Source organism: Patella vulgata, chromosome 5, assembly GCF_932274485.2.
Source record: "Patella vulgata chromosome 5, xgPatVulg1.2, whole genome shotgun sequence".
NCBI lineage: Eukaryota > Metazoa > Mollusca > Gastropoda > Patellidae > Patella > Patella vulgata.
The window spans coordinates 54,470,642-54,614,820 of record NC_065883.2 but is presented as its reverse complement, the minus strand read 5'-3'; the positions used below and the strand labels follow the sequence as shown (position 1 = coordinate 54,614,820).

General features: G+C 34.5%; 11 protein-coding genes across 15 annotated transcripts in view; 7 read left to right on the top strand and 4 right to left on the bottom strand.

The window, feature by feature from the left end:
- The window catches only part of LOC126821122 (uncharacterized), a 34,240-nt gene extending 17,787 nt beyond the window's left edge, over nt 1-16,453 (top strand). Inside the window, exon 2 of the mRNA XM_050549454.2 lies at nt 16,160-16,453. The gene's annotated coding sequence lies outside the window, so the exon portion shown is untranslated. The remainder of the gene's footprint in view (nt 1-16,159) is intronic.
- LOC126821111 (glutamate receptor ionotropic, kainate 4) overlaps nt 1-45,157 on the bottom strand; it is a 56,577-nt gene extending 11,420 nt beyond the window's left edge. The window contains exons 1-7 of one of the 2 annotated variants that reach the window (XM_050549436.2): nt 44,963-45,157; nt 22,421-22,639; nt 7,509-7,661; nt 2,381-2,589; nt 1,706-1,847; nt 874-1,064; nt 387-569 (exon numbers count right to left, since the gene is read on the bottom strand). In XM_050549436.2, the coding sequence (XP_050405393.1) occupies nt 387-569; nt 874-1,064; nt 1,706-1,847; nt 2,381-2,589; nt 7,509-7,661; nt 22,421-22,505 (963 nt within the window). In that variant the 5' untranslated portion in view covers nt 22,506-22,639; nt 44,963-45,157. Of the gene's footprint in view, nt 1-386; nt 570-873; nt 1,065-1,705; nt 1,848-2,380; nt 2,590-7,508; nt 7,662-22,420; nt 22,640-23,886; nt 24,005-44,962 lie in introns of those variants that run through there. The other variant, XM_050549437.1, reaches the window with a different exon arrangement.
- Nucleotides 45,158-52,162: 7,005 nt separating this feature from the next.
- Nucleotides 52,163-53,625, top strand: LOC126821123 (retinol dehydrogenase 14). The gene has a single exon (XM_050549455.2). It carries the CDS (start codon nt 52,339-52,341, stop codon nt 53,377-53,379), a length of 1,041 nt encoding a protein of 346 aa, XP_050405412.2. The 5' UTR covers nt 52,163-52,338; the 3' UTR covers nt 53,380-53,625.
- An 830-nt stretch (nt 53,626-54,455) lies between these two features.
- LOC126821124 (DNA-directed RNA polymerase III subunit RPC6) lies at nt 54,456-70,034 on the bottom strand. Of its 2 annotated transcripts, XM_050549456.2 has the most exons (10): nt 69,887-70,034; nt 67,246-67,325; nt 62,471-62,588; nt 61,558-61,628; nt 60,972-61,039; nt 60,143-60,255; nt 59,163-59,306; nt 57,062-57,169; nt 55,770-55,943; nt 54,457-54,844 (listed from the first exon to the last, which is right to left on the bottom strand). In XM_050549456.2, exons 2-10 carry the CDS (start codon nt 67,302-67,304, stop codon nt 54,770-54,772), a joined length of 930 nt encoding a protein of 309 aa, XP_050405413.2. In that variant the 5' UTR covers nt 67,305-67,325; nt 69,887-70,034; the 3' UTR covers nt 54,457-54,769. The 2 variants fall into 2 exon arrangements, with proteins under 2 accessions (XP_050405414.2, XP_050405413.2); XM_050549457.2 differs by lacking the exon at nt 67,246-67,325 and having other exon boundaries at nt 54,456-54,844; nt 69,887-70,004.
- Nucleotides 70,035-70,335: 301 nt separating this feature from the next.
- LOC126821121 (histone acetyltransferase KAT5) lies at nt 70,336-81,953 on the top strand. The gene is made up of 13 exons (XM_050549453.2): nt 70,336-70,487; nt 70,596-70,653; nt 71,472-71,540; nt 71,756-71,907; nt 72,273-72,368; nt 72,927-73,007; nt 73,484-73,642; nt 74,520-74,603; nt 74,917-75,006; nt 76,361-76,501; nt 77,506-77,599; nt 78,444-78,606; nt 79,319-81,953. Exons 1-13 carry the CDS (start codon nt 70,464-70,466, stop codon nt 79,533-79,535), a joined length of 1,428 nt encoding a protein of 475 aa, XP_050405410.1. The 5' UTR covers nt 70,336-70,463; the 3' UTR covers nt 79,536-81,953.
- Nucleotides 81,954-82,068: 115 nt separating this feature from the next.
- LOC126821125 (RNA-binding protein PNO1) lies at nt 82,069-92,896 on the bottom strand. Its single transcript, XM_050549459.2, has 7 exons — nt 92,658-92,896; nt 88,201-88,350; nt 86,277-86,360; nt 85,911-85,971; nt 84,460-84,577; nt 83,970-84,040; nt 82,069-82,302 (listed from the first exon to the last, which is right to left on the bottom strand). Exons 1-7 carry the CDS (start codon nt 92,853-92,855, stop codon nt 82,235-82,237), a joined length of 750 nt encoding a protein of 249 aa, XP_050405416.2. The 5' UTR covers nt 92,856-92,896; the 3' UTR covers nt 82,069-82,234.
- Nucleotides 92,897-93,886: 990 nt separating this feature from the next.
- On the top strand, nt 93,887-95,723 carry LOC130012901 (uncharacterized). The gene is made up of 5 exons (XM_056101008.1): nt 93,887-94,163; nt 94,291-94,588; nt 94,796-94,981; nt 95,117-95,395; nt 95,529-95,723. Exons 1-5 carry the CDS (start codon nt 93,985-93,987, stop codon nt 95,721-95,723), a joined length of 1,137 nt encoding a protein of 378 aa, XP_055956983.1. The 5' UTR covers nt 93,887-93,984.
- Nucleotides 95,724-96,689: 966 nt separating this feature from the next.
- LOC126821114 (crooked neck-like protein 1) lies at nt 96,690-99,515 on the top strand. The gene has a single exon (XM_050549439.2). It carries the CDS (start codon nt 97,122-97,124, stop codon nt 99,132-99,134), a length of 2,013 nt encoding a protein of 670 aa, XP_050405396.1. The 5' UTR covers nt 96,690-97,121; the 3' UTR covers nt 99,135-99,515.
- On the top strand, nt 96,695-113,194 carry LOC126821119 (mitochondrial ribonuclease P catalytic subunit). Its single transcript, XM_050549451.2, has 7 exons — nt 96,695-96,758; nt 104,746-105,661; nt 106,405-106,452; nt 107,362-107,602; nt 109,159-109,295; nt 110,230-110,422; nt 112,732-113,194. The coding sequence occupies exons 2-7, from the start codon at nt 104,757-104,759 to the stop codon at nt 112,831-112,833; spliced, it is 1,626 nt and encodes a 541-aa protein (XP_050405408.2). The 5' UTR covers nt 96,695-96,758; nt 104,746-104,756; the 3' UTR covers nt 112,834-113,194.
- Nucleotides 113,195-114,058: 864 nt separating this feature from the next.
- LOC126821130 (adenosine 3'-phospho 5'-phosphosulfate transporter 1) lies at nt 114,059-129,841 on the bottom strand. Of its 3 annotated transcripts, none has more exons than XM_050549462.2 (3): nt 129,729-129,841; nt 121,441-121,667; nt 114,059-120,371 (listed from the first exon to the last, which is right to left on the bottom strand). In XM_050549462.2, the coding sequence occupies exons 1-3, from the start codon at nt 129,734-129,736 to the stop codon at nt 119,275-119,277; spliced, it is 1,332 nt and encodes a 443-aa protein (XP_050405419.2). In that variant the 5' UTR covers nt 129,737-129,841; the 3' UTR covers nt 114,059-119,274. The 3 variants fall into 3 exon arrangements, with proteins under 3 accessions (XP_050405419.2, XP_050405418.2, XP_050405420.2); XM_050549461.2 differs by lacking the exon at nt 129,729-129,841 and adding an exon at nt 129,424-129,710; XM_050549463.2 differs by lacking the exon at nt 129,729-129,841 and adding an exon at nt 123,362-124,242.
- A 271-nt stretch (nt 129,842-130,112) lies between these two features.
- Nucleotides 130,113-143,512, top strand: LOC126821132 (proteasome subunit alpha type-6). Its single transcript, XM_050549470.1, has 7 exons — nt 130,113-130,285; nt 133,949-134,043; nt 136,313-136,394; nt 137,396-137,551; nt 138,202-138,380; nt 142,728-142,822; nt 143,323-143,512. The coding sequence occupies exons 1-7, from the start codon at nt 130,210-130,212 to the stop codon at nt 143,378-143,380; spliced, it is 741 nt and encodes a 246-aa protein (XP_050405427.1). The 5' UTR covers nt 130,113-130,209; the 3' UTR covers nt 143,381-143,512.
- The last annotated feature ends 667 nt before the right edge of the window (nt 143,513-144,179 follow it).

Here is a 144,179-nt window from a genome sequence, read left to right as displayed (position 1 = left end):
GGCCAACTGCCCCCCCCCCTCTCAAAGAGAAAAACAATATGCAATTTGGCTTCCGGTCATACATACACAAACAACACAGAATACACACACCAAAAAACACAAACAAAATCGAATGACAATTTCATTATTGATCAAAATCAACGAGGTCGGGTCCGACATATTTACTAATGTAATATAATTTATTTCACTTTAGGTTGTAATATGAAGGGTAAGTGTTTCCTGTGCTATGCTATTGCGTCGTGTGTTTGTCTGTGTTTTGATGTGCAGTTCTCCTGTATTATCTATTGACATAAGTAATTTTATTTTAATATTTCGGAGATGCTGTTGGGACAAAATAGTCGTGCCCTCGTTAATAGTATGTCACAGGATAAAAGTTAGAATTTTACCTTCATCATCTCGTGTATAAAGACGTAATTAGATGGTGGATATATAATAACAGCTACATGATCTAAATCAGTTACACAATTTTCTATAAACGACTTGTTCTCATCAGGTAATATAACTAACCAATTAGAGATCATACTAAATGATGCTTCTTTATGTCCCCTTTCTTTGTCTAAGTTGTCCGCCTGAAATATTAAATGCTAACTATCAATGATGTCTAAATATATTTCCTATTTAGGAAGTAGAGCACTTACAAAAATGAACCAAATCATGCCTCCATTACTTTCGATTTTCTTATTAATGACGATTTTTTAACAATGATGATCTCGCATTCATGGGTGATTGCATTGATCCAGCACCATGACCGGGCACATGAACCCTTATCTTTCATCACAATATAACATGCAGTCTGGTTGTGAATCAAAAACCAATGGGAAAGTAATAAAACTCGGCTGAGATAAAAGGTAAAAAATAGATTCATAAACTTACGATTGTAAGAAGTGCCTTGGCTGTGTCAATGGAATTGAGTACGATGAAATTTGATGTGCCTTTTTCTAGTATTGTGTTAGAAGTTAATAATTCTTGTAGTTGCCTGGTATCATTAAATGTGTCTAAATTATACATCAAAATATGTATACTAGATAAAGACAGAGTATCCGTGAGAACTTTCGCTTCTTTTTCTGTAGAAGAAAATAAGAGATGATGAATATATATAATATTGTCAATGATATAAGCATGATTGTAACATGAACGGGAAATCTTCTTTTGTTCTTTTGGCTGAATAAGCTGATTGTTTCCCCCCTAGTAGGTAGAGTGGCTGGAGCTTAACCGTGCAATAACTAGATAATTTCAATGTTATTGCACACTTTTGCTGGTTGACGCTAATTTTAGTAGAAATCATATAGAGAAGTGGGATGGGTTTTCTGTACAATAACAACGGGCATGTTGAGCAGACGTCAATGTTACAAGTCATTTATAGCAGACTTCATTCGTTAACAGGTTTAACACCTCGACCTACGGCTCTGTGGTTAAACCTGTTAACTCATGAAAGCCGTGCTATAATATAACTTGACTAACCGTGCCGCAGTATCACAGGGTAAGAGTACATTATGCATTTTAAATTGCTATGGTCTTTTTTTTAAAATATACAAATTTCGATTAAATAATCGTATTTCGATTAAATAATCGTATTTCGATTAAATAATCGTGTTTCGATTAAATAATCATATTTCGATTAAATAATCGAATTTCGATTTGATGATCGTATTTGATTGGATAATCGTACTTTAACCAAACTTACACAACTGTCAACTAAATTTACCTGTATCTCCTTCATAAAATACGAAAGTATGTTTCCATTCCAGTTTTTTAACAACAGCTGCCATAGTCTCCACTTTTGAAATGGTGATTTGTGGCTCTTCGCTTATCGGGTCATCAAGGTCTATCTCACAGTTTTCTATATTCTAGATTTAATTGAATAACACAAATTGCCTTTGATTATACACTTCATTTACATTAAGGTAGGGTCACAAAAGTGATGTGTGTTAATGTCCAGGCTACACGAATCCGGTCATATCGCACACAGGCGTTTAAAAATATAGGGAAACTATCCCACGCCCTGTTTAGCCTCATCCATGACGCGTTATCGGCCCTTCTACATCATGTTTGAGAGGACAAATGAGATAAATTGTTAATTTCACTTATGGACAAAGTGACAAATGCTGCATATATACAATACACGCATATCGTGATATAAAAAACATTTACTGAAAGGTAAGTGTGTGCCAACAAAACCTGTTAAATAAAGTAATAATTTTAAAAAATTGTGAACAAATCGCAGAATTTAAATGATATATCACGTAATGTACTATTGCATTCTATTTATCTTCCATATTAAGATTTACGGTATATAAAAAAAATAAAACACTTTGATTTCCAATTAAACAAGTATGAAAAGCTGCCAATAAAGAAACAGAATGGAAAACATATAGGCTACCTCTAAATTCTCTTGGATATCTGTAAAACCACACATCAGGTAGCCAGCAAAAACGGAAGACCCTTTCTTCGGTTCAGACGACACGGATTGCCTTCCCTTGTAGAAAAGCACAGGCACGTTGACGTCATGTTGGTTCAACCCGTGTCCCACACAATTTGAAAATTCATCAGCAAAGATTAATAAATCGGTAATTTTGGACAAGCGTTTTGCTGAAACGAAAGAGGGATGGCCAAAATTGTTACAGAAAATAAAAAAAAACATATCTAGATAAACAGCATACATGTATTATTCTTTAAGCATAGGTATACTAAGTAAAGTGGCTTTTCCGATTAGAATTAAGCACCTAAGCAGCCTTTTACAGAACTGTTTCTTGACACAGTAATTGAAAGATTTCAATTTGACGGTCTATAATAAGATGGTTATAGTGCTGAAATGAGCTCTACATTACTCAACCTAAACTGCAGCACAGAGCTTGTTTACGGAACAGAGGCGGGTTAAGACTCTGATGGGCCCTAGGCAGCTCGACCAGCTGGCCCCTTTGCGGAACTGGTTTGCCATAATAAAACTAAGACCGCTGTAAGAGAAAAGAAAATTTCCGAGGATATACTGATGGAATAATGTCAAGCACTACAACTTAGTCAAACATTATTGTTAGTCGGTCAGTGACGATCAATTGATGCTCAGAGGAGCACAGCAACAACCAATTGCTGGATAAAATGAAAACAAACTTGATGTCCAAGCTGTCATCATCACTTTCAGAAATCACTCCCACCTGGTCGGTCGGCGACTCATTATTCTCGATGATATCATTCGTGTTTTCATCGACTGAGCAGTGACCCTGTCCCTGGCCGCCGAAAAACATCGTGATTTTGGGCGTAGTTTTGGCCGCTTTTTTCAGTATTTCAGCTTCATGTTTTTTTTCTGTTCTCTCTTCTCCCATCCACACCTTTGCCTTTGGGGCATATCAACGGCGAACCGACCTACGTATAAATGACGTGGCCTTCACGTAATGAAGGAAAGACAATTTCAAGAAAAAATCGCAAAAACTTTTTTAAAATGACAGCGAAACCGAATACCTGGATAAGGCGGGCGAGTGACCAGTCTCCCAGTTGGAGTGATCGATCACACTAAAGCTTATCTCGAGGGCTATGGTGTCAATGACCGCGTGGGCCTTCTTCCCTCACAGTGAACGGCCGACACAACCGAGTGATGTTCGTTGGAAGCGTAGTCCAGTGAATTAAATAATGTAAAACATCAAATTTAAAGTAGCCAAGTCTCTAACTCAATATCATCCAAAATCTTCGACATTGAAAACACGATTTATTTGTCGGTTTAAATCAACATTGATGTTGTGATCTTACCGGGAAAAGATGGCCTTCTGATATCCAATATTTAAGACAAAATAAACATTTTACAATTGGTACACGAATCGTGTACCATAATGCGTTTCAGTGCTATTTGTAATAAGGGACTCGAAAAACGAGGCTAGGCATATTCCACAAGTCATGTCAAACGGTGACACTATATTCTTATCTGGAGAGCAAGCCCAATAAATAATATCGGCGTAGACAGGAATAACCAGACGCTAGGGATTGAAATTCGATTAAGAATACTGGCGTATTTCGCCGAACGTAACTGATTAAAAATTACAGTAAAAACAGAAACGTTTGAATGTAAATCAATTTATATACATTCATATTACATTATTGTATGCGTTGCGACCCATTTGTGTCAATTTCTAGGTCCCAAATATTAGCCACTTAGCTCCTTTAAAAAGGTCGTCAAAAATTTTATGGACCCTAGGCAGCTGCCTACACTGCCTATGGGGTAATCCGCCTCTGGTAAGGAATATGGACCAGAGATCTCAATAAACGACAATGGGCGTTATAAATGGCAAGTTATAACTGTTTACCACGTGGTAAATATTTTGATATAATATAATGAATAACTGTAGAATAGCCATTATCACTGATTTAATCTGTGATTTTATAATGAACTAAAATCAATAATCAATACATAATATATCTATCAATGTCAATCAACCATATTATAACTCCATTTCATACAATATCTTTACATGTGTTCTACATACCATTAATAGATGAACGAGTAATTTAATGAAAACACATTAATACCATTTATCTAGATAAAGCACTAATGATATTAGAAAAGGTTAATTATTATATCAGGTGGCCCAGAAAAAACCCCAGAAAATAAAGTGGAATATAATTCAATAAGAGATGTTCCTATATTATTAAAACTCCTACACGCGCTACAATCTGGATGTTTGACAACTGCACTCTATCAAGTCCACCGCTTAATAGTATTACAATAGTACGAGTTTTTAAAAAGGTTGTCAAATCCACTCGGCAAATCTCGACAGATTCCGTTTCCCTACATCTAATCTCGGCTGTATGACAGTAAGTGATATGTACCTACGCCCATACATTTGCGATGCGGCTGCCGGTTTACTTTAAACAGGAAAACGTGTCGCTTTTACAAAAAAGTCCCAAATTGCGTCTTTTATAGAGTGCATATACCTAAATGAGCAGAGATATTGTCTCAAGGCTGCTGGTTTAATAAAATTCCCTGGTAATTCCCCAAACCCAATGCCAAACGTGACGTTTGTTGATATAATACACTCTCCACAGAAATCTCCATGGGGGCAGCCATTTTTCATTCGGAACCTTTAAAATAGTTCAAATATGGCGGAAATGGTGATACAGCCGAGATTAGATGCGTAGAATCTGTCGAGGTTTGCCGAATGTTGTCAAATCATGTTTTGCCGGACTAAGAAGTCACACCACACACTCACACCATAAGTTTACATATGCTCTTCATAAACCCTTTCCGAGAGACTGTGCCAAATGGCGTAATCCAGCAGATTCAGGTCCGCGGACTGCGGCGGCCACAGATGGATGAGACCACCCCAAACTTTTTTTTTTAAAAAAAGATGAAATTAAGAATTATTATGATGCGTTACTCTGAATTTAATATCCATATAAAATAGTCTGCCCTAGACTTTTTTTTAAAAAAAAAGATCAGTGGCCGCCAAGAATTTGAATCCAAAGAATTACGCCACCTCGAAAAATAAATATTTATAAAGGACGCACGAAACCCTTTATGGAAAATGAACTGAAGGATACATTGCGGGCAAAATGGGCAGAAAAGGGCTTAGAGGAAATAATGAATTCGATTTCTGTGTGGAAAAGGAGGGGGACTGGATGGCTGAATGGTTAGCGTGCGCGCGCTGTATCATAAAGTCTGTCATTGAGTCGACTGGCGTGGTTTCGAATCCCCGGTTGTACGTGACAAGGAGTAGGGTCGCCTGTCCAACCTCGTGGGTTTTCTCCGGGTCCTCCGGTTTCCTCCGACTGCTAAAGACCCCTATGCGCAAGCGAATTATTGAAATAAAATTAAACCATATGTTAGTCCCGAAATGACCTAGTTTGTGTCGAGTGGACGTTAAACCCCATTTCTCTCTCTCTCTCTGTGGAAAAGGCGCTTTCGGGCAAGACGGGGGACATATTGCCTATTTGTTTATGTAAACTTATTTGAGGGTGATGTGACTTCTTAGTCCAGCAAAACATGATTTGACTTCCTTTATAAAATTCGTAGCCTACTATGATAACACTATCAAATAAACTCTCAATTTTGGATAAGACCATTGACGTTAAAATGTCTGGAAAACGCACCATTTTTCATTTTTACGTGTTTGGGTTGCCTCCTTTGCTGCGAGTTTGTTTTTATTTTGGGTGATGTCTGTCTCACTTCGCAGGGCAGCACAGTACAAAGGATGCTTACGCCACCCACCCACGGATCCATTCTCTTGATTTAATAGCACTACTGTTGTTTTTAACTTGCTATGTGCGTGTGTGATGTGTCTTGTAGGCGGGTCTGTCCTCTGGGTTGTTTATATTTGATGTACTTATCCTGCACTTACTATTAGAACTATTAGAGATGACTGTGGGAAAATAGAATTTTCCTAAATAAGAAATGAGGGTGATTTATTATACCATTAGCATTATGATGTACATAAAACATCTTTAAGTTTAATATTGTACATAGTCACCATCCCCGGTCTATTACCTCGTGCTATATATTATTTATAAACATAATTTATTACTTTCATGTTTATATTGATCCCCTGGTGATTGATCAAAACAGTTTTCCAGTTTTTGTTATTAACACAAAATGGCTGAATATATATATATATAGTGTCTAAAAGGTGTACATAATAATACGCAAACTAGGTTATTTCTGGTCTAAAATGCGATATTTCAATTATATGTTCCTCGCAGGGGTCTTCCGAAAATGTCACATGTTAATTATGTTTTTGGTTTTTTAAAATTAGTCTTTTGTACTACATTTGAATCTGGCATTATTTTCTTTGTTAATGGTATTCCGATCACGTTAATATATATTCACCAATCAAACTGTCTGTATTGGTATGGCGTTTCTTTTTTGGGTGAATTCTGAAATGCAAGGGTATGGGGGGAGGGGGGTCTGATGGTAGTTTAGGTTGTTATAATCTGACCTTTTACACAGACCTTTCACTGGCAGAACATGCTTCTGATAGAAAACAGGATAGAGTGGAATGTTGCGTAAAATCAGAAAATACAAAACGAAAATAGTCTTTAGTAATTAGAACATAATCGAATAACACACTATTTATGGATAACATTAAAAACGACTTGTGAAATCTTGTTGAAACGTCGCAGTGAAATAAACTATATATAGTAATTGTTATCCATAAATAATGTGTTATTCGAATACAAAAGAAAAAAGTAATCTAAATTAAATTAGACTGTTAGTCGATGCTACTGCTAGACACGTTAAAATCAAAGATTAAACGGGTAGTAATTGTCATCAGATTTTAAGATATTTTACCGCAAATGTTTAGATCGCTCTAGCCCTAATGCTTACCCTGACCCTAACCTACAATCTCGCCATTAATCCTGTGGCCCAAGCTTGACAAAAATTGAGCTGGCCTTAACAAATAGATTTAGCCCTAAACAGACACAAAACAGACGGAAATTAACGAATTCATTTTACAACAATAATATCCATCCATACATAGATTGATCGATTGTACCCCAGAGCATTGTTTACGTTATTAATTTCTTACCTTCTTGTATTACGGAAAAACAATTCTCTCTGTGTAGTAATGACCATATGATATCAACACCTATATCATCACCCCATTTAGCTGTATGTTTCACATAATTGATGACTGTGTCGTTGAGCTTTAGTGATGAAGAAGCAGATCGTTCTAAGGCGCCTTTAAATAGAAACAAAAAGCAATAATTAATAACCGGATTAATTTTTCTTAACCAGTTTTTGATTGATTGAACTATACACTTAACTATTAAATAATTAGAATCAATAATAACAATGATATGGCTAAATAAAACAATTTAATTCGACTTAAGATCACAATAATATCCAAAAATAAAATTTAAAAAATTAAATGGTAAAAGGTATCCCTTAACAAGCCAACCATTAAGGCTGTTTAAGGTTTACGCACACAGTCGATTATCTTTCAGAAATTATTCATTGCCAATAAATAATCTTGAATGACGAGCTTGAAGAATTTTATATCTCAATGGAAAAAAAAAATAAATAAAGATCTAAATGCCTTCATTCATCCACACATGGAGAGCGTTGCTGTTTCAGTGTTCAGGGGAATAATTCAATAAACCACAGTTATTTTTTCGGAGTGGATATTCGCCATTCGAATGGCGAATAGCCCGGAGCCATAAGGATGGTTATTCGCCATTCGTTTTATATAATAAAGCTAACATTCTTGCAGATTGTTTGTGCTTTTATTCAAAATACGGACCCGGAATCCTTTTTTAATTGTCATTTGTTATTTGAAACTTCATAGTGCATATGAACACCTTCGTTCACAGCGAAGCGGAGACACCGAAACGGACATCGTGTGTAGATGGAAGTAGCACACATGTGAAAAGTTCCGTATTCTGTGAAATTTTGTATCTTTACTAATCCAGAAACATTGAAAACGCATTTCTTTGCACTTGTGTTTATCACAAAGTAGATAAAATACAAACTTAATCATTCCTGCGAAAGCAGCAGAGGCTTATTGAAATTGTTCTACCTGATCTGCCCGCCGGCCTACCACCCGGAGTAGGCTACCCACATTATTTCATTGCCAACCGCATGTTCTATCTATATACCATTCGTATATTTCACTTCCTAGCAATACTTCATTTCCAACTGCGTGTTATGGAGGGCCTGGCAAGGACAGTTGTCTAGACGTTAGGATGGGACGAAAAACCGAGGTCCCGTGTACACATTGGCGTGCACGTAAAAGATCCCTTGGCAGTTGGAATTCGATATAAGAGTAGACCGTATTGCCGGGAAAAATTTCCCTCATAGCACACTGTATGGCGTATGCCCGTCTTCATTAGGACAGGTTAGGAACAGAACAGTGTGACGTTAAACCCCATTTCAATTCATTTACAACTGCGTGTTATATTTCTATTTATACCTTCCATTTCAAACTAGAAAGAGAGAGAGAGAGACCTCAATGACAGACCTTATGATACAGCGCACACGTGCTAACCATTGCCCACCATCCCGCCATTCGTATCCCGTATTCATTTGCTACTCATAGCCTACATTACTTTCTCAACCGTGTGTTTTATTGTCAAACATATAATTCATTTACATCTACTCACATAGGCGTACGTCCAGCCAGGGATGAGATCGTAATTTCTTAAAATTGACTATGGGATTAAAATTCGGCATAAAATTTAAAACCTTTAAAGTCAGTTTAATACACAGTGACATTTTTTCGGGAATCATGAATGTTTGTTTAAAGGATAATATTGGTGCCAGTCATTATCACATATGTGATAGGGCTGGTTAAACACATTCCAAATATAATTTTAACACAGAGAACATTGCTACGATAGCTGAGTAATATAAGTTTCCTGAATCGGAAGTGACGAACGCCAAAGGAAAACACGAGCCATCTCTCTATATAACTGACTGATGTGACGAGTGATAACGGATATACGGGCGAATTTCTGCTCACTAATAATTCCCTCGAAGACCAAAAGACCCATTTATCTGGTCTGCCCTCTGTTTGCCGCCCCCCCCCCCCCAATAATTTTAGAAAATAAAAGTATTTGTGATACGTTTCGGTAATCAATACCTTCTACGGTGAATAAATCCCCCCCCCACTCAGTCATAAACTTGCATGTTGTAGAGCATTTCCGACAGTCTATTTTTCAAAATGTTCTTGGCGAAATCCCCAATGGACTCGCTACTTTGGGGCTCACAAGGGGAATTCGTTGAAGTTCGCAAGTCCGTTCGTTTGACATTTTGTTCTCCAGTCGGATAAACTAGTGATCAGGCGACGGACAGTATCTGGTCAGATCGATTTATCTCGACGATCGGTGCCTGACACAATACTGTAAGACAGTATTTCCGACGCTCGTGAATAGGCTTCGTCGTGATTCGCAAGTCCGTTCGTTTGACACTTTACCTCATCGATCAGTGCCTGAAATACTGCCAGGCTATATTTCAGGCAATCTGTTTTTCAAAATTTTCTGGGGGAGGCCCCCTACCCCATTTTGAAGCTCGTGCCTTTGCCCCCTTAACCTTGGACTTTGCCCCAGAGTTTGCCCCTCCAATAACCGACGGCTGGCGCCGCCACTGATTTTATTATTATCTTATTATACATATCTCTCGTCTTTTTTGTGCCATTCGTTTTTATTTTTCATATTTAGCAGCAGGATTTTATTTCATCTTTTTTATCTACCCGAACCTTTCATTTTCAACCACTGTTTATTTGCAATCCATATATTTGAATAAAACTATTTTGTCTTATTTAGACCTTTCAAAGACAGGTCATAAAGTATGGTACTTTTTCGGGTAGTCACCGCTAGGCTATAAATAGACCTCCAATGGCACTGTGTTAAACAACGTTTGTTGTAGTAGTTATTTTCGCATTTTTACTGCAACGAAAATGATGTATGTGCATTTTGTAGGACGAAGTTAAACTAGTTTAAGTGGTTGGTAGCATTACCCCTCGACCAGACATCGTGATAGGACAGAGAATATCGATTTTAAAAAAAGAATGGCAAATAACGAAAACGAATGGCAAATAACGTAAACGAATGGCGAATAACTCTTTGCCATTCGAATGGCGAATATCCTCTGCAGAGGAATAGAAGGTTTTGTATTTCGCAGCTTACAAAATGCAAGTGTGTGTAGAAAAAAAAACCTTTGAAAATAACAGATTTTATTCATAACAATAGTCGGTAAGGACATTATATAATATTTTTATATCAGGATTTGTGCCATTCTTTGACCTTTTTGGGGATAATAGCCTAATCTTCCCGTAGTCAAGGTAGGCTAGCTTACTTTGGGCTTGATGGACGACCCATAAGAAGAAAGTTTATTGGTAAACATAAAAATATTGGTTTTTCATTTTTGTAATTTAGCCTAACAATAAAAAAAAAAGACTTTGCTAAAAAAAAAAAAAAAAAAAAAAAACATTTCAGGGCCAGTGTGTGGCTTGTTTATTTTATTACTCCACAAAGGCCATAACGTCATCAGTTGTGGCGCTATGAGAGTTACAGGGATTCCGTCTACTATTCATTGCTAGAATATTTTTTTTTGTATATGATAGACCTATTTTAATTTTTCATTAATTGGCTTGGAGACGGCACGGCACACCCGTGGAGAGCTAGAATTGTGATTACATAGTGGAAGTTGATACCAAAGTAAATCTACAAAAAAAAAAAAAAAAACGTTTTGTTACATAATTCCCATCCGTCGGCTTTTCGGGTAGAAATCGTGGAGCAAGCTTTATTTTGTAGGTTTTGATGTTTGATGACAAAAAATCAATGTTGACATTTCTTTTGAGTAGGTCTTCATAGTATGGGACGACATTATTTCAAAGGTAACCATTTTGCGACAATATTCCAACTTATATTTTGTTTTCAACTTATTTATAATGTTATCGACATATCAATGTTATCACGCAGATATTTCCAAGATGGCAGCCATTTTTCGGGCATTTCTGACATTTACAACTATGTACCTATTTGGTATATTATCCAACTATATCAGCACATCGTCGCATTTTCCCTCCAAAAATGGTCGACATCTTGGAAATATACAAAATAAGTGAAATATATGTTTTCGGGGTCGCAGATCCCATTTCTGATATTTACAACCATGTACCTATTTGGTATATTATCCAACGATATCAGCACATCGTCGCATTTTCCCGCCAAAAATGGTCGACATCTTGGAAATATACAAAATAAGTGAAATATAGTCACGACCCCTGCTAGTATCAATACATTGCCAAATCACAGTTGATATGTCGATAATATTATAAACAGGGTGAAAATAAAAAATAATTTGGAATATTATCACTAAATGGCTACCCTCAAAATAATGGCCTCGAATACTATGAATACCCGCTCCGAAAAATGTCATTAAACATGTAACCTTCAAAATAAAGCTTATTCCACGATTTCTACCCGAAAGCCGGCGGATGGGAATTATGTAACAAACCGAATCGGACTCTAAATCTGCGTATTGCTGATCCTTTGTCTGGCTTAAAATAACACGATGACAAGCTTACAACCAACTCGCTGGGCCATCGGATGACTCAGATTTTAAGCAGGGCCCTGTTTCTCAAAATCTTAAGGTAAAATCACTAAAATAGATTTTAAATAAAATCAAAATGAAATTTGAAATTGTATTCGTTTTACATAGATCGGTTGTAAACTAAAATGCAATTTAAAGAGATTTTAGTTAAAATTGCTTGCGCCCGCGCAGTGCATATTTCCGATGCGGGAACTTTCGGTGTAAACAAATACGCTTCGAAACCGAAAACGGTTGACAGGTTGAACTGACGGGCACAGTATCAATGGGGAGAGTTTCATACGTTGTAACAATATGGTCAGACAGTAGTAGCGAGGTGAAATAAATGAGTTTATTGCGTATTATTCGTTTATAAATGTATCGGTGGGTTGACCTTAAACTTGGCATTTGATTCGTGACCTTGGCATTTGATTTACTCGCAGGCTTCAATGTAAATAATGTGTATCGATAAACTGCATGTATAATAATTCGCTTGAATTTCCTGGTTTTATGATATTTTGGATAACAGAAACTATTGAGAATTGTCACAAACATATGATATTTGTGACTCAAGCGACTAATCTAGGCTGTAAATTGTTGTCGAATTTTAAAAGTATTTAACAACTTTAAAACTAATGCACCAAACATCCAAGTTAACGATGCCTAGATTTGAAATGTCATCCTATACTGTTTCAAAAATACTTTGAAATTACCAAAGTGCCACACTCCTTATTGGATAATGCATATCTATTTACTCAAGTAAAATGATTTTTTTCCCAAAATAAAATATCTTTGGCTCCTAAAACTTCTCTAATTTATGCTGTGTTATCAACGAAAGCATTCATTAAGAAATGATAATAAATTCATGATATTAAAATTTAATTTCAAATAGACCTATAATATTTTTCAATAAACACATTTGAGATTATTGATTTATCTTTTTACAAGTCATCATAACCCCGAAACCATATGAGTAAATACTTTGCATGTGGGCCTGTGGGCCTTCTAATACCAAGAAATTGGCAATTTTAAACCATTGTAGGCCTACACGAAGATATTTTTTTATAGATAAAAGTGCTCTTCTTTCCATACATTAGATCTGAAGTGAGTTCAGGTTTTGTTTTAGTGGCTTTTTGGGTTTGTTTGTTTTTGTCTATTAATTATTTGAATATAGTATAATTTATATTTGAATCATATGGTAATATATAAAAATGGTATATTGGGGTTTTGGGTGTTATTTTTTTGTTCTTTGGGTTTTAATTTGGAATGCGCGTCATCTAATTGCTAAATTGCATGAGAATTGTTTTTGTGAATAATAGTATGTTAAAATTATGTGACCCGGGCCATTGTCAATATTATCATTATTCCAAATATATCTATATGTCGCAATAGATCTAATAACGTAGATCTAATCAATGTTTGTTATTGTCGTGATTATAAGTTAGGAGAGGGTGACGCCTATCCTAAGTTAAACTTGATTTTAGTTAAAATTGTCCCTAAAATAGTTTTGTGAAACGCCACTATTTTAGGTTAAGATAAAATTTTAACTTAAAATATTATTTTAGTGGATTTTTTCTAAAATGCTTAAAATCGTTTTGTAAAATGCATCTATCTTAAGTTTAAGATGATTTTAAGGAGATTTAAGTTTTTGTGAAAGAGGGCTCTGGGCCCAGATTTACAACACCGCGGCCATTTAAGGTTTAATAATTGTTCTTGATTGGAAAGTACCGTTGTTCTGATAATAAACCATCTGCGCTACATTTTGTTAAAACTTCAAACATTCATAACTTCGAACAAAATAAAGTAATTTGACTGAAATTTCCAATATAATCGTTTATCATTATAAATTTTAAAACTATTATAGCAAGAACGACGAGTTCTTTATCTAAAACTTACATAATAAATCTTTAACACAACGTAACATGACATATCCCAGATACTGGTCGATGTCTTGCTGTGTAATGATGGATCTGATAAAATAAATTTGCTAATCAAACCAATGTGGAAATAAAACGGTTTTGAATACTTTGACATCATACCGCACAGTATTTTTATTTAAAATTTTTAACTAAAGTTATGGTTGGTTTCTACTGAATTCAAACCGCGTAAGATGTAGGCCCGCTAACCTGGAGGTGCCGTGTTTATCCCGGTGTTGCACACTGATCAACAGTGAATTTTCGCTAGGCCACTACAATCACTCTGATAAGGATGACATCGATGCGACTGAATGAGTCCCAAATATTAACTTTTTTCTTCCGTCAAATTAAATTCTAAAACATTTTTTTCATTTATTAGAAAAATAAATAAAGACGTTTGAATTGAAAAGCATTTCGTATTTATTGTAAATGGGTATTAAAATAAGTAAAATTCACCATTTAGCCCGAATGAGTAACGTATGTAAACAATGCACGCGCTATTGAGCCAATGATTGACGCCGCGTGATGTGACGCCACGTGTCGAAACAGTCATCCGTTACAGAGATATTAAAAGATCTCTGTGAAACAGATTGCCGGTGTTGGTCTAGAAAGTTAATCGAGTTTCTCCGGCGTGCCCCCCCCCCCATCAATATATGTGGTACAGGACAGAGGGCCTGGCAAGGGACAACGTATAGTTTTTCGGATGGGACGAAAACCGAGGTCCCTTGTACACATTGGCGTGTACGTAAAACATTCTTTATCTGTCTTATTAACAAATGTAGTAATAATATGTGTACTTTTATTTTCGTGAAAGTCAGTCCTTTAAGGTGTTTTTGAAATAATATGGTATAAAGTGGGGGATATAGAATGGTTATAATGGATTCTAGTAATTAAAAGCCCAATACAGCAGAACGCCCAATTAAATTTTTAATTATTTAAATTGAATGTTGAAACTGGGCGTTATACAAGAACGGACCGTGAAAATAGAATTTGTACATGCTGCACATCGAACGCTGTCGAAGACGAATACCACTTTCTCCTCTGTTGCCCAGCATATATAAATTTACGTCGCAAGTTCTTTCATCGCAGATTTTGGTCCTTTCCTTCTTTACATAAATTCAAAAATATTTTAACGAACACCAAACATAAACATATAATCTATTTAGGAAAATATCTATATCAAAGTATGAAATTACGTAATCCATTATTAAACACCCAAAAATGAAACTAAACACCTATTGGGAACTTTTTTGTATATACTGTTGTACTATCTTCATGACATGTTTATATTATTATATATATTATTTTATTTTTATATTACGTTCCTTATATTCCTTATCTGTTGTGCAATAATCACCAAATATATTCTATGTACTTATGTTGGCTATAGCAAGTGATTTGCTTTGCCTTGAAATAAAGAAAGATATTTAAAGATGCATTCCCACAAAAGTATTGATAGTTTAATTATTTCTAAAAGTATAAGTAGAGCATATTTGAAGAAACCCAATCTTTATAGAAAAATATAGGATTCCCTTTTAAAAAAACCCAAACTTATGGGGCACATGTCTGCTTTTCGTATGTGTTGATCTAATGACTTAAAAGTCGAGTAGACTCTTCGATTAAACCCCGGAAAAAAATGTTGGCAGGGGATAATCCAACTAGAAGTTAACAACGGATTTTCCCTCAATCAAGTCATGTGACAAACCAGTCTGCTTAAAACAGTTTCTTGTAGCATTAGGTAGTTTTCTTGCGATTAGGTGTTTTGAGAGAAATTTGAAGCAAACGTTTCATAGATAAATTTGTTTGAATATATCATCAAATCACAAAGTTTGTACTCGACATCATTAATCTTATACCAATAATACAAGATATAAAAAAAACCTATTATTCACGAAAACTGAAACGAATATATTTTAAAAACACAAACTTTCTCATTGACTTAAAACTGAAATTTATACTAGGATTTGAACCATCGACCAATGAAAATGTCGCATTCTTAAACTATATTAGGTTTAATTTCCGTAAACTATACCTCTGTCGCAATACCTCAATGGAACGATTTGAAAGATGGGTGGACACGTTTATGTTTCAGTGTGACTATAGTTTTATAGATTTGGAGTAATATTCATCTTCAATATCTCTCAGTACAAATTAGCTCGATATTAGTTCCACATTTGTACGAAGACATATTTAATCTTCTTATGAGATAAGTTTATTTTAACTTTGATTTCAGATTGAATTGAATAAAGATGATGAATTCTGGGACACAGGAATCTATAAGAGGAAGACCGAAAAACAATCAACTAGGCGGAGTCAGTTCGGCAGAAGACGAGAACCAAAGAAACCATAAAGCAGGCGACGTTGTACATGCCAAAGATGGAAACAAAACGATTGGCACTGTGATGAGAAATGTACAGACTGAAAGAACTGATGGAGTCTCTGAAAAAGAAAGATACAATTCATCAACCAGGTCGATAGAAAACAACCAAACTCAAAACGACAATACTACTAAAAAAGTAGTTTATTTCACAAATAATAAAGTGAAGTTCTGTATTGTTGATCATAAAACGTTTGAATTACGACGTAGAAAATTTAACGGTAGAATTATGACGTTTATGTTCCTCTTGTGAAAAAGCCAAGAAAAAAACGACCAAAAAAGAATAGTAAGTTAATTGAATTATAGGAGATTTTCATGATTAACTCATTATTTTATGTTTGGCAAGATAAGCTGATTAGAATAATTTGGAATGTATGTTAATCATAAATAATTATAATATTTTGTATTAAAACAAATTATTGTGAATAGGAAATTTTCAGTTATCCGCATACATAAGTTGCAATGTGAGGAAACGCTGTGTGACAGAGCAAACGAACTGGGTGAAGCAGAAGAAATGTTTGGCGATAAGACGGAAGCCGTGATTAAAACTCAAACGAAAATCCAAGAATTTAAATCAAATACAGAACTAAATGATGAAATCATAGAATCAAATACAGAACTAAATGATGAAATCACAGAATTAAATACAGAACAAAATAATAAAATTACAGAATCAAATACAGAACTAAATGATGAAATCACAGAATTAAATACAGAACTAAATAATAAAATCACAGAATCAAATACAGAACGAAATGATGAAATCACAGAATCAAATACAGAACTAAATGATGAAATCATAGAATCAAAAAAAAAAGAATTATATGATGAAATTATAGATTCAAATACAGAACTAAATGATGAAATTAAAGAATCAAATACAGAACGAAATGATGAAATGAAAGAATCAAATACAGAACTAAATGATGAAATCATAGAATCAAGAAAAGAACTACATGATGAAATTATAGATTCAAATACAGAACTAAATGATGAAATTAAAGAATCAAAAACAAAACGAAATTATGAAGTATTTGTACTTGAAAATGGCGCAGACGGGCTTGAGTCAAAAGTAGGAGAAATTGAAACTTGGAATAGACCGGAAATGGAGACATCAGATAGGATGATAAATGAAAAAAGAAGAGTGGGGCACAAGGCTGATGGTATTGAAATGGTTGGTATTTTAAGTGAAAGAGAAATTGAGGCAATGAAAACTAGAGTTGTTGAAAATAAGACAGAGAATGGATATAGATTTGTCCGAGTTTTACGAAGAATATAGGAAAAGGACTAAGAACAAGAAGAATGGTGAAGATTTTCATAAATATAATATTATATTAACTTTATTAATGTATATTAATTATTACTCCTTCACCATTATATAAATAATGGTTCCCGAATATAGTTTTGTCTATACTTATATAAGTATATAATATTCTTAAACATGCATTATGCAAGAGCAAAATCTGCTTATTACAAGTCTTTCTTTAGGCCTGAAATGTTATCTAAATTATCAATTAGACATTAATTAACTTATCCAGACCATAATAAACTCTCGACGTCAAGGCTAGCCATCGATGTTGGCTGGATTAGATTCCTATATGCCGCTTAACGGCCATTGATAATTAAATCAAAACAGTGGATAATCGAGACTATGCTGTTTATATTAATGATTTTAGTAATAATGACCGACACTATGCGAAAATTTCACCCGCTTCGTTCTCGGCTCTTACACTGTTAAAAATGGGTGTAATTAAAAACTATAAGCAGTGTTAATTAAGTGTAAACTTAACACCACAGCTAGCTTTGTTTAAATGCAATACCTTTTCAAGGGTAACCGACTAAAAGAACTACACCTAACAAGTGTAACCGATATTCATGACTACTGAACACCTGAATAGGTGTAATTGTGGCGTGTTTTGGATAAGCTACACCACTACATGTGTTATACTCCATTTACCCCAAAGGTTGTAACTATTATTGGGGAATAAATCAAAGTGTAATCGATATTCATGAGTACTGAACACCAGGATAGGTGTAATTGTAGCCGCTTATTGGTGTTTGGTTTGAGCTACCCCTATACAAGCGTTACATTGCATTTACACCAACAGGTGTAATTATTTTAGGGAAACATTCCTACGAATAAGATGCGTTACAAAAATATTTGTGTACTCCAATTTAAGTGTTTGGTTTTTTTGTAAAATATGGCTTTAATTGCACTAGTAACACAACTATAACTCATTTTAGAGTGTTTACTCATAACGAGTAAAGTATAGATTATTTTAGCTTGTATACACTTAAAGACGTGTAAATGTTCCAAAATATTACTAAGTACAAAATCTTAATTAATAATTCTTGATTCAGGTGAGGTGCATAAATAAATAAACCACATTATTCAGCCAAGATGTAAGGATATGTGCATTGATTTTTCCTCATGATTTATATTCATTGTAATTTGAGCAGATTGTCTAATTGCCCAACAGCAGTTGAATTTGAATCAGTCTGATGGGTATTTGTCAATTTAATGTCATTGTAAAATGAAACACAGTTACCGACGGTCTATATGTAATCTATGTCGGGCTAATTATCATGGAGACCAACAGCCAATTTCAAGTTTTCTGAACTTAGAAGTCGTTGGCTTGAAATAAATATCCAACAAAACAAATTACACCCGTGTTGGTGTAATGATTAAAATGGAAGTGTAATTTACAAACCATCCTTGAGGGGATAATGCTTAATCTACACCCACGGGTGTAAACTATTTATATGTAACATTACACTGTCTGAGTGCATCAGGCAGGTTACACTACTGGAAGTGGCAACTAGTTTACACCCGAATTGGTGTAATGTTCTGCACTAGTTAGGTGTTATCGGTTTACACCACTAAAGGCTAGGAGTTACCCCTATTTAGGTGGCAACTAGTTGCCACCCGAATTGGTGTAAACTTCCTTATTATTTTTAACTGTGTAGTGGATCAATTTGAGCAAATTACCTTTACACTATCTAGTTTTTAACTATTATGGCGAGAACTGCCATCTCTTTATCTTATCTCCCATAATGTATCTTTAAGCAAAATAAGGTTTTATATAATATTAAAATGTATACAAAATGATTAATATTATTTATGATGAAAATGTAATGGTTTGTGAGTACATTTCTCCTAATAAATAACATTGTATTATTTTATTAAAAGATGCATTATGTAAGAGCTAAATCTGCCCATTGCAGATCTTTCTTTTGGCCTCAAATATATAAAACTTATTAATTAGGCATTTATTCACAAGACAATCTAATAATTAACTCTCCAGATCATCGGGTGGTCATGATTCCAATGGACTGAAACAATAGTTTAATTTAAAATGGATAATCGAGACTTTGTTTATTATCATAATACGCCTTTTGCTTTCTCCCACCTTTTCTTGGATATAACTAAATAAATAGAAATTAAATGTGAAGCATTGTCGCCTGACAAATAGTAATTAACAGAAAGCTGAAGGTAAATATAGAGATAGATATACGCAATTAAACAAATATATGTCGAACAAAGTGATAATATCGTTCAATTAAAATGAGCGATCAGCTTTGTTACCTAGGTCACCATATACATGGTCATTTATTCTGAAGAACTCAGATAATCTTTCCTCTAATGCATTGATAAATACGGCTAAATATTTTCGTCAATCTGATTTAAATAAAGATCTACAATTTACTTCGTCTGTATATACTTTCCATGACCTATAACTATATATAATAAAAATACGAAACCATTTTTTTATTATTTTTTTTTTTTTACTTTTCCAAGTCTTGTAGACTTTATCAAACATTATGTATGACGAATAATTGTTTCTTAAAATGTAATTATTTCCTTTCAATATGAACAGTTCATACTACACATACTATGTAAATTAATTGTAATTAGATGTTTTTGAAGGGAGAGTGGTTTAGTTTAAACAATATTTTATATATTTGAAAAGGATTGAACAGACAACTTATAAGTTCTTTTCTGGGGAGAGGGGTGATATGGACTTAGTCTGTTCCCAAAGCCTATTCTTCTGAAATTAAAGGACAATATTGGTGTCAGTCATATTATTACATATGTGATAGAACTGGTTAAACACGTTCCAAATATAATTTTAATACAGATTTCATTGCTACGATAGGTGCGTTATGAAGCTTTCAAGAAAGGGAAGTGACGAACGCAAAAGGAAAACACGAGTTATCCTTCTATATAACTGACTGAAGTGACGAGCAATAACAGATACGCACGGGCGAGTTTCTTCTCACTAATAATTCCTTCGAAGACCAAAAGTTGTTTTGTGGGTCTGTGAGAGGATATCTGATAATTCAAAAATGTAATTGAATGTCACTAGATAAGGGAAAACGAGAAAAATAGAAATAGTCCGTACATTGCCTTGATTTTATTCATTCTATACTTAATATATTCCACACTGTTTGCATGCTCATAGCGCATGGGAAGAGTTCAGTTCTCTACAATTCAAGCAATACAACACAACACTAAACATAGCAATGAAACATAAGATTTCAGTGACCATTTGAATGTTAATAGGATGGACATTGTTTCAAGTAAGTAGGAAGTTTATTCCAATGAGAAGCTGTCAGATATGAAAATAATTTTGGGCCAAATGTTTTTAAATTGTAAGATGGAAATTGTAACTGAAAATTATTTCTTGATTGAAGTTTTCTAGTGGGTAAATGTTCCTAAACAATTTCTTGGAGATACACAGGTGCTGTTTTGTGAACTGCCTGATACGTTAAATACAATAAATTAAATTCAATACGTTCATTGATACGAAGAAAAACTTAAGATCCCGAAATAACCATTGCGGATGAATTTTGTATCCGTTGAAGGCATTTTAGTTGTTTTGAGGTTATTCTAAATAACAAACTATTACAGCAGTCTAGAAGGCACGGTGCGAGAGTTTCTGCAGCACCCGCTGTTATAAAATGGTGTATATCTTCCAAATGTGGTAATAACATGTTTTGCAAAGAAAAGTAATATTATTATGAGTTTCCTTGATAAGTTTGTGTCCATGACGACAACAAGACTTTTCACAGAATTTGAAAGATTACCATCCTCCATTGTCAAATGCGTCATATTCACTCTTTTAAGTCTGCTGTTTTGTATGAGTTAAGTTTGAGCAGATTGATTGTCATCATGCTTTTTATAAATGTTTCCATTTTCGTACAAAACAACTGACTCTTTTTTTCTTGGGAGAAGAAATTAATGATGGTAAAGGTCCTTTTGCACGAGCAGTTTACAAAGTGGTTTAGTGTACATGTAAAAAAATGGGCCATCCAATACCGATTCTTTGGGAACGCACCGGGATGGGTGATTCTGTCATAGAAAGATTTTTTCCATCACTGCCTGTCTTCTACCAATAAGATATAACGAACCAATATAGATCCTTTTTCATGAGTAGATTACCAAGTGGTTTAGTTTCCATGCAAAATAAAATTGGTCCCAATACCGATTCTTTGGGAACGCCACGGGTATGAGTGATCCTGTCAGAGGTTCCCAACACCAAATTTGAAAAGAATCTGTTGAAACCTTTAGCCTCTATCGCGTTTACAATGTTCTCGGCAAAGGGGTGATAACTCCCGAACGGAAAATCGAAGAACAGTAAATTTGAAAAGAATGCGCTAAAAACTCTAGCCTCTATCGCGTTCATATGCTTTTCGACAAACTCGAGCACCGAAAGCCGTGGAGCACCTGTATATCGACAGGGTTCGTCCTCGTCCTCTGCTTCCCACCAGATTTGAAACGCATCCATTAAAAACTACAGTGTCGGTCGCGTTCACAAGATTTTTTTTAAAAAAGGGGATAACTCCGGAACGGAAAGTCCTGTAACGATGAAAATCGATAGGGTTTATCCCCTCATGACCACAAAGCTTGCAACAAAATTTGAAAAACAGACGTTAAAAATTACAGAATCTATCGCGTTCACATGGTTTTCGGAAAGAATTCGTTAAAAGAATCAGTCAAAACATGTAGCCTCTCGCATTCTTAAGTCAATTGTGGACGGACGGACCGACGGACAGGGTGACAACATAATAGTCCAAACTGAAATGTTTGCGTATACAAATTAATGTAAATCTTACCTATTTTTATCAACTTGCTGTAACTTTGAACGTCAAGATGAAATGACGTCAGCAATATCCATACAAATGACGCAGTGGTAAGCATGTCTAATTAGGCTATAACCGGACCTGTGTCCTAAATACATAACGAGGGCCTTGTAAATTGTCTGGCTTTGTCATTCCTTGTAATACATGTGTTATGTGGACAGGGCGATATTTGGCGTTGATTTGTTATTTTATCTATAAAAAAAAATCAAATATTATATTTATTAAAATTGTGAATTACAATTTTTAAGAAGAACTGTTATACCTGTTAGGATTACCATAACCTGCAATCTAATTACTAATATCTTCACTACTAGTGGAGGTCATCGAAATTAAAAAAAAAAACGAAACAAAATATAGATCTGTATTGTAATCAGATTGCTTTAACCAGTTTTTTACGCTTGACATGACAATGGGAGAACATTTGTGTTTCTCTTATTCTCCCAGATAAAAGTCGAGAAAATCGATATTACACTACCATATATTCCCCGAATATAATACACATTCTTGAACTAGAAATAACATTGACTTAAGCCGAAATAATAATACTCAGACATCCATATCAGGTTGAAGTGAAAAAAGTCTCCATTGCAGAAATTGTAGTAAAATACGTACTATAATGGGTAATTTCAGAAAATAAACAATATTTATAAAAATTTGTGTTTTTTATAAAATGGTATCTATGTGTATCTACCATCCAATCCATTATGCATAAATTCAATATGGCACGAATACCATGATGATATAATTACTGTAAAACATGTGATTTTATAGCCTTGATCAATAGGAACCGTCACAATCACAGAGTACAGAATAACTATATATATATATATAAGAAAACAGCCCAGAAATAAGGGCTGAAAAGTTCTCTTCGGATTATCAGAGCCAGAATGAGTTATTCGTCAGTTGTTAGCTGTCGAGCTAAAAATCAGGAGAAAGCAATGTGATCTGTAGATGGCCATAACTTATGATTGGTGAATTGGTCAGCCTACTTGTAATGTCTAGGGCGTGAAAAACTACATTTGCCATTTGGTCTGGAATGTTCGAGCTTTAAAAAAATTGGTCAAAAATACAATCTCACGTTGAATTTGTATATAAGCTTATTCTTAATAACAAGTATGACAGCATTATGGACTAGGAACTGAAAATAACGTCCTCGTCGCCATCTTGGAATTGCGACATCATATCAAAATGCAAAGTCCGTCTAGTGATGTGCAGTTGTCCAAGGAACTTCCGTGCCATGTTTCACGTCGAACGTACCTGATTTAGCAGGGTATTAGGCTTTTTCGCAGAGCGCCCTCCCAAGAACAACAATGGATTTGCCCATACAACATAATATTTTTGCTCTAGACATTGTACACATTTAAAAATATTTCTTAGAAAAGAGGAAGACAAATGTTTAAGGTAAAAGCACCATAGAAATAGTTATAATATATAGTTACCTAACATTAACATCAACGTGTATATCCGTCATCCCGATTACTAAAAAACCTTTTAGATGCGTAATTATCGAATGGAAAGTTTCAGACGTGTTGAATTGATGTGAATACTAATGCTTACTGTATAAATAATCAATATCCGCTTTCCTCAATATCATACGGTACACTAAATAATACTATATCAACAAACACGGCATAAAATATTATGTTCTTTAATATTGTCAGCCAAAAAGTGAATTTATAGAATGTCATACAGAAGGTTAAAATGTGAAGGCTTTTGGGAACCGGTATCAATAAAACCTTGAAAACGCTCTATGCCTCAATGAGAATGATCTGTTGACGATCGCTTTAAAAACGCGCCACATGTCAGTTCTCTATAACACAAAAATCGAATTCAAAATGCCTTGACGATGCAGACATTTGGTATAAAATGTGGCCTTTTAAAGCTAGGGTCAGTACAAATCGTACAGTTCTATGGAAGAAGTAAAGATGCCATGGCTGGGTGAATGAGTAAATAGACAGCTGTCGCCCGAAAATTTCGTTGCCACGGTGCCATCTACTGCTACTGATACTACAGCTATATGGGTTCATCAGAAGAGCTGACATTGTTCATCGTCCACTGCGAGCCAGACGACCTTACGTTGGACCAGCACTGTTACTGAGAATTTATTTTATCCCGTGTACCAACGTTTCACTAGTTTAAACTAAAGTTGATATGACCCCCGTAATTCTAGCCTACAAACATTCCAAAATCACGTTTCAAATCCGTGGTGCGTCTCAATAATGATAGAAATTTTTCAAAAAGAGATAAAAATGTCAATCGATGTAGATATTCTGGCGTATAGACAGCTGCGTGCCACTCGTATCAGACAATCATTACGTAAAGAGGCTAAAATTATTTGATAAACACGCTCGTCTTAAACTGTCATAATTTTACCATGCTCAATATATAATAACTGCAACGTGAAATCAGGTCCAATAGAAATAATATACTTTTACCACGGAGCAAAGTGCTTAGATTTTTTAAATAATAAGATGAACTTGAAATATAATTCCACGAGAAATGGGGCCCGGACTAATGATCTAACCTTACAACTAGAAGGATGGGAGGACTACTGATCATGATTATGATTTCTAATGTCAAATTATCAATGTTGAACTCAATAAAAACTAATATGGTGTCTGAAGCAATATTTACACAAGACATTGCTTTAAACATTACAGCCGAGAGGTGCAACTTGACCTAGATCAGTTCAATTATAATATTGATAAGAGAACTTTAGGTCAGTTTGTTTGAAATCTTAATATTTAGATCATGAAGTTGTTATTTTGGGTATATTTTCACAGATGATATATTCCTCCAAATACAACCCAAATGAGTGTTATTAGGTGTTCTGGAATGAGTAAGCTTACCCTGTCCAGACACGACCCCGGTGGTTATTTGTAACCAACTGGATTGTTTGGACCTAGATTTTTTAAACCAAAGCTACTAGATATATGTTATATAAGCTGTTTAAGACAAGGAAAGTGTGCGAAAATCCATAATCACCTGGGAACGTTTGGAAAAAAGTGGAATAATAATTAATTTAAATCCATGGACATCGAGGTTCAGGTTGCATAACATAAATAGATCACTATTTAAAAATAGTAACATTTAGAAATAATCTTTCAGCCCTTACTTTTGTTAAAATTAAATATGGAAAATTATGACTAACGCTTAAGTTCAACTCCAGTACAATGAGTTTGCATTAACAGGTAACAAACATGTTTAACAAAGAATGTCTGGTCCATTCATTGATTTGCATTCCCCATTAATGTTTCACAAATATAGCAGTATTAGTGTTTACCATGATATACATATTCATATTGTATTATATGTAAACAAACTTCAATCAACTTCAATTTATCAGCAAATAATTTGATAGAAGCAAATGTCGATTCATTTTGTCCTCATTATAAAACGTTTAATATGCTAACGTCAAAACTATACAAACCGGATCTCCAACACATTTAAAACTAGTAGTGGCGTCGTTCTTAAAAGTCTGTATGCGGTTAGTCTAACCGCTCAGTAAAGAGTATCCGTTCTTAAATTCTATTGAATACTTGTTAATTCTAATGAATACCTGTTCATTCTAATGAATACTAAGCCCTTTTCAACATTTTTTATGCTAATGAATACGATTTCATTCTAAGGAATACTATTTCATTCTAAGGAATACTATTTCATTCTAATAAATACTATTTCGACTCTAAAGAATATTTGTTTATGATATACTATTTCTCTTACGGCATGACTACATTTGTATAAACGTAAGTTATTAGCGTTTCGAAATTTGTGTCATACTTTTCTAGACACATGTTAGTAATTCACAATTGAGTATTTTGACTTTTTAGCAGTTTTTAAAACCAAATACACAATATCATGTTATACACTAAACGTAAACATCGAAGAATTTGCTGTAGCCAGACAGAATTGACTTCCTGCTGTTGACTCGTAAGCCTTCCTTGGCTAACAGTTCGATTGTAGGCCTAAATTTGTATTAGCGTTAAGGTTATGTAATCAGCTATCAATTAAGGCACCGGCAACTATTGTTTAATAGGATTTGCATGTATGACAGACATTAAGCATTGTCCATAAAATTATGATTAGATGAAGATAGATAAGATAAATTCCATGCGATAATAAAACCTGGGGTAACAACACTCACAAACACCATGGTAACTTTTTTGATGATAACTGGATGATAACAGTGCATACTTATGGGTAAATCGTCAAACAATCTATACTAGAGTAAAATAGGTCAATTACATGTCGTTTATTATGAGGTAAGATATCAGTTAACTTTTGAACGCTCACAGAGTTTAGTGTGATGACTGATTGGTATCATTTCGTGGTGTCGTGATGTCGACTCTTATAAGGCAAAAAACCGTCGTGTTGTCGAGTAAAAATGTCGTGATGTCGGGTTGTCGCCTTATCAAGGTCGACATGACGTCATTACATTATGCCAATCAGTGTGATGTCGGGTTGTGGGGTTGTCGCTATTTATAAGCAACCATGCCCATCTTAATATTATTAGGATTATGTACACTGCTCCTGGTGTTGGTCAAGAAAGTCCCCCGGGATTTTGCTGCGTGGTTTCTCTCTTTTTTGAAGAGTATATTTACGCTATCTACTATTAAAACTAAACCCCAACCTAACCAATTGTTAATTTCTGCTGGTTGCGAAAGCAACGCATTTACTTATTAATAATTCAGTCAATAGCACGTTGGACCAGCACTGTTACTGAGAATTTATTTTATCCCGTGTACCAACGTTTCACTAGTTTAAACTAAAGTTGATATGACCCCCGTAATTCTAGCCTACAAACATTCCAAAATCACGTTTCAAATCCGTGGTGCGTCTCAATAATGATAGAAATTTTTCAAAAAGAGATAAAAATGTCAATCGATGTAGATATTCTGGCGTATAGACAGCTGCGTGCCACTCGTATCAGACAATCATTACGTAAAGAGGCTAAAATTATTTGATAAACACGCTCGTCTTAAACTGTCATAATTTTACCATGCTCAATATATAATAACTGCAACGTGAAATCAGGTCCAATAGAAATAATATACTTTTACCACGGAGCAAAGTGCTTAGATTTTTTAAATAATAAGATGAACTTGAAATATAATTCCACGAGAAATGGGGCCCGGACTAATGATCTAACCTTACAACTAGAAGGATGGGAGGACTACTGATCATGATTATGATTTCTAATGTCAAATTATCAATGTTGAACTCAATAAAAACTAATATGGTGTCTGAAGCAATATTTACACAAGACATTGCTTTAAACATTACAGCCGAGAGGTGCAACTTGACCTAGATCAGTTCAATTATAATATTGATAAGAGAACTTTAGGTCAGTTTGTTTGAAATCTTAATATTTAGATCATGAAGTTGTTATTTTGGGTATATTTTCACAGATGATATATTCCTCCAAATACAACCCAAATGAGTGTTATTAGGTGTTCTGGAATGAGTAAGCTTACCCTGTCCAGACACGACCCCGGTGGTTATTTGTAACCAACTGGATTGTTTGGACCTAGATTTTTTAAACCAAAGCTACTAGATATATGTTATATAAGCTGTTTAAGACAAGGAAAGTGTGCGAAAATCCATAATCACCTGGGAACGTTTGGAAAAAAGTGGAATAATAATTAATTTAAATCCATGGACATCGAGGTTCAGGTTGCATAACATAAATAGATCACTATTTAAAAATAGTAACATTTAGAAATAATCTTTCAGCCCTTACTTTTGTTAAAATTAAATATGGAAAATTATGACTAACGCTTAAGTTCAACTCCAGTACAATGAGTTTGCATTAACAGGTAACAAACATGTTTAACAAAGAATGTCTGGTCCATTCATTGATTTGCATTCCCCATTAATGTTTCACAAATATAGCAGTATTAGTGTTTACCATGATATACATATTCATATTGTATTATATGTAAACAAACTTCAATCAACTTCAATTTATCAGCAAATAATTTGATAGAAGCAAATGTCGATTCATTTTGTCCTCATTATAAAACGTTTAATATGCTAACGTCAAAACTATACAAACCGGATCTCCAACACATTTAAAACTAGTAGTGGCGTCGTTCTTAAAAGTCTGTATGCGGTTAGTCTAACCGCTCAGTAAAGAGTATCCGTTCTTAAATTCTATTGAATACTTGTTAATTCTAATGAATACCTGTTCATTCTAATGAATACTAAGCCCTTTTCAACATTTTTTATGCTAATGAATACGATTTCATTCTAAGGAATACTATTTCATTCTAATAAATACTATTTCGACTCTAAAGAATATTTGTTTATGATATACTATTTCTCTTACGGCATGACTACATTTGTATAAACGTAAGTTATTAGCGTTTCGAAATTTGTGTCATACTTTTCTAGACACATGTTAGTAATTCACAATTGAGTATTTTGACTTTTTAGCAGTTTTTAAAACCAAATACACAATATCATGTTATACACTAAACGTAAACATCGAAGAATTTGCTGTAGCCAGACAGAATTGACTTCCTGCTGTTGACTCGTAAGCCTTCCTTGGCTAACAGTTCGATTGTAGGCCTAAATTTGTATTAGCGTTAAGGTTATGTAATCAGCTATCAATTAAGGCACCGGCAACTATTGTTTAATAGGATTTGCATGTATGACAGACATTAAGCATTGTCCATAAAATTATGATTAGATGAAGATAGATAAGATAAATTCCATGCGATAATAAAACCTGGGGTAACAACACTCACAAACACCATGGTAACTTTTTTGATGATAACTGGATGATAACAGTGCATACTTATGGGTAAATCGTCAAACAATCTATACTAGAGTAAAATAGGTCAATTACATGTCGTTTATTATGAGGTAAGATATCAGTTAACTTTTGAACGCTCACAGAGTTTAGTGTGATGACTGATTGGTATCATTTCGTGGTGTCGTGATGTCGACTCTTATAAGGCAAAAAACCGTCGTGTTGTCGAGTAAAAATGTCGTGATGTCGGGTTGTCGCCTTATCAAGGTCGACATGACGTCATTACATTATGCCAATCAGTGTGATGTCGGGTTGTGGGGTTGTCGCTATTTATAAGCAACCATGCCCATCTTAATATTATTAGGATTATGTACACTGCTCCTGGTGTTGGTCAAGAAAGTCCCCCGGGATTTTGCTGCGTGGTTTCTCTCTTTTTTGAAGAGTATATTTACGCTATCTACTATTAAAACTAAACCCCAACCTAACCAATTGTTAATTTCTGCTGGTTGCGAAAGCAACGCATTTACTTATTAATAATTCAGTCAATAGCACAGAGAATTGAATGGTTAATGATAAAATAAAAAGTCCCCCGAGCATTCCATATATACACACACATTACTACATAATTCTTTGTGTGTGACCTATGGATCATAAAGCAACACTTCTATGTTATTTGTACAATTATACCTCTATGTTTCTTTAAGTATTTTCTTTAGAAAAAAGAACTCGATTCTGAAGATCATTATTAATCCAATTAGTGATTTCTCGAATAATCTTTTATCGACCGACTATCCGTTTTCAAATAATCTTCCACGGAATAAAGCAGGGAGGAAATCCATCTATAATTGCATTGATCAGGAGATAATTGTCAGATCTATACTATCCATCTATATATAGATTATATATAAAAAAAATTTGTGTTACACATTTATCCAAAAAATGAAATTCAGTTTCTGTTTGTGAATTTGTGTCAGTTTAACACCCCAAAGCAAAAAGCACGAGCGTAGAATGGACCAGGAACCGTGCATGACGTCATGACAGCCATCTTGGAATTATGACGTTATATCAAAAATCGAAGTTTGTCAATTGATGCGCAATTGTCCAATGAACAAGCATGTTAAGTGTCATGTCGATCGTAAAGTTGAATTTGTCGAGTCTTAATCTTTTTATGAAGACCGCTCTAACCGCCAAGAATAAGAACAAGACGAGTTGCGCATCGATTCCTGTTCTTGGTCCAAAACATGTTCAGCCTTTACTCAGTGGTAGCTCAGTAGCTCGGTGATTCTGTTTTAGTGCCCGAATTTTGATCTCAATAGGAATACGTACAACTTTACCATACATGAATACGTACAACTTTACCATACATGAAAGTTTAACCCATTAAAGATCTTTCCTTTGTCCTTTAGAATTAAATCTGGAAATGATGGTGATCTGCCCAACTTGTACTGGATTCCAAAGCTCCCTTTAAAAAAATCAACACAACGGATCTTCATGACTCGTCACATTACACACTACCAAACAATTAACGTCAATTATATATATCCTTTTTACTTTTTCACCGCAATGGATACTAGGGTTAACTGAGACAACGCAATTTACAATCCGATATTCGTGTTCTAGATATCTACATAAACCTGTTGTACCCATGTTGTTCTTCATTTTATTATCTGTTTACAGGGTAATACAAAACATTCCCGGAAATCTAATTTGCGAGACCAACTGGGTTATATTTTTGAAACAAATAAGAATGTGATAAAGTATTGCAATGCCCCATTTAACAAACTGTGCTTTGCTGTTGACTTTGTCGTAGTTGATTGTGGACGGTACCTAGTGTTTCGTTTAAAAATTAATTGTTTCATTCAATACTAGAAGTTCTTTAGATACATTAACTAGCTAGACATCATTAGCTGTCAACAATACCAAATAGACTAATAAGCTACGTCTTTATGTGAACTCAAAAATAAAACAGTATGAGTGCAGGATGAATACAAAAGGGGCAGGAATACAAAAACTTAAAAGGCGCAATAACGATTTGGATTCCTCATTTATTTCATTCCACTTAAAAGCGGAACATATCCCGAAACACCTGTTTTATCTGTGAATTCGTGGAGATACCAACGTTTAGTTCACTTATACATTTTAAAGACACAAATCTTGAGAATTTTTGGTTCTGACTTAGGCGACTGAAACGACAAGCTCTTCGTCAAGTCTCAACGTAGGCATGTTCCAAATTGAATATCAAGTCAACAGATCGCTCTATAATGTGGATCAGAATCTCAGATATTAACATTTGAATTTAGATCCAACATAATGTGGATACATGTACATTGTAGTATAGCATCGTTACTGATTGGAATGTTAATGAGACCCTGGAGTATTATTCAATAAGCAACTAAATATATCAAACCTATACCATATAATCATGACTTTAGATTCACGGGGAAATGAAAATACAAAACAGGATACTATTCACTAAACTAGAAAAGAAGTCAATTTAGCTTAGTTATTTCGCGTATTGGGCATATTATGGAAAAACATCCAGGAAAACGTTGTGTAAAGGCTGTGGAATATAATATAAAAAAAGGGTCGTTGTAATTATTCTTTGAATTGATTCTAAATCCAGCGAAAGTCAAAGGTAAACATGAATGTAATTTTAGAAATCATTCATATTTACTATATTTACTTGTTAGCCGAATAAACGATGTTCATTGTTAGCTTCTTTTTCATTAATATTTAGGCTCAACTAACATTTTAACTGAAAACGGATCGTGACACTTTTATTATCTTAGTGTAGACGCGAAAAGAAACGAACTATAAAGGCAACAATTCTTTCACAACAGCAAGACTTCATGTTTTATACATTATAATTATCGGTCCATGAAAATGGCGATCCCACGAGGAATACCTGAATTGCTTGTATTAAAAAATAAGAAGGCGACAACTGTCATATCACATACATGTTACCGCATAATATATCGACACGGGCGTATTTATACGATTCGTGTGTGTGTGTGTGTAATTATTTCCCGTCCGCTTTCATGACTACAATTATTGAGCATATAATCCTACCTGTCACGGGTACAAATCATCTCTTTTAAACCGACGCGTTAAAAGCTGGCTTTACCCGACATTTTAGTACGGAACAGGCTTGACACGTTAACGTCATGTAGACGGGCCTAATATATTTCGTGTACAAGAGCCAATCTATGGAAGCCTATAACTACCATTCATAATTTCTACTTTTCGCCTCTTCAGAACGCGAAAGTCGAAAAGTCGAAAAGTAGAAGTTACGATAGATCATAGGTCGCTAATAGCGCAGTGTGTTAATTTCCTATTTTCGAATTGCATTTTGGCTTGGTATGCGTGTTGGCGCCTTCTTACTGACATCAATAAATACAAAAATATGACTAAGTTGAAAGTCGACAAGACGGTATACAAGCCAAAATACAAGTCGAAAATAAGAAACTAGGAAAAAACGAGGGGCGCTATTATCGCTGTGTGTTATTTCTTAATTTCCTATTTTCGAGTTGATTTTGGCTTGTATAGCGTGTTGACGCCTCACATTTTGTCGTAACTTCTACTTTTCGACTTTCGTGTTTTGAAGAGGCGAAAAGCAGAAATTATAATATAGGCTTCGATACCAATCAAAATACGCGACTATATGGGTCGCCCATGACTAATGCACTGTAATTATGAATGACCGTTCCGATTCTGTTAAAAACATCGCTTGGTTCAATTTACTGACAATATTTGCAGATAAACGCAAGTTGTGTCACTATATTGGATCGGGTATGTTAAATTAGTCCTAATAGTATAAAATTAACTGATTTTGAAGATGTTGCATGCGTTAATAAAGAAATTAAGTTCGCCAGGAGAAACTCAGGGCGTCCAATCGTAGCCAAAACAAACGCTTCAGTGTCTCAACGTTTTTAGCTACGTTCTCGTAGCTAGGTGGTAAAGGGATTTCGACATTTACGTAACTTCTAATAATTATATTATAGCCGAACCAGGTGCCATTGCAAATATGTGTGATACTAGCGAAACACAAAGATCGAATAATTTTCAATTCCACAAACCTTAGTAAATACTGAACGGAACTGAACCATTTTTGGACTGATATTCCAATTAAAGATTCGTCTTTCACAGTACTGTATAGTTTGTATGTGATTCCTATAGCTCTAAATGGCGCATCGGAACTTTAACCATGGGGATGAAGGCGATGAATGTTCTTTCCCGATCTTCAATTCCCACATGCTGGAATAGCCTCAATCACGACTGGCTCTTCTGGAAAGTTTCCTAGTAAGCATTTGTCTGTGATATCACCTTGGAACGAATGGATAAATAAGACTAGAGGCATGAAATCAATACAAATTAATATAAACGTCGGGTAGCCACATACTCCTCACAGTGTTTCGTTTAATAACCAGGTTAATTGGTTCCTACAATTTTATTGTTAAGCTGGAATGGCTTCGAAGGTTCCTCCATCTCAATAAATAATAGCTGCTCGTAATACCTGGGTGAGCTCCGACCAGTCTCGCTCAACACCTTCCTTTATAACCCCCTAATTTCTGCACTTCCTAGATTGACCTTGACGTTAATTTCCGTGTCAAATATGGAATAAACCTCCCCATTTCCCAAGACCAGGGGAGGGGGGGGGGCATTACCATAGTTGGTCTACCAAACATAGGTCAATAAACAGATAGAATTTTATGGATATATTGACAATGGTTAGGATTTTACCAAAATATCACTGTTTTCTACATATAAACATGTCGTCCGCTTTTATTAGTGCGTGGGATTTGACTGTATAGAAAGAGTGAAGCAACAATTTTTCAAAAACCCAATATTGTCTTAAGGACCAAAGTCTTACAGTTTAGAGCAAGCTTTTCTGTTTTATGAAAAGGACGTATGACGTAAATTGCAATATTTTTGTGTTGTGTGTCTTATTGGTTCCTGTTTGCCTCGTAGTCTGGAGTATCGGGTCTTCAGAAAGAACAACACCGTTTTGATGTGGGTAAAACACGTTATAATGCTTACAAAACTTTCTATCGAAATCGATGATAAATTTATACTTTAGGGTAACAACTAATCATAACGTAAATTATTAGTGAATAAATTAGCGTACATAAATCTTAATTACTCCAACACGATCTCATCTCACTTTCACATTTGCTGTACACAAACACAAATCAGCTAGTGTCTCAATTAGGAAATGTTTGCGCATTTTAATGATATTTATTCTATACTTTACGCGGAATTGGTGTATATACATATGTACGAGGTCGTGATATACCGTAACAACGTAACGTGTTGTAGTCAGGTACGCTTCATATGATCTATATGATCTATCAAAAATGCACAGTCGTTGCTGATAACAACACGGCAATCAATAGAACAAAGTGAAAGTAAATACAAGGAAGGGAAATGAAAGACCTAATTCATTTCCCGAATCAATGTTACTGGCAACAGATCAAACATTTACATGGCGTTGAAGATGGAGGTTATGGATGCTAAAACAAAAGAGGGATAACAAACAGCACTTGTAGAATACATAATAATATCTACTGATGAGTCTTTTTAAATTGTGTGCCATCATTATATATCGACATTAATATATTAATGCCGGCGTATTCCAAGTGTCTACGCAGTAAGACAAAGAGCTGAATATTATACACACTTCTACTTCTCGAATTTGAGACTAAAGGGCCACCAAAAATATATTATAAATTACGGAGTTTAAATGAAATGGTCCACCTCTTCCTTTTTATACGCCAACATTTCCACGTATATTGTCGTCGCCCATGTCCTTGCGTCCGTTCACATTTTGATTGTGGACACTCTACACAATTTTTACCCGATTTTAACGAAACTTGAAATATAGGTGTATCTCCCAAAGATGTCGGTTCCTTTCGGACCGAAACTGCCGGACAAAAAATCCGCTCCTCGAACGCAAATAGTGTAAAAAGTATGTCATATCAAGGCTGTGGACATTCTAGAGGTCACAATTTTGATCCGATTTTGATGAAACTTTAAATTTATGTTTATATCACAAAGACCTCCGTTCCTGTCGATAATCACGCATTTTGGAATGTAACCTCCTGGATTATGGCACCTGATGGTTCGAAAAATCATGATTTTAGCTTGTGGACCATCTAGATGTCACAATTTAGATTCAATTTTAAAAACCGTTTACACCTCAAGAAGATTGAGTTCGAAATCCATAAAAATGCGACCGAAACTGCTGGACAAAATGGCCGCTTCTTGTACGCAAATAATCTAAAAGTAATACCAAGGTTGTGGACCCTCTAGAAGTCACAGTTTTAGTTCGAATTTGATGAAACTTGAAATGTATGTTTATATCACAAAGATCTTGGGTCCTCTCGATAATCACGATCGGAACCTAACTTCCGGGATTATAACCCCTGATTGTTCGAAAAATCACGTGTTTAACTTGTAGATGCTCTAGAAGCCACAATTTGTATTCAATTTTTAAAAAAAAAACATTTATTATATCACTGTTAAACTTCAGTGAAGGTTGAGTTCAAATTTCGTAAAAATCTGTCTAAAATGGCCGCTCCATGTACGCAAATAGTCTAAAAGTATGTAATACCAAGGTTGTGCACCCTCTAGAAGTCAGTTTTTATCCGATCTTGATCAAACTTAAAATATATGTTTATATACAAAAGATCTCGGCTTCTTTCGATCATGCATATCGGGCAGTAACTTGATTATGGCTCCTGATTGTACAAAAAATTGTGTTTTTGTTTAGCTTGTTCTCTTGCAAAATGTGGGCATATCTTGTCTGGCAACCGCTGGTTTCTAATACAAGGTAGAAAAGAAAGATAGGTATTGACAGGAATATTGTAAGTATCCGTTCAACCATTAAATAATGCGCTAGTGACGCCACCAAATCGTCCAATATGTTTAGATATTGACATAGTATCTCACTAACTAAATCAATTAATGCCTGAGTGACATGAACAATTACACCACCAACTGTAGATTAAGTTAACGAACATGCAGACACATATGATTTAATATTATTTAATCCTTATTTAAAAAGTAGTGTCTCTATATTCTTTCCAGGAGCTTGGTTTGATTCCAGTAGCTGTAGTCGTGACATATCTTTACAATTTAGAAATAAGTGGACAGTCTAGTTTAAATTTATACTGCAATCAGAAATATCCTTATCCGAAAAACAAAATTGGTTAATGGGAAAGTCTTGAAGCCGATTGTTCGTCAATGGGCCTTTAAATGGAATACAATGATATCTACACGTGTATGTATATTATGTCAAATTATAAAATATTACGATACGCGCTTCTTTGAAAATCAAACATTAGTAGAAAATGTAATATTCTTAAAGGGATTCAACATTTTTTACAAAAAAGGCTCCTTTCCACACCTCTCTCACCACCTCCTGCCTTGCAGCTCATGCAATAAAACTGTAGTTGATAAAACTAAAAAAGATAATTAATGGAGAAGGAAAAGGTCCCAAATAAAACTACCTTTCAGGGGCCATGATATAAAGTCTTATTTACCCTGTGTATCAAGGGGCCAAATATATTGGAGGTAATTCTAATATAATATAATGATTATTAAAACATGCTATTGTCATAAAAAATCGTTCATTTCATCACTCAAGAGGCATGAATTGAATGGTTGGTTTTGCAATAAGCATTAGCAGGGCCACCGGAAGCAGTTCTTGATTGGGGGGGGGGGGGTACCAACCTAGGACTTTCGGCGAAGGTTCAGGGGCCGCCTAGGCCCCGGAAGCTCCCGGAAATCTAGTAAAATTACAAAATTACTTACCAATGAAGGAAGTTTTGGGGTTTTTTTTTTAATCCCTTACCATGAAAGAATTGCAGGCGATGGTGGTTTCTTGGGATGCTAAACTGGAAAAATATATGCATAATAATACCAAGGTTGTGGATACAAGTTTTATCCGATTTTGAAATTTTGTAGTAATATCGGACGTCCTTGTTGTGTTTCCTTCGTGATCGCAATAAAACTACAGGTTAGATAGTTTCTACAACTTTATTGTTAAACTAGTTGGCTCCGAAGGTCCCTCGTTCTCAATAAAGCATAGATGATGGCTGCTCTGAATATCTGGGTGAGTTCTGATCAATTTCACTCAACACCCTCTTTTATAACTCCCTTATTTCTGAACGTTATAGACTGACATTGGCGTTAATTTCCTTGCCAGATATGGAATAAACAACAATATTCTCCCATAACCTTATTTAGTCTACCAGACACATACCATAAACAGGTTTTTTTTTATATATAAACATGTCATTTACTTTCATTAGTGCGTGGGATTTGACTCTATAAAAAGTGTTAACTAACAATTAGTTAAAGATACACTATTGTCTTAAGGACCAAAGTACTACAATTTACACTTTATGTTTATAATCCCATGATCTCGGTTCCTTTCGATATTGGCGTATATCGGACCGTAACTTCTTGGATTATGGTCCCTGGTTGCACGAAAAATCAATTTTAGCTTGTGAGGCCATCTAGGGATCACATTTGTTATTGATTGTAAAAACCGTTACACCACTACGGCCGGGTTCAAATTCAAGGTTCAAATGACTGCCCCAATTTACGCAAATAGTGTAAAAGCATATATTACCCATTGCGACCTTCGGTTAAAGTGATTTCTTGACTATGGTCGAACTAACTGAATCCGAATTTCATTTAGAGTGGACCATAGTCTGAAAATACTGAACCATGGTCAGAATAGATCCAAGATGGTGGGTGTCGATGAAACGTAAGTGTAGAATATTTAGAAAGAATCTGTTTTGTTTAGTATAATATGAAGCTTGAATGAATTTTAAATGGTTGTTACTTCTATGAGCAGATATCCTTTGTCCGGTATGTTATGTCTGAATCTATATAAGTCTAAGAATTACGCATTATTTCAATATTTGCGTTATGCAAAATTAAAGTCAAATTACAAGGAATTTTGTCGACTCTGAAAATTAATTTGAGTCGCGCAAATTTAATTTTATGAAAGTATTATTTGTTTATTAAACTATATAACATCATATAGCATAGCAATTCATTATCCTCCATGGAGGGATGAATAGACCTTCCTTAAGCTTAAGGGTTATGGTCGAAGTCTAAAGCAGAGTAAAATGACATCAACATGTCTATGGAGGCAGCCATCTTTGAATGCAAATGGGCCGGACCATTGACTATTCAATATAGCGGCGCCCATGTCAGTTGTTTCGCCTGCTATTTACTATATTGTGGCGATAGGGAATAAGAAATACTGGCTCCATCCGAGTTAATTGGTAACATGGATTATTTAGCAAAGTTTTTTTTTTACCGTGGGCCTATAACAAGAATTTTCTTAGGCTTCTGTGTTTATGGTAAATGGACAGTGACTAACGCCAGATACAAGCTGAATTGATTTTTTCTCAGTACATTCATGTGGTAAACAAGGATGTTTCAAATATACTCTTCAAATAAAGTAAAGTAGGGGATATTGAAACGCAAATACCTATGCAGGTTGTGATATGATAAATAGTCATAGACACTTTACATGCCTTGAAAGTATGTTCACAGATGAATAACTTACCGCCCCAACAGAACCACCGAGCTGCACATGCGACACGCAATAGCGTCATACACGTGGGAGGTGTTCATTGTCAAATTTGACACTTCAAGGAAGGGTTGATGAAAATTGTCGCGTGTTGGTTTATCTATCCATGTTTGCTTTCCTATCGGTTCTTGCATAAGGTTTACTGTTTAGCGTATCTTTGCTTTAGTGTGTTACGTTTAATTTGATCGGGAGACGTGTTCGTCGACGTCAAGGTCAACCGACAACACTGCAAGAATTGGCCGTGGCACTACAAGAGGAGTGGGTCAGATTGTCCCAAATCGTGATTGGACGGTTGATTAGGAACATGCCACGACGAATTGCTGACTGTCTGAGGATTGGTGGAGCAATTACCCATTATTAAGACAAAAATCTAAAACGTCCATTTTCACTTTTGACGGTGTATTGTTACTGTATCTCTTTACGAGTGAAATGGGGCCGTCAGATAAGCCGCCCATATGAACTGTTTATGTTCATGTGTAGACAATTGGCCTGTTATTAACATACACTGGTTACCTCTAATAAAAACAGCGGTGCATTTCCGCAGTTTTGTATTGTTTTTTTGAAGAGTATAGTATCTTGCGACATGGGCTAGTTTTCTTGAGATTAAAATGTTTCGAAATGGATTTAAAGCAAACCTTTGATAGATAAATGAGTTTCAATAAGTTTTTGGTCCAAATATATCATCAAATCACACAGTTTGTACGCCGGAAGGCATCTTTAATTTACTACAATGATGTAGTAACACAAATGGCTACATGCTGCTGTCTGATTATGTTATGATTTCAAACAACAGGGATGTGCAGCAACACATTTGAAATACCATGGATACAGTCTTCAATCGATAGAGAAATTAGAAATCTATACGAAACGGTGGATAGCGAGCGAGAAAAAGTTATTATCATTTGAGCGATCTAGTGACATTCAATGAAATGTTCGGCATGAACAAGTTGATAATATCAATAATGTTTCACAGTGCATCGTTATTGTCACCAAGTCGTAAAATGGTCGGTAAGTTGGATAATAAAAAAACCCGATCACTGCCATAAATCAAATGATCTGACGAGAAAACAATTACATTAAGCTATTTGTGTAATATTAGTAGGCCTATATTACATTAACTAAAACCGTGACAAACTAACACTGGAAATAATACCGCCTTAAAGGCATTGCACTCACAAGCAAAACAATATTATGTATTCTATAACCAATTAACATTTCCAGTCTAAACAAACTTAATGTTTATTTGTATGCATTACATCCTCAATTGAAAAACGTCAAATTTTGTAATCAGTTGACAAGTGCCATGGCAGATGTGACTATTCAGATGGGATTTAATGATCTCAATATTTCATTTTTTTTGACATTTTTTAAACTGTATATTGTCTGTACTCCAAGAATGTTTTCCGTCTTGTTTTTTTTTATATCTGTGGTTTTTTTTTTTTTTTTTTTTTTTTGGCTTTATTTTGTTCATTTTGCGCCTGGTCCTTTTTGGGCCTGTTTTCTCTGTCAGTGATATCGATGCGAAACTTGACATTCATTTGGGAAGACATAGCTAAATGTGGTGGGCGGCATGTCTATACTATTTCGATGTGCAATTATATAACATAGTGTTATCAAGTATATATTACTAAATTTGGATGTCTGAAGATTCTTCTCTTCTGTTGACTGGTGACGCCGCGTTTAAGTTTTAGAACTCCTTAACGGGCGCCGTTGACGAAATACGGTATGCAAACTCCGTGAAACGCCATATTTAATATGGCCACTTGCAAGTGAGTGTGGTGTGACATTATGTCTTGTTATTGTATGTATTTTTCTTTTATCTATTTCGTGGCGCTAGGACCCATTTTCTCTACTGGTACTCCTATTTATTCTAGTTACCGGTAAACAGATTCTGTCTGCGGGCCTAAAATTTTAAATACAGATAAATACTCATTAACAATTACAATCAAAACATCACACATTGAAACTTATTTTCTATCCAAATTACAGAGGTCGCTATTTAACAGGCCTGTTTGCTACTTTTTTATTTACCAAAATTACTCCCCTTGTTTGCTATAGTTTTCCCAGCTACACTATACCAAACATCCTCAAGATACAATCACAGGGCGAATGGGGAGATACTGTGGTGATTCAATGACTAAGACACGTTGTATATGCAGTTCCGGATTTACCTATAGTCTTGGCTGGCCGAAGCCTATTGCCTCGATCCCGGCGGTAGCTGAGAAAGTTTTTCGGGATTTTTCAGAATGGTTTCCCCTTGTCAGTGAAGCAGATGTGGGGTCTACCAAGGATCATCGTCTAGTATTTCGATCGGGACGAAACCCGTATACATTTTGGCGTGCTCGTGAAAGAACCCATCATGACAGTTGAAATTTAGTTTAAAGGACAATATTGGTGCCAGTCATTATCACATATGTGATAGAGCTGGTTAAACACATTCCAAATATAATTTTAACACGGAGATCATTGCTACGATAGCTGAGTAATACAGGTTTCCTGAATCGGAAGTGACGAACGCCAAAGGAAAACACGAGTAATCCCTCTATATAGCTGACTGATGTGACGAGTGATAACAGATGCACAGCCGAATTTCTGCTATATAGAGGGATTACTCGTGTTTTCCTTTGGTGTTCGTCACTTCCGATTCAGGAAACCTGTATTACTCAGCTATCGTACCAATGATCTCTGTGTTAAAATTATATTTGGAATGTGTTTAACCAGCTCTATCACATATGTGATAATGACTGCCACCAATATTGTCCTTTAAGAACGATTGTTATACATGATGAAACTAGTTGTCCGAAAAACAATTGAATAGTTTCATGGTTGGACTCCAGCCTGCAGGCCGCGTGGATTTCCGGAAATCCCAATCTGGGAAAACCGACGTTAATCTGTGACCGGAAAACACGTATCTGACGACGTGATTAAAAGTTTGCAAAATTTTTTTATGAGTTTTCATGAATTTCGCCGGAACATGGACACGATAAAACCGATGGATACATTGTACATAATAGCTCACGGGATATAAATGTAATATTGGTAAATGTTAACGGGAAAAAGTTTTGCAGGTTTCGTTACGCGGCCTGCAGGCTGGAGTCCAGTCATGAAACTATTCATTTGGTTTTTTTTTTCAGACAACTAGTATCATTATGTATAACATTCGTTGTGAAACTAAATCGGAGAAATTTTGATTTGACAGTTTTTACGTATTTTTGAAACAGGTTTCGAAGTGTTTTGGTTCTGTTATGCAAGATCCTGTTCGGTGTTCCAAAGTTCGGTGCTAAGACCACCTAAAGATAAATCTTAAATGTTCCTATTATTAATTAGAACAGGTTTCGCTTTAGTTTTTATATTTTACGCTCATATTTATTGCTTTAAATCTTCCTAGTGCAAAAATGGAAAATTGGACCTTTTGACCTCCGGGGTCACAAAGAACAAAGGTGAATGTAACAAGTTTACATTTTTATTGAAAAATTGATTACTTTCGATCATTTTCAGCAGGTCATAATTCTTATCCGATTTAAAAAACCGTATTATTATATCACCGTTAAACCCTAAGGACGGTTGAGTTCGAATTTCGTGAAGATCGTCCCAAAACTGACAGACAAAATGGCCGCCGTTCGTTCTCAAATAGCGTAAAAATATGGTATATCAAGGTTGTGGGCCCTATAGAGGTCACAATTTTTATCTGATTTTGTTGAAACTTGAAATGTAAGTTTATAACCCAAAGATCTCGGTTCCTTTCGATATTCGCGCATATCGGACCGTAACTTCCTGAATCATGGCCTCTGATTGTACGAAAAATCACTTTCTTTTTAGCTTGTTCTCTATCCATCTCTCGAAAATGTGGGCGTATCCTGCCTCGCAGCCGCTGGTTGTTAAAGCTAAGGCCACGATATCGTCTGAAACCATTTCTAATGTATCCATAGGCGTAGGAGCCGGGGGGGCAGGGGGGGGGGGCATTTGGCCCCCAAAAAATTTATTTTCGGGCAATGAAAAATTCGACGACCTTTTTTTTCTATTAACGTTTAGAGAAAAAATATAACTAACTTATTTCTATGAGATCCACACTGCCCAAAAAGTATTTTCTCGTCTTTTTCTTGTCCTCTGCATATGCCCGAAAATATGCCCGAAACTCTCTTATGATAGGTATGCCCGAAAAAACGGTATTGCCCGAAAATAGGTATTGCCCGAAATACGGGCATCGGGCCGGAAAGTGGCAGAGGAAACTAGCAGTAAAACGCGTTTGCGACCGTCAAATATTCCAAAATTTTCTTGGCGGGTCATTCGCCTCTCAAAGAAAACCGGCGCCGCTGTCTATAAATCCGAAATTTTTCGGGCATTTCTAGTTTTGCTTCTCTAACTGTCATCGAGCCCTAATAAAACACTAATTTTACTTTTCTTGTAATTGAATATCACGAATTTGTACTGAATTGACTATGGATTAAAACATTTTGTCTGGAGCCACTCTACATTGTGCGACATTTTTCAGGCATCGATTATTATTTGTGAATGCGGATGCAACAGTCTGATTGGATGGTTAGAATTCAGAGTGGGATTTCAGTTACAAAACCATTGGATACTTTTGGAGTTGCTTACACGGGCTAGAATAGCAGAAAACGCATTTACGGTGATTAAATTTTCAAATTTTTCTCCGGGAGGGTGAGGCCTCCATATACCGCGCGACGATTGATTGGTTGTTTGGAATTCGGGTCAGCCAGGTAGGCTATATTGGACCAAATTGAAGTTGCTGTATTCACAGACTGGAATAACAGGAAAACGCGTTTGCGGCAGTTACATTTTCAAAATTTTCTCCCAACGGTCCTGTAAACGATTGATTGGAATTCGAGCCACCACCTTAATAAGGCTATAATATATATTCGACAACTTTGAAGTTGCTTTGTTCATCGGCTGAAATAGCAGGAAAACGCGTTTGCGACAGTTAAATTTTCAAAATTTTCTCCTAACGGTCCCGTCTTCGAGGACTGTAAACGATTGATTGGAATTCCGAGTCAGTCACCTTAATTAGGCTATATTAGACCGCTTGAAGTTGCTTTGTTCACTGGCTGAAATATCGGGAAAACGCGTTTGCGGCAGTTAAATTTTCAAAATTTACTCCTAACGGTCCCGTCTTCGAGGACTGTAAACGATTGATTGGAATTCCGAGTCAGCCACCTTAATTAGGCTATATTAGACCACTTTGAAGTTGCTTTGTTCAACGGCTGCAATAGCAGGAAAACGTGTTTGCAGCCGTCAAATATTCCAAAATTGTCTTTGGGGGGGGGGGGGGTATACAAGGTCGCTGCTGTCTGTAAACCCGAAATTTTTTCGGGCATTTCGGGTTCTGCCCCCCTAACTGTCATCGAGCCCCTACGCTTATGAATGTATCAACCAACAAAAGTCCAGAAAAATGGTAAGGACAGAGTACTACACTTCACGTGGTTATAACCACATGACTACAAGAATGAAATGAGGTTTAACGTCCTACTTTTCTTCAGCAACGAATAGTGAAGACCTGCAAACAACTCCCGCACAGTGGTGGATCCAGAGACCATGAATAGGAGGGTGGACGGCGCACGCTGCGAGCGTCGAATGTGCGTAGCGCACAAAGGGCCTCCGCTGGAAAATTTCGAAAACTAGCAGTCCGGTTATGCCATTTCCAGCGATCTGGGACAAGAATCCGGTTGAAAATTATGAATTATATTGAGACTTTTTCAGTCAGAAATCCAGATAGGAGAGATGTGGGCCCTTTACTTAGTCCTCTTCTAATTCGAACTGTCAAGTATTCCAAGTCCAATGTTGAAAAGGAAAGTGTTTATAGTTGTTCCCATTGAGCGAAAAGCTGAAATCCAGTGAAGTGCACAGAAAATGTTAGAATTAAAAGACTAGGCACAATTAAATGCTACTGCCCGGGCAAAATTCTCAACCCACATTGCACGCATAACCATATAAAATATTTTTAAAGAAAATAACTTGTAACCATTTGAGTTTGAAACTCACGGAAGTATTGTTTTACGAATGTTGAGCTCCCGTTATCTATTTGGATCAGATTAAACATTCTAAAGTAATTTTTAAAAAAAAACAACCCGTTGAGATGGTTTATTAAATTTCTATCATTATGAGTCATTGACGATGTGTAATAAATCCTTACCTGTATAACACGGACTTGATTAAATATTATGAAATCCAATATATCGACACGATATAACTATACTTCATAGTCTAGTAATTAATTAAATATATAAATTAATATTCTCTGTTTAACACAACAGAATCCAATATCTTTGATTTTTTTTAAAAAAAACCAACACAACAGTCAGTTTAGGAATCGGCGGTTGTAGACGTCTTGTCGTATGTACGTTTTAATTTATCTACCTCGCTTCAATGTATCGCTAATTATGAATGCTATTTCACTAGCACAATGCGACCGCGTTCGATTTTTTCCTCCCATTAAGCTGTAGGCCACATGATACGCAGTTATAATGTGTAAACAAAGGCTGTTGTCATTATTAGGTTGTATATTCACGAAACATTAGGCGCTGGATCTATTATATTATTTATTTATACCGAGGGATCTCTGAACGTCAAGATAACTATTGTTAAGATCAATTATTATTTAAACAATATGCATAACCAAAAAAACTAACAAATTTAATATGCCTTTAATTAAATATAAATAATGCAAAATAGCCTATTTTTTATAGAGGAAGTTAGACATATTTATTCGAGAAAAACTCTGAGCATTTCGTCTATAAAATTGATCAGACATCTGCAAAAATCACAATTATAGATTATAGACACACACCCTACACACTAAAATAAACTAAAATAATATTATTATTAGTAGGAATATGACACAATAATTTTTACTGCCTTTCGTAATTAGGGTAATTGATTATCATTATTTCGTAATATTAATATTGTATACGGTATATATCATATATATATATATTTATATTACACTATGGAAACTATACGGCTCAGTTGCTATGGAAAATGAAGTCATAATATTTATATTGAGACGATGTTCAAGCATTTAATACTTATTTACATTGATCTTCGAAATAATTTTTAAAAGATCAGTATCAAAAATGTGAACATAAGAATACACAGTCATTGTCGATAATTGTTTCGTGACATTTGCGCGTAATTTGAAATTTATTTGATGTCATCGCCAGCCTCATTCTCTTATCTGCGAAGGGGGTGGATGGCTGAATGGTTAGCGTGCGCGCGCTGTATCATAAAGTCTGTCATTGAGTCGACTGGCGTGGTTTCGAATCCCCGGTTGTACGTGACAATGAGTAGGGTCGCCTGTCCAACCTCGTGGGTTTTTTCCGGGTACTCCGGTTTCCTCCCACTGCTAAAGACCCCTATGCGCAAGCGAATTATTGAAATAAAATTAAACCATATATGTTAGTCCCGAAATGACCTAATTGGTGTCGAGTGGACGTTAAACCCCATTTATCCCTCTCTCTCTCTCTTATCTGAGAAAAATTGAGGCGTCATGTGGCCAAGTTAGTAAGGGCCGTCGGTTCAAAAACCAGGAAGCCGATAAAGTTCCCTGGATTTTCAAGCGTGGTTTCTCCTTGCCGGTGGTGCAGGACGGGGTGCTGGCATAATAGTGTTTAGTCGTTCAGATTGGACAAAAGATCGAGACCGCATGTACACGTTGGGGTGTACCTTAACAAAAATCCTCCAAAATTGGAATTTAAAACAAGAGTAGCCTGTAGCGCCGCTGGCCGGACGAATATGTAGCACCATGGGTCTTCTGTCTGACGTGGAGAGCGGGAATATGTCGGAAACCGGTCGCCACATCTTACGTACGACCCATGCATCTTTTCTTACTACATATTTCTGTAGCCTTGTGATCGTCTAGAATTTGTCTCTAGCTGTCTTTACTTCTGCTTCACGTTGTGTATTTACTTCTTAATGGTTTTCTGAACACGTTGTCTTACCAGGAATAACAATGCGACAGTTTGCTTCAACATTTTATATATATATAGCTGAATACAGGTATACAAGCATAATAGATAACAATACTAGTTAAAACCATTTCTCTACCCTAGTCAGCCTCGCGGCTGTCTAGGAACTCAGATGTAAGCCCTCTGGAACCCAATAGAAGTCTGACTTACAGGGTTCCCCGGTTTCTTTTAAAGGTAAATGAATATCATGCACAATAACGCGTGATCATGGCCCTGAACTTGTGTAATTAACAAAATGATTGGTTACTTTAAATCAAATGATGCAATTAGAATAATTCCACTCACGTGTAATTCTGGTGGTAAATAATTGACATATGTTTTCGATAAAGAGCTCTTTTTTATGTGTCAACTGTCAATTACAGACTAAGTTGATTTAGTACACACTATATATGTGAATATGTTTGAAATTACTAACTTGCCAAAGATATTAATTAATGAAATATAAAGCCATCTTATTTCAAGAGCAAAAATTCTAGCAATATTATTACATTCGTCCGTTCCTTTAAGACTTTTTGCTCGGTATTGGGTAAAAGATCCCTTGAATCCTTTACAATAACCATACCAACATCTGTAGAATTATATAACTATTCATAAATATAGCAGAAATCTAGAAAATCAACATGTATCACCTCCCCCAAATGAACAAGTAGGGGACTCTTAAAACTTCTATGTGCTAAACCCTATAATTATTCATGCAACAGGCAAATATCAATGATACTATACTATATAACAAAACTGTGAAAACACAAACACACATATAATCAAAAATCAAAAGTTGCATGCAAAAGTTCTCCAAAAAGTTCATCACTGTAAAGTCCTATGAAAATTCACTAAGCCTAAACACAGAAAACACAAATTCTCTTTTTTTAAATCTTCAAGTGTCCTAATTTCAAAACACTATAACACATCACGTAATATTTATAAAGTTCAGATTTCACTTTAAATTCTGTCTCAGGAAATGTCAATTTGGTAAACTGGTAAACCATTTCTTCTTCTTGGATTTGTATTGGTCTGTTTCAGCTACCATAGTGTCAAGTTGAAACTTTCTTTTTTTCTTCTAAGTATGATTGGTTTGTACAATTTTATCCGTCAATCAAACATGTCATTGCCATCAGACCAAGAACTAACTATTCCTAAATCTTTATTTTTAAAACTTTATGTTGCTATTAGTCTAACATTATTATTAATATATTATTTCGAAAACGTATTAGCAAATCTTACTGTAATTAAAATTAAACTTTATTTAAGTATTAATAAACTTTGATGTACTTAATTATAAATTTTCAAACTAAGTTTGACCTCTTGACCTGAACTGAGTAATGGACAATTTTAGAATTACGTTTCTGTTTTATAATTTCCGTTTCTGTTTTAGAATTCCTACACTGTTATTTTATATTTCTCAGTCAGTAATGTGACCTTTTTGGCCTAATCATTTACAAGTTTGTATTTCGTTTTTTATAAACACTAACCACTATTACACAAACATTTCCTATCAGACTGACACTGACACAAGCTGAGCTCACACCTATGACAATACCAGACTTTAATTTATCTAGAATAGAACAGTCAATCAAATATGGCCAGTATATGAATGACATTCCATTTTATCCTACATTTATTAGTATTATATAAACATTATTTAGAATCATGTTCAAAGCAAGTGACGTGCACTTCACTCCCTCGGAACACCAGTCTATATTCTATAAACAAAACAATTAGAACATATACCTAACTTTTAATAATACATACAGTTAACTATATTCTATATATTATATTAATGCAATCCGTGACTTTTACACACGTCAAATTTAACACAGTATGAATACTATTGTTTATTATAATTCGACCTCATGTCAAATTACACATTCTACCATCTCGTGTCGACAGCTTAAAGCAATTAGCAGTATATATTAAACGTTAATATTACGTTTCTAAAGCAAAAATTTAATTGCATAAAATTATATACGGACAAAATCTACCGTATACTCCACTTTTCTAAAAATTGTCGCATTCTTAACTCTAACCTCCTATAAAACACGTATTAATGACTTTGTGATAATCTCACAATTTAACGAGCCTTTAATTTTAGTTTTTTCCCAGGAAAACTATAACCAACATCCCTAGATTAACCATATGGGATTTTTAACATAACCTAACTTTTTAATCAAAAGTTAAATTACAACGACTCTAAGGCTGAACACACATATACGAAACAACACAAAAACACAAATTAACGAATCACAGTAGAAACCACGGCCAACTAGGAAACTAGAGTTAATCACTCACAAACTTCATCCTTAGCTCTGCCGTCGTTCTCACTGCGATCCGGAGACAACATTAGTTCCTTACTTTATTCCCTATTCCGTTTCCTTATCATTATTATTTTTTTAAAACCTACTCCCTAAAGACCCTCACTTTAACTTTACTACACTTTCAAATTTACTACAGGTCATGTTAACCCGATAATATACATACCTAACTCATGAAATTATATTGTTTAATAAACCTATCAATCTCAACTTATGAATGACTCTAATTTTATTCTCTATACAGTTAAATTTTAAATACTTAGTTTCTAATCAGATTTTAACTTTAAATTAATATTATTTGGTCTTTAAACAAATTTAACACATTTAATTTACCCAATTTTTCGAATATCTTCACCAGATTTCTTTTCTTCCACCAGAATTTTTCTGTTGCTAGATTGTACAGGTTTTTTTCGTAACGTCTTCGAATATGTATTCCTCTTCTAAAGTGACTTCTTACCCCAAAGGTCGAAACTGCGTTACGGTATCAAATTAGAATATGTAAGACTATGCAGTGCTATGCAGTCACTGATTAGATGTGGAAAATATGTGATGCTTACTCTCTTTTCTTCTAATCTTCTTCCAAATTTTTCTGCTTACCCTAAAGGTCGAAACTCTCACGGCAACCAAATGGAATATGTAGCACCATGGGTCTTCTGTCTGACGTGGAGAGCGGGAATATGTCGAAACCGGTCGCCACATCTTACATACGACCCATGCATCTTTTCTTACTACATATTTCTGTAGCCTTGTGATCGTCTAGAATTTGTCTCGAGCTGTCTTTACTTCTGCTTCACGTTGTGTATTTACTTCTTATTGGTTTTCTTAACACGTTGTCTTACCAGGAATAACAATGCGACAGTTTGCTTCTACATTTTATATATATATAGCTGAATACAGGTATACAAGCATAATAGATAACAATACTAGTTAAAACCATTTCTCTACCCTAGCCAGCCTCGCGGCTGTCTAGGAACCCAGATGTAAGCCCTCTGGAACCCAATAGAAGTCTGACTTACAGGGTTCCCCGGTTTCTTTTAAAGGTAAATGAATATCATGCACAATAACGCGTGATCATGGCCCTGAACTTGTGTAATTAACAAAATGATTGGTTACTTTAAATCAAATGATGCAATTAGAATAATTCCACTCACGTGTAATTCTGGTGGTAAATAATTGACATATGTTTTCGATAAAGAGCTCTTTTTTATGTGTCAACTGTCAATTACAGACTAAGTTGATTTAGTACACAATATATATGTGAATATGTTTGAAATTACTAACTTGCCAAAGATATTAATTAATGAAATATAAAGCCATCTTATTTCAAGAGCAAAAATTCTAGCAATATTATTACAAAATATCCCGCAAGTCTCTACGTCTTCTGCCCAATCGCTCCAACAAGATTTTGATCGGGTACTTATGTATACGTCCAGGTTGTCATGTTCCTGAAACAATGGTCCGATAAATTCCTTTCTAGCCTATAGGGTCGGATTAGGTCTCATCAAACGAAACACTGGACGGGGATTGGGTCAGATTGTTGATGTTGTTCAACTTGCACAACATCATTTAAACAAGTCTAAACAGCATCACTATCTGCTAAACAATATTGCTACCTAGTCACTGTTATACTATGTAACGTGCTCCTCTCCCGTCCAAATTAACCAACAATTTAGCTATACCATCTTATGAAATCTCCCGCCTGTCGGATCAGAACAGTAGTACGTTAAACTCCATTTCATTTCTCATTCAATCTATTTCTTTATTCTACTTAACTGTCGAAAAACGAAACACGGTGAGCAACGCGGGTTGCCCTTAGCTTAGCGCCTATTTCAACTGTAACGTAGGACCCTATATAGAATTAACGAAAGTCAGGAAAATAGCTTCTATTGTGTGCAATCTCAATCCATTTGATATTAAAATTCGGTATGACTTGAAAAATAGAATCAATATATCATTTTCTAGTTAATTTTGGTGGTACAAACTTTGACTATTTTGATATTGTATAAGACAGGGAAAATTTTTATTGTAGTCATTGGAATACAATAGTAGTGCAAACACTTAGCCATGTTTTATTTAATTACATGTACTTAACTGGGGATTGGTACCAGGCTCGTAGGACACAGGCAGGCTATTGATTGCATACAAAAACCGATCTTCTATCCGGCTTACTTCAGTAGGCTATGCCAAATATTCACTAATAATATGTACAATTTTGTTGGCATTTCGGTACCCACGCCTTAGGCCTATATTCTTCTTTAATTTTTTTGTACACACTGCGGTTTTTCAATTTGTCGGGAGAGAGGGGTGTCTCAGTTCACTCGAATGGGTTACTGGCTTGCACATGTTTCAGTCTGGTGCAGTGGCGGCGCCAGGGGGGGGGGGGGGTGCATTTGCCCCCCCCCCCCAATAATTTTAGAAAATAAAAAAAAGTATTTGTGATACGTTTCGGTAATCAGTACCTTCTACGGTGAATAAATCCCACATCCCCACTCAGTCATAAACTTGCATGTTGTAGGCCTAGAGCATTTCCGACAGTCTATTTTTCAAAATTTTCTTGGCGAGGTCCCCAATGGACTCGCTACTTTGGCGCTCACAAGGGGAATTCGTTAATTCGTTGAGGTTCGCAAGTCCGTTCGTTTGACATTTTGTTCTCTTGTCGGATAAACTAGTGATCAGGCGACGAACGGTATCTGGGCAGATCTGTATATCTCGATGATCGGTGCATGACAGAATACAGTAAGACAGCATTTCCGGCAGTCTATTTTTCAAAATTTTCTGGGGGAGGACTCCTTACTTTGACGCTCGTGAGTGGGCTTCGTCGTGATTCGCAAGTCCGTTCGTTTGACACTTTATAGGCCTACCTCATCGATCAGTGCCTGAAATACTGCCAGGCTGCATTTCCGGCAACCTGTTTTTCAAACTTTTCTGGGGGAGGCCCCCTACCCCTAGTTGAAGCTCGTGCCTTTGCCCCCTTAACCCTGGACTTTGCCCCAGCTTTGCCCCTCAACCACCGACGGCTGGCGCCGCCACTGGTCTGGTGGGTATTCGAAAACTTGATTCAAGAGGAGAACGCTAGATCGAAGCCGTTCATACGTATATGACGGCATATGTGGGTAAGGGTTAGGCTTGGTCCGGGGTTGGGGCTAGGGTTAGCGCTAGTCCTGTTTACATCTCAAGACTGACGAAATCTGCAGGTCCTACCTAACTAACCCACAGTCATAATATTATGTACTAAAATGTGCATGACCGTCTCCGATTCAAGAGGCCATACTTATCGTACCTTTTCTCACAAAAGAGCTTATTTTAGCAAAATGGCCGACTGGGTCTATGTTACAGCTGCAGCTGTGGGTGTTTCGGTGGGAATAATGGTGTTAAGACGATTATTGAATAGAAATGTGTTATACAAAAACCACATTTTTCTGACAGGAAAAACTGTTATTGTCACAGGTGCCAATTGTGGCATTGGTAAAGCCACAGCACTTGATTTTGCCAGAAGAAATGCTCGAATTATTATGGCTTGTCGTGATCTTGCCAAAGCAGAGAAGGCAGTGATGGACATCAGAAAAGTCACACAAGATGGTCAGCTTATTGTAAAACATCTTGATCTGGCAAGTTTACAGTCAGTGAGAACATTCTGTGAAGAAATCCACAAGGAAGAAAAACAACTTGATATATTAATAAATAATGCTGGTGTTTTCAAGTGTCCTTTTTCCAAAACAGCAGATGGTTTTGAAATGCAAATGGGAGTTAACCATTTTGGACATTTCTTGTTAACTAACCTACTTTTAGATCTATTAAAAAAATCACCCTCAAGTAGGATAGTGGTAGTGTCATCTGCTCTCCATAAACAAGGAAACATCAATTTTGATGACATAAACTCGGACAAGGAATACTCACGTTCTAAAGCTTATGCAGACAGTAAATTAGCCAATATATTTTTTGCACAAGAGTTGAGTCAGCGTTTAAAATCATCCAGTGTAAACATATATTGTGTTCATCCTGGAATGGTGTGGACTAATTTAGGACGCCATGTTATTTCTCCAATTGTTCGATGGCTGGTGTCACCACTTGCAAGTTTACTGATAAAATCAAGTCATGAAGGAGCTCAGACAGTTATTTATTGCAGCATTGATCCTGAATTAAACAATGAAACTGGTCTTTACTATGGTAATTGTAAAGCAGAACCCTGGACACCCGCAGCTCAAAATGTGGATGCAGCAAAGAAACTGTGGGATTTAAGTGAATCTTTGACTGGGTTAAATAAAAAGATCTTGTGATTTATTAATTATGTCTTTCAACTGCTATTTCATAATGTATAACACACTGTATTTGGTATATCAATTGATCTGAAATGCTATGCAAAGTTGAATTTTATAAGGTTTTGATAATAGACTTATTAGTAATATATATATATAGTACTTGTTCATGTACAAAACAAAAACATAAACAATGCACTATATTGGTACAATTTGTTTGTTTTAAAAAAAAATGTATTTATTTGTTGATAAATTAATAAGTGATCATTCTAGTGTTCATTTTGTTAAAAGTGCTGTCACTGTATAGAAGACACCAATTATGAAATGCAGTGCAAAGATTTGGTAAATAACAAGACAGTCAGATTTTTGTACGAACTGATATATATCCATCAAAATATAGTAGGCGATACAGCTACTTTGTTGAATCAACCATAAATCGAAAGTTCACAAAAAGTACTAATAATTACAGTATATTGAGGGCCATGATTTTTTTGAAAGATAGGTTGCCAGGAAACAAAACATACGCCCATAGCAGCTAAATCGTCGTTAAATACATCCCAAATATAATTTTAACACAGTGATCATTGCTACGGGAGTTGTGTAACAAGCACTTGAAGAAACGGGAAGTGACGTCAAACATGAGTTGTCCTTCTATATAACTGACTGAAGTAACGAGCGGTAACAGACAAACGAAGGAGTTTCATTTCACTGATAATTCCGTTGAAGATGAAGAGTTGTTATATGAGACGATGAGAGGATATTTGACAATTCAAAAAAAGAATTGGCTGTCAGTAGATAAAAGATAACGAACAAATTAGAAAAAGTCCGTGCATTACCATGTTTTTATTAAGAACAGAATGAATAAAAACGGGGGAATGCACAGGATTTTTCTACTTTTGCTCGTGTCCCTTATCTAGTGACAGCCAATTCTATTTGTGAGATACCCTCTCGCCGTCCCATATAATAACTTTTCAACTTCAACGGAATTATCAGTGAAATGAAATTCGATCGTTTGTCTCTTACCGCTCGTTACTTCAGTCTTTTATATAGAAGGACAACTCGTGTTTGTCATGTTTGGCGTCACTTCCCGTTTCTTCACGTACTTGTTACACGTCTCCCGTAGCAATGATCTCTGTGTTAAAATTATATTTGGAATGTATTCAACCAGTTCCATCACATATGTAATAATGACTGACACCAATATTGTCCTTTAAGTTTAGCCTTTAGAGCTTCCACAAGCAATTGTGGACGCCAGACCAACGTACGGGGGCGACGACAATATACGAGTATACAACCACATTTCAATGTGGGCGTAGAAAAATAAAACCATCAAAGTAAATTTGACGGGTAACAAAAAAAACCCTAATAATTTTAATAAATAACTTTATTTACACATTTTAAAAAAGTAAAATTATGACAACCAGTCTTTCATATAAACACAGGTTATGGGAGATATCACACCACCTTCACGACACTGATCAACAACCTGAAAATACAAAACATATCATTTATTTTGTAGATATTAATTATATTACTGACAATACAAATCATTTGTCATTAGTATTGTAATAATACACTTACAGAGCAAGAGCATATGAATTCCAACAATAATGTAATGTCCTTTTCGGTAAATTTATGGTACCTGACTTCATTCAGAATTAATAACTTAAGTTATTGGAAACTTTTCAGGGACAAAAACTTTGAATTATTATAGAACTTAATTTTGAGAGCAATATTTATCTGTATTTTCAAATTTTAGTTGAGATCCAGTATGAAATGAAATGAAATGGAGTTTAACGTCCTAAGATCCAGTATGATATGTTGAAGCTGACAAAAATGGTTACCGATAATTGGACACAAGAATTAATAAATTAAGTCAATGTTAAAAATATGTCCATATCAATTTTATTTAATGTGCCATTATATCGTATCATGATATAATACCCTCGACTTTTGTAATTCGATGAAACATTATTTTGTGCAATTTGAAAAGTAGGGAGTATCTAGTATATTTTACAAAATTCAATTTTTTGTCTTTTTCAGAATCATTTTTGTCATCTTTCCATCTAGTGGTTGTATTTCTAAGTCAATAAAAGGGGATTATACAGATATTGTCTATTTCCGAGATATCTTTCCGTTCTAATTTCAGCCCTGGGTGTTTAGCCTTATTTGTATGGACAGGTACATGTTGTTTAAATGGCTACATCTACATTTATTATAGAAATATTTCAGAAATCCAACAATTTTCTGTGACTTTTTGCACAATGTCCTGATTCTTAACCACTGTGGGTTTTTTTTTTGCTTTCTTCAACAGTTTGGCAAAACCAGGATACAACCTTTTGACTCCACAGTAAAGATATACTCTATTACCAAATGAACAAGGCAATTTGATATGAAAACAGAAGACTTACTGGACAAGAACCACAGGGCATTCTCATTAATCCTGCTGTTTCTATAAGTGGTTTAATTGATCTATACAGACGTTTTTTATCTCCTGATTGTGCTTCTAGAAATGATTCTTCCACTTTACCATCATATACTAAAGTATCTAATATTGTTTCTATATCTTCTACAGCTAACTGAACCTGGTGGAACAAAACAAACATGAAATTAGCATCAGTTTATGATGATTCAAGAGGGCTGAGTATTTACCATGGAGACACTAAACAGAACATTCTGAAATTGAATTGTCTCTATACAGAGAGCACTGTCAATCATGTAATATAATATCTCGACTAACCATCATAGCTGAAATGGTTGATTACATCAAGATTCCACTCACACAACATCTGTTATCAGGACTGACAGAACTGTCACACAACTCAATTTCATGTCACCGATTGCAATTTTGTCAGTTGGGAATGTTCCGGGCTAATAATCATTCACCTCAATTGTATAGTCCTTAAGCGGTGGACACACTAGCCGTATGATTTGGCGTTGAAATTCGCTGTCATTTGGCCAAATGATTTGCCCGAATCAAACAATTTTCATTCGGCCAAATCATATTTGCCTAGTGTGTCTGCTTCGCTGAAGCATTCGGCCGAATGTAGAATTCATTAGCCAATCACCACTCATATCTAGAAGTCACGCGATTGTTTGAAGACATGGTCGGCGCAATGTTTAATCATGTGACGTGAAAGGTGATGCAATTGACTGGTGAATCGGGCGAAGCAATTCGCCTAGTGTGTCCACCCATTCGGTTAATGCGTCCACCGCTTAAATGTAGACCTACTTATATTTTGTTTTCTTTAAAAAAACAAAGGTTTCATACAAATTTTATGTTAGCCTCTCACAAAGTAAAAAACAATAACCACCCCAAAAAATTCTTTGTTTACTATTCTCCAAAGGTTTCATGAAATATCTTCAATACTAATAATCACAATCTACATCAGATTATTATTGCGCATCAAAAGATATTACAGGGTAAATTAGGCAATTGCATTTTTACAGGATAGTGGTTCCCCCTTTGTCAGTGATGGGACGAAAAACCGAGGTCCCGTGTACACATTGGCATGCACGTAAAAGATCCCTTGACAGTTGGAATTCGATATAAGAGTAGGCCGTAGTGCCGCTGTCTGGGCAAAATTTCCCTCATAGCACACTGTATGGTGTATGCCTGTCTTCATTAGCCCAGTTAGGAGCAGAACAGTAGGACATTAAACCCCATTTCATTTCATTTTATTTTACAGGATAACATTCATACCTTGCTGATACCAAGCTTTGATATAAAGGTCCAAATTTCTGATGATGAAGCATAAGAACCATTTTTCTGTGCCACTGGGTCACTTTTTCCCTCTGCTGCTGTTATTGCCTACAAAAATAAATTAATAGTATACAGTAATTTCTGTCTTTTAAATTTTATGTTAGGGGATGGTGTTAAATATGAAAACTAAGCGCTTTCTAACCTCTGTATTGTCACAATAGATATCAAACAGTTGAGAATATTCAGTGTTAAATAGTTTAACATCCTCTTTATATTTTTCATTTTTCCTTGCCTGGCGCGTTTGGATGAGATTTTGAAATCTTGTGTAAGGGGTTAGTATATTCGTTTTGATATATTTGGTAGTGATAGTATATACTAATACTGATACTATACATTGCAAAATAAACAGTGTTCTGAAAGCACATATGCCAAAACTAGAGCGGCATATTTTTATAACGTCCACTTTGACCAGCCCTAGTTGGTCTCATCAGATTCATCATATAATTTATATCTTTTTTGAAAGGTAAGAGTCCACTGGCAAATCCAGCTGTTTCTATATAGAATTCCTCCCCTAACTGTTTTCGCACCAAAGAGCGAGTTGCTTTAGGTTTTGGCAAGGTCATTACGTATTACTTTCGTCTGCAAGCACACATAGGTGAGTATATATAGACAGATATAGATAAGTATACATAAAACATTTTATAGACAAGAAAATGTAACAGTAAAATGTTATACAGGTCGTTAAACACTGAGAAAATATCAACACGAATTTGTGGAAATATTTCCGACATCTTGGATTTTCAAATCTTAAATTTAACATCACCAATGAACTCGGCGACCCCAAAAACCCTAATATAGAGTCAAGAAGAGATTTATACAGGGAAAAATAATGAAGATTTTTAATGAAATCTAAATTATCACCCTCAGTTTAACCCCTACTATCTTCAGGGGGGTCAGAAAGAAATAAAAAAAAATATGTTCATACATGGGTAGGGTAACTACAACTTTTGTACAATAACACCACCCCCTATTCATGTCCATGTGATACAAACTAGGTCATTTTGGGACTATTATATGGTATAATTTTATTCCAATAATTGTGAATGTGTGTAGGAGTCAACAGTGAGAAATTAAATAATTAAATGGGCTTTAACGTCTTACTGTTCTGCTCCGACTGGGAAAATGAAGATGGCAGTGGGAAGAAGCCAGTGTACCTGGAGAAATCCCACGAGGTTGGGTAGGTGACTTTACTTCTTGTCAAATACAAGCTTGGGATTGACACACCACTTGATTTTATGACAGACCTTATGATCAGAAGTAGACCCCTCAACCACACATTTTACACTTCAACAAGACTACACAAATTTATGAGGCAAATGCATGCAAAACGTTGTAACCAGCAGTTGCCAGGCAAGATAAGTCAACAATTTGCAAGAGATGGATAGAGAACAAAAGTGTTTTTTCGTACAATTAGGGGCCATAATCCAAGAAGTTATGGTCTGAAATGTGCAAATATCGAAAGGGACTGAGATCTTTGGGATATAAAGATGTTTTTTAAGTTTCTTCAAAATCGGATAAAAATTTTGACATCTAGAGGGTCTACAACCTTAATTCGTATCACATACTTTTTACACAATTTGCGTACAAAGAGCAACCGTTTTGTCAGGCAGTTTAGTTTTGATTTTCCCGATTTTAAACGGTTTTTAAAATCAGATAAAAATTGTGATCTCTAGAGGAACCACAAGCAAAAACCTGATTTTTTGTACAATCAAGGGCTATAATTCAATAAGTTATGATCCGATATATGCTAATATCAAAAGGAACCAAGATCTTTGGGTTATAAACATGCATAATCGTTGGGTTGCCGGTTAGGGAAACCCTTACATTTTGCTCCATGGGTGTTTTTTTTTAAAGAATCTAATAATTTCTAGTAAGATTGAATGTTTCTACTTTCCATATATACCAAAATTGCCATAATTTTATTGGAAATAACCACCCGATAAATACTTTTGTTGGAAAGTATCTTTAATAGACAAAGTGGGAATAAAACCCACAAATTTGGAATTGAATCACTCAGTCACCTAATAACAATAGAACTAACCTTTTGTTGTAAATATTTAAAACACTGTTGATTTAATACTTCCACAAACTCTGATTCAAAGTCTTGATCACTGTACCAAGCTCCACCAGTAACTGATCTATCTGGTTCAAGATTATACAACATATAAACTTTCTTCTTAGATGCCTGGAAGAAATGGATTAAATTTTCAATTACTAGAATTATGAATGATTGAAATGGGGTTTAACATCCTACTTACTAAGTTACTTTTGTAACTTTTCTGTTCCTACTGGGGTAATGAAGATGGGCATACATAAGGGACATTTTGCCCAGACAGCAATTAAATTTGAACTGTCAAAGGTTCTCTTATGTGCAGGCCAATGTGTACACAGGACCAAATGACTAGGCCCCGTCCTTGCCACTTGACAAGGGGGAACCACGCCTGAAAATAATGCAGCCAATACCGGTACCCCAAGTTCTGTGAGCCAGTGTCTTACTCACCGACCCACCCATCATTCCTTACTAGAATCATGAGCAATATTATCTTAGTTATTTATGCGATAATTATACATTTTTTGACAGCAAATAAATTTTTGTTTATTTATATTACTTCTGGGGGGTTGGATGGCTGAATGGTTAGCGTGCGCGCGCTGTATCATAAAGTCTGTCATTGAGTCGACTGGCGTGGTTTCGAATCCCCGGTTGTACGTGACAAAGAGTAGGGTCGCCTGTCCAACCTCGTGGGTTTTCTCCGGGTCCTTCGGTTTCCTCCCACTGCTAAAGACCCCTATGCGCAAGCGAATTATTGAAATAAAATTAAACCATATGTTAGTCCCGAAATGACCTAGTTTGTGTCGAGTGGACGTTAAACCCCATTTCTCTCTCTCTTATATTACTTCTAATTGGAATTTAATGAATTGTTTATTTTGTTGGATGAATAACAGAAAATCCTATTAGATATAAAAAATAATTTTGAGTCTTATTAATCTTTTACTACATGAAAACATATTAATTATACCTACAGCAACAGATTTTACTGCTTTAATAAGTTTCTTACTCTCTAAATTCTTTAAAATCTTGTTAAGTTGTGTCATCAATAAGTTTGATTTATATCTAATATCTCTTATCCATATACCTGTAAAAATAAACAATTAATTTAATTGAAATATAAACACTCTATGTATGAACAGCATGTATTGACATGCTTGTTCCTCACTAATGATCTATAGGTCTAGAATATGGCAAATTCTTTAATTTCCATTTAATATGGTCTCTAGGTCCTGTGATGATGAATAGAATCAGGTTAAAAGCCATTTTGAGATTAACATACAATAATTTGATTTCTATGGTTACAGTGCAGTGTGCGTGGTTTAATTTTGCTTAAATACTTTTTTTGATACTAACTTCTTTATTTTGAAAATGCACAACACTTCAACCTTCATACAAAACTAATGAAACAATGAAATTAATGACGCAATGGATACCTACAAGATTTGCAACTGATGATGTAATCATGACTAGACGGACAGAAGTGATAACATAAGCACTTTAGGCCGATGGGCTAAAAATAGAAAACTAAGTTGTGAATATTAAATGGACAACGTACTGCTATACCTAAAGTTACAGTTGATAAATTATATAGTTTTCTGGTTTATAGCCCAGGCTGTGCCCACTCCTCATCAACTTCTAAATGGTAAGAGAACTTTACTTTTAACCGAGGTACTATTTTGAACACAGGACCTTGTTTTGTTTTCATCCCACCTGGGACATTCTGGTTGTGAGTCAGAGAGCCACTGTGATGATGAAGATGGTTCAAGTAATGAATAAGTCTAAAACATTTTATCAACTCACCTTTATTGCCAGCTTCTTTTATGATCTGATACACTAGCTTCTCTTGATTATCCCCTCCCTTTAATTGACTAAAATAAAAAAAAGTAACATAATTTTATGAATGTATGGTGTAGATTTATTTGTTGAAAACATGTAATACTTAATATACACTTATACACACAGTCTTTGTCTTCACAGAAAGTACTGACTGGTAAAAATTAGGTAGAATGGTGTTGATTACCTAGATATTAAGTAAACATGTGTATAAACACAACATCATAATTGTTACTACAGAGTCAAAACATTTTGCAAAATTGCTCAGAAGGCCAAAAGACATACAGAGGTTAAGAATTTGGATATCGTACAAAAACATCTGGTCAAAGTATTGTAGGAATTATTTCTCATTTCAAAAATTTTCTAACATATTTATATAAATAAGCATGGATTTAACTGTGAAAAATTATATATGTTCCAAAAATGCAATTGAAGATCAGCAAGTTTATTTTTTTAAATCGGTGCAAACTACTGCAAACAATGATATGTTTGAAGTGCAGCAGTATCTTTTACCATTTGTACATACAATTTATATTTTAGTACAGAGACTCACTTATTTGTTGATTGTCCATCTTTTATTCTATAGATTAATTTACTTCCACTCTTGAAAATTTCTAATCTTCCCTGTAGAAAATGTATAAACAATTTTCAGTTTAATTAGATTATAAAGATTAATAATTCAAAGATAGGTTGCCAGGCAACAAAACATACACCCACAGCAGCTAAATTGTCTGGGCAGTTAACAAGAGTTGTTGCATATTTTTACTATTGTCGGTAATGAAACATTTATAATACACCAAAATCTGATTAAGAGTAACAACTCATTAAGTAATTATCAGAAAACCATTGGAATTTGTTTGGCACATGCTAAAGTTTAGTGTACAAAACATTTAATATCATGGATTTAGCTGTTTAAGTTATAAAAAATCATTGAAAATCAATATACTTGTTCGTCTCAAGACCTTAAACTCTGTGTATCAATCTAAAGTCAATCGAAACAATTATATATACATCTATGCGTAAACACGGTGTATAAATATAAAATCATGACCTGATGACCTTTAACACTGTGTATAAATTTAAAGTCAATCGGATATTAACTTTAGCCTCTACAGCGTCCACAAGATTTTTCAAAGTGATCAAGGGCCATAACTCTGGCAGTAATTATCGGAAATCGTTAAAAATCAATAGATTTCTTCGTCTCATGACCTTAAACACTGTGTATAAATTTAAAGTCAGCCTCTAGCCTCTAGAGCGTTCACAAGCAATTGAGGACGCCGGACGGACGGATGGATGGGGGCAATGACAATGTACGACTCATTTCAAGGTGGGCGTTTAAAAAGGATTCCATGCTTTCAATGGAATCAAAAATCAAGATATTTTAATATAAGATTTATAATATTGGCAGAAAAATACTTTCATTTTCAATGAAGTAAAACATTGTAACCAGTATTGTAATCACTTACAGTAGACAATAGACGATTTATAGCTGTAACTCTTTGTTTTACATCAAATTGTGGCATGTCATCTTTTATAGTTTCTTCATTTATACCACTTGGATTCTGTTGACATAAATTGATTATTCTGAAAATCAAATAGAACACATTTACTGGTATATTTGACTTTTAATACTCTATGTGAACATCATGCCCATTTTATCTCTAGAGAATGATAAGGCTTAATATCAAGCCCTTGACATACATGCAGCTTTATTATTGGTGTCTGGACTGCATGGGGGTTTAATCCTTGAATGACATTTAGCAATTGAGTACAATAAAAAACACAACACAATTTATATGGAAAACAATATCAGGTATGTACAAATATAGCAAAACATTTGACAAGTGTTCTCCTATCACTATTAAGCAAAAATAATGAAGATAAAAGAACGCTGTTGGAACGTTGAGCTATATATGTGTACAAACCAGTGATTGTTTCCATATAAATTGTGTTGTGTTTTGTTTTTGTTTTGAATGGGCATTTTAGTTTATCTCAAATGGCTTGTTAACATTTGACTTTGGTGAATAAAGCTGTATATAACATCTCTGAATGATATTTAGTGATTCAAGAGAGAGAGAGAGAAATGGGGTTTGACGTCAAGTCAAAACAAACCAGGACATTTCGGAACTAACATGGTTCAATTTCGCTTGTGTATAGGGGTCTTTAACAGTGGAAGGAAACCAGAGGATCCGAAGAAAACCCATGATGTTGTAATGGCGACCATGTCACTTGACTCAATGACAGACCCTATGATCTAACGCGTAGGTGTTAAACCATTCGGCCACCCAACACCCCAACACTAAAACTTATATGGAATAACAATTACTGGTTTATAACATGCAATATTTAGACTATAATATTCTCTTCTTTAACAAAAAAATGAGCAAATGTTTCATATTAGCCGGTGTTGCTGGTATATGTCGGACTTTCAAGATTTAAAACAAAACAGAATTTTTGATCAAAGAAACTGATATTGCCATATGGTCCTGAAAAATCAGGGTGACCACAATTACGCTTAGCTTAAGAGTGTGTGTATGTAAAATAATGCCAAATGAATCTGCAACAGGCCAGATTTAGTGCCAATGGCAATGCTAGTGTACTCCTCACAGTCAGAAAGGGTATCAAATGAAAATATCTCAGTCTCAGTGTATGTTCATCTTTAAATGACGATTCTGCAAGTGATTACATCATGTATTAGATAAGGCACCTCATCTCTCCATATAAGTGATGGTACTACAAATGTATACGGTTTCTTCTGGAAAAATATGGGTGGATCACAACGTCCTCCAATAAGCAAAACGAAACTGCCAATTTTTTCTTCAAAACGTCGATTGCTTATTGTTATTATTACATTTCTGCCACATTCAACTACAATTAAGCATATAATCCTACCTGATACGGGTACAAATCACCTCTTTTAAATCGAAGAGTTAAAAGCTGGCTTTGCTCAACGATTTAAAACGGAATAAGTTTGATGTCTCTACATCATGAAGGCAGGGCTAAATATATGTTGTGTACAACAGCCAATATGCGTAAAAGTGGAGAACCCTTATAGGTCATGCATGACTAATGCACAGTAATTAACATCCTCGGTATTCCCAGTGGTCTCATTCTGTTCTACTCCACTAACTCCTGGGTTAATTTATGGGGGGGGGGGGGGGGGGGCCATGTTTTCAAGTTATCCACCATGATAATTGTGCTATTTTTATCGACCAATCCCATAAATGATTAATTGCAAAGAAAGTTGGCAAAGTTAAGTAACTCTCATCGGGTAAGTAAGCAAAATGCAAAGGCTCTCCTTCAAGAGACAAGGTTAGGAATTAGCCAGAAGATAGCCTTGAAATGAGGTTTAAACGTCTTACTGTTCTGCTCTGAACTGTGCTAATAAAGACAGGCATACGCCATACAGTGTACTATGAGGAAAACTTTGCCCAGACAGCGGCACTACAGCATACTCTTATATCGAATTCCAAATGTCAAAGGGTTCTTTTACGTGCACGCCAATGTGTACACTGTACACAGAACCTTGATTTTTTATCCAATCGGAACGACTAGACAGCTGTCCTTGTCAGGCCCTGCATCAATGACAAGCGGGGAACCACACCGGAGAAGGTAGCAAAAAATGAAATGAAATGAAATGGGGTTTAACGTCCTACTGTTCTGCTCCAAACTGGGTTATTGAAGACGGACATATGCCATACAGTGTGCTATGAGGGAAATTTTGCCCGGACAGCGGCACTACAGCCTACTCTTATATCGAATTCCAACTGTCAAGGGATCTTTTACATGCACGCCAATGTGTACACAGGACCTCGATTTTTTGTCCCATCCAAACGACTAGACAACTGTCCTTGTCGGGCCCCCCGTCCTGCATCACTGACAAGGGGGAACCACGCCGGAAAATCTGGATGAACTTTCTCAGCCAATGCAGGGATCGAACATCTGACCTTCAGGCTAGCGAGCCAGCGTCTTACCCACTTAGCCACCGTGACCTCCGTAGAAGGTAGCCTAAATGAGAGAAGTCCAAATTATACTAAATGCATATTTATTAACAACAAATTACAATTATTTTATAATATATTAATGAAGACAGGTGTTTATATACTCAGCCAAATTAAAAACTTGACACTGATGAATTTCAACAAATTTTTTTTTCGGGTAAGTCAAATAAATTTTAAAGTGTTTCTAACGATAGTAAGTACATGTAGTAAGAAGCCTTTAATTTCATAAAATTGGATCACGTGACTTTTGAGCATATAAAGATGAAAAACCCTGAAAAACATGTGCAAACACAAACTCGTGAGGTCAATCGATGCAAGTTTGCTTAAACTGAACACGCACACGTAACTTGAACTGGAAAAACAAATTAAAATTGTTATTTTCATCTTTGTTAGAAAATGACGCCTTTCAAATGTAGAATGTGTACGTGCTATAGGTAGGCTCTATGCTGGTTAGTCTATGGTCACTGTTGCAAGAGCCTTTAATTGTTCACGCCAGACAATAATTAATCTTAGAATGAGAGTGCTTCAAACTGGAACTATTGCCGACCGCCCAAGGGTGGGAGCGCCACGTGTGACGTCACTCCAGGAATATCAAGCAATACGATTACGTCATCGTAGAAACAAATTTGTCACTGTATCCCCCACAAGTAGAGAAATGTTTGGTGGAAGGGTAACTGCACAAACTGTTCGAAATCGCTTGCAGGCTGCTGGTCTTCGAGCTCGGGGGCCCTATAATGGACCAATATTGACACCTTTTCATCGCCGTAACCGACTTGTGTGGGCCACAAGACACATAAGATTTACTCAAAGACAGTGGAATTCGGTTTTCTTTAGTGACAAATCTCGATTCACTTTGAGATTTGCCGATGGCAGGGTCCGAGTGTACCGCAGACGAGGTGAACGTTACGCTCAAGTATGCGTCAGAGAAGTTGACCGATTTGGTGGCGGCAGCATCATGGTTTGGGGTTCTTTTTGTGCACATGGGCGTTCTCCTCTTGTTGTTGTCCAAGGGAACTTAAATGCTGTCCAGTAAAGGGATCAGATTTTGCAACCTGTTCTTCTTCCGTTTATGGGCCTGGACTAACGTTTCAACAAGACAATGCTCGACCCCATACAGCAATTGCTACCCAGAATTTTTTAAGAAATGCCGGTGTCCAAGTCCTGGATTGGCCGTCGCTTAGCCCCGACCTTAATCCTATTGAACACATATGGGACGAACTGGGTCGACATGTTCGTCAGCAAGTGAATCCACTGCTGACGTTGCAGGACCTTCAACATGCTCTTGCTGAGCAGTGGCGACGTCTTCCTCGGTAAGTGTTTACTAATGTTCTGAGATCTATGAGAAGACGATGTGTGGCAGTACGAGACGCTAGAGGAGGCCACAACCATTACTAAACACTTTATTCCGATTGTTTTCCAAGTCTGTGAATTTCATTTTGGGGGGGTTTCTGTGACATCACGAACGTTATCAATGTCAAGGACTTTTGGCGAAATGTATTCTTGCTTTCTGTTGATGTCAAAATAGTTGCCTTAAACCAAATATTTAAAAATCTAGTCCCAAAAATCCTGAGTGTCAAGTTTTTAATTTGGCTGAGTATATATGTAGTTTCAGGAGTTTTATTGAGAATCAAATTGCCAAGTATAAATTCAATAATAATAAACAAATCAGAATGTAATATTTCAGACAAAGACCGAATAGTAATGATAATAACAAAAGTCAAACATATAAATGTTATACATATTTGAAATCAGCAACACATACTACAGATTTTGATAATACAATTAAATATAAATGAATTAGAAATATATACATTATTTACATATATCATTCAATAAATGGACATGAATATGGTTATCTACCCTTATAAAAACGAAATCAAAACGACTGGTTTGTAAACTGTTTTTTTGATTGGTTCGTAGACTTTATCTACAATCAGGACCAGGGCAGATAATTTGAAATTGTGGAAACACTGGAAACCCTATGGATTAACCCAAGGTATAGTGGAGTAGAACGCAATGAGTTCACTGGGGATACTGAGGATGAGTAATTGAGAATGGCCGTATCAATTCTGTTAGAAACACAGCTTGATTAACTTTACTACATTGGGTCGGGTACATGTATGTTTAATTAGTTCTAATTATAGAATAAATTAACTTATTTTTAACTTATCAGCATGTGGGGCACCCCAATGCAGTACATTGTATTTGAAGACTCACTGTCAGTTCATGTCAATACAAACCTTGTTTCCAAATCTACACCTTCGACAGGTTCTTGTTTAATCTCTACACTTGCTGCCATGATTTTTTAGTCCAAGTAAATCTATATAAAAGAGAAAGTTTGTTTGTTTGTTGAAAAAATAACTCACAATGACCTGCCATTTTTTCAAAAAGGAATTTAATTGTTTTATTGTAAATTAATGTAATCATTAAATAGAAATCATAATCATTATTGACATTAAAGGAGTTAAATCGCTAAAATTTGGGACCTAGAAATTGTCACAAATGGGTCACAGTGCATATAATATTGTAATACCAATGTATATAAACTGGTTAGTTTACATTAAACTGTTTCCGTTTTTACTCTAATTTCAAACCAGTTATGTTCGGCGAAATACGGCAGAAGTCTCAATCGAATGGCAATCTCTAGCGTCTGGTTATTCCAGTCTACAACGACAGTATTTATTATGCATGCTCTCCAGATAAGAATATGGCGTCACCATTTGACAGGACTCAATGACATCTATACTAACATGACTTGTGGAATATCACTAGCCTCGTTCTTAGACTTAAGAATCCTGGTATTACGACATTTCGGTCCCGAGTCATTTCTGACTCAACACAGGCGACCTTTCGGACTTAGTTTGACGACAGTTTTGGATAAAAGAATGTAGAAAATTTGTATGAGATATTTGTAACAGCTGTTTTTTGTCGTTTTATGTGAGGCCGATAGTTGTCTTTTGTTTTAGGTAATTGAAAGGCAATTCTTGAAACCGCCAATATTAATAAATAATTAACATCGGCGAGTATTGAACTTAACAATAAAATATTGTTGAAAATTTGTGTATATCTAGTAATACTTTGTTGTTTTTCTTTTAAAAACAGTAAACGAGCTTGATTGGTCGATCACTGCTAATGTTAAAGCCTAAATGTCTTTTGCGTGAGTCAGGATAATCGAATCAACACACGGCCAACATTATCAGTGATTGACAACTCATGTTTTTCCTCATCCAGCAAAGAACCGTAAGATTTCTTTGCACATACTACAATAACATCGGGATTATCGGTTAATCAGCTTTAATTATCACACTTTGATTGTTGCCATTTCTAATATTTTCCAAAAAGAATTTTCTTTGTATGCACTAATTTATCTATCTATGGCAAGCTTGGCGAGGAATGCATGTCAACATGCATCTAATGGACTATCGTTAAAAATTTCTAGGGACTTGTAAAAACAGTGCATGTCGAGTAAATATTTACTTGTTTTTGTGTAGGTCATTTTGAAATAAATTCAACAGCATATTATTCTTTTTTACAAATATATATTACTTTTACAGGAAGCAATGATAAAGAACCGTAAGTGCAACTGATGTTTTATCGTTTGGTGGAGGATTTTAATAACCACATGTTTCACGTTAATATTTTCTTTCGTGTTTTGAATTGGCCTATTTTTAATAAATTCATCAGCTACTTTTTTAATACATATTACAGATATAAAGAAATAAAACATTCTTTTTATAAACATTCAACAATGGAAATTTTGCCGTTCCTTAAGAATAAGGGGTCTATACAGTACGTGATCCACGATTCCACATTGCGAGCGGTAAATTTTACCTGCTTTTATATCACAAATTGATTTGACAGTTGTGTTCAACCTTTCCTTTCAACTTATTCCTGAGTCCAAAATGTCACCTGCCCGAGTCCGTAATGTCGAGTCCATATTTTTTTGAGTCCGAAATATCTTATGTCCGAAATGACGTGGGACTGAAATGACACATAATCAGAGTCCCTTGTTACAAATGGCGCTGAAACGCATTTACATGTAGTGTACTAATGGTAATTAAAATGTTTATTCTGTCTTAAATATTGGATATCAGAAGCCAATCTTTCCCCAGCGAGATCACAACATCAATGTTGATTGAAATTGACAAGTAATTTGTGTTTTCAATGTCGAAGCCTTTGCATGATACTGAGTATGAGACTTTCACTTATATTAGCTTATAGCTACTTTAACGGGCCAATCCTGATAACATTTTGGCGATTAAAACTGCTTAATTTGTTTTGAAATCCCTTAAAATCCTCTACCTTAGGGCCGAACAACTAACTCAACATATGTGATATGTTTTCAAATAACTTAAACCCTTCAGTCTTCATCTGGAAATAGAAACCTGTGTCCCAAGCTGTATTATGTGGTGTCTGGATGAAACCAGACTTTTATTTTATCAGAATAATGTGTAGGTGAAATTTATGTTTCGTTATCAAGTACAGCACATGGGTCATTCATTGTATAGATCTCTAAAGGAACGGGAATCGATTCTCAGGTCATCCAATGAAAAAATTGACCCGAAATCTTAAGCAGTTTTGACTTTCATGTGCAAACGACTCAATATTGTGAGTTGAAATTTAGAGATAAGGTAAATATACCATTCCTCTATATTTTGACGCTTAAATTTCATACGTACTCAGACTTTTATTTTTGAGACTGTGTTCAAATCGGGATAGTCCCTTTAATCATAACTGTTACCGAGTCTGAGAGACACCAGCACATTCTTCTACTGACTTCTTCTACTACAACATACCATGTTTTTCTTGATTATTTCAGCTCTGAACTAGGTTATTCTAGACCAACCCATTACCTTCTGGAAAACTATATAAGACACTTACCCGACATACACCGAATAATAAGCTGGTATTAGTAGCTGAAAAAACCTCCTACAAAATTGCAATGAAATTTACAAACGTGCGAGGAAATACCGGATGTTTATATGTGGACTAATGATGGCCGCGGTAATGGCAAAGATTGTTTTAGATTAGATTATTTGATTGAGAATAAATATGAAATATAAAAAATCTGAAGAAAGTATGCATGATTATGGTATTCGGGATCTTTTATCAATTCAAAGGACAATATATATTTTTTTAAATTTTAATCCTTTATAAAGGACTTGTTTTCTGTTCAATGCGGATAATTTCATTCGGCTAACCACCTAAACAGTGGAAGAGAAGAAGAAAAAGGGAATTTGTTATTATAAATCAACTTGGTTTTAGAACATTTAAGGAACTCATTAATTATCTAAAAGAAATGGATATTGAAAGATATTAAATTAATTTCCGCGATTTCTATCAAATAGGCAACTACAAAAATCAGAGTTCCACCGATCCGTATCGACCAAGATCGCCAAACCCCGCCCATTTCCTAAAGGCGACGAAGACAGCCGAATTTTACCGATTTGGAATAACCATGACTGTTATGGCGGAAGCTCAGGTATATTTGCCCTGATTTTTGGTGTAAATGAAGCTGAAATCGAATACAAATAGATACATTGCGCACATAAAGACAATTATAAATATATAATGTTTCTTATTTTTACAGATCGAGCTCAACGAGGGCTGCAGATTGCCTGTATTATTGAAAAATGGGGACGGTTGGCGTAAGTATTATAAAACGACGGAGGCGACACTAAGCGACAAAAATTGACACTTTTATCACTGTAGATGGGGTACACCATCTTATTTTAGGCACGCACCTTTGTAAACTACAGCTATTAGATAATATTAAAAGCATTAACACCTCCAAAACACACCCATTAAACTAGCTAGTTTTGAAATTAATGGTAGTTCCGTAAATTCTGTCAGGTTTTTGTGGTGTATTTGTAAGAAATTACCTCCCTTGATGCATCAAGGGAGATAACATTTTCCTTTTTTTGGGAAAAAGAAGTAATTCATAACTTTTGGATTTTTTGGGAAAAAGAAGAAATTCATAACTGTTAAAATTTTAAGGCTGATCCAAATCATTAGTCAATGTAATAATTGGAAATTGTACTTTGTGTAAGAAAGTAGCATATTTGGATGTAGCCTGTTTATTTTTTCAAGCATTCAGACTATCTAATATATATTCTCTGTGCTGTTTCTTATGTTGTTGCGTTTTGGGTTTGTTTTTTTTTTAGACAATAGAGAATTACTGAAAGACAAATTATCAAGATATAGGATCAAATAAGTCGAAAATTCATAGTACTTTGAATATGTGTCACTTGTCATGCGAGGTCATGACAAGTGCAGTGCAGTGTACTATTTGTTGCACAGAGAGTAAAGAAATTTTAATCTGCCTGATAGTTATCAACTGGATCACAATTTCTGAATGACTTGGCAAGCCTCTGTGGCTGTCAAATTCACAGGTGTCCTCATTAAAACAATGTTAATGACTTTTCATCATGTAAGCTGTATCTAGTAAACATTTTTTTTTTTACAGATTGGGCTGAAATCCTTGGAAAAAAAGATATTGGTGGCAAACCATTATATTATGTTCATTATGAAGACTGTAAGTATATATATATGGCAATTCATAACAAACCTTGAAACAGGTGACAATATGAACAATACTATTTTGTGTAAATTTAGAGGTAGTATTTTGTATTTGAATTTTTTATCCAGTAGGTTTATGAACTTTCTCATGCATGAACTTTATAGAAATTTTGCCAGTATTCAAATTATCTTGTATCTGAATTCCGTTTATTCTGTCTTTTAATTTCATAGTCAACAAACGTTTGGATGAATGGGTGCCGGAGGAAAGGATGGATGTATCTAAAGCTGAACTTCCCAAAAAAGACAACAAAACCCCCAAGAAAGATCCCCTTAATAAAATGACCAATGGTTCTCGTCCAACATCACCAGAGAGAGACTTTTTAGTAAGTTATTATCTGCATGCATACTATTTTATCAATCCTCAAATCTTATGTATGCTAGTTCTCACCAATAATATTTAGGTTTTTCAAAAAAAATCGACCCTTTTTTTTAGTATGGAAAAAACAGCAAATATCACCACTTTTGCTGACATTCACTGGAACTTCTAAATAAAACTCATGTGTACCAGTTGAATGCATTCATTTAAAGTTACAAATTATGGATGTCACCTGAACACAATAGCAGACTCCCAGTAATTAATTAATGACACATTTTAGTATCTGGGAACATGAACAAAAGACTTTTTGGCAACCAGATATTTATCAGTTGTAGGTTTTAATTAAATATTTTGCCTTTCATTATAAATTAGGAATGTGGAGCATCAGGAACTATAGTGAATGCTAACAGTCCATTATCACTGGTAGATGAAAGTAGTCTGGATGAGCCACCAAGGTCATCAATTCAGGTACATGTATAAACCAAATAAATGATATGAATGGCAAATAAATTGATTGTCCGATTTTTACTGCAGTTGAAAGAAGTGGTATTCATGATTGTAAAACAGTATATAATGTAAATGATCAGTTCCAGATTTCACAGTGTACCCATTGATAAAAGCTGATTTAAGTATGCAGATCAAGTGCAGAAATGTGAAGAAATAATCCTATTCCCTTGTCTGAAGTTTTCAAAACCAGATATTTAAGAAATTTCCTTGTTCAGTTGTACCTAGTGACTTTGTAATCGTGATGATCACTGGCCACTATTAACATCAACAAGTCATGTACATGGTTATCTAGGCACGGATATCATGTTAAACTGGGGTCTTAACACCAACCCCACATTGTAACAGACAGGGTTAATGTTTTATTCACTAAAATATATCATAGTTTTTTCCTTTAAATAGAAAAAACAACCAGACTGATTTCAACATATTTACCTTTACTTTTGCCATTAAGCTTGAATGTAGATAAATTGTAGTTATTGATGTTTTATTGTAATCACAATTCATTACTTAACTTTTCAGATTCCTCTTCAAAATGGTGCAATGTCCTTTGGTGGTTTACAGAAAAAATCTTTAATTAAAAAACGTAAACTTGATGATGATGTAAGTTATCTGTTTTACAACTACAAAAGTTTATCATTATAATGAGTTTAGGCATTTGGAATCCTGAATAAAAACTAACCCTGATGTAAAAATATATACTATAAAACAGGGGATTAAGATAAGGAATTATGAAATTTATTAGACTTGAAATGAGTGGACTTGCTATTAAAATTTACATGCCACATTGTTTCCTACTTTTGTGTAAAATGTGTACCTTTTAAATTTATCATATACAAGACATTATTTACCAGACAGTATTTGATATGGTTGCAGTGACTTTGATTGGTCTATCATCTAAATTAGATTATTTTATTGTGGTAAGCTTGGTAAATCTGACAGTACTATAGATGACTACTCCATACTCATTCTAACTTGGGAGAACAAGATTTGATTTAATTTTCTTGATCTACAATAACTTAGAAGATTGCTTTTCTTAATAATTTCAACTATTTTGACAGTTTTTTTTTCCTATCTAGTTTCAGTCAGATAGTCAGGAAAATGTTCCTAAAACTCCACGACAGACGGGCAGTATGGTAGCACATCATGATGACATAGTTACACGTATGAAAAATATAGAATTAATTGAATTGGGTAGATGGCGAATTAAACCATGGTATTTTTCACCATATCCTCAGGTATAAGCCATCTCATTTTTCATTAATGTTGTTTAATGCTCCAAATAGGTGATAACAGTCTTTAAGTTAAAAAAAAAGTACATATTTTAATACACCCAAATTTTCATGTGGACGTATATTATCGTTGCCCCCCCATCCATCTGTGTGTTCGTCCGTTCACATTTTGTTTGTGGATCCTCTACAGTTCACAATTTTTATACACCAACATGGAAATGTGGTTGTATATTGCCAACTGTCCTGCATCCATAATTGCTTGTGGATGCTCTAGAAGCTAAAGTTAAAAATACATTATGGGAGATAAGATAAAGAGCTGGTAGTTCTCACTATAATTCAAATGCACGAACAGAAACCATAGATAAATTACAACATGATTTTAAAAATATAAACTGTCTTTTATTCGGCTCTACAGCCCACAGTCTTGATGTTAATTCCAATATATTTAATCAGGTCCATAAATTTATAGATATGTCAAACAGATTCTAATATTATCTCGATCAAATAATACTTTATCTTCTCTTTTATGTATAATCTTGGCTAGTCTCTCTAACGCTGATTATTATTAAAAAATTCTTACTGTATGTTTTCATCTATTTTATTATATCTATATAATATGTATGTGTTTGCCATATTTAACTATGTATATACACCCTTTTTGTATCAATAATATATATGTATATACAAATTATTTAGGGAGAGGGGTTTTACATAGGCTAAGCCTGTTCCCCAATCCCATTCAGTCAACCTGAATAAAAATATGGTTTAAAAAAAAAATAATTGTTAAAAACTAGATAATGTAAAGGGAATTTGCTGAAAACAGTATTTATTAAAGTGAAGTATTGCAGCAGCTTATTTACAAATTTTGTACCTTTTATTTCAGGAATTAACGTCTGCACCTTTAGTCTTTATCTGTGAATACTGTTTAAAATATCTTAAAAGTAGTAAATGTTTACAGAGACATTTAGTAAGTATATGCTCAAATTAATAGTCTAATGCCTATCAAAATGCATCATACCCTAACTTTAATCTGGCTGTTGAAAGTGTCAATCAATGACATATAAAACCCTATTCTATTCCTATAAGAGCTGATGATGGGTATATATTTCATTGCCTATAAACCTATGTTTTAAACTCGAATTTAACTAAATTTACGATGATTTGATCATGCACGTAAGAAAAGTACTGTTTAAGAAAATATAGTTAGTTTCTTTCTCAGCCCAAATCCTTCTATTGTATAAGTTACGAACAAAGAAAATCATATTTGTTTTCTTTTTTAGGCAAAATGTCAGTTGTGCCATCCGCCTGGTAATGAGATCTATAGGAAGAGTAATATTTCTTTTTTTGAGATTGATGGGAGAAAAAATAAGGTATTTTTTTTTGTTTTATATAGGGAGCCACGGTGGCTATGTGAGTAAGACTTATTTTAAATATAACCAATAACACGTCATTTTAATCAAATATCAAAACAATGTGATATGAAAGCCAGTCTTTTATTCACTACGCATGGTTTCTTTAGAAAATATTAAAAAATCTTGAATCATTTTGTAATAATTCTTTTATAGAGCACATCAGTGTAATAATGATTCATGAAGGCAGGAATTATGATGCGTACTGTTGATCTTTCTGGTAGGCTTCACCCAGATAGTTGTTTGAGACTAGGAGTAGGGTTGTCTGCCAAACCTTGTAGGTTTATCCACATCTGCAGATTGTCTTTCTATGGAAAAAGAACATGAAAATCAGATATCTATATATATATTTGTGACTGTCGTTTGTCTGTCTGTTCGGGGTTGGCGGCTACTCTAGGTCTGCCCTGAGTCTGAAATTTGGGGTATAGGGGTAGCTCGGACCGGGGAGTAACATAGGCCAGGTGGCGTTAGTCTACCACTTCCGGAGTTATGACCCCCGAGCGAAGCCAGTCTGTTCGAGGTTGGCGGCTACACTAGGTCTGCCCCGAGTCTGACATTTGGGGTATAGGGGTACCTCGGACCGGGGAGTAACATAGGCCAGGTGGCGTTAGTCTACCACTTCCGGTTTCGGAGTTATGACCCCCGAGCGAAGCTGGTCTGTTTGAGGTTGGCGGCTACACTAGGTCTGCCCCGAGTCTGAAATTTGGGGTATAGGGGTAGCTCGGACCGGGGAGTAACATAGACCAGGTGACGTTAGTCTACCACTTCCGGTTTTGGAGTTATGACCCCCGAGCGAAGCCGGGTATCTGTCTGTCTGTGTGTTCGGGGTTGGCGGCTACACTAGGTCTGCCTCGAGTCTGAAATTTGGGGTATAGGGGTACCTCGGACCGGGGAGTAACATAGGCCAAATGGCGTTAGTCTACCACTTCCGGTTTCGTAGTTATGACCCCCGAACGAAGTCGGTTTGTTCGGGGTTGGCGGCTACACTAGGTCTGCCCCGAGTCTGAAATTTGGGGTATAGGGGTAGCTCGGACCGGGGAGTAACATAGACCAGGTGGCGTTAGTCTACCACTTCCGGTTTCGGAGTTATGATCCCCGAGCGAAGCCGGGTATCCTGCTAGTCAATCATATTAGTCACATAATTACCTACCAGTTGTTGTGTTGAGTAAGATCAATTGCTCTCTTATTATGTAAACTTTGGCTTTCTTGGATATTGATTCATTCAATGAGGTAATTATGTAACAATTAGAAATGAAATTATAATTTTAGAATAATTAAGTTGTTAAATGTGTTTTGTTTTCTATTCTATTTTCAGGCATATGCTCAACATTTATGTTTATTAGCAAAATTATTCCTTGACCATAAAACCTTATATTACGACACAGATCCATTTTTATTTTATGTTATGTGTGAATCGGATAGTCGTGGTTATCACATGGTTGGTTTCTTCTCCAAGGTAGGTCTTTTGATATGTTAACAGTTTATATTTCTAATTATTAGAAATAAGTTATATCCTTCTCCATACTTTTTCTGTGGCTCAGTGTAAAAAGGTGCTAGCTTACTAACCAGAAGATCCTTGGTTCGGTCCCGTTGTTGACTGAGAAAGCTTGTTAGTATTTTCTAACCAGGTTTCCCCTTTGTCAGATGGGGTCAAAAAACTGAGGTTCCCCCTGTGCTGGTGAAAGAACCCTTGGCAGTTGGAAATTTGAGAGTAGACAAAAACGTTGTTGTCTGGGCAAAACTTCCCTTGAGCTCATCTTCAATAGCCTGGTTATTGTGGAAAAGTTGGATGTCACTTGAACCCTTATTTATATTTAACACTTAATGCATTTATTTTGTATAGATTTTAATGACTGAACAAAACTAAGTATCTTTAAATTACTGTACCAATTCTTTCATACATATTAAAACTTATATTAAACTTCAAACTGATGTATTACTCAGTTTTAATGTGCAGTTGAACAAGGCAATAAAATTGTACTTTCTACAAGGTATTTTGAAAATAATTCTTCAAATTCAGAACTTTTTATTTAAGCATACACTATGCAAGAGCTAAATCTGCCTATTGCAGGTCTTTCTTTAGGCCTGAAATGTTATATAAACTATTAGACATTTATTAACAAAACAAGACCATAATCGACTCGATGGCATCTGATACTCGAGATTTTAACTATATTAAAACGGTTCGTCATTTAAAAATTTAATTTAAAAATGGAAAAGTGAAAGTCCCGATTATACCAGGGCCCTGATTACCACTGTGCACTCATCTTGTCAAAACTACAAACAATTTTAACTTGACTGAGAATGAAGTAATTTGAATGAAATTTTCAATATTTTCTTTTTTGTCCTCTATTTTTGAATTATTATAGCAAGAATGACCAACTCTTTATTAAACTCTTTAACTAATGTATCTTTAAGTAAGTATTGAAATTAATTCATTGGCCATTAATTTTTTTACAGGAGAAGGAATCAACAGAAGATTATAATGTAGCTTGTATATTAACATTACCTCCATATCAAAAAAAAGGTTTCGGTAAAATGCTCATAGAATTTAGTAAGTACATATATATAGAAAATGTATATCTAATAAATTCAAACTACATGTTACTTAACCTAAACAGTTTGCAAGTTTTTGTTGATGTCCATTTGCATGAAGGGCAGGTTTTCGCCAGGCATTAGAGGGTCGGCAGAAATCATTGTCTTTCTTTTATCTTGTACACCTTATATTTTAACACTCTTTCTTATGAGAGGTTGTAAGAAAGGTAAGTGGTCAGGCAATAAAGCATACACCCACAGCAGCTAAGTCATTCGAGCCACCCACAAAGAGCATCGCATATATAGGTTTTTTTTCGTTGGAAAGAGAGAGAGAGAGAGAAATGGGGTTTAACGTCCACTTGACACAAACTATGTCATTTCGGGACTAACACATGGTTTAATTTTATGTCAATAATTTGCTTGCGCATGTAGGGGTCTTTAGCAGTGGGAGGAAACCGGAGGACCGGAGAAAACCCACGAGGTTGGACAGGCGAGCCTACTCCTTGTCACGTACAACCGTGGAATCGAAACCCTGCCAGTTGACTCAATGACAGACCGTATGATACTGAGCGCGCATGCTAACCATTCAGCCATCCAACCCCCCTTTTTTCGTTGGAAATGGAACAGAATTTACAAAAGATTAAATGCTGATCAAGAGTACAACCAGTGAAATGATTATCACAAATAATAATAGAAATTGGATTAGCTGCTAGATTTTCCGTAATGCTAACATTTATTACACAAAACAAGTACGGAGTGTCCACAAGCAATTGTGACTGACGGGACAGATTTTTTAGTGTGAGTGTACAAAAAGTGCTTAACAAATATTTTCAATCAATTCAAGGTTATTTGTTTTATTGCAGGTTATCAGCTTTCTAGGGTTGAAGGTAAAACAGGTTCACCAGAAAAACCATTATCAGATTTAGGTCTATTATCATATCGTAGTTACTGGTCTCAAACTATATTAGAAATTTTACTCAAAATGAAGCCTAACGAGGCGGGTGAAAGGCCTTGTATAACTATAAAGTAAGTTTGTTTTTTTTTGCAGGACAAATTTTTGTCTTTATTAAACTATCACTGATTTAATGACAGATGTCAGTTCTAGAGATATTTTTCATTCGGAGGATTCACAGAGTTAATGTACAGTAGAGATCCTTTAAATGTCCCAAGCCATTTTCATGTCAAAGGCTAACACTGAGGTTGATATTATCAAAGAAAAACATCCATTTTAACATCTACTTAGCCATGGAAAGTAAAAATTAAAATATAATTCCACACTCATTCACTTGGCCCATAGGTTTGCTCTGTGAGGTACAATTACATTTCATTTCCCTATCTAAAAGTGCAGAACAATTTGATGTTCTCACTGTCTTTGAGGTTATTTTGAATGATTCACATTTAAGGTATGTTGTGTAATTCTTTTCCAACAGTTCTGTGTTTACGTTGACTTTGCCTCTTTGATCTGTGCCAAGAATAAATTTGTCTATTCAGTGGATTTTATGTTTTGATTTGTTTTGTGGAATGATGACATCCACTTGGGGCCAATATATGTATCTTTATTTCAGTAATTTGTTTGAGCCCAGGGGTCTTTAGCAGAGAACCTAGAGTTAAACAGGTGAACCCCGCTACTTGTCAGATACATGTCTGGAATCGAAACCACTACACTGGACTCAATGACTGTATGATCGAAAGCTTTTCGAACAAATGAAATAAATTTATTAAATTTTCTCTTTTTCAGTGAAATCTCAGAAATGACTAGTATTAAAAAAGAAGATGTGATATCAACATTACAACATTTGAATCTTATAAATTATTATAAAGGACAATATATTATAACTATATCTAGAGAACAAATACAGACTCATAATCGTGCCATGGAACGTAGAATAGTGAGAATAGATCCAAAATGTCTACATTGGCAGCCAAAAGACTGGAGTAAACGAGGGAAGTGGTGACAATCACGCGACGTAGGATAACAAATTTTTTGTGACCATTTTTGTTACTAGATTAAAATAGAATATTGTGAGTTGAAATTCAGACAACTTTGTGACAATATTGGTGAGTTTAAAGACAACAGACTGGTGGTATCCACACTTCAAGCTTAAGCAACCTAATTTGATCAGATCTGAAATATTTTGGACCAGGAACGGGGACCCAAGCGCTTCTCAACTTGTTCTTGAGGCAACACTCTTTGAAAAATGTGGAGGCTGGAAATTCAAGTACAAGCAGGCTTGTTCGTGGTACAATTAGGCATCGATTGATATACTTCGATTTTTGATAAGACTACACAATTTCAAGATGGCGACCATGACTTTCTGCTTTGTTCCTGGTCCATAGTACACTCGTACTTGGTGTTATATCATTAGATTGATCGTTGTAGTTAAATTACATTACAAGGTTCTGTCTGTTATGACATTTGAAAGAAATAATTTCAGACATTGAAATCCTACTCAAAATCTTAACTTAAGCATATCTAGAGTGTTTAAAAACTCGCACATAAAGTTATGTACACTTAAGTTCAATCACCATGTATAGTAAAATATCTGATTTACATATGCTATGTGAAATGCTACCCTGGTTAATTTGGTCACAACTGTCTTACTCATTTTCAGTAACTACCATATTGATTGAATTTGACTCATTTATGAGTTATACAGATAGTTTCAAATGACAGATAGATTATACTGATAAACGGTTCTATCAGTAGAAGTTATAACATACCTGTACAACAATAGTGGTGGTTATTTACATAGGTATTAATGTAATTTATACATATACAAGATATTATCTGTATTTGGTGAAAGAGTCAATCTGATTAAAATACACATCCAATTTCATTTTGTTTTTTATAGTTCAAAATTTCATTTTACTTGTCTTTACTTCACTGGGATCTGGAAGAGTTATTATATTACCAATGTTTTGGTTCAAGTGAGGGATAAGCCAATGAAACAGTCTGTTACGGCGACTTTTTGGTGTGCCATGCACGGAACTGTGGGTAAACCACTAGAAACGCCAACACTGATTGATTAATCAATGTCTGGGGTCCAAGGGTCAAAAGCTGCTTGTACGTCCCCTGACACGACCTTTGAGTACAACTGGTCAAATCTTTCATGTAGTGTAGGCCATCAAAAGTATAAAAAAAACGAAATGTAATATAGATCTGTATTTTAATCAGATTGTGAAACAGTGGCACATTAAGTTGCAGGTTTTTCTTCATGTATGGGGAATCAATTTTTATAAGACTAATATGTACTAATCTGCATACTAAATTAAACCATTATACTAACACCCTAGTAAATTATATAGTACTGAACATTTTATAACTCTTTCATTGTCTGTAGTTAATTTGGAAACAAAAAAAAATATGTTGTTGTTTGTGTGAGTGGCACACATTTAAATATACATGTAGTTGAATTAAGCTCAGTAGTGTAGATGAGATATGTTTTCAGGTCTCTTTTACTTTGTGTTTTTGTGGGTAATAAGATAAAGTTTAGACTATAAGGTGCAGTGTTCAGTGGTGTATGTCAAGTAAAGCGCTGCTTGGAAAGGAAAGATGTTATTTAACTATAATCTCAGTTCATGTCTGACATTTCAAGGGCTATATTATGTGATTTTGGATTTCTTAATTTCAGGGCTTCTATTGCTGACAAATATATATTTTCAATGCTAACCGAACTGATTATTTGATGTCAATTAAAATTAATAGAATTTGCTCTGTTTTTATTCTCTGAAATATTTACTGCTGTTAATTTAATATTCAAAAATAAACAGATAAAGAAATCTTATAAATGCATCCAAAACTGATCATTTTACTAAAATTGGATAATCAAATAATGACTTAGAATACTGAAATTAGCATTAAATTTGACTACAAAGCACTACACAAATGATTGTAAAATAATAAAGCCCTAATATGCCAGAATAAAGTTTTGGACCAATATTATTCAAAACAATCTAAAGTTATGATCCTTGGTTACTATCATTTCTTCCTGCCATCTTCATAGTAGTTTTTTTTTTTTGTACAAGCCAGTACTACTTTAGTCCACGTTAGACAGGTGCATATGACCCATTGAGTCGAAAAAAGATAAATATTCCTTAGATATTCTGCTGTTTAATTTATAGGCAGAAGATCCACAATTTATGTTTCGGAATATTCGAAATACAAATTGCAAAAACCTCATCTTTATTTAGTCTCATCTAAAAATAAAGTTGTTGACAATAAGTGAATCTATTAGAACGTTTGTTGGTACATCCATATATTGTATAAAGTGTTCGTGAATAAATAATGATTGTATATAGTATGAGAATTTATCTGATGGAATATTTCTCACATTTGTTGTATGAATAAAATAAAATGGTGCTGAAAGATTAAAGCTGTAGTTTGTTGTTTTGAAGTCTGAATGGTTGTCAGCTTCTGATCGCAAATGTAGAGGAATACACCAAAAGACATTATACACAGGACGCTTTTTGAAATAAATGCCTTAAAAATTGTTTGAAATATTTTATTTCATTTTGCATCACTCTCCTCATAATTCAGAACATATGTGAAAATTCTAGTTTCAATTTTCTCAAAAAGAGAATAAGAATGATAGCAGTCTGTCACATTTACAAAATTTACAGTCATATAGCTTAATTTATACACTGAAGCCATTATTTAGAACCTTTCTGATAATCTGGATGCTACAGTTCTCATCTGACCATAGACTTTAGATGGAGGACTACCTGTAACATGAAAAAATCAGCACAATTAAAAAATGTGAAATAATGTTCTGTATCAACCAGTGATGGGATTTCAAAAAAATTTCATGTCGGACATTTTTTCCCGAAAATAAAGGGGCATAACTCTTACCATAATTTAAGCAGACGTTTTCAAAACACAATTAAGAATCACGTGTCAACAAAATATATTCAAATTCATATGTAAAAAAAAATAGGTGCATCTCGTTATATTTCATGTTTAAAACCAGCACGGTATTCAAAATTATGTCAATAATATTCCTACAAAATTACATGACATCGTAATACTATAGAATTGGCAGCGTGCCGACTGCTGCCGATTTGTTTCAAATTCCCCCAAAATTACCGTATTTTTCGGGTCATACGTCGGTACAATTTTCAGCAAAGTCCGACATTCGTCTGATACTCCGTTTCGATTTATATACGGAAGGTAAAAAAAATGACATCCCGAAATTTATTTGGCCGTAAACCGTAGTTAACGACGCTCTAATGAGTGAGTGACACCAACTGCTAAATAATTGCATTCGACTGTAGCACGCGGTATCGTCTAAAACAATTAACTACTTACGTCATTCCAATCGAAATATTCGTCAACATTTCTTAGCGTGTTTATTTATTTATTTAAAGACATAAATCCCCTTCAAAATATGATCATAAATCCGACAATATGCCATCAAAATAGAATCTTTTCTCGGACATCAGGCGTGTTGAATTCAGCACGTATACATCTCTTAATTTCACGTGTCTCGCGAGATTTATACTTTCATTTTAATTACTGAACTCTATAAGCGCCATGTGTGTGAAATATCTTTATTTAACTTCGGCTTCCACCGAAAATATATCACAGACAAGTTATCGGATACAATGTATGTTGATTTGAGGTGTGATATACTATCAGGATATGCGACATATATGACTAATTTCTACGTGTTATTGTCCGACACAAAGGAGATTAAAACGTGAGACAATGGTCGGGAGAAATCACGGGTTAATCAGATTAAGTTTATAATCACTCTTATTGGATTGATATATCGCCCGACAAAGGAGAAGCAATGACTTCTGTTCAGGATTGATTTGATGAATTGTCCGATAAAGAATTAAGTCAGCCAATCAAGGCAGAATAGTAGTTAATCAAGGTAGGTGTGTAAGACGATATAACACGATAAATAGTCGATCACTTAATTACCTAATCAATCCAGCCTATTATCAACGATAATCGGGTTGCACGGTAGTTATACACTCAGTATACTATATTAATTTTGGAATTTGAATATTATTCACCATGTCTTGATGTCCGATTGGGCATATTCCCGGTCGGACAATTTTGGGCGTTTCGAAAAAAGATTCGGACAAGTCCGGAATATACGGCTAAAATCCCATCACTGGTATCAACATACATTTCATGTCCTGAGATTAAAATTCAAGATCAGTATTTGAAATGGTTAATAATTTTACAAGCATGTAAATTAAATATGTTCACATCCAGTAGGACATAGCCCATGCTCTATAGCAATATTGGTGATTAACTTCATTGTAGAAAGCCAGACATAGAAAATAGTACAGATTTTTAGGAGAAATACAAAAGTATTCCAGAAATAAATAAAACTTAACAAAAAAAAGAAGAAAAGTTCACAATCAGTTCACCAACTTACCTAATATAAGGTTACAAATAGCTGTTCTTGCCATATTTAAATTTTGAAAGGATCCAAGTATGTGAACTTTACTGAAAATATGAAACATACATTATGGGTATTAAATCAAAATAAAACTGATCTAAATAACCTGGGAGGGGGTTGGGTTGCCGAATGGTTAACGTGTGCGCATTGGATCAGAAGGTCTGTATTTGAGTCAAGCGGCGTGGTTTCGATTCCCTGCTTGTACATGACAAGGTGTTGGGTCGTCTGTCAAACCTTGTGGGTTCTCTCTGTGTCCTCCGGTTTCTTCCCACTGTTAAAGACTGCTACTGGCAAGCGGATTATTGAAATATAATTAAACCATATGTTAGTCCCGAAATTACCTAGTTTGTGTCTAGCATAGTTATCCCAATATGTCTATACCAGTAATTGAATATTGTTACTGTATTAATTAAGTAATAAATATGTCTTTATAATTACTGAATTTAACAAACAATATAGTTTTTACCTTTCTGCTAATATTATTCGAGTTTTTGTAACATTTTCTATAGTAAATCTTGTTTTTCCATTGTGTCCAGCTATTCTACCAATTGCACGAGATAAATGATTTCCTTTCAGTGGTTTAACTTAAAATAAGATGACAACAAAAAGTATTCAACTGAAAAAAATTGCTGAAATCTCCACTTGATTCTCCATTTCTTTTACAAATATCAGAATCTAAGGTTGGGAAATATTTTCATTCAGTATGTATTAATAATAATCATGGCACACACCAGGGCTAGAAATTCATGCAACTCTCTGAATCTAATTTGCGAAAGAATTCTCGCAAGAGCTTATGCTGCAACTCTACAAGGATTCGAGTAAGATTTTTGTAATAAAAAAATAAAAAAAATAAAAAATTCCCAGGGAATTGTTGAGTCTGACTATTGGATGTCAGTCAGGGTGTTTTGAGTCAAATTTGTATGACTTACTTTATAGAATGCTACATGTATAATAAAATAAAATATTTGTTGTGTTTTTGTTTTACTGTTTATTTCTAACTTATAATTTTGACAAGTTTCTGGAAGGCCATTGTCTTTTGTGTTTATGTTATGTAATGAACTGTCTGGAAAATTCCCCGATCATGACACAGCGTCATGTAGAAGTAGAGCACCAAAAGGAATCTGTATTATAATGGTGCAACTCCATTGAATTTCAATTACCATAAAAATTTATTTGTTTCCTAATTATTTATTTTAATCCATCTTAAACAAAATAATTTTGGATTCCATTTTATCCTTTCAAGTGATTTGATTCCGCTAGTTCCACATCAATATAACAGAGTTAAATTGGGTCATTCCAATTCTAGTATGTCACTGTCAAGGTCGGCCACTTGTTGTTTTTTTTCGTTTGTGCAGACATAAACTATATTCCTTTATTATAATACTTTGTGCAGTTATCCATTGAATTTTTTGGACATTGACATGGCTTCTGGAAGCAAAATTAAAGCTGTCTAATGTAGAAACTGTTATGAAATGGAGTAAGGAACTAAATGAAAACTATGAGTTTCTGTTTGATTCTGAAAACGTGTAATTCAAGCTGTGCGCAAGGTGTGCCGAAAGCACTATAAGAGAATAGAGGCCTCATACAAAGGTAAATTGGTGCAAGATGTGAAGAGTTTCTGTTTTCATCACTGTTGTTGTATTTTGGTGTTTTAGATTAACAGTATTATTAATTAAGATTTGGAGGATTCGTGCAGATTGCATATGAGCATTCTCTTAGATTCTCGCAAAAAATGAAGAATTTCTAGCCCCGCACACCTGCCTTGATTCATCTTAATGATTTATTTATTTATTTATAGTCCAACTATCGTATGATAGAAGTAAAATCACATAGAAATTCACAAAAAAATATTGAAAGTGCTGACCACTAGCAAAATAAACAATGTTGTTTTGAATGATTTGAAATGTTAAAACCTACCATCTGTTACATCAAATGATTCTAGATAGAGTTCATCTAATCTTATTAATGCTAGGGCATCCTAGAAAAAAAAACAAAAACATAATTGATATAGAAAACTTTCCCTGGTTTACAGATCAATTGCAAGGTAACTAAACATACACTGCAATTCTACTTTCTTTTTCATAGGATGTGAATTAATACAAGTTTTCTTACATTAAAAGACTGAATATCCATTCAATTATTCCAACTTTTATGGACTAACTGATACATGTAGGAAGGGAGAAACTATTGTGATTGCCATTTAAATAAGTTTTTTGAATATCATCAAGGGACATAACTTTATGGAGCAGGTTAAAAAAAAAAATATTCTAAGCTAATACTGACCTCAATTTCAAAACCATAAACAAATGCCTGAACAAAATCAGCTGCTTTTTGTATAGCTCGGATATCATCAGTTGTTTTACATGTCTACAAGATAAAATGAAACATATTTTATTTTAAAAACAAAATTCTATTTGTAAATAGGATTTGGAAGGCAGGCACATTTAATGTAAGAATTATTTTGCTTTAATGGCCTTATATAAAAGATATATTTCATAACAATAGTTAACCAGCGACTGGAAAACATTGATTGATTTTCATTTGCATATTTTAGACAATATCTAACTTTTCACAGCTTATTCAAAGATAAGATGTACTCAAATTAATCATTTACTTAAGAAAAAAAATCAACATATCAATGGTAGATAATCTCCCAGATTGTATTCAATTAATTAACCAGCCCACAATTTGCAAGAGATGAATGGAGAACAAGCTAAAAATAAAAGCGTTTTATCGTACAATCAGGGGCCATAATCCAGACAGTTATGGTCTGAAATGCGCAAATATTGAAAGGGACTGAGATCTGTGAGATATAAAGATATATTTTAAGCCTCATCAAAATCAGATAAAAACTGTGACATCTAGAGGGTCCACAACACTACTTTTACACAATTTACGTACAAAGAACGACCATTTTGTTGGGCAGTTTTGACGAAATTCAAACTCAAACATCATTAGGATGTAATGTTGAAAATTAGAACTCATGTACTAAATATGTTCCCTCAGAAAATAAAGTCATTATTATTATAATAAGGATGGTGATATAATTTAGGATGTTACAATCCGATATGCGTGAATATTGAAAGGAACCAAGATCTTTGGGTTATAAACAGGTATTTCAGGTTTCATCAAAATGAACCAAAACTGTGATATCTAGAGAGTTCACAACCTTGATATACCATATCTTTACACTATTTTGTACGTGTGTGTGTGTGTGGGAGGGGGGGGGGGGCATTTTGTCTGGCAGTTTTGGTCAGATTGTCACGAAATTCGAACTCAACCGAGTCTACGGTGGAACGGTGACATACCCAAACGTCTTTTTAAATCAGATTATAATCGTGACCTCTAAAAACATGATTTTTCGTACAATCACAAGCTAAAAACATGATTTTTTGTACAATCACAAGCTAAAAACGTGATTTTTCGTACAATCACAAGCTAAAAACGTGATTTTTCGTACAATCAGGGACCATAATCCATGAAGTTATGGTTCGATACATGCCAATATCAAAAGGAACCAAGATCTTTGGGAGATAGACATAATTCAAGTTTCGTCAAAATTGGATAAAAATTGTGACCTGAAAATGTGGGTGTATAAAAAGCAAACCGACACAAGATTTCAGCAGCTTGTCTACGATATCACCCTAGGTGGAAGTGGACGTACAACTCTAGAAACGAACGATTTCAGCAAAAACCTTTGGTGGCACCGACTTGTGTTCACTACATCCTTTCTTTTGTTCGCCGTGGAAGTTGAATGTTTTCATATTTACCAAGTAAGGTATACATAAGTAAATATTTGACCAGATGCAAACATTTGCAAATTTTGAGATTTCTAAAGCTCATCCGACACAAAAGTTTTCATGTAATCTTAAAGATCCATTATGCACGTCTTTTTTTCTAGCTTCAAATACATTTATTCACATGCCAATCCCATAATCAACCATAGGATGACAGAGATATTGAACAGATTAGAACATCAGTGCTAGTCAATCTAATCATAGCAATGGTACTTGACAATCAAGACTACAGGTATATTGTCAAAACTTCAATTACTCATAATAAATTAATTTGCCTGAAATTTTCCATATATTATTATCCATTTCTCATTTTTGAAATAGGCCTATTACAGCAAGTAAGGCCAGCTCTTTATCTAAATCGTACATAATGCATCTTAAATTTTTCATTTACTTTGTCTGGCCAGCTTTACCTTAATTTCTACATTTCTTGTTTTCAAGTTAAACCGTATCTGTAAATGCAAATGCTCTACAATAGGTGTGAATATCTTTAACCAGCTCTTTTTTAAAGGTGTATATCTGTTACTAGGAATTGGTATTTTACGCATTTCTGATTTCCCACCCTGCAAAGAAAATAAAAATAATAAAATGAAGTACATCAATATTCTAACTTCTAACCAAAATCTATCAGTTAATCATATTAGATCAAATGCAGATGATGATGAAGGAAATAATTGGCCAAGTTGACGGAATATGATTAGATGAATTTAATTGGAGTCTACAGTCAATCAATGTGACTGATTATTTATCCCCGATATTGATAATATTATGGTCAGGAACATATCCTGCAAATTTAAAGTATCTACTCCACAGAAACAGAACATCTCTATACGTCAATGATCTAGCTACAATAAAGTGTCAAAAATCGTTGAGATATACTAATGTGCTTGTTTTTAGCTACAATCGGATGCCTTTAGTTTCACCTGGCAAACTTTTTTTCTTTTTTAACGTATGTAACATCTTAAAAACAAGTTAATTTTATACTATTAGGATTAGTTAAATACATCCAGCCAAATGTAGTGAAACAACTTTCGTTTATCTGTTAATATTGTCAGTAAAATTATCAAGTGGTGTTTCTAACAGAATTGATAAGACCATTCTTGTGACCTATAAAGGTTATCCTACTTTTCACTTAATTTGATTGGCTGTTGTACACAACACATTTCTAGCCCCGCCTTCATGACCCATAGATGTAAAATTTAAAGGAACTAAATTGCTAATATTTGGGACCTAGAAATTGACACAAATGGGTCGCAACCAGTGTTCACAATCGGCTGTTTTTTGTCGGCTTTAACCAACTGATGTTTAATCTAGCCGATTGGTAAAACAATGAACGGGCCTCTATGGTGTCATAAATCAATCTATTTTCGGCTAAATAATTACAACGAGGTAATTATTACATATTAATTAAGAAGTCAATCAACTTGATTTTCAGCTACAACAACAGTCATACCTCAGTGAGAATCGGCCATGTGATTCATAATCTGAGTAGCCTAATTAAATTAGCACATTTAATGGTAATTTTGAAAAACCAAGCTGCCCTTGTAAAAATAGCCCACATGTGAAAGAAGACAATCTCGGCATACGCTCCGCTCCGTATGAATTCTAGGTACCGGTAGATATCAAAATAATAACTGGATCATACATTGATGGATTCACTGACCAATTGTTAGATAGAACACTGAATACATCCAAGACAGTCATTAATAATATATTAATAATATGACATATGGGTTGAAATTAGGTCAATGAACCAGTTTTAAATAACGTTTACCGTTGTCCGTTATATCAGTTTATTTTTGCTACATCATTTTCCGATACTGGCAATAGTAGAAAAATGCTATATTTAGATCATCAACTGATGAAACACGAACATTTCATCGAATACAGTAATTTATTCAGGAATATTACTGACGTGAACTTTAAAGCTGGTACGTGAATTAAATATGAAAATTTTTCAAAAAGTGTACCTAATTGTCGTTATTTTTGTGGTAATCACATACATTGGAATATGATATTCTCCATAACAAATTACCAAGAATTATTTTTGTTTAAGTCTGGTTATATTAAAGGGAATGGAAGCTTATAATTAACCCATTTCCTACCGTGACCTCACTTGACCCAATAATTTCTGGCTGGTTCGTTTCAAAATGGATTAAGAACCCTGGTCGCAACGCACATAATAATGTAATGTAATTCAATCATTTCCATTTTTACTCTAACTTCAAAATCAATTATGTTTGGCGAAATACGCCAGAAGTCTCAATCAATAGCATTCTCTAGCATCTGGTTATTCCAGTCTACACCGATAGTATTTATTGTGCATGCTCTCCAGACAAGAATATGATGTTACCGTTTGACATGACTTGTGGAATATGACTAGCCTGAATCTTTTAGTGGAATTTAGAAATTTGAAACATAACAGAACTAACACAGTAGTTATATAGGAAAAAAATCACTGGTTTTATTATGCCCATGCACGTTTCGATAAGTCTCATCTTATCGTTATGTGCTTGATAACGATAAGAGGAGACTTATTGAAATGTTGTGCTTGTGTGTAATAAAACCAGTGATTGTTTTCCCATGTTAGTTCTTTTAGGTATAGCCTCGTTCTCCGAGTCACTTGTTACAAATGGCGCTGAAACGCATTATGGTACACAATTCATTCACCAATAGTAAAATATTTATTTTATCTTAAACATACATTATGCAAGAGCTAAATCTGCCAATTGCAGGTCTTTCTTTAGGCCTCAAATGTTATCTAATTTTATAATTAGACATTAATTAACTTATCCAGACCATAATCAACTCTCGATGTCATCGCTAGCCTGCGATATTTACTGGATTAAAATCCTATTTGCTGCATAACGCTCATTGATAATTAAATCAACAAATGGATAATCAAGACTTTTTTTTTTATCTTCCGACTTTAGTAATGATGATCGAGGCTAGGCTAAAAATTCAATCACTAAATTCTCGGTTCAGAGTGGATCAATTTGACTGAAATTTTCAGCAAATTCCCTTTACGTCATCTAGTTTTTAACTATTATAGTGGGAACTGCCAGGTCTTTACCTAATCTCCCATAATGTTTCTTTAAATATTGGATATCAGAAGCCCATCTTTTCCCGGTAAGATTACAAGATCAATGTTGATTTAAACTGACAAATAATATGTGTTTTCAATGTCAAAGACTTTGGATGATATTGAGTTAAGAGACTTAGCTATTTCAAAATGCTGGTTAAAGCCAGCCATTATCGCTTCGATTTAAAAGAGATGATTTGTACCTGTGACGGGTAGGATTATATGCTTAATTGTGGCAGAAATGTTATAAACAATAATCAATCACTGTTTTGAAGAAAAAAAATGAGAGTTTTGCTATTTGCAGCCCGATTTCATTCGCATTGGGCTTTTGCCAGGTAAAACTATATAGTACCATCTCTTATCTCGAAACACAGAGGGTTAAGAGGATTCCATGAAAACTTAGACCAAAGACCACTCAGACCAATTGATAGACCACTCCGACCAAACAAAAAGACTACTCGGACCAAACAAAAGACCATTTAGACCAAACAAAAAGACTACTCGGACCAAACAGAAAGAACTACTATTTAATAATAAATAATATTTATTCAAAATCTGTATTTTATTTTTTAAATGAATAAGTGAAGCTACATAATGGTCCAAGAAGCGGCTCTTTGGGTTGGTCCAAGAAGCAAATATAGATATTGGTCCGAGTGGTCTTCCAATATACATGTAAACTGATTGGTCCGAGTGGTCTTCCAATATACATGTAAACTGATTGGTCCGAGTGGTCTTTAGGGTCGGTCCGATAAGTCTTTTTTTTAGGTTGGTCTGAATAGTCTTTTAGGGTTGTCTGAGAGGTCTCTGTTTTGGTCCGACTGGTCTTTTTTGGGGTCCGACTGGTCTTGGTCCGAGTACTGTTGACAGATGAGGTTTCCTATCTAGTCATTGATCAATGTTTATAATAGGGGTTTCGGTCTTGTGACTTTAGTGTGAAATCGGACAGCCCGCAGCTGAAATATAGCCCACTTCAATCTATGATTCTAAATTACTATTTTATGTAAATGTATTACTAGCAATTGTATAGTAATAGTTTAATATCAATCTCAATATCTGCAAAGATTCAGGCTGAAAAATTATTGAAATGTAAGCGAAATTACCGTTTGTTCACACGAGACGCTCAAGGGAAAATACCGCTCTGATGTCACGCGTCCGGAGATTTTCCATTGCTACGACTCACTTCATTGGTGAATCCGCACCTTAGTTTCCGGTGGAATTTGATATAGAACCAATCAAACGATAGATAACATTTTTGTGCTTATTATGGTCTTTGATACCTTGAGATCGGAAAATTACAGCTGTAGAAAACGGGATTTATCTGTTTTGATGACTGAAATTTGCTAAATTTCGACTAAATATAAAATACTTTCTTGTGGTATCATCCAGATTATAAATATTATCATTCAAATTATTACGATTTTAATAAATCTTAACTGACATTAACGTGCAGATTTCAGTTTTAAAATTGGTACTAACGATTCTGAAGGAAAAAAAAAACGTTTATGACGTCACTCAAATATGACTGAAAAGCACTTATTTTGGTGCCATGCCACGCATTGACTGGTATAGAGCATTTTGATTAATTTATTTATTGACGTCATCGTCGATCTCGGATTTTAAAATTCCATAACTTTGGATCTAATTAGAATATTTTGATGAAATAAAAAAAATTGGGCAGCATTTTATGTATATTTTCACAAAATATTTTTTTAAAAAATTTTTTTTTTCTGTCATATGAAACTTTGACTTGAAACTACTATATTTATAAATAAAAACACGACGGTGTACCGATTTCTCCCCTGACACAGCTGGGAAATTAGGTCGTTTTGGTAGTGGTTCAGACGTTTCCATTGCTGTTTCTTTTACATTTTTGCTATCTGGTAGCTTTCTTTTTCTCGATTTTGTCTTTGCTGGAACGAATTCATCGTCTGCAGTGTCCAAATTCTCTGTTTTCATTGTATCCGATGTAGACTGTGTTGCTGCCATTTTCACGTGTTGTTGTAAGAGGAAGAGGAAGTGTTTACAAAATTTATAATAAATATAGATTGTGGATTTTACAGAAAATATTTTTTTATAAAATAAAAACGGCGCAGTTTCAAGGAACTTGTTTTTTTGTGATTACATCTATTGATATTTTTTAGATGATAAATGTTTTTATATCATTCATATTGTAAAATAAACGCTTATTATCAACCTTGTCCACATTTGTATAGGTGGTATCCAGACAACTCATCCCAAAGACAATTCATCCTAAGACAACTCATCCCAATATAAGACAACTCATCCCAAGTTAGAAGACAACTCATCCCAAGTTAGAAGACAACTCATCCCACTATAAAAGACAACTCATCCCAACTTTAAACCATGGGTTAGAAGACAACTCATCCCAACAAATATAACTTATAAGTGATATTTGTTTCAATACAATTGCTATCTTTGAAGACCACTCAGACCATAACCAATCAGAATTTGTTATCTTAATCAAATTGATATTGTTGTTTTAATCAAATTGGTGATTACTCTTTGTTTTATTCAAATTGATATTGTTGTTGTAATAAATTGATGATTACTGTTTGTATTACTGTTTTAGTACTTTGTTGTTTTAACACATTGGTAGATGTGTTTGTTTTATTCTTTCATCATGAAGCACTTCAAACAAAATCAATTAACAAAACAACGATTAACTAAACTGAGTTGTAGTATTTACCCCTATTACAAACTAATTAAATTGGTGAAGCACATCAAAGACAAATATCATAATGCTAGTTACAATGGTTTGAGTAAGTGTCAAAGCTGGGGTATTGTATAAAAATACTGAAATCAAATATTTCTGTATCATTTTTCAAAATGTCTGATAGCTGTATAGTTTGTGAGTCAGTAGTTCGCCCAAGACAGGAGGCTGTTCAGTGTGACGGGTGTGAACGATGGCAGCATAGGACATGTAATACTGGTAAGACTTTAATGTTGTTTTTTAAATTCAAAGCTATTGTATTAAATTCAACACTATTGTACTAAATTAAAAACTCAACTCTATTGTATTCTCAATTCAAAACTCAACACTATTGTACTAAAAATATTGTATCTTTCAGATATATCTAGAGCTCAGTACCGCAGGATGGTTAAAGAATTGACAATGGTGGCCTTCAAATGTATTGAATGTTCAGCACCTGATGAAACCACGAGTTTTACTTCACCGAGGGCGGAGAGTACAAGACTGTCTTTACCTGTTGATCAGACTACATTCCATTTATCCGTTTGCCCTGATGTCGATATGCCAGAAAATATCCAGGAAAAGTAAGTACAAGCATAGTTTATCACATCCAGAACAAGTTTTAGTATTATCCTTATCCTATATCATAATCTATACAAGTTTTTTTATATTGTTAACATTCAGTTTTTATTGTATTTTTATTATGAACAGTTCATTGACGGATGAGTCCATAGGCGACGATTTATCAACAACAGAAGCAATAGTGACATACAAGGTCGTGGATAATGGTACCGAACGAGGGAAAAGGAAGCTTGTGTCCAGTGACGGACACACCTTTACCATGAAAAGGCAGAACAAGGGCAGTACTGAATGGCGGTGTAGTATTCGCAACAAAACAACCCTCTGTCCAGTTATTATAAAGGAACGAGCCGGGACGTACAACGCCAACACAGAGCACTCCCACGCCGCCAAACCAGGAATATTGACAGCAGTCAAGATCCAGGCTGAGGTAAACATTTATTATATTTTGACATATTAAATTTCATTACATATTATAGGCACCTTTGTATTATATTAAACATTGTATTATATTTTGAAATTAAACATTGTATTATATTTTGAAATTAAACATTGTATTATATTTTGAAATTAAACATTGTATTATATTTTGAAATTAAACATTGTATTATATTTTGAAATTATATTATATTTTTAGTTGAAAGTAAAGGCACCTATGACACTCTTCGAGCCAGCACAAAATATTGTTGATAATATCCTAGCTGAGCATGTGGATAACAGAGAACCAGAGGCATCCAGACCCATTTATTCGAACCTGCTTCGATATTGTAATCGGTTCCGACAAAAAGAGAGACCAGCTGATCCAACAGATCTTGATTTTGAGGTACAGAATAAGTACAAAAAGACATATTATGTAAATATTACCATCAGTTTTCATAGTAACTGAATAATGACATCAGTATAATAAGAAATATTCAATATAATAAGCAATAATAATAATTACACCATTATTTTCTAGATCAATGAAGAGTTTTTGGCAACAGCTATTCCGGAGGTGTTTTTACAGAAAGACATACACACAAAAGATGGCCGACACCTACTTTTTGCCACAGAGAAGCAAATTGAACTTCTTGGAAAAGCTAAGACATGGTATATAGATGGTACTTTTAGAATAGTAAACAAACCATTTTACCAGCTATTGTCAATCCATAGTTTTTTAAAATCTGGTGAAAGTATCAAGCAAGTTCCCTTGGCGTTTGTACTGATGTCAGGAAAGTCTAAAAGAGACTACAAGAAGGTATGTAAATATTTTAAGAAATATTATTAAGGTCAGCAGTAAAAAAAAGACTTATTACTAGGTCAGCGGTAAAAAAAGACATATTACTGACTACAAACAAAGACATTTTAACAATTTTATTTAATCTTCACAGGTATTCAAGGCCATCATGGATATGACACCATCAGCCCCTGCAGTGCAGGCTTTTGTTGCAGATTTTGAGGCAGGGATCTGGCAGGCTTTAAGGTCAGTTTTCGACAACCCAAGTATACATGACTGTGCGTTCCATTGGGGTCAGGCGGTTTGGAGAAAGATCCAAGAAAACAGACTTCAGGTATGTTACTTTTGAAATAATTGAGTATTTGAAAACGATATTATTATTTGATATTATTCACAACTGTCTGGTATTACTCACAATTAGTCTATGTTTTATTCACAATTAGTTTTTTATATTTTTGTAGACTGCTTACAGCCAGAAAGATGCTGTATATAAGTTTTTTAGAAAAGTCATCGAGGGATGGCATAATCGAATCAACCAAAAGGCCAGAAAAGGGAATTTACAGTTTTATCTACTGATATCGTTGTTGTATAAAGAAGCAGCGCAGCTACCGACACAAATGAAAATGGTCTCAGAAGGAAAATTAAGAAGACACCAGAAAAAACAATCACGAACTACACAAAGCAAGTTATTTCAACTTTGGAATTTATATACCAGTCAGGAAATAAGCACCAAGCAGCTACTAAAAAGATGTGGGGGGATATATGGACCGAACTGAAGGACAGACTTACGTAATAAATGACTGACTGAACGACAAACTGACAGACTAAATTACTAAATGACTGGCCTAATAAAATGTATTAGTTGATAATATTGTTGAGGTTATAATAAAATGTATTATTTAATAAATTGTTGATGTAATAAATTCATACATAAATGTATTATTTAATAAATTGTTGATGTGATAAATTCATACATAAATGTATAATTTAATAAATTGTCGATGTAATAAATTCATACATAAATGTATAATTTAATAAATTGTTGATGTAATAAATTCATATATTAGTGATTATTTGTGGTATTTATTTGTAACTTGGAATGAGTCGGGTGTTTTAAAAGTTGGGATGAATTGTCTTTTGACTTGGGATGAGTTGTCTTTTGACTTGGGATGAGTTGTCTTTAAAAGTGGGATGAGTTGTCTTTTATTGGGATGAGTTGTCTGGGATGAGTTGTCTTTGGGATGAGTTGTCAGGGAATCGTATAGGTTTATTCCGTGTTTACACTTTGGAAACAACTAAAAGTAAACACATGCGCACAATGATGTTCTTTCTTTTCCGGCATGGTGCTTTTCTGTACGATTTGCGTTTCACTTAAAAGTTAAAGGTACAAACAACCTTTACAACTATTTGTTATCTGTTCATTCGTGTGTATTTTTGCTATTAGATGCTGTCAATATAATATAATCTTTTGAGCGTGGAACATTAACACTGACATTAATTGTGTTACAGCTTAACGCCAATCAAATCACCACAACTTTGCAAGCATCTCTGGACCTATTTATAAAAGACTCTTGTGTGAGCTAGAAAACAAATAAATAAATATATATATATATAAAATAATAACGAGACACCATTCCATTCTATCATTGATTGTTGAAATGTTGTTATTCGATTAGGCTACTGATTGAATATTAGAACTAACTGAACAATAAAATTTTTTGTTACTAAGTAAAAATACACAATTAAGATGGAGACTACTCCTGATGGAAAAGTTAAAATGCCAAAAGTGGCCAAAGTTAAAAATAAAATGCCTGCACCTGTTCAGATCACGGCAGAACAGCTTTTACGTGAGGCTAAAGAAAGAGAATTGGAATTGGTTCCCCCGCCACCAAAGCAGAAAATATCTGACCCAGCAGAGCTTGATGCCTATCGAATGAGAAAAAGGAAGATGTTTGAAGATAACATACGTAAGAACCGAAGCTGGATGACAAATTGGATCAAGTATGCCCAATGGGAAGAAAGCCAGAAGGAATATCAAAGGGCTCGCTCAATTTGGGAGAGAGCCCTTGATGTTGACCATCGAAATATCACAGTATGGCTGAAGTATGCTGAGATGGAGATGAGGGCAAGACAAATAAACCATGCACGAAATATCTGGGATCGTGCTGTGACAATTCTTCCACGAGCAAATCAATTTTGGTATAAGTATACATACATGGAGGAGATGTTAGAAAACATTGCGGGGGCAAGGCAAGTGTTTGAGCGTTGGATGGAGTGGGAACCAGAAGAACAAGCGTGGCATGCCTACATTAATATGGAACTAAGATACAAGGAACTTGACAGGGCCCGTTCTATCTATGAAAGATTTGTTATTGTGCATCCGGAAGTAAAGAACTGGATAAAGTATGCCAGGTTTGAAGAAAAGAATAATTATATTATCAGTGCTAGAACTATTTATGAAAGAGGTGTTGAGTTTTTCGGAGAAGATAATATTGATGAGAAATTACTTATAGCTTTTGCTAAGTTTGAAGAAGCCCAGAGAGAGCACGATAGAGCCAGAGTCATTTACAAATATGCACTTGATCACTTGCCGAAGGAAATGTGTGAAGAGATATACAAACAATACACAATCCATGAGAAGAAATTTGGTAGTAGAGCTGCTATTGAGGATGTTATAGTTTCTAAAAGAAGATATCAGTATGAAGAAGAAATAAAAGCTAACCCCAGTAACTACGATGCTTGGTTTGACTATTTGCGTCTTCTTGAAACTGATGGAAATTCATCTCAAATAGAAGAAACTTATGAACGTGCTATTGCGAATATTCCCCCATCCCAAGTCAAAAGACATTGGAGACGGTATATTTATTTGTGGATAAACTATGCACTTTTTGAAGAATTGGAAGCTGAAGATATAGAAAAAACAAGAGAAGTGTATAAAGCATGTCTAGATATCATTCCTCACAAGGTTTTCACTTTTGCAAAGATTTGGCTTCTGTTTGCGCATTTTGAAATTCGTCAGAAGAATTTGAACAATGCTCGTAAAATTATGGGTACAGGAATCGGTAAATGCCCTAAAAATAAACTCTTTAGGGGATATATAGAACTTGAACTACAGTTAAGAGAATTTGATCGGTGTAGAATACTCTATGAAAAATATCTGGAATACATGCCAGAGAATTGTTCAACATGGGTGAAATATGCAGAACTTGAAACAATATTGGGTGATGCTGACAGAACAAGGGCGATATATGAACTTGCTATAAATCAGACTAAGTTAGACATGCCTGAAGTTTTGTGGAAAGCCTATGTTGATTTTGAAATTGATCAGGAAGAATTTGATAGAACACGTGATCTTTACAGACGTTTGTTAGAAAGAACGCATCATGTTAAAGTATGGTTAAGTTTTGCACAGTTCGAAAAAGGAATCGATGATGAGCATGCTGTGGAAAATGCTCGCGATGTTTACAAACAAGCCAACAAAGCCTTAAAGAAGTCTGATGACAAAGAACAAAGATTGATGTTGTTAGAATCGTGGCAAGAGTTTGAGAAGACTACAGAAGATGAGGATGCTATAGAGGCTGTAAATAAACTAATGCCACAGAAGGTGAAAAAGAGGAGAAAGATTCAGACAGAAGATGGCACCGAAGCTGGGTGGGAAGAATATTATGATTATATCTTCCCTGATGAAGAATCTTCCAAACCAAATCTTAAACTTTTGGCCTTGGCTAAAAAATGGAAAGAACAAGGACCTCCAGAATAAATCTTTTGATTATAGTAAAATCCATGATGAGCAAACTTTTGAAATAAGTGCTAAAAATACATTTAGATTGTGTATAAATACAGACACTCAGACGATACTTAACATTTGTGATGTAAAAATTGTTCTCATCTCTTAAAAGATACCATGTTTATTCATCTTCATTGTAATTCTATGTACATTTATGTTCCAATATCAGAAATCAATGTTTTGTTGTGGAGAGACTGGATGTTTATTTTGCTACATTCTTTGCCAGTCAGTTTACAAAAATTGGAATTCTGAAGTGCCCATAAAGTCTATTTTTGTAATCTCACTTTAAAGTAAAAGAACTAACTTTATAATGTTTATGTCAGAATAATGAGCCGATAAAAATATGAGAATGTTTTTATGTGGTGTTAGTTTTAAAAGTTACATAGACGTGTGGGGCTCAAGTGTTTTTGAATTCACAAAATGTTTGATCAAACTCTTTTGACATTATATAAATGACACCTGAGCACAATTTTTAACCATTTAATTTTGGTCCAAGAAAACCGTTAAAATCTCTAATGTCAAACTTGTCTTTGTACAGTACTGGTACGTCTACTGCTCAGGTGTTGATTGAGAAAGTTCCCAAGGATTTTCCAGAGTGGTTTCCCCTCGTGAGTGGTGTAAGACAGAGGGCTTGGCAAGTACAGTCTCTGGTCATTTGGATGGGACTAAAAACCAAGGTCACATGTACACGTTGGTATGCACGTATAGAATCCATGACATTTTGAATTGACGTAGCCTCCCTGTCTGTTAAAAATTTCCCACAGCACACTATATGGCTTCATTAGCCCTGTCCTTGCAGAAAAGTAGGATGTTTACTTCATTTCATGTCTGCTTCTAGTTAAAGTAGCTAAGTCTCTAACTCAATATCATCCAAAATCTTCAACATTGAAAACACTATTTATTTGTCAAATTAAATCAACATTCATGTTGTGATCTTACCGGAAAAAGATGGGCTTTTGATATCCAATATTTAAGACAAAATAAACATTTTACCATTGGTACACGAATCGTGTACCATAATGCGCTTCAGCCCCAGTTGTATCAAGAGACTCGAGGGACGAGGCTAGACACATTGCACCAAATCAAACGGCGTATGTAGACTGGAATAACCAGACGCTAGAAATTTGGACTTGCTTGAGACTGCTGGCTTATTTCGCCGAACATAACTGATTTGAAATTGGAGTGAAAACGGAAACCATTGAATGTAAATCAGTTTATATACATTCATATTACAGTATTATATGGGTTGCGACCCACTTTTGTCAATTTCTAGGTCCCAAATGTTAGCGATTTAGCTCCTTTAAGATACCACCATGGGGATTGATTATTTTGCCAAGAAGATGACTGGAACATTCTTCTGTTACCTTTAAACAATTATGCTATCCTTTATAGTGCTGGATATTGTGACTATTATCAGGATGTGATACCCATTACAATCATCTATACAGGTGTATAATTTTCTGGGCACAAATCAACTAAGATACTGTTTATACTGGAAATTCTGTTGAGATGTATCATGAGCCAGTTTTTCTGTGCATTGTGAGTCTTTTTTTTACCAGAAATCTGTAATTGTTTTTAGTGTAATCCGTAATAAAATTCAAATTCCAAGTAGGGCTTCAATACTTCTATTGCCCCTGACAAAAGTATTTATTTGTTTATAGCCACATTTTTTTTAACTTCTTGTCCTGCCACAATTTCTTATAAACACTCAGAAGGTCATGTCATAGTTCTTGACAGATTTTATTACAATTTGTAGGGATTGTTCATCAGGTCATCAAGACTAACGCTGTAAAAATTTATAATTTTTCCATCTCAAATCACTGAATTTACAATTTATGGGAAAATTTATGTCAGTTCTTGATGAATTCAAAAATTTTCAAATCATAATATTCTGTAACTTTTTACTGGGCCATCTTTCCAGTCATATTTTGAATTTTAAGGCTTTTGAATACAATCAATGACAAAGTTCTTGGAGTTTTGATACGCCCACATTTTCATGTGGACGTATTATGCCTGTCTGTCCGTCAACAGTTTGTTTGTGGACACTCTACAGGTCATAATTTTTTATCTCCCAAAGATCTTGGTTCCTTTCGATATTGACATGTATCGGACCATAACTTAATGGATTATGGCCCCTGATTGTACGAAAAATCACGTTTTTAGCTAGTGGACACTCTGTAGAAGTCAGAATTTTCACCCGATATTGATGAAACTTGACATGCATGTTTATATCCCAAAGATCTTTGTTCCTTTCAATATTCGCGCATATCGGATCGTAACTTCCATGATTATGGCCCCTGATTGTACGAAAAACCACATCTTTAGCTTATGGTCCCTGTAGAGGTCACAATTAATATCCAATTTAAAAGAAAACGTTTGAATATATCACCATTACACCGTAATGTCGGTCGAGTTTGAATTTCGTGAAAATCAGTCCAAAACTTCTGGACAAAATGGCCTCCCCTCGTACGCAAATAGTGTAAACATATCAAGGTTGTGAACCCTCTAAAGGCCACAATTTTTATCCAATTTTGATGAAACTTTAAATTTATGTTTATATCACAAAGATCTTGGTTCCTTTTGATAATTGCGCATTTCCGAACATAACTTCCTAGATTATGGCCCCTGATTGTTCGAAAAATCTCATTTTTAGCTTTTGTACCTGCTAGACATCGCAATTTGTATTCAATTTTAAAAGCCGTTTAAATATATCACTGTTACACATCAATGAAGATTTCGTTAAAATCGGACCAAAACTGCCAGACTGTACAAAAAATCATGTTTTTTGCCTTATGAATTCTCTAAATGTCACAATTTTTTTTATCCGATTTTAAAAACCGTTTAAATATATCACCATTCCTCCATAATGAAGGTTGAATTCAAATTTCGGGAAAATCAAAATGATACTGCCCGAATAAATTGCTGCCCTTTGTACACAAATTGTGTAAAAAAGAATGTAATATGAAGGTTGTGAACCCTCTAGAGATCACAATTTTTATCCGATTTTGATGAAACTTAAAATATATCTTTATATCCCAAAGATCTCCGTGCCTTTTGATATTTGCACATTTCAGATCATAACTGTCTGAATTATGGCACCTGATTGTACGAAAAATCTCTTTTGTTTTTAGCTTGCTCTCTATCCATCTCTTGTAAAATGTGGGCATATCTTGCCTGGCAACTGCTGGTTCAAAATCTAAATGAGATTGTCAATTGAAAGATACCCCAAAATATTCAGAATGTTTCGTCCATCACTTTCAAATTGTCTTACAATAAAGGATATATTTTTTTATGGAATATTTTATTACTTGGTGAAATTGTTTATTTGGAAGAAGTGTATGGAATTTGTATTGACCGATAGTTGTAGGCCCTATTATATAAAACTGATTTTAGGGCTAGCATGGGCGACTGTGTTACTGCCCCTGACAACCCTGTGTCATTTCCAAAGGTGCGCCTCTATCCTGTCCGTGACTTATCTGATGGAAGTTGCATTACATACTGTAAAGGCTACTACTTCTGTCAGGACTCTTTGGAAGGACTAGACATAATTTCCTTGTCGACGATTAAACTTTTGTGAGATAAATTAAGGTATATTGGAATCCTTTGTGATATATTTTTAAAGATTGGGGAAATAACAAAACATTTACAGACTTATTAAAAGGGCATACACAAATGACACATTAGAATTAAAAACCTGATGGACAGGAAGGTTAAATGTGCAGTAACATACTATAAACCAACAATTATTGTTTTCGGTCTCATTAATTATATAATTCACATTTATCAAGACAAGTGACGGAAAACCTTGAATCCTGTTGCTTATGTAATCCAATATAAACCAATCTGCAATCTAAACCAATCTGCAATCTTAACTAAAGTTATACCAATATTAAGTTCAGTTTATTTTGCTGAAGGTCATCTCTTGTTAGGGCACATACATCAAGTAATACACAGATTGTGATTAATGGGATCAAGGTCATTCATCCTCTACCATTAAAGGAAAGTTCCACAAGATCTTTTAAATGGCTTTGATTTTTAAGATTTTGAGAAAAATCGGAAGGCAAGTTCCTGGGTTCAGATTTCTTTAAATGTAAGTGTTTGGCCTCAGTTTATTTAAATCAGTTGAGGACAGGATGGAGGGTCCTAAAAAAGTTATGATCTACATAGCTTTGGGGCCCATTTTATGATTTAATTTATGTTGCTTTTGGTGAATTGGTAAGATTGCAACACGCTTAATTTGTGCATAAGCTAGAAACAGGATATAATCTATACAGCAAAACTAACAGCCCGTTTTCAGTTTATTCTCGAGTCTACAGGATCAGACAATCTGGATGCTTGTAGTAATGCTGGGGGGTTGGGTGGTCAAATGGTTAGCACATGGTTTCGATTCCCCAGTTGTACGTGACAAGGAGTGGGGTAACCCGTCCAACCTCTTTGGTTTTCTACAGGTCCTCCGGTTTCCTCCCACTGCTAAAGACCCCTACGTGCAAACAAAGTATTGAAATAAAATTTAACCATATATGTTTGTCCCGAAATTACCAAGTTTGTGTTAAGTGGACTTAAAACCCTATTTCTCTCACTTTCTCTGCAGTAATGCTTTGTCTTGTCTACCATTTGCCTTTTATACAACATTTATGATTGCTCCAAAAGAACTAACGGTATCTAAAATGAAGAAAAAAACTGTTATCTATCCAGGTAGCAAGCAACTTTATTGTCCTGAAGCAGTGGTTATGAGCATTAACAGCTGAGGCACCATTGCTACACTTAATAATGGCAAAGTGGTGTTTTAGATTAGTTATCTTCCTCTGGGTCCATTTCTTACATTGATTTTCTTTGGGAAAAAGCAGTGTACTTTGCATACTGAGACAGCTGCTTCAAGATTTCAGCCATCAATTTCTCTGCTAATGCTGCCTGGATTGAAATGTAATGGAATTTTAATTTTCTGCACCAACCAGGCTAATGAAGATGGGCACTCGCTTTGTAGTGTACTATATTTTAATTTTGAATTCCAATTTTAATGGTTCTTTATGTGCACACCAACATGTAAACAGGAAAAACCATGATGAAAAATCCTAAGGAACCTTCTTGGCAAACACTCAGATACTTGAATTGAAATGAATTTCCCAAAACTTAATAAATGTCAACTGAGTGATAATATAACACTTAAAGGTTTAATAGAATTAAAAACACAAGAGATTGTATCAACTGATTTGAGTGGTCTTCAAACAAATACAAAACCAATGGAAACAATAGGTCATACATGTAATTAAGTGTGGAAATGGTTAGAAAGCTAAAAATGCATGTTACCATTGGTAATCATCATATTCCATAAGACACTTACCATACCCCAATTTAAGTAAAACTGACACGCCTGTCCATTGCTCCATGTCAAATTGACACTTACGGCTAGCCCCCGGATCCATTCACTTTTTTGAATTGTCTTTATGTTTGTGTTTTCCTGAGTATGATGTCCTGTCTGTGTATTTGTTTTGGGGTAAATTTTGTATGGTGCAGTCCCCCTGCACTTACTATTACAGATGGATTGAATTCTTTCCTAAATATTCTCTTATTTTGATATTTACAGGTTGTGAGAAAATGAACATCTGTTTCCGCAGAAATTTGGCTTTTGCCCACCCACTCAAGAGATCAATTCAAAATGTTATTTCTGGAGAACTTGGAAAGCAATATTGCATAAGACCAAAGTCAAATAGTGCCTTGATGACTTTCTGTAGAATAAATCACATGTTTAGATCCAAACTTACAATATATAAATCCTCTTACTGTAACCAGCCAAAGCAAAGACAACAAAAGTTAAATCCATACGAGATATTTCGTGAAGAACTTAAATTAACTGAACAATTTCTGGATGAAAAACATATCAACTTTAACGAAATCGAAAAAATCTGCAAGGAATATGGCACTGTAGCAAGATTTTGGCAAACCTATTGCATGGATCATTTTTATCATACAAATAATATTAATCATGGCATAAAGCTCATGGAATATCTAGAAAAACACAATTCACAAAAGATTAGTTTGAAAACTTTGACGTTATTTATTGCTCTAGCAGGAAGGTCCGGTCACCAATATCAAAATTTAGTGTATAAAACATTTGAAAAAGTACTGAAGATAACTGATGTCTTTGATATGTCCTCCATTAAATATTTAATTCAGGGATTCTGTGGCACTGATAACTGGAGAAAATCTTTGGAGTTTTTAGAAATGGAGAAATTCCAAAGTAGCACCAAAAATGCAGGTATACGTTCCCCCATTATCATTAAAGCTCTTTATGAAGGTGACATATCATTGGCTATGAAGATATTGCATGAATTAGCTGCTGAGGGTAATGAACCAAGTCAAATAGTTTTTGTAGAAATGGTGGAGATGGCTGAAAAGAAAATCGGAACACTTAATATAAAAACACTTTTAGATTTACTAAAAGAGAAACGATGGTATCCTGATGAGAACACTGCATTCAAAATCAAGAATTATTTTCTAGGGTGGGTAATCTGTATATATTCTTCTAGATTTCTTATTTCATATTGAATTATAATGAATTGTATATATTTGGCTTAAAAACAAAAGGTTTAATCATGTGATTACATTTTCCTTTGAACTTGGCAGGTATATATATATATTTTGAAGAATAACATTAACAAGGAGTTTAGAATATTCTACCTGTCTACAGTGGTACATCCAGGGGTGCACAAACATATTTTGCAAGGGGGGTGCGCCATCAAAAAATCGGCCCACTTGGCATTAGAAAATCAAATCGGCTCACCATATCAATATACCCCCCCCCCCACACTTTTGAAGCGAAATTCGACACAACAACAAAGGAAAATTCACCCGCATAATCTCAAAATTTGTATTTCCAAAATAGACAGACAGTGATCATCATTATTTACATGAAATGTTAGATGTTCACTTTCTACTTACATGTACTGGGCAATGTAGCTACAGGTGCACAGGTGTTTCTCCATGGAGTAATTTCACCCAATACTTGACAATACAAAGTTTTGGATTGATTGAATATGTAAGATACTCCGGCAAACTGGCCCATTTTACCCTAATAAAGACGGCCCCTCAGCCAAAAAATCGACCCATTTGCCCCCCTCTTATGCGCCCCTGGGTGGGGTGTAAAGTTTTGAAGTTCTGGTCCATTTAGTGCAATTCAACATAAGGGTTAAATTGATGCCAAATTTATTATTTATCAGCTGCCAACCTATGATTTATATTTCAGTTTACAGGGTGAAGAATGGCAATGTCTCGATACCAATATTAAAAATAAGTGAGTAATTTACATGTAGTCAAATTTATTTGCAAACATTTTGTTTTATATTGTCGGCACCTTTACACCTTGTTGTAAAGGCTCTGCAAGCCAGAATCTTTGAGCTAGTCATCACACGTAACCCTATTAAGAAACCTTTTTAACCCACTATAGATAGAGTTTTCAAATTTTTTTTTTTTAACAAACTAGTTTTAATTGTGTGTCTAGTTGTAAGAAATAATATCAGTATCGGGCATCGGATTTGTGCCCATTTAATTCTCCTATCATCCAGGGGCGTAAATGTAGGGGGTGGTTCAACCCCCACCCCTCCCCAGGAATAAAAATAAGTTGATCTCAAAAAGAAGTGCACCATTCACTGCAGTCGGTCTTAAAATTATGCATCGGCAACTAGATGAATTAATGAGGTAAAAAAAAAATATGTCAAAATAGAAGGGAAAAATTCCAAATACTTAATGAATTAGTAAAACCCAGAAAGTTGGTTGAAGCTATCTAATTGGCTAAATAAATACAAATTCTGCAAATCATGTATGGCTAATACTAGTCTATATTATATGGAGACATGATATTATGGTGTTTCAAACAGATATTTATTGTCTGGTAACACTATGTGCTTGATTAGACAGGGCCGGCGGAAGCAATTCTTGATTGGGGGGGGGCTTCCATCCTAGGTCCTTATAGGCAAGGAGAAAAGAGTATTTGCGGCCAAATTATTGGGGGGGCTAAAGCCCCCCCCCCCTAGCCCCCCACTCCGCCGGGCCTGTTAGAATAACTTCATTTTATGAATTGTATCTTTTTTATTGGATTCACATAGTGATCTACTAATTTTATCCAACATTTTAAAAGACATAATTTCATTTGTATAAAACTGAAACTTTTTGCAATGTAATATGCTTTAATATCATTACTTAGTGGTGTTTGTCCTTGCTGTGGTGTTCATCTACCGATTGCCAAGTTCAATTCGTCAGACTTTGAAAACTTGAAGAAGGATATCATGGAAAAACTTATTGTTGCATCAAATGTTTTCCATAACACTAGTCCAGTGGAGATTAAAAGATTTATAGAATTTTTGAATACACAAGGCCCTTTTGATGTGGTTATTGATGGGTTGAATATTGGACTTTGTAAAACTCCTTTAAATCCTGGAGTTAAGGTATGTATTATTATCTTATGTTATACACCTACATTTAAATATGTTTGTATATCAGTCCTCTTTACATTACTACAATGTCCTTTATTTAGCTAAAGAGCTGGCCATTCTTGCTATAATAGTTCAAAAATAGATAATGAAAAATGAATATATTGAAAATTTCCATCAAAGTACTTTATTCTGAGTGAAAATATGAATGGTTGTAGTTTAAGAATAGCATTCTTGATTGTCATTGTTACCATAATAAACAAAATCTTGATACTCCTTTTTAACCTTGAATTATTAAATGGCACAAGTATTCTAATCTGTTCAATATCCAAGCCATCTGTTAACAGAGTATTGATTATGTCATGCTAATTTAATGTTTAAATTATAATTTATATACCATTTTTGAAGTCAGAAAAAAGATGTGTAATAGGCAGATTTTACTCTTACATAATACATCTTTAAAGAAATAATACTTTTTATTTGTTTATTGTCCCTTTCGAAGAAATGGGTTTGTTCTTCTGTCTGTCTGTCTGTCCGTCCATCCGTCTGTCCCTCACACTTTTTGGGACACAATAACCCTCTTTCTAATTGGGCTAGAATGTTCAAACTTGGTGCAGGTATTGATTAGGTCAATGCCTTGATGGAGTTCGAAGATGAGCATTTTTTGCTTAGGGTAAGCAGAGATAAGCAATTTGATTGGTTGATGCTTTGGGACACGATAACTTTAGTTCTAATTAAGTGAGAGAGATGAAACTTGGTGTATAGTTTCATTACATCAATACCTCGACTACATGTAAGTTCGATACTGAGCGTTTTCTGCTCAGGGTAAGCAGAGCGACAAGCAATTTGATTGGCTGAGACTGTGGAACACAATAACTCTCTTCTAATTGAGCTACAATATTCAAACTTGGTTTAGGCGTTCATTAGGTCATTGCCTTGATGGAGTTCGAAGATGGGCATTTTCTGCTTGGTTATAATGAAGTGAGAGTATAAGTCTTTTTCTAATGAAGTTTAATATCAAACTGACTATCTTGTACATAGATACAATGTTACAAATAATAAGACTAAACAATGTTCACCCATACTAATTAAGTTCACACAATTCAGTAGACTGATTACTATTTAAGGTATATCAGAGAGCTATGAAACTCTAAATATAGATTCATTATATCATTACCTTGACTAAGTTCGATGGTTTGAACTTTCTGCTTAGGCTAAGGAACGATAAGCAATTTGATTGGTCAAGACTTTGGAACATAACAACTCTGCTTTTAATTGAGGTAGAATGTTTAAACTTAATGTAGATGTTCATTAGTTGAATGTCTTGACTGAGTTCAATGATTAACATTTCAAGCTGAAGCTAAGCAGAGCTAATCAATTTCATTGATTGATGCTTTGGGACAAGATAATCTTGATTCTATCTGATAAGAGAGTGATGAAACTTAGTGTATAGTTTGATTGCTCGATACTTTTGAAAAAAATAAATGTGCGATTAATTAATATGTGTCATCTTTTTATTTTGGGATTTCGGCGGGGGACATCAGTCTCACTTTTGGCTTGTTATTTTATAGTTAAGACTTGCTGTTGAATATTTTACAAGTAAAGGTAAAAAGGTGCTTGTTATTGGGAAACAACACATGAAAACCTGGAAAAAAGAATCAATGAGGCGAATTCAGGAAGAGGCAATGTTATTCTATGTAGATAATATGTAAGTATATTCTATGTAGATGATATGTAAGTAAAAGCACGTATCTCTTGACATAAGAATATTTAAATTAATGTCACCATCATAATTCCGCAGTAAGTAAACCATGAAAAAAAAATCTATAGAACCATGTAGAGTTTTGTTAAACAAAGCATTAATGTAGATTATTTTGTCTTATGTGTATTAGTTGACCTGCCTGGTTTTTTAAACTCAGATTATCAAACAAAATATACTTTATTTTCATCGTCATTACAATGTGATTACCAGCAATACTTTTGACACTGCTTTTGAGCCTTTATTTAAAGTTACAATTTCATTAAAATAAAGCCCTAAAATAGATGATGTCTATAAAGAGTCCTACCTTGTTAAAGAATAATCCTATTAATTCTGTAATTCACTATTGCCAGTTGAGAAATTGGCAAAAATAACATTTTCATCTTCAAATTCAAACGTTTGAAGATAGTTATTCCATGGTGGGAAATAGGAAAACAAGGGAGGTAATTGGGAGGTAATTGTGTTATTATTTCCGGTGTGAAGATGTTTAAGTGTGAGAAAGATAACCTATGATCGTATAATAGTGAGTTGACAACCTATTGAGCAAAAGACATAGAAATAATTATGTTTTGACTTTATTAGAAAATATGAAATTGTAACTTTAAGACTATATTTTGAGTAACAAACTTTTATTGGCCATCTGTCCCTTTGAGTGTTTAAGAATATGCAGAAATTTACTATCATGATCCTGTTATCTGCATAATTATTCCATGTACGATTCCAGCAGCAATCATAAAAAACACATGTATGCAGTTAAGAAATCATCTGAATCATCTGCTGGCAGATGCCTTATAGATAACCAGTACAGAATGAGGTCCAGTCTGAACCACACAGATGTCTTGGCTGCAATTTATATCTACATGTAGAATATTACTCATTTTAGATCAGAAGATGACCCTTTTATTCTCTATGCTGCCTGTCACAGTGGAGAAAATACTATGATTGTTACAAGGGATTTTCTTCATAACCATAGTACAAGAATAGGAGTAGAATATCAACAGCTGTTTAACAAATGGTTGCAATGTCGAAAAATACCCAAATTTATATATACAAAATCAGGAGAAATTTTAATTTGGGTAAGACAGTTTCACTGATTATATTTTTTGTTAGAGTACAACAAACAAATGATAATTTATTCAACAACTGGCATAGTCTGATCGATACCAGAGGGGCTGTGCCTGATTTTCTTTTTGAAAAAATCTGTCACAGGTGCCTTATTTCGAGGGTTGGTTGTTTCTCACTTTATTCAGTCATTTTGACAAACTTCACGCCTTAAATTTTAATTTTTTATGCCCCCGCGCATGTGTGCCACATTGACACGAGAACAACAGCTGCAAGTTTATTGAGACCTGACAATAACAGATGATAAAAGAGATGGAAATAGGGCTTTAGCGTCCACTCAAAATTAACTTGGTCTTTTTGGGACTAACCTTTAATACATCTTTATTTCAATAGGGGGGGGGGGGGTCCGAATGGTTAACACATATGTATCATAAGGTCTGTCATTGAGTCATCTTGCATGTTTTCGATTCCCCCGGTTGTACATGACAAGGAGTATCGTCGCTGTCCAAACTCACAGGTTTTCTCCAGGTCCTCCGGTTTCCTTCGACTGCTAAATAAAATTGAACCATACATTAGTCCCGAAATGACCTAGTTTGTGCTTGCACACATGGGGGTTTTTAGCAATAGGAAGAAAATGAAGGTTAAGGCAGGCCAATCTACTCCTTGTCATGAACAAGCTTGGGTATGAAACAACAACGCTTGACTTAATGACTCATCTTACAATCTTAAATGCACTACACTAGACTACATTCTGACTGAATGGTCTGCTAAAGAATTTAGTTGAGAGAATCTAATAATGATTTTCAAGAGTAGGAGCTGCAGTGTCCGAGATCTAGGCGTTTCAATCACGGTGTTGGCTATGGTTTCCCATTGACAGGGGTGCAGTATAGAGGGTCTGGCAAGGAACAGTATCTAGTCCTTAGGTTGGGATAAAAAAACAAGATCCTTTGTTCATGTTCATGTGCACGTAAAACGACCCCCGTCAGCTGGAATTCGAGGAAGATGAGGTGGAAACACCACTGTCTGGGCAAGAGTTTCACCACAGCACACAGCATGGCGTATGCTCTTTTAAAATGGTCTGTCTGTCTTTTTTGGGACACAGTAACTCTCCTTCTAATTGAGCTAGAATGTTCAAATGTGGTGTAGGTGTTTATTAGGTAAATGCCTTGATGGAGTTCGAAGATGAGCATTTTCTGCTGAGAGTAAACAGAGATAATCAATTTGATTTGTTGATGCTTTGGGGCATGATCACTTTGGCTCTAACTAAGTGAGAGTGACGAAACTTGGTGTGTAGTTTCATTACGTCAATACCTGGCTAAGCATAGCGATAAGCAATTTGATTAGTCAAGATGTTGGAACACAATAACTCTCCCAATGGAAGTAGAATGTTCAAACTTGGTGTAGGCATTTATTAGATAAATGCCTTGATGAAGTTCGAAGATGAGCATTTTTTGCTTAGGGTAAGCAGAGATAAGCAATTTAATTGGTTGATGCTTGGGGACACAATAATTTTGACTCTTAAGTCAGAGTGATGAAATGTGGTGTATAGATTCATTATATCAATACCTTGACAAAGTTTGATGATGAGAATTTTCTGCGTAGGCTAAGTAGCGATAAGCAATTTGATTGGTCAAGACTTTGGAACATAACAATTCTGCTTTTAATTGTTCTTCATTAGGTGAAAGTCTTGACTAAGTTCAATAATTAAAATTTCCGCTAAAGCTAAGCAGAGCTAAGCAATTTCATTGGTTGATGTTTTGGGACAAGATATCTTTGTCTCTAACTGATGGAGAGCGACGAAAATTATTGTATAGTTTCACTACCAGGTACTTCAAAACCTTGACTTGAGTTTGATTGTGAACATTTTATGCTTAGACTAAGCATAGATAATCAATTTGATTACTTGATACATTTGAAAAAGATAAATGTGCAAATAATTAGTATGTGTCATCTATTTATTTTGGGATTGCGGCGAGGGGACATCAGCCTCACTGTTGGCTTGTTTTTCATTCGCTCGGATGGTACAGAACAGTCAGGACGTTAAACCCCCATTGCTTTCATTAATAATGTTCGCAACTTTTGCCACATTTGTGGTGTTTGTTGAGTTAAATAAGACTAACTAAGTCACATGCCTGACTGTTTTATGTGAATATTTTCTGCAAGCATTGAATGGAAAGCAACATTCAGACAAGTGGGTTTGACTGTGGTCCACTTAGTGTTAATGTGGATGTATAATAAATGCTAATAATTAATTCTGACATACATTGGCTTTCAGCTAAAGTTCTTTATGATATTTTGTAAATATTTTATTTGATTTTATTAGGAACCAAGTGGGCATGAAATAGAACCGTTCCATACCACTGATAGTTGGCATATTCCATACAAATATGAAGATGGCTTCAAATGGTTGTGCTTAGTAAAATAATGTTCAACAAATGGTTAGACTGAATGGTTGGTTGAATTGTTTCAAATACTGGCTTAATCTACAATTTTGTTTTATTATGGATTCGCTTATGGATGTCAACACTTTTTTTTTGTGGTCATCCATTTAAGATTTAACAACAAATAGTTGATATTTTGACCAGTTTTTATTGATATACATGTAGAACCCATTTTTACAAAAACAAAAGATGAGACTCCGAGAGTAAATATCTATATAACTTAGTATACTTGCCCCATCTAATATCTGTGCAGAATGAAAATAAAGTTAAATCTTGTTTATCATTGTTAAAATTATACATATTCATATTGTACATGTCAAAAATATGTTTTCTCAATTCTTTCAACATTGTCTAATTCTTTGTGTTCATACTTTAACCAACAACCCACAGAAATTTGAAACATAACTAATAACTATAAAGTAATGAAAAAATATACCTTAAAACTCCCTCTTATAATACAATTATGGTACTACTATGGCTGTAACTATGAATTACTGTATTTTGTTGCATGTCACATTTAGAGACTACAGGATGCATATGAGGGGAAAAATTGATAATTAGTCTTTGCAAGATAGCGGGCATATGATTTGTAGCAATTGAATGTAGTCTATATAACAGCTGAGCCATGCATATTTGCAGATTGTGGCAAGAAGATCTGAGAGGTTTACAGCATCTTTTACTGTAATAAATGGATCATTGAATTTGGATTAAATGTGGTTCAAAGGTTGACGAGGGCATTAGCTTGACTGCTATATTAATATATAATGTAGTGTCTCGCTCAAGCCCTTTAAACATCTTATAATGCATACACTATCCGTCACGTGAATTCCTATGAAGTCGTCTCACATGTCAATACTTTCCACCATCTTGTATAAATAAAAATTCCAAGTCAAAGAGACGATGAAACCCACACACTCGAAAAAGTAGGAGGGCGGAAGATTCCCCTGTAACAATGTGGTCCGGTTTGGATCTCAGTGATGCATCTGAGGGAGAGCAGGAACCAGTCCGTGTAGAATAGATTAGTAAAGATAATCCCCCAGGAACAAACTAGATCAACACTGTGTGAATTTAAATCAGTATAATCTTCACCAAAACGCGTTTCGGGCTAACAGCCCTTCATCAGTTGTTCAAATTGCCAACTTTCAAATTGCCAACTGATGAAGGGCTATTAGCCCGAAACGCGTTTTGGTGAAGATTATACTGATTTAAATTCACACAGTGTTGATCTAGTTTGTTCCTGGGGGATTATCTTTACTAATCTAGTATAAATAATGTACATCTGGCCAATATCAAAGATGTGACATCATCCTTTGATGTTGGTGTATCATTATTTCAAATAATGGTATGGGCAATGTGCCAAGTGTACATTATTTATACCAGTTAAAATTTTGGACCTGTGTGACGTGACGTATTTCCTTGCAAAGCATGTGCAAGTGTCTGTATTTTAAGTTGTTTAATGGCCTCAAGCTTAAGACACTGCATAATATATTGAAACAACAACTTGTGACTAACATCACTCGTGTTATTTCAGTATATTACTTAATGTCTCGCTCGCGAACATTAAACCACACTTAAAATACAGATGTGACGTCGTCATTTGATGCTGGTGTACCATTATTTCAAATAATGTACAGGCAACATTCTTTATACTAGATGAAATATTTGACTTGCGTGACGATTTAATTGAAATGCACATGCCTGATAATGTCTGTATTGACATCAGTAATTGTGGTTCAGTGGTCTTGTGCAAGCCATTGTGTAATATTCAGACATAGCCCTTCGACTATCGTCCTTGTGCAATATCAATATATTACTTAATGTCACGCCCTGGACCATTAAACCACACTTAATGATATCAATTTTTGTAAACAATTAAAAGCATCTTGGCTGCTACAGTTGGTTATAATTAGCCATTTTAAACGTGTTGAAGCTGTGACCAAACTCTGACATTCGAGATCAGATGAGCTAAAAGTAAGTTAAGTTATGTATAAGGAAGGGCTTTTCCTTACATAATTTAGGGATGTAACATGTAAAACCACAGCTGTATATGGTAAACCGATGAATTATGAAGATCCACTGATGGCTAGATATTGTACATTGATTTAGATACCAGTACAAAGTAAATACTGTCCATTTTCTCGTCTTATTTGATTATATAAAATCAAAGTACACACATTTTTTCTCTGATTTTGATGTTTATATCCCAAAGATCTGGATTCCTTTTGATACTTGCGCATATCAGACCGCAAACAAGAACAAAGGATAACGTAAAATAAACTATGGACTGGGGTAATAATATACACACATTCATTTTTCCAAAAAAGTCCCAATATCCTAGGATAAAAGTCAAATATTGACTTATATTTGTCTATAAAAGATTTCATCAAGCGGTTGCCATGGAAGATACACCCACATTTTGCAAAAGATGGACAGAGAACAAGCTAAGAAAGAAAAAAAAAATTTTTAGGTACAATCGGGTATTTTGCCTGTATATTCTGGACATGTCCTATGCTATTTATTTTCCAAACGTGCTAAAATGTCCGAGGGAATAATATTCAAAATTCCAAAATTAATATAGTGTACTGAGTGTATAACTACCACTCAACCCGATTATCGTTGATAACAGGCTGGATTAATTAGGTAATTAAGTGATTAACGTATTTATCGTGTTATACCGTCTATACACCTACCTTGATTAACTACTTAATCTGCCTTGATTGATTGACTTAATCCTTTGTTGGAAAAGTAATTGCTTCTTATTTGTTGGACTATAAATCAATCCAATAAGAGTGATAATAAACTTAGTCTACGTGATTGACTCGTGATTTCTCTATTGTCGGATGTTTTAATCTACTTGATGTTGGCCAACACCACGTAGAAAGTAGTCATATGCCACATAGTATAATACACCCAAAATCAATATACATTGTATTCGATAACATGTTTGTAATATCACTTTTGTGGAAACTGGCACTAAATAAAGCTATTTCACTCTTACACATATCCATAAAATACTAGACAATGCAAGCTCTTCTGATCGCAACCTGTTATAGTACAATAACTGAAACGGAAGTAGAAATCTCGTGAGACGCGTGAAATTATGAAATGGAAACATGACAAATTCCACATGTCTAATGTTGGAGAAAAGATTCTATATTGATGGCATATTCAGGGGCCATAATCAATGAAGTTACAGTCTGATACGCGCAAGTATCAAAAGGAACCCAGATCTTTGGGATATACACATCAAAATCAGAGAAAAAATGTGACCACTAGAGGGTCCACAACCTTGGTATTACACAGTTCTACACCATGGCCATTTTGTCTGGCAGTTTCGGTCAGATTCTCACAAAATTTGTGCTGCACCATGATTATGGTGTAACAGGGATATATTCAAAGGGTTTTTTTTAAATTAGATAAAAATTGGGTTATAAAAATACATTTTAAGTTTCATCAAAATCAGATAAAATTTGTGACCTCTAAAGTGTCCACAATCAGGGGCCATACTCCATGAAGTTATGGTCCTATACATGCCATTACATAGAGGAACCGAGATCTTTTGGAGATAAACTTTATTTCAAGTTTCATCAAAATCAGATAAAAATTGTGACCTGTAGAGTGTCCACAAACAAACTATGGATGTCTGGACGGACAGGGGCAACAACATTATATGTCCACATGAAAATGTTAGCGTATAAAAAGGTGTTATTTATCTTGTGTAAGGTTCAGTATTTTATGATGAAATTGACAATCATCAAAGTTATGGGGAGTATAAAAGAAACATTCTAGAACAGGTCATATTTTTTTTTAGACTGGCCAAATTACCTTCATGAAAACTCTTATTTTTCTGGCAAATTCTTAACTAAAATCTATATTAGACCATTATCTCCTGTGCAATGCTAGTAGTCTATATATATATTTTTTTGATAAATATATTTTTTTGCCATCTGGCATATTGATGATTTATATGGTTGTATATTAACCTATATAGAAGTTTAATATAAACAATATTACAGTCAGATCAATATCTTATACTTTCTTTTCACAAATATACTCATTAAATTTCATATAAGTACATATCACTTGAACATTTATACACACAAAACTGTAATTGTAAGTGTTTTTCAGATGTCTTAATTACTAAATATTTCCATAAATGCAATTCTACAATATTCAAAAACATTTATTAAATTCTAAAAGCATATATTTTTTGTGTTTAAAATATTTAAATTTGAAACATAATAAGTCCATCACAGTTATGAGTGCTTTTAACTTTCACATAATACTGAAAGTTGCATATAATATATACAATTTAAGCATTATTGCATAATGCATTTTCAATATTTGAAATACAAATGTCCTACTAAACTTGTTTCCTTTTGACTAGAAGGGGGGTTGGATGGCTGAATAGTTAGCACTTGCGCGCTGTTTCTTAAAGCCTGTCATTGAGTCAACTGGCATGGTGTTGAATCCCGATTGTACGTGACAAGGAGTAGGGTCGCCTGTCCAGCCTCGTGGGTTTTCTCTGGGTCCTCCGGTTTCCTCCCACTGCTAAAGACCCCTATGCGCAAGCGAATTATTGAAATAAAATTAAACCATGTTAGTCCCAAAATGACCTAGTTTGTCTAGTGGACGTTAAACCCCATTTAGTGGTCATATAGTGTTTTTCAGTATGTTCAAATAATGCTCATTTAAAATAACAAAAATAATTAGTCCATGCTCAGTTTGAGGTACAGTCACAGATTTGGCGTTTATTCACATAAATTAGTGTGTACATGTATATTATATTCCCAAACCACTTGCTTAATTGACAATTTTAGATGGACAAATAATATTATTGATCTTTGCTAACATACATCACAAGAACATAATCTTAAGTTATAATTCAGATTTTGAATAATCTTAACGGCAACAACCATGAAAAGGACAGTACATACAATAAACTAAGGATTTCTAAAAACTGTGTATAAAAATGTATAACATATTAATAAATAATAATTATTAAAAGATAGTTTGATGGTCATGGTTAATAAATATTATCGATGATAGGAAAGTATGAATTCATAGGATGAATATTTAGATTGTTTTAATCAAAATCCTTCTTAAAGATACATTAGTTAAGAGTTTAATAAAGAGTTGGTCATTCTTGCTACAATAATTCAAAAATAGATGATAAAAAAGAAAATATTGAAAATTTCATTCAAATTACTTTTTTCTCAGCCAAGTTATCATTGTTTGTAGTTTTGACAAGATGTGTGCACAGCGGTATCCAGGGCACTGGTATAATCCTCACTTTCCCATTTTTAAATTAAATTTTTAAATGGCGAAACTTTTTAATCTACCTAAAATTCTGAGTATCCGATGCCATCGAGAGTGGATTATGGTCTTGTTTTGTTAATAAATGTCTAAATAATAGTTTATATAACATTTCAGGTCTAAAGAATGATCTGTAATAGGCAGATTTAGCTCTTGCATAATGTATGTTTAATTAAAATAATTCAGTTTGGGACTAACAAAGGGTAAACCATTTTGGGACAATGGACTAAAATTACATAGTACAATGATTTAGGTAATGTTGCTTTAGATCTAAGAATGAGGACACCGGTTATGATTATTTAAAGCATTTGACTGATGAAGACATTTTCCTGAGAGTTCTAATCCCTCAATCTATTTCCTACAATCTGTTGAACTCTTAGTGAAACTAACAATTTAAGTAAACAAAATAATCATGATATTTTTCTGGAAGTTGGGCACTTATATCAATATAAGCCTACAATAAACCCTGTTGGGACAACAAAAGCTGTATGCCAAAACAAGTAATTTAAAGCTAATAATTTCTACTGTTTTCATAGAAAATGCAATAATATAATAAATGCGTAACAAATTTGTGCATTAAGAAAAATCTGACTTTGTTGAAGATATGAATTTTTAAAAAAGGTTTAAAATTATAACATAGCATATGACATATTAATATAGTATTAAATAGTAGTCCCTCATATATGTAAATAAATAAATGGAATTCTAAAAATATTTTAAAATTAAAACCACCCAATTATGGACATTTTATCCACCACTAGAGCACATTAGATTTAACTGTATGGATGGACATAATTACAAAAAAAAAGAATTATGCTAAAAACCTATTTAAAAGAATCTGTAACATTTTTTACAACTATATCCTACCATTCACTAAATCTAAGGCCAGGCTGAGCTGTTGGTGTAAAATACCCCCTACAACGGGAGACTTGACTTATCTTAGAATTTCATTGGTCCACAGAACTCCACATCCTTGGCTCCTGATTAACAGATCTCTTTTGACCAATGGGGTATTCACGGGGAATTTTTCGACCCATTGGTGCCAAGACAATAACATTTTTAATATGTACATTACATTAATAACAATAATGTGAGATTCAGGATCTTGTTTAAACTTTAGATGTGCTTGCTGATGCTTGCAGTCTTTGTTTCTGTGCTCGTTTTTTCTGATTGGCGTAAATGCGTAAATATAAGGCTGCAAAAACAATGAGTATACCACACACCCCTACAAAAGTAACTGGATGTCCATAAATAACACAGGATAAGAGAATAGCAAAACCTTGTCTCATTGTCATAATAATAATGAATGTCACAGCTCCAAATGAAGCAATGGTGTGAAAGATGAATAATTGTCCAGTTGCGGAACAAATACTTAATATAACAGCATGAAAAACGAAATCTGAATGTCGAAGCATAAATGCTGATGCACTGAAGAATCCCCCCTGTTCGATGAGGGATATGGATGTCAACAAACATGAAAACAGATTGACACCTGCCATCATCTGGATGGAAGACATCTTGTGTTTTGAAAAGAGTTCTCCCTGCCAATTAGAGGTGAAACTGTCAAACAACATGTAGCCAACAAGAAGGATAACTCCAGAGATCGTTGTTACATTACTGTGAACCTTTTTGTCGTCGCCGCTAGTCAACAGAAACAGACTCACACCCACAGATATCATAGCTGCCGTGAAATATTCATAATATTCAAATGTTTTCTTGGAAACGACTTTACCCATCAACATCACTGGTATAACCTTTGATGCTTTTGCCAGTACCTGTGTTGGGAAGCTGACATATTTAAGTGCCTCGTATTGAAACCAACTACTCATGATGTTAGATATTGAGCTATATGAGTATTTGTAGAGTGGTGCTGTGTGACGTGGTTGTGGTCGCACAAATATCACAGTAAGTGCAATACAAAGTGCCAGAATTCTATTTACAAACACCAAAAATTGTGAATTTGTGAAAAATTCTCCTTGTTCAGTTGCAGTCTTTCCATATTCATGTTTCATAATGCGCTCCTGTAAGACACCCCATGTGAGGTAAGAACCTTGAAGTCCAGCAAAACAGAAACATAGATTTAAAACATAACTGAATGAACTTGGTTCCTGGTCAACTGGATTTGAAGTTCCTTCTTCTGAGCTTGATTTTTCTGATTCTTTACCAAAGATACATAATACTATAGCATTTGATAAACAACCTGGACCTGAAAAAACATTCAATACATATTTGTTTATATAATCATATATATCTGAATAGTTTTCTGGCATAGAGCATTAGAATAACAATAAGAAAGCTCTTGTCAAAACAGTGTGCTATTGATTGTTTTTGATATAAATTGTGTTGTGTTCTTTAAGTTTGTTGCCATCTTTATGAATTGAGAGTCATTTGGAGATAAAATAAAGCAAAGATAATTCAATTATTATTTCCAAACAAGGCAGTTCATTACTAACAATCTTGTCTTGACAGTAAATTGTATTATTTATTTTTTTTTTGTCAAACCTCTCCACTAAATTGTTCGTCTTTACAGACAGATCTGTGATAAGGGAACCAAGATTGAAACATATATCTTAGAATGAAACTAAAATTATAGAACAAGATTTAGGGGGGGCTCCTTTATAAACATTCTAATAAATATCTTGTAAGATTTTTGCGGGGACTTTAAAACGACATATCTTTGGAAGTCCTTCAATCAAATATTTACCATCAAACAATCATAATTTGGTATTTATGATATGGGTAATAAATTGTGGACTTTAAAATTTACTTTAGTGTCATATATTGAAAAATAATTTTGTGAATGTTCATCATAGCTAGTGCATTTCAAGACTAACATGGTATTATGATTAGTCGTGGAAGAAAAATAAATTAAGCCAACCATACTCCTTTTCACCGACAATTGTGCAATAAAACTTAAAGATTACATAGACACAACACTATTTACATATTACACAATTCTATGGAATTTAATATTAGTGTTTTTTAGTCACTGACAATCATAAACTATAAAAGAGCAGTTTTGCCGCTAACGATGGAAATGGGTATAACTTCTTGATTTTTATTGGGTACAGATCTGAACTTGGTACAGTACATTAATTATCCTGCCTCATGTAAATGGAGTTAATGTGTACATGTAGTAACAATTGAAGAGCGGGAAATTCAAATGTTATTTACACTTCAAACTATACATAGAATTATATACATGTGTTGTGTAATGGATTTGACCTCCAATTATAAATGTAATTTGAATTGATGTAAGACAGATATTTACTTACCTGCTGATTCATTATATTTAATATTTTTCAAATATCTAACAATCAAAGCTCCTGGCACAAAAAATGTGGCGTAACCTAAGATGTTCAAAATCAGTCGTGCAATCCAAAAATCAAGTATACTAGGTTCAACATTGACAGTCAGATTTTTAGACAGTTTACTCTCTTCCCCACCAATAAGATATGGCAGCATGCCTAAGAGTAGCATTACCAGGATGATAGCCGTCATGCTGAAAACATAAATAAAATTCATTTTTTTTAAATTTATGAACAACAACCAAATACAAAATTTTAGGAACTCGTTATATATTTTATTGTAAGTAAAACTAGCAAGGTTATAAGTCTACTGGTTATATTAAATAGCATTAGGCCTACTCTCATCAACATTCATACAAATACATACATATATTGCCAGTGGCGTCGTGCCCATTGGGACCCGGGGTTACCTGGATCCCCTGAAATTCTCAGGGAAATAAAAATATTTTTAGTGATATTATTAAGACAGAAGACCTGTCCGTCTGTTTTAGTCATCACACTGTCTCCAGGAATTATATAATTTGTCATTATCTGTGTTTAGTTTATTGCACTTTAGTTTAGATGTCATTTGTTAAGGCTTCGCTCAACAGCGGCCTCTCTTCGTACACTCTATCATTTAGCCTTGACCTAAAATTTCCGGGAGTATACCGTCAACGTAACGGTTAATCTCTGCTCACGACGCCATTTAAAAATTTAATCAATCAATGAAATCCTGTTTAAATCCAAGCCGAATCCAAGCCATCCGTGGCTCTACAGAGTTGATTTTATGCTTGTTGTGTAAATAAAGATCTATTTTATAATTTCTATGACATCTGAAGCCTAAATAAAGACTTAAATTAATATACAAAAATAACCCATTTTTTTCGTCAATCCTCCAGAAATGCAGAAACAATTGGATATGCAGGGGGCAAGGTTGGGGTCAAATACATTTCATTAGCTTTCCAAATACAAATACAACACAAATTTTTCCGATTACCATTGATCAAATATACAACAAATCTAAATACCTCAGCTAAACACACTCTGATAAATGATAAAAAAAATCTTTATCTACATAATATTAAGAAAGTTATAGAGTTTGCTGTAGCTAGAAAATCCCTATTTATGATTGTATGTTGTATTTGATAAAAAATATCCATATACAGGTGTCAAAAATGAAGACAAAGTATTTTTTATTGAAATACAAATACATCTAAATACATATTTGACCATCTGGCAGAGGTTGAGGTGGAGGAAGGAATGGGGTTTTGCATGAAGTTGTTCGAAATGTCCATTCAATAATTAAATCGAAGTAGAGATGAATAAAATATAATTCAATTTTCGAGTGATAATTACAATTATTACTAAAAAAACGACCATTTTTCAATCATAACTTTATTGTCTCTAATCCATCGAAATGGGTTTCCCGGCTTCTAATTTTAAAAATTTTCCACACACTATGCGGCCAGTAAATTTAATTTACCATGAACACACTTGCAGAAAATTGCCCCCCCCCCATTTTTTGGGGCACGACGTCCCTGTTTATTGCACAGTTTTCCATCCACACAGAAGTAATATCAAAATTGAAACATATAGATATAGTTGGAATAATGATAATATTGTCAATGACCCGGGTTATATAATTTAAAGATACTATCATTCACAAAAATAATTTCCATTCAATTTCTTTTAATTGCATGTGACATATAGATGTCGTTCACACGTTTAAATAATTTATTGTAGATGACACGTTCCAAATTAAAACCCCAAGAACAAAAAAAAACTTAAACCCTCAGTAAACAAAACTCTTTGTTACTATTTTATATATTACCATATGATTCAAGTATAAATTATACTATTTAAAATAATTAATAAACAAAAAAAAACCTAAAAAAAAATCTAAACTCACATCATATCTAATGTCTATAAAAAGTATCTTTGTAGGCCTACAATTGAGAGAGAGAGAGAGAGAGAGGGGTGGAGGTTAAGGTCCACTAGCGAAAAACTATGTCATTTCGGGACTAACACATGTTTCAATTTTATTTGAATAATTCACTTGCGCGTAGGGGTCTTTAGTAGTGGGAGGAAACTGGAGGACCCGGAGAAAACCCACAAAGTTGGACGGACGACCCTACATGTCTGTACTCACTGTCACGTACAACTGGGGAATCGAAACCCTGCCAGTCCTATAATTCTAGACACGCCATGTGCAACGTATTTATGGTTTGGGGGGTATGATGATTTATATAGGAGCCAAGGGTATTTTATATTGGGAAAAAAATAGTTTAATTTAGTAAGATAGATAGGCATTATCCAATAAGGAGTGTGGCACTTTGACATTTTCAAAGTATTATTGAAAGGGTTCACGGGACTGACATTTCAAATCTAGGCATCCGAACATTGGCTATTTCGTGTATTAGTTTAAAATTTGTAAATACTTTTAAAATTCGCTAATACTTCAGTCTAGATTAATCGTTTGAGTTTGTGACAATTCTCAATAGTTTTTGTTATCCAAAATACCATAAAACTACGAAATTCAAGCGATTTAGTTTATCGATACGCATTATTTCCATTGAAGCCTGCAAGTAAATCAAATGCCTAGGTCACGAAAGCGACATGCAAGTTCAATTGATATCCTGTAATGAAAATACCTACCCACAAATGTTAAAATATGTTCATCTCTGTGTGAACAATAACAAAGAAGGCAATTATTTGTAATATTACAAATATCAATGTTCAATTTATATTGCCTCTTCAATTACAATCTACAAAGAATGTGATATACATGTACATCTGTTAGCTATATAAATGAATAATATTGATTGAATACCTATGTTAATATTTGCCACATGTATTTCTAATAGATACGATACTTGTGTTATTATCTATATTCACACCTACATGTATGTACATGTAATAATCAATTGATATTTATAAATCAAATGTGTAATTAACCAACGTTATAGTGCATGAAAAAGCTTGCTATCTGGTCTATGTGTACATTAACTTTGTGTCATTGAAGACTTATTATTATTTTTTTTTTAATACAAATAAAAATCCTACTGAAAATATCAGGCAGTTATTTCCTAGACTGTTGTCAAATTACATTTTTTTCTACCAATATATATATGCGTATATTGATATATTCTGACACATTTCAACTAAACAATATATTAGAATACAATTTCTGAAAGTTGACCTATCTAGACATAATATTTTCTGCCAATAGTTTATTTCATTTTTTGTAAACAACTGACAAAGAACAGTCATCATTTAACAGTAGGCTATTAAATAAAACATAGTTCTGCGGTCACTTCAGCTGCGTTCAGCAGAATACATCTTATGTACATGCACATGTAATATGGAGAAGGAAAAATAAAAAAACATTAAAAGTCTAATCTTTTGAGGGTTTTTTAATCCCTTGCAAATTACAATATAACGAAAGCTAGATCTAAAGTAGTAAAGATCCGAGTTAGCCGAAGAACGAAATTCAATCTTAGCTCGATTAGAAATAAACTGGAAGAGTCGGATAATAATTGATTCAAAGGCACATTTCAAGCTTTTGTTCGCATATGTGCGAGTAGATAACTTTCGTTTTGGTGCGAGTAGATAACTTCTGTTTTGGTGCGAGTAGATAACTTCCATTTTGTCGCCATCTTTGAAAAATGTCCTATATTTTCCCGGAAAGTGTCTGGCACTGTAGCAGACAGCGAGTTTCGAATTTTCCGGGAAAATTCTATTATTGCATCTCGTCAAATAGGCTTATTTGAGTCAAAATGATAGAGGAAAGTATTTTGGGGCTCTGCATGGAATACCTAACCGCGTTTAGATCATTGGGACGAAACTGACAGTGAAATTCTGAACATACTGCCGAACCGACTTTAGCGAAGGAAAAAAGCCGGAATTAGATCAAATGGACCCAACATTTTGATCCAAGTTGAGTAAAGATCCGACTTGGGAAATCCAACTTACGCTCAGATATTTAATAAGAAAAACGTGCAGGATCAAAAGGTTCAAACAATTTTATCCGAGTTGAGCGAAGATCCGACATACATGTATATGAATCTGACTTATGCCAGGTTTATTGTACGTCCATATTCCTGCTTTGATTGATATGGTACTTTTTAAAATGAAGAGAATGAAATATGAAATGGCCGTAATATGACAAAAGGCAAAGAAGGCTAGGCATTGGGTTTGTTTTGCCAAATTTATAGACAAAATATTAACAAAAAAGTGGGTGTGACACTGCCCCAGGAGGTCGGGGCATGCACCAAAATAACTAGTTGCTGTCTTTACGGTATAAGGAATAAATATGCAAAGTTCCAAGATGATCCATTCAGAATTACAGCCTGTAGACGATAAATACAAAAATTGGGTGTGGCTCTGTCCCTAGAAGGTGGATATGGAACACTATAAATAGGTACCACCCTGTTATTGAAATGATCTGTTGGTGCATTAACAGATTTTGTTCAAATTCAGCATATCAATTTTATTCCTTCTAATCAGTCTGTATTCTTATTTCAGGGTTTGGAAGAACTTTTTATGTACCAGTACATTCATATTCCCTGAATGTACCGGTACATAAAAAGTTCTTCCAAACCCCCAAATTTCAAGAATACAGACTGATTAGAAGGAATAAAATCAGAACACCAAAATCAAGTCATGTAATAGTAGTTTGACAACAGACAAATTGTAACCCAAATTCAAAAGGATTTTTTCAGTGGGGAACACATGACAACCACTGGAACACTTGACATGGAATGGCCCTATTCAAAACTAATTACATGCCCCTTCAAATCTTTAAAATAGTGAATCGATTTCAGAATAAGCGTCCACTGTGCTATATATTCCCAGGCTCGTAGTGATAAAGGATTCACTAACAACAAAAAGAAAATTACAAGGGAGATTATAGACAATCCACAGAAAGAGAGTATTGCACAAATATTATATTATTCCCATGCATGTCATGATGGGCAGTCAACAGTTTAAAACTATTCATCTATATAGACCTGGAGGGAAATGCCAAGTACAAAAAGAAGGACTGTTTGATAGTAATCGATAAGGTTTAAAACAAGCTTTTGAAGTTACATGAATGTATTAAACACAAAGTCCTTAAGTCCTTTTTAAAAAAAACCTTAGCACTGACTAAGTTAGTACAAAAAAGAATTAGCTATGCAAATGATGCAACCGATCCTGTTGTTCTCTAATACAGGATGAAAACGTTAATATTTAGCATGGCTCAGACCATAGACCCTATAATAGGTCTAGTAAGATCCATGCCAAGGCAGTAAATCAGCAATACAGTCAATTGGATCAAGGCATACCTAAGAAAACATTGAGAAGATAAAATGGGATGTGGTCATAACGCCATAATTTGGCCAAAACAACCAAAAAATATAAACATATATTGCAAAAATAATATATTGTACAAAAGATTAAGTTTTCTTTGATAAAAATACTATTCATTTAATAAAATAACAATTTTGAACATGGTTTCAATTAATCAATACAATGAATTAAACTGCCCATTGCTAACCCAGAAATTGGCATGCTGTTTTTCAAAGGAAGGAGGTGAGTACTAATTAATCAAGGTTAATCCCCAATTAAGTATGTCACACTATAGTACTGATTATTGAATATGAGTTGAAACTTGGTCCAGATTTTGTGGATTTTTTGACTTGCAGATTTACAAGCTTCATTTCAATGATCAACATATTTGAAAGTGGTTATCCATTTAATTCTTTTATATTCCTGAAGACTTTGATTCTTGCACATGCTGATATCAAGTGTCAAACTAAGTACAAGTCTGGTCATTAGATGAAAATGATGCTACTTCACTTTATATTGTTTTTTCTAACACTCTCTATTAAATATAATCTTTGAATGACATTATAAAATTATCAAATAAATATTTACGAAATTAAAGTTAAATTTAAAGATAGGTTGCCAGGCAACGAAACATACGCCCACAGCAACTAAATCGTCCGGGCAGTCAACAAGGGTTGTCGCATATTTTTACTTTTTTCGGTAATGAAACATTTATAATACACTAAAATCTGATTAAGAGCAACAACTCACGAAGTAATTATCAGAAAACTATTAGAATTTGTTTGGATTTTATAAAGTTCTGCCCCATGCTAACGTTTTGTATGCAAAGCTTTTAATATCATAGATTTAACTGTTCAAGTCATAAAAATTCATTGAAAATCAATATACTTGTTCGTCTCAAGATCTTAAACTCTGTGTATCAATCTGAAGTCAATCGGATGATAACTTAAGGGCCATAACTTTGGCAGTAATTATCGGAAATCGTTGAAAATCAATAGGAATCTTCGTCTCATGACCTCAAACACTCTGTATAAATTTAAACTCAATCGGATATTAACTTGAGCCTCAAGAGCATCCACAAGATTTTTTGAAGTGATCAAGGGCCATAACTCTGGCAGTAATTATCGGAAATCGCTGAAAATCAATAGGCTTCTTCGTCTCATGACCTTAAACACTGTATAAATTGAAAGTCAATCGGATATTAACTTTGGCCTCTAGAGCATCCACAAGATTTTTCAAAGTGATCAAGGGCCATAACTCTGGCAGCAAATATTGGAAATCGCTGAAAATCAATAGGATTCTTCGTCTCATGACCTTAAACACTGTGTATAAATTTAAAGTCAATCGAATATTAACTTTCGCTTCTAGAGCATCCACAAGATTTTTCAGAGTGATCAAGGGCCATAACTCTGGCAGTAATTATCAGAAATCGCTGAAAACCAATAGGCTTCATCATCTTATGACCTTAAACACTGTGTATAAATTTAATGTCAATCGGATGTTAACTTTAGCCTCTAGAGCATCCACAAGATTTTTTGAAGTGATCAAGGGCCATAACTCTGGCAGTAAGTATCGGAAATCGTTGAAAATCAATAGGTTTCTTCGTCTCATGACCTTAAACATTGTGTATAAATTTAACGTCAATCGGATATTAACTTTGGCCATTAGAACATCCGCAAGATTTTTTGAAGTGATCAAGGGCCAGAAATCTGGCAGTAATTATCAGAAATCGCTGAAAATCAATAGGATTCTTCGTCTCATGACCTTAAACACTGTGTATAAATTTACAGTCAATCGGATATTAACTTTGGCCTTTAGATCGTCCACAAGATTTTTTGAAGTGATCAAGGGCCATAACTCTGGCAGTAATTATCGGAAATTGTTGAAAATCAATAGGCTTTTTCGTCTCATGACCTCAAACACTGTATAAATTTAAGGTCAATTGGATATTAACTTTGGCCTCTAGAGCGTCCACAAGATTTTTCAAAGTGATCAAGGGCCATAACTCTGGCAGTAATTATCGGAAATCGCTGAAAATCAATAGGCTTCTTCATCTCAAGACCTTAAACACTGTGTATAAATTTAAAGTCAATCAGATATTAACTTTAGCCTCTAGAGCGTCCACAAGCAATTGTGGACGCCGGACCACCGGACGGGGGCGACGACAATATACGGCCACATTTCAATGTGGGCGTATAAAAAGGATATCTTTTTGATTCCACCCAAGCTTCTTTTTTTATTCCACCCAAGCTTCTTTTTTATTCCACCCAAGCGCTTCTTTTTTATTCCACCCAAGCTTCTTTTTTATCCCAAGCTATTTGGAGACATTGGTCATTGCTATGTTATAAGATAAATTGCTATTACTACTGGATTAATAATGAATTACTAATATAACATAACATGTTTTTAATTTTCATCCCTTTGACCAAATTGTTTGAAATAACCGAATAACCTTAATGAATGTTTATAATTGGTCATGTTACATATTAAATTGCTACATCTATGTTACTCGATGAATATATATAACATTAAGTATAAATCGTTTTGAGTTTTCATCGCTTTGATGAAATTGTTTCATTTGGCGGTTATGACCAAAATGTTTTGGAATAAGCTTAATGAATCATGAATATTTATAATAAATACCTTAGAACAGCTGAAAAATTAAACTTCCATGAATGTGCCATCCTACTAACTTGCACTGATGATGACGCCTTGTTTATGTTATGTGAAAGGCGGATTTCTAAATTTCACTATTCTACACCTTATCTATCTAATACTATGATTATATCCAAGCAGTAAGTAAAGAAATATCAATCAGTGCATGAAAGTTATCAATGATGATATCATTGACATTACAACATTGTTGAGCGTGATAAATTATAAATACTGTGCAAAGATATAAGTTCACTAGTACAAATCACACATGCATACAGTTTTAACCTACTGACTTTGACATTCGTGAACAGACAGCAGTATTAGTTTATCTCTTCAGGGCATTCAAATCAAGTTGTCTTCGTGTCAAGGAAACTCTCAAGAAAACCTCATATCCGGTGAAAATCCTATCGCAGAGAGACTTATTGTTCTAGGCTTTATTTACATTTTTGGCATACGCAAAAATTATTGCTAGCTCTGAATTAACGGTAATGTAAAATGTGTATCCTGTCATATTTACGTAAAGTAATTTATATAAAACCGTAAATTGCAACCTTTTATTCATTCCGTTTGAATTTTCTATAAAAAATATAATTCTTTGATATTGTAGATGTCTTAATAATTATTTGATACCACTAATAAAAGAGAAAATCAATTAACTATGTACGGTATTCTTCTAGGCACGAATTTTGCACCAACTCTATTGCTTACATGTGAATTTGGCTTTGTCACATCGAAAAGAAATTCTTTTAGAGAACTAAATACTGTTGGAAAAATATGTCACGAGGAAGCAGTGCTGGTTTTGACCGTTATATCACAATATTCTCACCAGAGGGACGACTGTATCAAGTTGGTAGGTATCTGAGTTGCAACAAACACAGACCAAACAGAAATAATAATATGTAACAGGCATTGCCTGAGTAGAGCGAAGTTGTCAATGAAATAGCCTATATAAAACCTTCATAATTAATTTTCTCATGTGATACAAACAATGTTAAATAATTTAGTTTTTCCAAATTGATTTTTATTTAAATCTAAATTGTATACATTAATTTTGTTTTTAAAAAAGAACAAAAAAGTGTGAGAATTATTTTCATTGACGTCATTGATTAGACGCGTCAATCCCGTCATAGAAATAGTAGATCTAATAGTTCTATATGATGAGGCGCGTAATCTCGCTTGGGCGAGATTTGGTAAGTTGACATGCGCATTGCCTGTTTTGCCCAGTGTATCCAGTTCCGGTCTGAATTTTTTTTTAATCAACAGTCTGTGAGTGACAATTTCAGTTACGCTCCTGTGTTACCGGAAAAGAGCTTTGCTCAAGCACCGCGCGAAGAAGCGCGATGCTTTAGAGCTTCACTCTGCCGAAGATTTTCCATTGCTACGACTCACTTCATTAGTGAATCCGCACTTTAGTTTCCGGTGGATTTTGATATAAAACCAATCAAACGATAGATAACTTTTTTGTGATTATTATGGTGAGTGATACCCTGAGATCCGACAATTACAGCCGTAGAAAACGGGATTTATCTTTGCTAAATTTCGACTAAATATAGCCTACTTTTTTGGTGGTATCATCCAGATTATAAATATTTGTCATATTATCATTCAAATTATTACGATTTTAATAAATCTTTGCTGACAATAACGTGCGGATTTGAGTTTTAAAATTGGTACTAGTGATTCTGAAGGGACAATACCGCTTATGACGTCACTCATTTTGGTGCCATGCCAGGCATTGGCTGAATAACAACGGGATTCATTAATAGCAATTAACAACATTTTTCATCAAAACAATGATTGATTATTGTTATTTATAACATTTCTGCCACATCCAAGGACAATTAAGCCTATAATCCTACCTGAAATGGGTACAAATCATTGCATTTTAAATCGAGGCGTTGTAAGCTGTCACTAGGAAGTCATTTTGAAATGCTGCTTGTTATTAACAACATTTTTCATCAAAACAACGATTGATTATTGTTATTTATAACATTTCTGCCACATCCAATGACAATTAAGCCTATAATCCTACCTGAAATGGGTACAAATCATTGTATTTTAAATCGAAGCGTTGTAAGCCGTCACTAGGAAGTCATTTTGAAATGCTGCTTGTTATTGATAGATGACATTCAGCACATCTCGGTTAACTCCAGTTCCCAACAAGTCTGCAATAAAAGCTCCACACACTCTTTGAATGACGCCATTTTGGAATTTCTTTCTAAGTTTTAATAATAGGTGCTTTTATTACGTGTGACGTACTTCCGGTGTCTATTTTTAGCCTGGCCTTTTTTTTCAAGTATCTTAACATGGTAGGTAAATGCTAAGGAAAACAGGGTTTTTAATCTTTTTCTTTTAATAGAAAACGTATTCTTGAATGCCACTCTTGTTGTAAGATGCGTGTAGCATTTGTAATAAATTACCGATTTTAAATCCTGTATAAATTCTTTTTTTTTTTTCGTTTTATTGACGATATACTGCATTGTAGAAGACGATATATGCCAAGCTCGCACACGGTCCAGTTGATCGCTGTACACAAAAACATAAACAAAGATGCATTGCCGATTTATATGTTGTGTGTTAATTTTACTGCAAACAATTAATAGATAACATCTGTTTGCTTGTAAAATGCCACGAAATAGAGCATAATAGTAAATAATGGAGTGGGTTAGAGTGGTGACGCTGCGGTTCCATGAAAGAATTATTCAAGACAATATTAAAATTTAAGCACGACCGTAGCACATCTAAAAAAAAGAACAAATAATAATCACACTGTAAAAAATAATTCTGTATAGAATGCTCTGAGTCCAGTTATATATATTAGAAATTGATAAAATGGACACAAATGTATCGTTCTACATCTTGGTTGCGACAGTGGAGATAAACTGACTGTCAAAAGCTGAGCCAAGATGATTTCTGTGGTTACATAAGAAAAAAAGATTTTAGAAAATATTCACAGATTCAATTTGATCATGGTTTTATTCTTTCTGTTACTCATATTCCATCAAGGGGAAATTTTATAAAAATGGCCGAAGTCTTACTCTGTGCATCAAACAACTATTTTATCATTGGTTAGAGCCGCCTAAACGCGGGGAAATTTACAGTAGCTATTGGCTAACAGCACGCATAAACAATCTTATTTGCATATTGCATACTATTTATAGTATTATTAGCTGACATTATTTTTAAGTCGATAGGCACAAGGACCAGCATAGTACCATGTTTTGTGCAGAGTATGTATAGCATGCAGCGCAAAAGCAGACGATATATCATCAACCTCGCACAGGCTCGCACGTACTGTCCAGTCGGCAGTTGAATGTAAATAGGATAGACCATTTAAATCTTTTGTGTTAATAGTCCTGTGATTAATAGATAACATCTGTTTGGTCATAAAATGCGTAATAAACGTGACCAAGTTCTAGTTCGGGCCATGGGCCATGAGCGTAGATCAATCATCCACTTGTTTTCCTCAATTTCATATGGCCATTACGGGTCTGGTAAACTTGCCGTATCTTTTTCTACATCAAAGTTTTTGTAAATATCGTTTCTGGCATCGGTCGGTAAACCTTACACGTATGTAGAAATGGCGATCGATTCCATTTTATGTAAAACAAGCTTACTATACGACGGTATTTTCACAAAAAAACACACAATGGCCTATGGGTTTCAGTCTACGAATAATGCCAGGGTCTGCGCATGACCGAAAAGGATGTCAAAAGGGAAAACGGTAGTCGCATCACAATTGTATGGGTGTAGCTACCTATCTTCATGTCACCTACCCTCATACAGCAGGGGTTAGATGTACATGTATGGTACCAGAAGTCTAGGTTTTCCGAATGAAAAGAGGCATGTACAATGGATTTTGATGGCGTTTTCAAGTCGGATAAAACAACGCTTCATTAATCATTAATTTAAACACAAATATTTGGATTTAGGTGTTAGTTGTGTCACTACATTGGCCTCTGTGAGTTTAATTAGTCATAATAGTATACAATTATTTTATTTTAAAGATGTCAAATGTATTAATAAAAAAAAATGAGTTTGCCAGGTGAAACGGAACTCACCCAAACATAGCTAAAAAAAACAAACACATCAGTATATCTTAACGTTTTTAGCTACGATCTCATAGTTAGCATTGATATCAGATGATTTCGTACATGGTTCCTTTATCGTCTCTCAGCCCTCTGTACGTGCTGTCTCGAGACCGAGATAATTATTAGTAACTATCTGAACATTGCTAAAAATGTTGAGACAATTCTGTATTATTCATGTGCAAACCATAGATTATAGACGTACTACTAGTACCGGTATAGTAGTCTTTAGACACGTCTTCCATTTTGTCAATTTTGTTGTGATGATTTTTCCTGGCGTCAAAGTTCAAGAACATGATATATAACTAAAAAGTTTACATTAAATTTTCAAGAACACACATTCTATCCAAATTCAATTTATATGTTCTACATATATAAAAAAAAAGTAAAAAGGTTGTTTTTTTATGTGTACTTTCTTTTTACAGAATATGCCTTCAAAGCAGTAAATCAAGGTGGACTGACGTCAGTAGCAGTTCGTGGTAAAGATTCAGCTGTTGTAGTTACACAGAAGAAAATACCTGTAAGTTGTAGAGATACTGGTTATTGCTAGTTCTGTTATAGTTATACGTTGTGGATGATTACTATCTTGTAGTTGTACTGTTAGGCTGAACACTACAGTAATGGTTCATATTAAAGGGGACATAAGATGGGTGAGAAAACTTTTTGGTATATATAGCCAAAAGTTGCTATATCCACTTTACAACAAGTTCTCACCAATCTGATTAAAATTAATTCAGCTATCTTCACTCAAAGCGACCTTCGGTAAAAACGTCTTTTCCAATTATCAAAAATACTCTTAATCCCCTCAGACTCCAATGACATCACAGTGACTGAATGCATATTCGGAATGTTTATTCCTTAATTACCTATATACAGCCGGCGTGTGTATTCATTAACGCCTGACTGATTCCTTAATACCCTAATTAAATAAAACAATTATTAACTACAGAATAATTTGTTTTGTAATTTAAGATCCAATTTAGAATTTGTTTTATGATGTCCCGCCCTCTCTTCTTACTACAGCGATTTTAAAACTGTGTTTTAAAGTGACTTTTTGATAGTCCCTTTCCATCGTGTGCAGACCTAACGATTTGAGATACATTTCCGTCAGAAGAGTATTGTGGTTCTAATTTCCCTGAGTAAATGAGTACAGGAGTAAAATGATGTGGTCAAGCGAAAAAAGTCTTACAAAGTGTTCCTTACAAAATTGGTTATTTCATATTGATCCAATCTATATGTCCATTGTATTCAAATATAATGTTAAACGAAATAATAAATATAACTCACCTCAAAAAAATATTTTGCCAAATGACATTACTTCCAGTGATAATGAAAATATTAAATTAGTTCTATGAAATCATAAATGGCATAAATCATAAATCTGATTTTTAAAAGCGTGTGCGAGTTAAATATATTTAATAGGGCTTTTATCTGGTGTATATTTTATTTTCTTTTCTTATGAATGCGGCTATATACATGTATGTGCGCTTTTTTTTGCGGAAATCTATGACATATCTATCCACATCCCACTCGGAGCAGCCAACTTCGACACAACAATATAATAGGGCATATAAATAGATAGTGAGTAGGTACAATTACTTGGAATCCAAGATGGCGTCTTTGTACACTTGACGTCATATTTTCATGACATCATCATATGAAATTTCTGGCTTCACAGTTGTCGCAACTTTATCTCATTCTGTGGCAGGAAAAACAAGATACATTTGGTCCTGTATCATCTGGCATTGTTCGAAATCAGAAATCTTCTAAATAACGTCGTAAAATCCTGTGCTTGAACACAAGAAGTTGTTTCTTTTTTTTATGTACATCTATAGAATATACAGGTCAGAATTCTATGGAATATAATTACTGCTTATGAGTGAGCGACTTTTCGACAAGGCTTCTCTAGTCATTATTGGTATTAATAAATTATAAGGAAAATTGTTGAGATATTCATACAAAAAACCCTTAGAACAATGACTGCACAAATCACCAATGGTCCCCTGAAGGCGACTGTTTGAATTAGTGGAATCACTTACATCACATGAATATATCAACAATTGTCTTTTTACGGTGTGATTATTAAAACCTGATCAAATCATTGTAAATACTCCACAACAAGCTATATCAATTTGTGTAATTTCAGGTAAAGTGGTCGTTGATAACACTTTATCAAATTTCATCTCCTTTCAGTGTCTGTCATTATTAAAACCTAATCAAATCATTGTATATACTCCACAACATGTTATCCATTAATCAATTAATCAATTTGTGTTAATTTTCGGGTAAAGTGGTCAAATTGAATGTTGTTATTAGCATTTAACCTTATAATCCTTAATTAAATTAGATTCTACATATAATTAGAATGGGTATCTCTGTTTGGTCAGCATTAACTAAGTATTGTTGTGTACATGTGTATATTGTCTTGTTATATTTTCATATTTTATCATTGCTTGATAATGACTAGAGAAACCTAGTCGAAACGTAACTCAGTCATAAGCAGTAATTGTATTCCAAATTGTGATCTGTATATTGCAGTTCAATTACTAAATGCCATTGAAACAATTTAATAATAATCTATTGAGCTAATCCATGAGCACACAATTGACTTCCCTGTCCCACACATATGAAGAGAATAAGCATATCATACCTCATGATTGGCACGCAATAATGTTGACAGTTTGACAGTAGCTTTCTTAACTTCTCAAACATATGAGAAATGGTACTCTGTCCTGTTTATGTAGCCTACTTCTAATACATATGACAATAATTGATGTGTATTGTTGTAGGACAAGTTACTAGATGCTAACACTGTTACACATTTATTTCAACTGACGGAAAATATTGGATGTGTTATGACTGGCATGATGGGTAAGTCTTCCCATTCTAATTAATTTTAGATCTTTCTTTTATTCAACTATATTGTTTGTCTCCTTTTCATAAACTAATATTTATGGCTTTGTTGTTCTCTTTGATGTCTAATTTTATCAAATGTGCCAAAAAGGACAAGCATCTTTTCATTGGCTATTGTCCGGTCAGTTGAATGCAAATGTTGTTAGAAACAAAAGTTTGTTTATTTTTTAGTTAAACTTAAGTGACCAATAATGCTAAAACTGAATCAATTTACAGAATATTATTTTTTAAGAATAGGTCTTGGAAAAGACCTTGTACCATGTTTTATTAGAGAACACACAGAAACAAAAACCTTTTGAAAAAGATCACAAGAGGGAAAAACTTGTATATTAGTAGAACTAGAAGACCCATGAAATAGCGCATAAAATAGTGTATGGATGGGTCACATGTGTATTCTGTGAATAAGTAGTTATTGTAATAGTCTTTGTCATGTCCTGCATGACAAAAGTTCTAAGAAAAATAACCTAAACAGTCTTGGCTCTTAGCAAAGTTTTTTTTTTTTTTAAGAATAGGATAAACTATGCGCACAGGTCACTTTCTGTCCTATCCTACATATATCACAGATTATTCAAATTGTTTTAACCTGTTAAGCGTGACGCTTTTAAAACGTTAACTACCCCCTATTGTGTAATTAATTTGACGAAGTGACGAGGCACTATGTACTATGTTCTAAGAATAGGTTGGGGAAAATACCTCCAAGGCGTTATATTACGCCCTACACGCAGTGAGTGGCAGTTGTCCAGGACGTAATATAACGTCCTACACATGCTGCGAGGGATTCCCCCAAGTGACGAACCATGTTCTAAGAATAGGATGGGGAAAATACCTCCAAGGCGTTATATAATGCCCTACACACAGTGAGTGGCAGTTGTCCAGGACATTGGATAATGACCTACGCACTTAACGGGTTAATATGTCATTGCTAAAATAATTACATGTATGTGTTTTGAAATTTGTAGCTGATAGTAAATCACAAGTCCAGCGAGCTAGATATGAAGCAGCGAAATGGAAATATTCTTATGGTTATGAGATTCCAGTAGACATGTTAGTCAAACGAATGGCTGATATTAATCAAGTTTATACACAAAGTGCAGAGATGCGACCTCTGGGTTGTTGTGAGTATGATTATAGTATTATAGATATTTGATTTGATTCAATCAAAATAGACCATTCTTCGCCAAATAAGTTCACCAATATTGTTAACCCAAAGAACACTTAATACCACTTCTCATGTAGAATTTCACATTATGTAATTAACACTTGTTGTTTTTATACCCCCACATTATCTATATTTATACAGTGTTTTACGGTTGTGAGACGAAAAAAGCCTGTCAATTTTCAACAATTTCCGATATGGCAATTGATATTAAATGTTTTGTATGCTAAATGTTAGAATAGGGCAGAACTAGAAGCCAAATGGGTTGTTACTAACTCGTAATCATATTTTAATGTGTTGTGTTTTTATACGCCCACATTGAAATCCGATTGACTTATAAATGTTTCATTTCTGAAAAAAGTAAAAATATATTCGACAACTCTTGTTGACTGCCTGGACGATTTAGCTGCTGTAGGCGTATGTCTCGTTGCCTGGCAACCTATCTTTATTTCTGACAAAAGAAAAAATATGCGACAACCCTTGTTGACTCCGGACGACTTAGCGGCTGTTGTTGTATGTTTCATTGCCTGGCAACCTATCTTTCTTTTGTATGCAGTTCATTAACTATAAAACTAAACTTGAATTAATGATTGTATTTTCTGTTTTAAGGTATGATATTAATTGGTTATGATGATGAATTAGGACCATTAGTATTTAGAACAGATCCTGCTGGTTATTATTATGGCTTTAAAGCTACATCAGCTGGTGTTAAACAATTAGAAGCTAACAGTTTTCTTGAGAAAAAAATAAAAAAGAAACAAGAACTGTCGTATAATGATACAGTGGAGGTTTGTATTATTAATTACTATATTTATTGCTTGTATTTGGTCAGGAATGATATGAGCTACATAATATCTAATTGTAATGAATATTTCTAAGGACAAATCTGTGGAATACCGTTACAATGTTTTGACTAGTATTTCTGTATGGAAGACCAAATGGGACAATATTCATGATTCTTGTTTCTACTTTCCAGTTTGAATATTTTAGACATGCACACAACATTCTAAACTAATGATTCTTGTTTCTACATTCTTATGTCAACATTTCATGTCAACATTTCATGCACAAAATCAACATTTTAAACAAAAAATTGACTTTATGTTTCATTTTCGGCGTTTTATCGGTAATTTTATATATCATTAAATATTAAAATTACAAAATAATTTCTTAATTTTACACGACAAAGAAATCAATTCATTGGTTTCTGAAAGTATCTTAAAAAAAATCTGGAATTTGAACTCTTATGAAAATATTTTCTACGTTTCAAAAAGTCTTGAAGTTAAAATCTTGAAATGAAAATGGCCAGAAAAATATAGTGAATTATCAACATTATTACACCAGAGGGCGTTAGCGTATGTGTACAACTTTGATACAGACTATAGATTAGAAATCAAAAGTAGACTTTTCTAACGAGTGGGAGTGGGCCTCTGTTGTGTTTACAGTAATTAGTTGCATGAAGCATAAATTAAGCTCGAGATATAATAACAATACAAATAACTTCTATAATTTAAACAGCTAGAAAAATTAGGACAAAGGCCTTTCCTACATATTCGCTGTTATTTGTTTACTTTTTCGTATGTTTAAAATTACAAATTAGACCTACACGTGTTTCGAATATGGCAAAAATGGCTGATAATGCTGTGTTTTAAATGGAATCTATTCACTGTTATTTGTTTACTTTTTATACGCCCACATTTAAATGTGGTCGTATATTGTCGTCGGTCTGGCGTCCACAATTGCTTGTGGACGCTCTAGAGGCTAAAGTTAATATCCGATTGATCTTAAATTTATACACAGTGTTTAAGGTCATGAGACGAAGAAGCCTATTCATTTTCAGCGATTTCCGATAATTACTGCCAGAGTTATGGCCCTTGATCACTTTAAAATATCTTGTGGATGCTCTAGAGGCCAAAGTTAATATCCGATTGACTTTAAATTTATACACAGTGTTTAAGGTCATGAGACGAAGAATCCTATTGATTTTCAGCGATTTCCAATAATTACTGCCAGAGTTATGACCCATGATCACTTCAAAAAATCTTGTGGACGCTCTAGAGGCCAAAGTTAATATCTGATTGATCTTAAATTTATACACAGTGTTTATGGTCATGAGACGAAGAAGCCTATTGATTTTCAGAGATTTATGGCCCTTGATCACTTCAAAAAATCTTGTGGACGCTCTAGAGGCCACAGTTAATATCCGATTGATCTTAAATTTATACACAGTGTTTAAGGTCATGAGACGAAGAATCCTTTTGATTTCAGCGATTTCCGATAATTACTGCCAGAGTTATGACTCTTGATCACTTTAAAATATCTTGTGGACGCTCTAGAGGCCAAAGTTAATATCTGATTGACTTTAAATTTATACACAGTGTTTAAGGTTATGAGACGAAGGAGCCTATTGATTTTCAGCGATTTCCGAAAATTATTGCCAGAGTTATGGCCCTTGATCACTTAAAAAAATCTTGTGGACGCTCTAGAGGCCAATGTTAATATCCGATTGGCTTTAAATTCATACACAGTGTTTAAGGTCATGAGACGAAGAATCCTATTGATTTTTAGCAATTCCTGATAATTACTGCAAGAGTTATGGCCCTTGATCTCTTTGAAAAATCTTGTGGACGCTCTAGAGGCCAAAGTTAATATCTGATTGACTTTAAATTTATACACAGTGTTTAAGGTCATGAGACGAAGAAGCCTATTGATTTTCAGCGATAACTGATAATTACTGCATGAGTTATGGCCCTTGATCACTTCAAAAAATCTTGTGGACACACTATAGGCCAAAGTTAATAACGGATTGACTTTAAATTCATACACAGTGTTTAAGGTCATGAGACGAAGTAGCTTATTGATTATTAGCAATTTCCAATAATTACTGCCAGAGTTATTGCCCTTGATCACTTTGAAAATCTTGTGGATGCTCTAGAGGCCAAAGTTAATATCTGATTGACTTTAATTTTAAATTTATACACAGTGTTTAAGGTCGTGAGACGAAAGAATCCTATTGATTTTCAACGATTTCCGATAATCACTGCCAAAGTTATGGCCCTTGATCACTTTGCAAAATCTTGTGACGCTCTAAAGGCTAAAGTTATCATCCGATTGACTTCAGATTGATACACAGAGTTTAAGATCTTGAGACGAACAAGTATATTGATTTTCAATGAATTTTTATGATATTAAAAGTTTTGTATACAAAACGTTAGCATGGGGCAGAACTTTATAAAAACCAAACAAGTTCTAATGGTTTTCTGAGTTGTTGCTCTTAATCAGATTTTAGTGTATTATAAATTTTTCATTACCAAAAAAAGTAACAATATGCGACAACTCTTGTTGACTGCCCGGACGATTTAGCTGCTGTGGGCGTATGTTTCGTTGCCTGGCAACCTATCTTTCATATTAACTATAAATATAGGATAGTGTTTGCAAATTAGACCTACGCATGTTTCGAATGTGGCAAAAATGGATGATAATAAACAAATAACAGCGAAAATGTTCAAACTGGAATGTAGAAACAAGAATCATGAATATTGTCCCATTTGGTCTTCCATATTTCTGTGTATTACTTTAACTAGCTCTCTGGTCTTTATCATTTAAATCCTAGTTGTAACTGTACTCTTAGAGACAAACAGTAATTGTATTTCATAGAATTCTTTGCATATCCAGAATTACTATAAATACCATTGAAACAGCTACATAATAGAACTACTTTAAGATCCAGACTAAAGAGGTAATTCCCAAATTATCAGTTCTTATAATTATCTGATAACATAGGCATTTTATAACTGAATAAGAATAACACATTAAAAGAAATACAAGTTAATTACTTATACGTGTATTTCTGGCAACATTTCAACGAGTGATAAAGACAAGAGATCCCTCGTTGAAACGGCACCAGCAATAAACTTCTAAGTTACTTGTATTCCATATAATTGTGTCATGTGCTATTAATCATGAAGGTTGTTGTCTGGTCATAGTGGGATTAAAAACTGGTTCACACTTATTGTGAAACCATTGTCGTAATAACTACTGCAATCCATAGTTGATGTTCACAAGTTTCATTGAAATGTAAAAATATTATTTATTGCTCTGCGAAAATTGTATGTTAACGGGGTTGAGTACTCTAAAATGCACATTTTAAAGCTAGCACTGTAAGTTTTTGTTTTTAAAATATGACATTTTTTGTTATTTGGGGTGATAAAATCTACATATTAATCACCCAGAAAACAAAAAAAAATTTTATTTACCAACTATGTTCCGAACTTGGCCCAAAAGCATGATAATAAAGGGTGCTGATGACAACAAAAGTCTGATTTTCTCAGTTATGTTTGCATGGATTTTCATCAGATTTGGCATGTACATGTACAATGCTAATTGTAAGTCCAAGAAACCCAAGGGACATTTGGCTATAGGCTGCAGTTTGTCTGGTATCCATGGAAATGCCAAAAAACAATGGTTTTTTTTGGAAATTCTGTTACTGCATGCTAAAAAGAGATAATGATAATCCTAATCGTAGATAAAAGTAGAGGTTATAAGCGATATTTCAACACCAAAAACACTAAAAAATATCAACTCAAGAGCATTTTAAAATCTTTATTCATTATTTACCTTCAAACAATTCAGATGTAAAAAGTAAATATTTACTTCATCTGCCGCACTAAAAATCATTTATACATTCAAAAATGGTAGTCTTCGACCATCAAAGAAATTCAGTAATGTTCCAGTCATGATAGATGGCAAACTTGGATAATCGCGTCCTAGAGGGAATTCCTTGTCGTGCAGTGTGAAACTGTTGTTGGAGGCGGCCATGATAGTTTACCACGGATCATGTGACCGATGTGTACGACTGCATAATTTATTTAAGAACTCAGCTGATCTAGGTCAAGAAACCTTCTCGTTTGCTATAAATAAAGTTTTTTTCTTTCCATTTGTATCTCCTTTATTACACAACAAACAGTTGGACTGTTATTTTACACATAGAGCAAGTATGCAAAGTCTTAATAAGATTGGCACTGAAAAGTTAGCGTATCTTAGACTACTCAACGTCCTTAAACTCTTAAATTTTGTTAATACACCAGTGTTGGAAGTGATGAACATTTATTGTATGTATATTTTTTTTATTTTAGACGGCCATTACATGTTTATCTACTGTATTGTCAGCAGATTTTAAAGCAGCAGAAATAGAAGTTGGAGTAGTAACCAAGGACAATCATAAATTTAAGTAAGTAGATGGTGCAGTGTATAACCACAAGTGATTGTAAAATCTCTTTGAAAAATAACATTTAGGTGATGCTAAGTATTATACCTAATATCTATTTCTTTCATAAGCCAGATAATCAAATTCAGGAGCAATAAACCTGTCTAAAACTGTTTCTCAATCAGTATAAATATAATGTTGGGAAGCAAGGATTTATACCATGTCTCTTTCTCTTTTATCAACTCCATTGGGCTAGCAAATTTTTACTTGCCTTGTCTAGGATCACTGTACTTTCTAACAAGATCATTTCCTCTTCAAAAATTTGACCTGGCAATACAATAATTCTATGCTTATTCAGGTGGTTCAATTCCTGAAACTTAGGTGCATGAAAGATAAAAAACCCTGTCCCTACCTTTTAAAGTATGCTAACCAGTGTGAATAGAGACCATTCTTAAAACTATATTACCTTGAATTTGATCTTTATTAAAAGTATGGTTACTGAATGACAAGTTTATTTTTTTCAGAGTGCTAACAGAAGAAGAGGTAGATGGTCATCTATTAGCTATAGCTGAGAAAGACTAGATCTTTATCCCACTATTTATCATGCATTGTCATCGCCATTGTTACTTTCGTGTCTAAAGACTCTTAAGACAGCGTTAGAAATATTTGTTATAAATAATTTCACGTATAATAATTAAAATATATTCACATTAAGTTGTCCTCTTATTTTCTTTTACCGTTTAGGAATAAACCACTGAAGGCCATTGTTCCACCCAATTAATAGAACCCTGTTCTTGTAATTTGTGACCCATTTGGCCCAAATCATCCAGATTTACCAGCGTGGTTTCCCCGTGTCAGTGATGCAGGATGGAGGGCCTGACAAGGACAGCTGTCTAGTCGTTCGGATGGGACGAAAAACCGAGGTCCCATGTACACATTGGCGTGTACGTAAAAGATCCCTTGGCAGTTGGAATTCGATATAAGAGTAGGCCGGAGTGCCACTGCCCGGGCAAAATTTCCCTCATAGCACACTGTATGGTGTATGCCCTTCTTCATTAGCCCAGTTAAGGAGCAGAACAGTAGGACGTTAAACCCCATTTCATTTCATTTCATTTTGGCCAAATGAGAGAAATGTCATTGATAGCACACTGTATGGTGTATGCCCTTCTTCATTAGCCCAGTTAAGGAGCAGAACAGTAGGACGTTAAACCCCATTTCATTTCATTTCATTTTGGCCAAATGAGAGAAATGTCATTGATACTACACAAAATATGTTAAATCTGTTATGCTTTTCCAGCATATTTGTCAAAAGTATATTTTGATTTTCAGAATGCTCATACTACTCATAGACCAAAACTTATCAGAAATACATAGAATCTGC

What these genes read in the sequence shown, in the direction of transcription:
- LOC126821132 (XM_050549470.1), top strand. Translation starts at nt 130,210, where the DNA reads ATGTCACGAGGAAGCAGTGCTGGTTTTGACCGTTATATCACAATATTC. An exon ending in GATGCGACCTCTGGGTTGTT is followed by an intron (nt 137,552 to 138,201) that starts GTGAGTATGATT and finishes TTCTGTTTTAAG; the next exon opens with GTATGATATTAATTGGTTAT. An exon ending in AAGGACAATCATAAATTTAA is followed by an intron (nt 142,823 to 143,322) that starts GTAAGTAGATGG and finishes TATTTTTTTCAG; the next exon opens with AGTGCTAACAGAAGAAGAGG.
- LOC126821130 (XM_050549461.2), bottom strand. Translation starts at nt 129,464, where the DNA reads ATGGCACATTCATGGAAGTTTAATTTTTCAGCTGTTCTAAG. An exon ending in AATTTTTCAGCTGTTCTAAG is followed by an intron (nt 121,668 to 129,423) that starts GTATTTATTATA and finishes TTATGTTTTCAG; the next exon opens with CATGACGGCTATCATCCTGG. An exon ending in TAAATATAATGAATCAGCAG is followed by an intron (nt 120,372 to 121,440) that starts GTAAGTAAATAT and finishes ATGTTTTTTCAG; the next exon opens with GTCCAGGTTGTTTATCAAAT.
- LOC130012901 (XM_056101008.1), top strand. Translation starts at nt 93,985, where the DNA reads ATGGTTAAAGAATTGACAATGGTGGCCTTCAAATGTATTGAATGTTCA. An exon ending in CAGTCAAGATCCAGGCTGAG is followed by an intron (nt 94,589 to 94,795) that starts GTAAACATTTAT and finishes TTATATTTTTAG; the next exon opens with TTGAAAGTAAAGGCACCTAT. An exon ending in CAACAGATCTTGATTTTGAG is followed by an intron (nt 94,982 to 95,116) that starts GTACAGAATAAG and finishes ATTATTTTCTAG; the next exon opens with ATCAATGAAGAGTTTTTGGC.
- LOC126821119 (XM_050549451.2), top strand. Translation starts at nt 104,757, where the DNA reads ATGAACATCTGTTTCCGCAGAAATTTGGCTTTTGCCCACCCACTCAAG. An exon ending in ATCAAGAATTATTTTCTAGG is followed by an intron (nt 105,662 to 106,404) that starts GTGGGTAATCTG and finishes TTTATATTTCAG; the next exon opens with TTTACAGGGTGAAGAATGGC. An exon ending in TTATTCTATGTAGATAATAT is followed by an intron (nt 109,296 to 110,229) that starts GTAAGTATATTC and finishes TACTCATTTTAG; the next exon opens with ATCAGAAGATGACCCTTTTA.
- LOC126821114 (XM_050549439.2), top strand. Translation starts at nt 97,122, where the DNA reads ATGGAGACTACTCCTGATGGAAAAGTTAAAATGCCAAAAGTGGCCAAA.
- LOC126821125 (XM_050549459.2), bottom strand. Translation starts at nt 92,855, where the DNA reads ATGGCAGCAACACAGTCTACATCGGATACAATGAAAACAGAGAATTTG. An exon ending in CTGTGTCAGGGGAGAAATCG is followed by an intron (nt 88,351 to 92,657) that starts GTACACCGTCGT and finishes TTTTCTTTGCAG; the next exon opens with GGTGGGAAATCAGAAATGCG. An exon ending in CGAATAATATTAGCAGAAAG is followed by an intron (nt 84,041 to 84,459) that starts GTAAAAACTATA and finishes TCATATTTTCAG; the next exon opens with TAAAGTTCACATACTTGGAT.
- LOC126821124 (XM_050549456.2), bottom strand. Translation starts at nt 67,304, where the DNA reads ATGGCAGCAAGTGTAGAGATTAAACAAGAACCTGTCGAAGGTGTAGAT. An exon ending in GGTGTAGATTTGGAAACAAG is followed by an intron (nt 62,589 to 67,245) that starts GTTTGTATTGAC and finishes TTTGATTTTCAG; the next exon opens with AATAATCAATTTATGTCAAC. An exon ending in AAGCAGTAAAATCTGTTGCT is followed by an intron (nt 59,307 to 60,142) that starts GTAGGTATAATT and finishes CATTTCTTCCAG; the next exon opens with GCATCTAAGAAGAAAGTTTA.
- LOC126821123 (XM_050549455.2), top strand. Translation starts at nt 52,339, where the DNA reads ATGTGCATGACCGTCTCCGATTCAAGAGGCCATACTTATCGTACCTTT.
- LOC126821121 (XM_050549453.2), top strand. Translation starts at nt 70,464, where the DNA reads ATGACTGTTATGGCGGAAGCTCAG. An exon ending in GAAAAATGGGGACGGTTGGC is followed by an intron (nt 70,654 to 71,471) that starts GTAAGTATTATA and finishes TTTTTTTTACAG; the next exon opens with ATTGGGCTGAAATCCTTGGA. An exon ending in AACGTAAACTTGATGATGAT is followed by an intron (nt 73,008 to 73,483) that starts GTAAGTTATCTG and finishes TTTCCTATCTAG; the next exon opens with TTTCAGTCAGATAGTCAGGA.